We start from the raw sequence: 144,179 nt of genomic DNA on the forward strand, positions 1-144,179 counted from the left end.
AGGGTCCCCAAGAATTGTGGGAGGTCACCTAGGGAGCGGAAGATTGCAGACTTTCCACCATGACGTACAATAAGCTGGAACGGGTATCCCCATCTGTATGTAATGTCTTTCCCGCGGAGAAGGGTCAGCAAAGGCTTCAGCGCCTTCCGCAATTGCAACATGCGTCTTGCCAGATCAGGAAGTACCGCTAGAGGGCGGCCGTTGTAGGATAATGGTTCCGCAGCTCTGGCAGCCCGCAAAATGGCTTCTTTATCTTTGAAAAAGTGAATGCGACAAATAATGTCTCGGTGTCTCGATCCATCTGTGGGTTTGGGACCTAGTGCCCTGTGTATGCAATCAATTTCAATCGGGCGTTCCTTGGTGTCAGGAAGGATAGATGCGAAAAAGCCTTTGGCCCACTTTTCTAGTTGAGAGGGTAACACTTCCTCACTTAGGCCCCTTATGCAAATATTATTTCGCCTATGGCGATTCTCAATGTCATCAATGTGTGTCAGAATGTCAGAGATTTGGTTAGAGTGAGCCTGGATTACTTGATGGTGCTCCGCTAGGAGCTGGACAGTGTGCTCTTGTGACTCTTCTATCTCAACCACTCTATTGCCCACATGATGTATATCTTGTCGCAGGATATCCATATCCCGTTTGTGTGAGGTCTCCAATTTGGCTAAGAGGGTCTCCAAATCACCTTTAGTGGGAATAGAACACAGATGCGCTTGCCAGTCCCATTCAGATTCCTGAGTCAGGATGTTTGGGGTTGCCAGCGGTACATGCGGTGGGGATGGAGAGGCCGCTGACCAGGCTGGTGAGGAGCCATGTGACCCTTCCGGGCTGAAGGTTAAGCGGGGGGAGGCACTAAGATGTGGGGAAGATGGGTGCCCCCCTGGGAAGGCAACTGAGGCCCTGCGTGGTTTAGGCCACGATGCATGCTGGTGGGCCAGGTCTGTCTGCGCTGTCATCGCGGCAGATGTGCTTTTGCCCTGTGCAATGGCGGGAAATCTCCTTCCCCTTCAAAGATATGAGCTGGGGACAGTTCAGGAGAGGCATACCTCCTTATCACTCGTTGCCTGTGAAGTGCCGACTGTCCGCGGCGCTGTGTCCTTGGAGCAAGCTGTGAGCGCTGTGTTCTGCTCCAGCTTGCTGGGTGAGGCGACCAGCGCTTCCTGTGCCAGCGCCATCTTGGATGTCTCTGCGGACGGCCCGGGATCCTGCAGAGTATCCAGAAACTGGATTATGGAGCCGCGGATCGCGTCCCGGAGGTTAAGGCGCCGGTTCCCCGGTTTGCTGCTTCCTGGGAGGTAAGTGCTGCCTGCTTGTCCCAGTAATTAGGTGTGGGTGCCGGAGCTCTGCTAACCTGCGACCATTCTCGGCATCAGCAAGCCCCGCCTCCGGTTTTAATTTTTTTAAATGTACAGTATGAAAACATTATAAAACCTATACAAAATTGGTATCCCCGTAATCGTACCGACCCATAGAATAAAGTAGACATGTCATTAGGGGTGCACAGTGAAATCCGTAAAATTCAAGCCCACAAGAATACGGCACAAATGTGTTTTTTTACCAATTTCACTGCATTTGGAATTTTTTTCCCGCTTCCCAGTACATGGCATGGAATAATAAATACCAATATTTTGAAGAAACGCAGAAAATAAGCTGTCACACAACTCTGTACATGGAAAATAAAAAAGTTAAAGATTTTTGAATGTGGGGAGTGAAAACGCAAAAACGAAAAAGGGCTGCGGCGGGAAGGGGTTAAAAGGGAGGACAGAGACTTAGTATACAGGAGCGGGCTGTGTATATTATTCAGATGACTATACAAAGGATGTTTTATGTTGTAAATAGTTTGTTCAGTCATGTTGTGAGGATAATATATATTAGAAACACACTCCATTACACTGTAAGTGACTGCAGTATTTTTAGGGGCGCAGTGTGGAGTTGTGCTGCATGGAGCTGAAGACATTTGATTGGGAATTCAGCAGAGAAAAACCATGGCTGGGAGAAATCGTATAGAAGTCCTCTTCCTGATGGAGCAGATCATCACCTGTAAGGTACTAGATGTCACTAATATCTGTGTCTAATGACTGACTACTAGTGTATAAGGTACCATCATCGGGTGCGCAGGGGGATTTGACCAGGTATTTGTCTTCAGTTAATGTACATTTTGCAGTGCCCATCATCTGCCTGTTATCCAATATAATTTTAGTCCCCTTCAGCTGCAGTCACATGGGGGTTTACCTTGTGTTTAGAAACATAATGAAAATGCCCAGGAGGCAGAGCTCAGCCTGAGTGCATATGTATTTTGCATTGTTCCGGTTCTGGTTGCAATGCTTTTCAAAGCATATTACAAGCAGAATGTGTGCCAGCACCCTCAGGCAGAGGTCACATGCAGCGTTAATGCATGTATTTTGAAACACAATACAAGACTGATGTTAACATTTGTGTTCACAAACAATTAATGCAATGTTAATGCATGTGTTAACAATGTGTTTACAAAATGCACACATTGCTTGAATTAACATTAAGTTTTGTAAATGCAAATGCTATCAGCTATGTTACTAGGTAAATCTCCTTTCTTCAAGGACATCTACCACCAGGATCAAGGGCTGTAAACCAAGCACACTTCTTTAGGCTTCCTATGCCCTTGTTTTCAAGACAAAAGGGCTTTAAAAATTATGCAAATGAGCCATGCAAATGAGCCAATGGGGCTCCAGGCTCCATTAACTCCTCTGGAGCCCAGAGCCCTCACGCTCTTTTGCATCATTTTAACCCCTTAGCTCTCCGCTCCGTAGCTGTACTGTGCTGAGTCCTGCGAATAACACAAACCCCACAAGTATAGTATCACCACGTCCGTAACAATCTGTAGAATAAAATTAAATAACTATTGAACGCCGTAAAAAAAACTTTTAAAACTCGTCAAAAAATATAATTTTTACCTATTGAATCCCACAAAAAATACAATAAAAAGTGATAAACAAAACATATGTACTCCAGAATGATACTGTTGCAAAGTACAACATGCCCCGCAAAAAACAAGCCATCAGCCAGCTCCGTAGCCAAAAAAGTAAAAATGTTATGCCACTTGGAAGACAATGATAGATTTTCCCCCACAATAGGGTTTTATTTGGCAAATTTAGTAAAACATAAGAAAAAATATTCATGTCTGGTATCTCCGTAATTGTATCAACCCATTGAATAAAGATAAGATGATTACTAGGCTATACGGTGAAAGCGAAAAATAAAAAGTTAAAAATCCAGTACAGAATTGATGCTTTTCTACTCGTGACCTCAAAAAAAGTTCCTAAATTTTCAACAAAAGGGGATAACAACCCCAAAATGGAAACACTGGAAAAAGCATCTTGTTCGGCAAAAAAATGCCATCACATGGTCCCAAGAACGTAAAAACGTTATAGCCTACAGAAGGCCAATGAGGAAACTAAAATCCTGGCAGCTGCAGGGTGCTCCTTCCCTGCGCCTTGCTGTGCGCCCATAAAACAAGTCACGTGTCGGGGGTCCCTGAAAGCGGTATAAATTTCATAACAAATTGTATGGTGGATTTTCTCTTATTATCTTTTGGAAATGTGTAAATGTTAGGGCTAAATGAACGTATAGCCGACAAAATTTAACCATTCTAAATTTCACCTCCATTTTGATTCAATTACTATGAAGATCTCAAGGGGTTAAAAATCTTCCTTAAAGCTGTTTTTGATAGTCTAAGGGGGGCAGATTTGAAAATGGGTTGGTTATATAGGGGGGGGTTTAATTCTAAATATGTAAAATTTCATTCAAAACAGTATTTATCCCCAAAATAGTAAATTCTGAAAATACGGAAAATCGATAATCTATCGTATTTTCCGGGCCATTAGGCGCACCGGAATATAAGGCGCATTAGTCCGATGCGCCTTATATATGTAATAATTCCATATATAAGGCGCATCGGACTATAAGGCGCAGGGTCCGGGGGCGTGGCGGAGGTCCGGGGGCGGAGCGGAGACCCGACGAGAAGAGACGCGACGCGACCCGAAGACGAGACCCGAAGAGACGCGGCGACGCGGGGAAGGTGAGTGGGGAAGGTGAGGGGGAGATGGAGGAGGGCAGCGGACCATACTTACATAGGTCCCCGCTACCGGAGACAGCAGATCTCCAGCGGGAACTGCAGACCACGCCTGCCGCGTGGTCTGCAGTTCCCGCTGGAGATCTGCTGTCTCCGGTCTCCGGTAGCGGGGACCTATGTAAGTATGGTCCGCTGCCCTGTACCATACATAGGGCGCACCGGACTATAAGGCGCACTTTGGATTTCCAAGGAAATCCAAGGCTTTTAAGTGCGCCTTATAGTCCGGAAAATACGGTATTTGTAAGCCGCGTGACATCAAAATAAATTATCCAGACATTTCAAAAATGATGAAAATGTAAAGTAGACAAATGAGAAATGTTATTCAGCAAATTATTTAGGTGGCAAATCTATTTGCGATGATTTTGAATTTCAAAAATGGCAAACTTTTCAAAAAATTCATCATTTTTTTTTTTTTTTTGTAAATAAACACAAAACTTATCAGCCAAAATTTACCACTACAATGAAGTACAACATGTAAGGAAAAAACACTCTCAGGATCACTTTGATAAGTAACAGAGTTCAAAAGTTATAACCATATAAAGAGACGCAAGTCAGAATACAAAAAATGGGACTGAGCTACAAAATGGCTGCATCCTTAAGGGGTTAAAAGCCTTTTACAAAAAAAAAACAAAAACAGGGCATAAGTAGATAAAAGATTGGTTCACAATCATTGATCCTTATGGTAGATGTTCTTTTTAGCTGTGCATTGTGTGTGAACACAGCCTTACATGCAAAACACATGATGCTCATTCCCCATTGCATGCGAACTGGCCCAAACTCTCCCCCTTGCAATTGAATTGCATCTTGCATAATTCAAATGTCACTTGTGAATACAGCCTGACGAATGGTTAACACTTTTTTTTTGGACATGATCAGAATATATGGCAGGAAATCTCCTGACATACACACTGAACATGTCCACAGACAGACTGGCAAATGGAGGCATCCTTTGAGCCACCGTATTCTCAGTATATCTTGTATACAGCAGGATACAAAGAATGAAAAATTGAACTGCACAATGTCGTTCTGCTTCCTGGAAAAAGTCTAGAGGAGACAGATGTCACTGAATGGCATCTATATGTGGCCTACACTGAACGTACACCTTGCATGATTCCCTTAGTATATAAGAAAGTAAATCTTTGTATGCTGCTGCTTGCCGGCAGGAAGTGTCCGTGTGTGAGCAAGTCTTGTAATGGAGGGGGGGAGGGGCACACTGAATCCGGCAGACATGACAAGCTATTCATGAGAAGAATCTGCCCTGCCCAACCATAGAAGATTAAGGCCCCTTCCACACTAGCGAGTGTGATGCGATGAACTCGCATCACACTCGCAACGCAAGCTGCCGGGAACGCACGGCCCGAACCCTGCACCGCGGGAGTGAACTGACATGCTGAGTTCACTCCCGCGGTGCAGGGTTCGGGCCGTGCGTTCCCGGCAGCTTGCGTTACGAGTGTGATGCGAGTTCATCGCATCACACTCGCTAGTGTGGAAGGGGCCTTACAGTTAGATCCCAGAGGAACTAAAATTGTGTACACCAGGACCGATAGACAGGTTGATAATAGTGTTATATTGTTATCCTGCGTATATATAAGAATCTTGTCTTCGTGGGAATACCCCTTTAAGAAATAGGCCTTTTTGAGCTTACGGACAGAGCCACACTATCCAAATGGGAAATGCATCACTTTATGTGCTAATAACTTTTGAATACTTCAACATATTCAAGTGATTTTGAAACTGTTCTTTAGTTACATATTTTACTTTATTATAGTTGTAAATTGTGATAGATATGAAATGTGTCTATTTATGAAATAATGTGAAATTTACCAGAAAGTTTGACAATTAATGTTATAAATATTCTGCCTTGCAGATAAATAGCTGAAGCATCCAAATTAGTTACATTAAATAACATTTTTAAACAACATTTTATTAATTTAGGACATTAGGTTAACAAATTTAAACATGCCTTAATTTTGCAGAAATATTTACATATATAAACTTTTTCAAATCTCTTTGAAACTATATCAGAAACCTCCTTAAATCACTCTATTTTGTCAAACTAGCCTCTTCAATTATCAAAACAAAACAAGCAAAACAGCTTTTAAGGTGTTTTTCAACCCTTTGTGTTTTATAGTAAAAAAATGGAAGCAAGCAGCAAGTACCAGGTGCCAGAAGGGGATAACAAATATGTACGAAGGTGTATGTTTGTTGAGTTTTAACTGTTGGGCACAAATCACTTCAGACAGCTCTTATTGAATATCTCCCATCAGGTTTCAGCTTGTGCACCAGGGCCTGCTGGTATTCATGCACTCTCACACTCCTTTCCTCTACAGGCATGAGAGTGGAAAGATTCTTTGGACGTGAGGGTCACAGGATAGGCAGCCTAACATGAAATCTGCCATACGCACCAGAATCTTCTTCTCCCATCTCTTGTGACGAGCGCAAAGCTTCCGACTTCATACTGACCAGAGAGTTTTTCAACAGGTCAAGCAGCGGGATGGTGAGGCTGATGATGGCGGCATCGCCACTGACCATCTGTGTTGACTCCTCAAAGTTACTCAGCACCTGACAGATATCAGACATCCACGTCCACTCCTCATTGTAGACCTGAGGAAGCTGACTGACCTGACTACCAGTTCTGGTGGAAGTTGACATCTGGCAGTCTACAATCGCTCTGTGCTGCTGGTAAACTCTGGATAACATGGTTAATGTGGAATTCCACCTTGTATGCACGTTGCACAAAAGTCAGTGAGTGGGCAGTTGGAGGCGGCGCTGCGCTGCCCTGAGAGTGGCAGCATCTGTGGTCGACTGAAATGCACACAGATGTGGCGCACCTTCGTGAGCAAATCAGACAGATTGGGGTATGTCTTGAGGAACCGCTGAACTATGAGATTTAACACAAGGGCCAGGCATGGCACATGTGTCAGTCTGCCTAGTTGCAGAGCCAGGTTACGGCCATTGTCAACATAACCATGGCTTCAGGTTCAGCGGTGCAAGCCACAGATCGGTCTGCACCGTGATGCCCTGTAATAGCTCTTGGGCGGTGTGCCTTTTATCGCCTAGGCTCAGCAGTTTGAGCACCTCCTGCTGTCGCTTAGCGACGGCACTGCTGCTGTGCCTAGAGCTACCGACTGATGGCGCCATGCCCACGGATGGTAATTCGGAGGAGGAGGTGGTGGAGGGGAGGGAGGAGGAGGAGGCATAGTAGGCCTGAGAGACCATGACCGAGGTAGGCCCCGCAATACTTGTCGTCGGCAGTATATGAGTGGCCCCAGGGTCAGAGCACCACCAAGTTAACCCAATGTGCCGTCAGCGATATATAGTGGCCCTGCCTGCAGCACTCGTCCAACTGTCCGTGGTCAGGTGGACCTTGTCAGAAACGGCGTTGGTCATGGCACGGATGATGTTGTCTGACACGTGCTGGTGCAGGGCTGGGACGGCACATCGGGAAAAGTAGTGGCGGCTGGGGACCGAATACCAAGGGCGGCGGCCACCACCATGAGGTTGCGAAAGGCCTCGGTCTCCACCAGCCTATACAGCAGCATCTCCAGGCTCAGTAATTTGGAGATGTGGACGTTGAGGGCTTGGGCGTGTGGGTGGGTGGAACTGTATTTCCTCTTGCGCTCCAGCGTCTGGGGTATAGACAGATGAACGCTGCGCATGGAGACATTGGTGGACGCTGTGGAGGATCGTGGAGGTGAAGGTGTGGTTTTCGAATGGGAGGTGTTTGTGCTGGGGTCCTGGGCAGGGGGCTGACTAGCCGAGGCAGCAAATGACACAGGGGAAGGAGCTTTGGTGTGCCCGGCCGGAGGTAAACGGCCTTAGTTCCATTGAGTGGGGTGATTAGCATTCATATGCCTGCCCATACTGGTGGTGGTTAAGCTAGTAGTGGTGGAACCCCTGCTGATCCCGTTTTGGCACAGGTTGCACACCACAGTCCATCGGTCATCGGGTGTTTCTTTAAAGAACCTCCAGATCTCAGAAAATCTAGTCCTCGCCACGGGAGCTTCACTACGTGAAACATTTGGCGCTGATGCACCACCTCTGGCCCTGTCTCCCAGTCTGGCCCCACCATTGCCTCTTCCAACCTGTTCTCGTATAGGACTCGCCTCAGTCTCACAAGCACTGTCTTCACCCGGCCTATCAACCCAGCTTGGGTCTGTCACCTCATCATCCTCCAATCCCTCAGTCTGCTCCCCCCTCGGACTTCCTGCCCTGACAACAACTTCACCACTGTCTGACAACCGTGTCTCCTGATCATCTGACACCTCTTTACACACTTCTTCCACTACGTCAACAATGTCATCATGACCCACAGACTGCGACCGTTGGGAAACCTGGGCATCGGGAAAGAGCTCAGCAGCAACCGGACAAGTGGTTTGTGACTCTGGGAAGGGTCCAGAAAACAGTTCCTCAGAGTATGCCGGCTCAAATGCCAAATTTTCCTGGGAGGGGGCAGACTAGGGGGAAGGAGGCTGAGGTGGAGGAGCGCTCACTTGGGTAACATGGGTGGACTGCGTGGACAAATTACTTGAAGCATTGTCCGCAATCCACGACATTACCTGTTCGCACTGTTCTGGCCTCAGCAGTGCTCTACCACGAGTCCCAGTAACTTGAGACGTGAAGCTAGGGAGTGTAGCTCTGCGGCGTTCCCCTGCTCCCTCATCAGCAGGTGGTGTCTCACCCCGCCCAGGACCACGGCCTCTGACCCCTGCTGTAATTGGATGCCCACGACCTCTACCCTAAGTCCCCGGGTTCAACATTTTCAAAATTAAAGTCTATTTTATAGACAAAACAGAAATATAAACTGTAAATTTTTTTTGTTTGTTTTTTTTTATATAAAAAAAAAACATGCAGAAGAAATCAGACAGCAACCTCAATAGATGATTGCTATGGCTAGTTTCTAACCAACACTGACAGTACACAAAAGGATTCTGTGCTGTGACTGTCACTTTAACTTTAGAAAAACGCTAATATAGCCCTAATAAGGGCTGTTGGGTTCTTGGAGAATCACTCCTGCCTAACAGTAATCTACTAGAACACCCTAACGCTATCCCTGAACAACAGGAGCTCTATCCGTAATGGCATCCAGACAGAGAATGATGCGAGCAGCGCAGGAATGGGCTAGTCTATTCCAGGGTCACCTGATCAGGCCAGCCAACCACTGCTATCAACATCTAAGCGTACCACGTGATGCTGGGTGTACTGCAGAGTCTCCTGGCTTGCGATTAGATTTTTGGTGGCCAGAAACAGCCAAACGAAGCAAGATGCCATTTTCTCGAGCTGGCGGAATACTCGTCCAAGCAGTTGAGAATATGCTAATGCTTGAACGAGCATCAAGCTCAGACGAGTATGCTCGCTCATCTCTAGTGCCCACTACAACATACAGTTTGGGGGGGTGGTACCCACTCAATTCTAGATATGCCCCTGTGTGGATGCCTTGGCCTTCAAAGCAGACAATATTTTCTCCTTTACATTTCTGTATCTGAACTACCAGGAGTAGGTTTCTCATTTGAGAATCAGCTATTTTTTTATAATAAATTATAAAACCCATTTTCGGTTAGATAGAATACTTTATTTTGTATACACACAGATGTTGTATTATTAACTATTCATTGCCCTCATTCACCCATTTTCATATGATTGTGATGCAGTACCATTATCTGGGTCTTTCATTGAAATGGTGAAAGCACAGTGCCAGCACCATTAAATTTCTCCCAGGTTAAAAATTGGCTGCAAAATAGTTAATTTTTCTTTTCAAATTAGAATAAGCTTTTCTTAATTGCAGCAAATGTGCAATAGCTGCATTGTAATGCAAATTTGTGTAGAAACTTCTAAAAAAAAAATTAATTAAATGACCGTTTGCTTTAAGAAATAGTGATATGTAATGTAAATGCAAAGAGGGGAAAGAGCTTTCTGGCCCAGTATTTGTTGCTTACTTAAATAGCTATAGTACGTTGGCAATATACTTGAGAGAAGATTTTTCTTCACATTATGTCCAATGTAAATGTTCCAGTGCTGGATAGGTTATGAGTTTATCGAAAAAAGGGCCTGAAAACCCATTCAACTCTAGGTGTAGTGTAATTTGCCCACTATAGTCACAATGTGCTTTATAAAAGCATTTAAAGAAATAGAATTCAGAAAATCAAACTTTTTGTTGAGCATTTTTATTTTTTCTACTTGTACAGCTATTGTTTACATTGCAATAATGCAGTTTTAGAAACAGCCCAAACCCTGTCTCCCGGCAGTTTATTATTAACACAAGCAGGACAAAGCTTCATGAAATCAACATAAGGAGAACAGAAAAAAAATATATATATATTTATATATATATTAAAGTAATGACTGACCTTTCCTAAAGATTAGTGACTAGCTTTAGGATGTACCATAAAAAGGGATTGGGTTCAAAACATTCATTAACCCCCTTAATGCCAGTGGGACTGGCAAAGTGTTGCTGTTCCCCCTGGCACCAGTGAGGTTAAAAGGCACCAACGACAAAATATACATATTTACAAACATACAATAAGAACAAAAAGTTACATAATCCTTCGACAGGGTGTTTGAGTTTTGAAACTAACTGTAAACCTTCACTTCCAAAAAAAGAAAGAAAAAAATAAAAATACAAAACAGACTGTTGCGTTTAGACAAAATAACTTTTTACGTACACTGGTGCAATACAATAAAATATCTTGTAAGTGCTCTATCACAATAAAACAAATCTCAGATTGGATTCTGCCCGCAGATACAATCTAAATGTTTGCTGTATTTCTCTTTATAGCGCCTTTTTTTTTTTGAACATTTTGAATTTTTTTATTTACTCTTCATAATATAGGTATACATATATATTATATATATGCATATATATTTACAACTCTGCCATAAATTCCTTTTCCTTTGGTTAAAACTACAACAAAAGTTAAAGCCCTCTCTTAAAAAGCATACACAATAATTCTTTGTTCTATATTTCTCCTTATAACAAGTGCACATTTTGCATACCATAAAATTAAATACTTTGTAAATGTTTCAAGGGTGCAAGAAAGTTAACAACTAGAAAAATATCTGATTTAGGTGCCTCCTAGTGCTGGTATAATATTGCAGCTGTAGCAAAAAGGTACCTTATGGGGTCATATCAGCCTAATCTAAAAGGCAAGGCTATCACAAGCCAAATGACTCAAGAATGCCTTATTGCTCTAGAAAGGGACGAAGGCGGGAGAAGTTGCGGAACTCTGCCCAGGCAGAATGGAGCAGTTTATCTTTTCCCATTTGTAGAATGAGTCAAGTGACCCTGCCATGACAGTCTTGCAGTGGACCACATCTTGGTGCATTGCTAGGTCCTGTAGCAGCCAAGAGATTTCCATAGACTTAAGCGTTTCTCACCTCAGTATGTTTGACATCTACCACCTGGCACTTATATGTACATGGCTAAGCACTCTCCCCTTTATACACACTCTGCCCTTTAAACATAACACCCTTTTTGGGCGCTATATATATTTAAATATATTTTAATAAGTTCTATTAAAGGTGCCAAATATAGATTGCTATTAAGACCACAAGTACAAAGAGGAACTATTGGTGGCACAGCTCCTTTTAGAAAGGTGCTATATTCAAGTGCTTCCATTGCATCGACAGAATGCCAGATGGCACTGATCTCTGGAGACATTAGAAAGAGGAATCACCAATTCCACTTCCCAAAAGATTACCATTTTCTCCAAGTTGTCCCTGGCTTCTTTACAGTCACTAAAACATGGCTGTTAATATCATTCTACCAAGCAAAACTCTGTTAGAAGGTGCTTTTCTGGGGCGTCTTGGCATATATTAACAAAAGGAAAATGGGATAACCACAATGCCTTAGAATAGGCATAAAAAAGTAAAGTCTTAAGCGACCTGTGGATCCTCAGCTAATGAGCTAGCCTCAAAAATATGGCAGCTCAAAAACTGGATTTTTTAAAAGCTATCCCTTACCATTGTCAGGGGATGATATGGTATCACTCTCAAAATAAACATCCTAGCAAAACAAAAGACGGTTACAGCTGGTGCCTGAAAAGCTATATTTCACTCCCCACGAGAGTGCCAGTGCATTGTTGGCTGGGTCTACACAGCAAGGTGCAATAGGCTTTACACGCCCAATTTCACTCTTCATTCAGTCTTCCTCAACAATCTGATTTCCTCAGGCTGATAATTACAACGCTGAAATAAAGAGTGTATGGTCACTATGCCACACAGATTTTTAAAAAGAAAAAAATATTTACAATTAAGAGCGCACATTTCACATGACCAGGACACAGAAAAAAAAAAAAGCTAAACCCGTTTTGTTTTGCCTATATGCGCTTAAAGGTCAAAGAGAGGCACTCCAGTCTCACTGGACAGGGCTCAGCAAGATTTTGGGAGATCAGCGGGGAGCTCTGCTTGAGACACACGGTACTGGACTTTTGTGTTAGTGATTGCACCATGTTTTTGACGCAGATGAAGTCTTAGTTGGCTCTTGTGACGAAAATGGAGATTGCATTTTTCGCACTAGAAAGATAAGGAGATACATTAAAATGAGATTTCAAGTAACTTCTGTGACAGTTTTCAGTCTCATCATATATTATGCATACTGGCTATGGTCTTTGAATAGTGCACCCTCAAGGACACCACTTATTTTGGGTAAACCACTTAAAGAGGTTTCATTGTATTGCTTAGAAAGTTAGGCTCTTTTCACATTTGCGTTGGGGGGGGGTTACCGATTCCCTCTTTGTTTTCTTCCATTCACCCTCCGTAACCCATAGGGTACCATGTACAGATGGAGGGATTTGTTAAACTTCCATTATTTATAGAGGAAAAATGTATATGCAGCTATTTGTAATCAGAAGGATTTGATGCAAATGCATATTGGCATTTAAATTTTTTTTAAGTACACAAATGGCTGTGCCCAAAGACAGTCGAACATTTCTGCTGCAGACCTTCCCCATATAAATAGACCCTTAAAGAAAAACATCAGATGCATTTCAAATGTATAGGCCTGTGCATGGTGTATTTTACTAATTGTATTGGATATTGTATCATCTAAATAAAATATGAAAATGAACAAAGAAAATGAGGCCTGCTGCAAGAAACTACCTAGAATAGCAGTTTGTATTATGCAGGATTAAAAATAATAATAATAATAATAAACAATAAATAAATAGACCTACATGATAGGGTTTCTCTCCAGTATGGATACGTAGATGGCTCTTTAATGTCTGCAAGTGTCTGAACCTGGTTCCACAGATCTCACATGGGTATGGTTTTTCTCCAGTGTGAATTAGTACATGGGCACGAAGATGAGCAACCTGAAAATACAAAATATAAAGGATTTAACTAAAAGCATGGATCTGATTAAAGCAAGAAAAAATTACTATGGTCATGATAGCTAAAGGCTACAGGTGTGAACTGGGCATAACTTGTGGTCAAGTGTATGTGAAATGTAATGGGATTACTCTAAGACTACTACGGCTGGACAATGGACAGGACCAAAAAGTCAAAATTAACAAAACATACTATTTTGACATGTACCTGTACAAAGCGTGCCCCACATGTCTCACACTTATACGGCTTTTCTCCAGAGTGAATTCTTGTGTGGGTCTTTAAATTTGCAGGTCGATTAAACTGTGCACCACATATGCTACACCGGTATGGTTTCTCCCCTGGGGATTAAATAAATTACATAACATTTTTAAAACAAAAAAGTCTTGATAATGTAAAAGGCAAGTAATGAGATTGATTATATAAATATTTTTGGAAAGAAAAGTGTCTTAAAAATAATATAAAGCTATTACTAGTAGAAGGTTTCAATCTACACGGATTTCCTAAAGTGTTCATACTGAAAGAGTAAGGGTAAGTGCTAAATTCTGAGTTTAGATTGAGTTGTTTTGAATCTCTACTTTTCAATGGAGTTACTACCTCCAATGATATGAAAGTGTTATACAATCTACTGCTATTATCAACTCTGTAGTAATTTAGCATCTCACCGGTATGTACGGTCTTATGGCTGGCAAGGTTTCCTTTGTAGCGGAATGAGGCTTGGCAGCGGTCACACTTATAGGGCTTATCACTGTGCATCTGCAGAGTGTGTCTTTTTAAAGAGCCCTCTTCAGAGAAGCGAGAATCGCATTCATTACAAAAGAAAGTGCCATTTTCTGTAGAGAAAGCATAAACAAGAGAAAATGTTTGCTATGGTTTGACACGGAGAGATAGATAAAGTTTGTTTTACAGATGTAAACTTACCACAGCTTGAATCTGAAAACTCAGATTGGGTCTCAGCTATCTCTTCTCCAAAGGTAGAACCAGGGGTGTGAGGACACATTTCAGGAGGGGATTGTGATGAAAACATGTTGAACTTGGCTGTGTGAATGTAAAGAGGTGAATGTCCTTCACTGCTCAAAGGTGACCCCTCCATACCCCTATGATAGGAAACAAGAAGTAATTATTGTTATTTTTTATTCATAAAACAAATCTTTTATAAAACTACAAACCATATATTATTATAACTAAGGGTAAAAACATTTTTGTTGTGGCTTGTCAATACTAACCTGTTTACAAGGCTGTTCAGCTTGCTAGCCTGGGGCGCAGCCAAATCTTCCAGGCTCCCATTAAGTTTAGATGGAGTTTGAATGTCCATATTTTCTGACTTGACTGGCTGTTGACATGCTGTCTGAGAAGTGTAAAATGGTGGAGACAGATTGACCATCTCATTTTGGTTGGTGCACCCTTCTTTGTCAGTCTGGTTTAGAGAATTCAACAATTTGTACTTTTTCCAGTTACAAGCCTTTGGGTCTGTGGATGATTTTGACAAAGGAGAACTAGATCCTTGTGAAATGCGAGCATTTTTACTGCTGCTGGACTCTGTTGGAGAGTTGGGTTGACAGTCAGACTTCTGTGGGCTTTGAGGGCTTACAAGACCTTTGCGGTTGATGGGAGAGTTTGTAGGTTTAAAGTGCAGGATCTCATCCTCCGATGATGTTCTTTCCTCATCCTTCCCTTTGTCACAATTATAGAATGGGCTGCTTCTCACAGATGGACCAGCAGACCGAGAGCCTGCAAGCACATTGTATTGAGAGTCACTACGGTGGTCTTCCAATGCAGCTTCTTTAGGAGAGTAGATGTTGCTGTGGCACACATTGACAGACAAATCTGTGACTGCTTTCCTGTAATCTCCTAGTACAGTCCTTGAGTTCTCTCCAGGTAACACACTCTCCTTAGAATATCTGTTAGATCTTTGGATGTCAGCCATCGGCACATCTCTTACTTCATCCTCTGGAAAGAGAAATCCATGGACTGGAATGTGATTGTACAGCGGGTAAGAGGATGTAGAGCCATTGTACAAGTTGGGAATAAAGGACCTTCCATCACAGATGGCTGTATTACGAAGAGGTACAGTATTTTCTGATATCTCACAGTTTCTGTAGGCCATTACGTCAGGAGGCATCATTGACCTGTTTTGTAGAAAATCTTCCCCTCTAGATGGTTTCACGGAACTCACAATATCTTCACTGTCAAACACAAAAATAAATAAACTTATAACATCTGTTGGTCATCTACAGAACCAAAAAAAAAAGAATGTCACTGTAGGGTCGAAAACATTAAGCAACATAAATCATGGATTGTTACCTGGACTTGATAAACCTCTGGCAAGTGTCCACAACATGCTCCATCTGTAAGTAAAGTGCAGTGCTCATGACTGCCATAATGCTGCTGTCTCTTAAGTTAAGCCGAGATGTGTACATGAAATCCAACAGGACTCTAAAGCCCTCTGCACTGATTTCTGGATCAAGGTTGATGATGTTCATGTTGCATTTGATCTGGTCAGTAAAAATGGTATAGAATAATCCACTGCAAAACAAAAAAATTCTTGATTTAGTTGCTTTTTCCAACAGAGGTAACATTAGATAACATAAGATGGTTATAATGTTAAATTATAAATAATGTTTAACGGAAGATAACCATTGCCTCTATTAAGTTGCCCTTACCTGCAAGCCATCAGGACTGTCTTGTGAGCGCGAAAGTGTTCTCTGTTCACAACAATGATCACATCTGTAAGGATGTCTCTACTTCGCAGTCGATTGAGATTCAAGAGGACATCACTTGCATGCCGCGTGAACTGGATGCAGCTGTCAGTTGCAGATGTCATTGTTACCCCTATCCTAGAGAAGAAAAAGACACAGAACTTTAATATTTCTTACATATAACCTAACCTTATCTGTTATATTCCAACTAGAGCACAGCTACAATGAAATACAGTTCAAACAAGTTTCAACTTCCACCTTTAGTGGTTTGTGTTATTTATGGATCTGTGACTTTTACTAGTTATGAAAGTGGAGACACAAGCAGGTGTCTAACCAAATAAAGAGAACATAGTGCGAACAAACACACACACACAACCTACAAACAAAAAAAAATGAATAAAAAGTAATTACCCAAAGTTTTCGTTCAAAAGTTAAACTTTTCTTTGAATACTGGAAAAGAAAAAACAGAAACATTAAAAAATAAATTAAAAAAAGTATGCATGTTGAATAAGAACAGTGAAATTAGAACCACTATAGTGATATGCAGCCAAATAAATAATTTTTCCTTGCTACTAAAAAACATGTGCCAGGATATGGCAGAACTACATGTTACACAATGGTCTCAGAGGTGCTGGCCTTCCTCAGGTTTGCATATGTTAGTGTTCAGTCAGTTTGTCTGGGTACTCTCTGGGTTCCTTTTCTTAGTCAAGTACATGACTTTATATAATCGTGAGAAATGAATGTAATTTATCAATGAGATTACACTGACACCCCATATACACTCCAAAATCTTCAAAAATCTAAATTTTATGAATATTGTTTTTCTTTCATAATGTTTATAGAGAAAGCTCACAATTTAGTGCAAATAGATTTCATAGTCCCATATGTGTAAGACAGTTATAAGCCCAGAATTTAAACTACAAGGTACTAAATGGTTAAGGCTAAATTCCTCTTGCTCTTCCTTTTCCAAAGAACCTTGAAACTAGGTATTTTCCACACTCAATAGTTTCTCTACCTTTTTGTACATTCCCATCCAAGAAAGAGAACCTTACAGAACAATCTGAAGAAAATCACTGATTGTTGGATTACATTAAGAGAAAAACAAATTCAGTAGCTCGATAGTTAACCCTAAATACTATATCTATAAAATACAAGTCACAGACCCCATGGAATCATTGAATTTTCGACTATACTAATCACTTATTCAGTTGTGACTTTTTAATCCTACCTCATGTTCATCTATCTATATATAAAAAACCCTACACACAACACATTACCTTATACACAGAGTGCTGAAGAGCCTCTCGCATAGATCGCTATGCAAGTAGAATATTAACAGATACACATCCTATGTTATCATCACACACTACCTGCTGTACATTGTTTTCTTTTCCACAGAGGAATAGGATTGGATATTCCAGCCATATCTTTCTGGGAAATATTTGACTCAGACTAGGATTACTTCACCCAATGAACTCTACGACAATTAGCTTTCCTGGAAAGCCAGTCTAGGACACGGCCTTACAGTAAGTATTTGCTTTCAGGTTTCCCTACCACAGGAACACAGAATCCAAAACTCACTTTCCAAGGAACAAACCGGACAAATACTTAACTTCCGTCTGGGCGATGTAATTATTACTTTTGATTAAATGTGATCCTACTTAGTCTGGTTAGATACATTTTATTTTGAGGAATGTGCAGGAATTGTGAAATAGATGAAGTATTGCATTCTTTGGAATTGAACAAAAAAAAAATCAGACTACATTCACTAATGTTTCTTTATTTGTTAGATGGCTAAGTGCCACACTGTAATTTTTAAGTCTGGCACCAGATGGCGATAAATGACACAAGGATTTGGTACAATTCCAGTTCTGCCAGTAGAAGGATGTGACAATCTGAGATGGGCTACGGTCAGATTTAGTGAATCATTCAATGTTTTGTATGAACCCAAGAAATAGCAATCAAACTAAATAGCTGAAAACAACTGTAGTCTTCTAAACCAAGACCACTGGGAAGTTACTCCAGCAGCCAAACTTGTGAATGTTCCATGTGGCCAGATGTGATGTACTGTATGGTCTCATTGTCATATGGAAAACATAGTGCGACTATAGGCATCGTGGTAAAGTGAGGAATAAATTGCGCAGACAGACATCTGATCTTTCTATGCATAGAAATCAAAGAGGTGATTCCATCATTGACTGAGAGGAAAGAAAGGAAAATGTTTGCTTGAGCTAAATCATGCTATCCTAACAAAAAGGGGGGATTTTAATGCATTTCTCATAGGAAAAAAAGATATGAGGCATGATTCTCCCAGTCTGCTTTACAGCAGAGAATCACTTTCAAGTTCATTAGATTAATTATTTAAAAAAAAAAAAAAAAAACAAGCTCCTGGGATTTGTGACTGGCAGTGAGCTCTCCCTGCTATGTTACTCATTCCTTATTTAACCAACAACTTGTAACAGTATCAAAGAAGCGCAACTTCTTAGAGCAGCCCTAAAATGGTTAATCCTAATATGGAAGGTCTAAATCCCCTGCAAAGAAGGTAGGTAAAGTGCATGGGGATGAAGTGCAGGCCATGTCCTTTGTCCTATTCAGGATTAATCATCCTCAGTAGGGTTTGATATAGCCGAGGTTCTGCCAAATTCAATATAGTAACCATAGTAATCCTAGGGTATAGTCATTTCTCTTTGCAACTATGGGGTAAATTTACTTTGTTATAATACTGTCCCAATTAGTTTAGAAAGTTTAGACTTATCTGCCAAGAGGGTGTGGCTAGGCTGGGAAGTGGTGTGGCTTGTAGTAATGGCAATATGCGTTTTAACAGTATATAATCTTATAGTAAACAGTCTAACCAAATTTACCATCCAGTGGTTCATTTTTAGATTGTATTTTACATCTTCCCCTATACGGGGTACACATCAGCTACAAAGACAGAAGTAAACATCACAGTGGGTGCACCACAATTACAGCCAATGTCTGAATGTCAAGCAATACCTTGGTGGGGTGCCCACAAGGACCACTAATTGCTTTTGTCACTTCATTTGAGCCACTATAGATTATGACATGTTACAAATCTGCTTCAGATACTAGAAGAATACCTTGTATTGAAATAAAGTATCTCATATAAAGGGACATGAGTCAGCGTTGTACAGTATCCCAAGCCGCCACTAGATGGCAGCCCACGACCGCTCTGAGATTTTGGCAGGCAGCTTCCATTATGTCCCTAAGAAAAGTTGTTTTTGGATAAACACACACACGCGTTTGTTCTGATGTTTTGCCCTTTTCTCGTTTAAAAAAAGAAACATTTTACGGAGTTCTGAATCCTGACTCAACATGTGATTTTTTTTTTTCCACCAAGTCACCCAGGCTCCAGAAGCTCAGCCATGAAATAACAGTGTTGAAGTCTATGGCTTGGAGCGCTGGCAGGGACCTGGGGTGGAATGCAGGACTTGGTAGCGGAGCACTGAGACACCTCCTTTGTAAAATAACCTGAGCAGTATTAGTGACAGGGCCAACCACATTCCTGCCCTCCCAAACATGACACCAGCACATCGCCAGGGAACAAGTTCCTATTAAGGAACCTATATTTGTGGCTTATGCCACCCAACCTGCTGCCATGTGCCAGGACTGAATAAGGCTCATATTAATCTAATTTTACTAAGGCTTCCCTCAATTGCAGGTATACTGTGCTCCATATAGACAGGGGTGAACCCAAACTCTCTGCTGCCTGAGGCGAGCTATAGAATGGCGCCCGCTCCACCACATGCGGGAATAATACATCACTTATTATTAATAAATAGCTGTCCATGCAGTGTCTTACACTCCTTCTGGCAGTGGGTCTGAAGATATACCAATTTTAAGTGTCGGGACCTGCTTTGTAACAGGTGGCAGCGTCCCTGATGCTACCCCACACCTTACTGCAGGTGGTGCTGCCTGAGGCGAGAGGCTCAACTCATCTATACTCATGTACCCCGCACAATACTAGCAATAATGAAACATCATGCTACATTTACGTTCTAAATAACAGGACGCTTTAAAAATGTATTCGTCACATGACAACATTTCGGCTTCTGCAGACCTGATATGTTAACTCTGTGAGTGCTGCACAGTAGTAACTACCAGCACGCATTCCCTCACATCTCATATACAATTAGCAGCGCCAAATGACAAACTCAGCTCTGCCACAAGTGTCACACTCTGAGGGGCCTCAAGGAGGAAGACAGGACAGTCCAGCTTATGATTGATGGAGCTAGCGCTGCACTTATGTTCTTCCACACAGAAACCCATGCGAGACTTTCAGCCAGAGCACAGGAATGTGAAACCTCCAGTTAACCTCTGTCCAGCCACAGGGGAACCAGGGATTAGTTAACCCCTCGGCTAGGCGTCCAAGTATCCGTGTAAAAGGCCGTTTAGACAGTGAGGTAACCGCAGATTTGCAGCTTCCCCTCAGACTAAGCGCAAAGCCAGCAGCAGCAGCGCGGCTCTAAATTTAGCGCGTCGCTGGGGAATTGTATGAGAGCGCGCTATGCCGAGAGCCGGCGGCAGGGGGCGCTCCAGGCGCAGGCACCGCGCGCTGACATATGTTATTTACCACTTGTGTGTGTGTGCACGGCGTTCCTGCGCTGGGCTGGAGGCGACTCTTCCGATCACACGGACATGTTTTTACACACAATTTTACCGTGTCCCCTCACCCACAGGAACCCAAATTCTAGAAAAATGACGCAGCTCAATATAATGAGCCGACCCATCTATACGTGTAATGTACATATGTGCCCGGCATGGCTCCACTTGTGTGGATACCCACTGCAAATAGGAGATTAAATATCAATTCAGTCACTAATAAAATATAAGACTATTGATGTAAATGACGCGACAGGTACCATCGCCATCAACGCGTCTAACAGAATCCCCTCCAGGTACAGACAGCAGCCGCCTGCTGCCAGACACCCCGCAAGGGTTAAATGGCGGGGAGCTGCGGGACCCCAGACCCTTCCGTATGGTGGTCTCTGCCCTCCTGGAATAGCGTGTGGAGCGGCGCCAGCACAACTTCACAGGGCGAAGCTGATTTACGAGGCGCACTCCCTGTGCCAAGTTCTCTCATAGTAAACACTCAACAAGCAGGAGGGCGCTGCGAATGGAGAGGAGCAAACATCACCATATACAGGGCAGCACATACAGGGAGACCCCGTCCAATAATACAGGGTGCCCCCATACACCAATATATGGTGTGCCCATGCCATACATACAACTACACGACCCACTGCACCCATAACTGCTACAGAGCACCCCAATAACTGCACCCAACACAAAGCACCCCATCACTGGCACAGTGCACCCACAAAGCCGGCACCCATCACTGGCACAGGGCATCCACAAAGCCGGCACCCATCACTATCACAGGGCACCCACATAGCCGGCACCCATCACTATCACAGGGCACCCACATAGCCGGCACCCATCACTGGCACAGGGCACCCACATAGCCGCCATCCATCACTGGCACAGGGCACCCACATAGCCGCCATCCATCACTGGCACAGGGCACCCATCACTGGCACTGGGCACCCACGAATGGTAATCACCCTCACATTATAACAAACACCCTAATCCTTCACAGCCATAAAACGGGGGATCTTGCACTATTATGACACATTGCTAAATCCTCTTAATCCTCCTGGATCTGTGATGGTAATTTTTGGGCACCCTTATTGGCAGCCTATGCCACTTCCCTGCTGGTAACATATCCATAGGGCACAGGTGCATGGGCACAGCCTGCAGCACTGCTGCCCCCAGCCCTGCACACACGTCTACATTACTGCTGTCCTTGGAGCTGATCGCGCTGTGCCCCTGGAGCCAGACAGGCAGGCTGGCACACACAGACAGGGCAGCACACTAATGCCACAGCATGGACATGGCAGCACTGCCAGGGACAGCAGCCTCAGCACAGACAGCTCCTCAGGAAAGTGCCCAGAAATCCAGGAGGAGAAATAAGAGGTGCAATGAGGAGACAAGAGCAGAGCCAGGAGCCTCCAGCCCCAGCAACTGGCAAGGAAGAAAAAAAAAGAATGAAAGAGAAGCAATCACCTGGTAGGGCTTTCCTAGAAAATCCTTGCATCACCACTTCTAAGAACCCCCAGTTCTAAGAATCAACAGGGCTCAATTCTCGGAATTTGAGCTTCTGATCTTACCATTATATGGAGGCAGGGGAGGACGGAGAGCCTTGCAGCCAGCCCCTTTCACCCTCCTTCAGCCTGTCGTCGCCGTCTGCGGGCACTCAGCGCTCTCACAGGCACATTGCCCGCTCACAAAAAATTGTCTTTCACGGGGGCTCATGTTTTTTGGGGGTCTTAGCCGGGTGCATGGCATCAAGGGCTGTCCGGTCCCCCCTGAGCCACTTGGTAGGGCCTGGCTGGAGGCGTCACGTGGTGCGTCTTCGACTGTGACGTAGGCTTTTAACTTGGAAGGCCAGCCCCGAAATTCTGAGAACTAATTTGCTATTCTGTGACATAAGAGAGGGGTCCGGCTGTGAGTGCAGTGTGTGCTGCACATAATCCACTCTGTACACTCCGCACACAGGAGACACTGCACAATGCACACTAATAAAAGCCTTCTTCTCCTCCACCACTCTCACCAGCAGCTTCCCTAGGTGTCCTGGGCAGGGTGGCAGTGCCAGGACCTGTGCAGCTGGAGCCTTCATTCTGCACCAAGGACATTAACCTCTTATTGTCATGCTTGTCTCTGAGGACTGGGTTGGCATGGACTGGAAGGGGTATGGTATACTCTGGCATTTGTTGGCACATTCTTCTGCCTTGTCATTCTTTGCTGCATTATATTTTGCATACAGCTGTATATTGTGTGTCTGGTAGTTGCCCACTTGTGTCTGGATGTGCCACAATGGCATTTTATTGTGCATTGGTTACATTTGACCTTTAGATCAGTCAATGGGACAGTGTGTTGTGTATGGCGGTGAAAGTTTATATAGAAACCGGCATGAGATGTTTTGGTGTCTGGGTGGGGCCTGTCTGTCTACAGGAAACAGGCACTACAGCCCCATATACAGTATAGGCGAGTAGAAGGAGTTAATGTGGCGGCACATAGTGAGAGTGGAATACTGACAAGTCACAACTCTTACATCAGTAGCCGGAAACAGGATTATAGCCCAACTAATCAGATTGCCCATGGTTTTAGGTTGCAGTCTGTGTCTATAACATGACAGCTTTAATCAGTGACACAATGGATTTAACTCCTCCACTGCTGCTCACACTTGTTGGCATTCTCCTAGTAATGCGGATGTAGCAGTGTGGACATATTTTTTTATACTTTTAGGATTGTAAGGAATGTTACTATAATTTTAGGAAACCTAAGTGCACTATATAAAGAAAGTAAAGGTCATTTTACTACATTTGACATACTCTTCTCTGCTATATATATATATGCAGGTATGAATTCTAGAGGGTGAACAGGACCCACAAACATCCACCCAGGAAGTAGCATCACAAATTATGCTGCTGTCTCTTTTATTTACTTGTTAACCCCTTCTGGCCCTGGTCAGTTTTTCCCCTGCTCATATGGTTTCTGATCTCTCCCCTTCTGAGCTAAATGTCATTATAGTCAGTGTATGGCAGTGAAACTAAATTGTCATAGAAACTAAAAGTCTGTTCATGAGGCATCATGTTAGAGGTAACTGACTATACATTGTGAAAGAGTGAGAAGGTTATCACTAGTTGTAAATGAGACCAGACACCCACATGTACATTAGGTGGTCAGCCACTTTTAGACAGCGCTCAGCACATTTAGCGAAAATATTCATGTGATAAGTGATTTTAAACCATCACATGGTATTAAGTAATTATTTGTAGTTTTCCACGGATGGTGAAGCTACAAGTTACCAGAGACAATGCAACCCCAAAGTGTTAACTGCAAATTCATTTTTGCTACATCTGCACATTTATCACATTGAACCTTCCTAACATTAAGTTAGCGCCACTTTATCTGTTTATAGAGCAGCCTGGCCGTCCGAATCACTGATATTTTAGCTAGGCCTCTGTGTTGATGTTGATATGTTTTTGGCTTTTCTTCATCTTTTTATTTTGGTGACCTACTTTTTATCAAGAGGGCACTATGGGCCCAAGTTGTTAATGGATTGAAATCCAGTGGGTGTTCAGGCATCCTGCTCACTGAAATATTTCTACAGCAGCCAGAAAAAAAAAAACTGTGTGTCAGAATAGTTAACCTTGTCTACGCCAGGTGACCTAATTTATCTAAACCTTCAGAAAGAAATGTAAAGCATGAAAGAACAGGGAAGATCCACCCTGAGCTAAGCATTGAGCTTATTAACATGAACTTATCAGATGACAAATGTCCATTAGATGCACAGGGGTTGTTTTGCAATTCTACATGTAGTCCGGTGGTATGAGACACGCACACTGCTTGTAATGCAACATGTAGCCTGGTGGTATGGGCAGAATGCAGACTAAAGATGTGGTCCTAAACATATGCATAGGGGTCCTGCTGGCTAAGTATCTTGGATGTTTGCCCTGCAACTATATGAAACCTCCGACACACATTACAGGCCTCACTGGCTTCTTAAACGCCCTTCGTGCACTTGATCCTATTGCAGCAGGGCTAAGCTGTTTCTGATCCTTTCCCCAAGCACAATATTGTATACAAGCACTGGTACTTTTCCATTGAGAATAACTGCTGCCTGGTCTGTTGTATCCTGCATGGAGAAGCGTTTGCATTACATTCCAGTCATGGGTGCATTCCCATGGGTCCTGAGCCATAATAAAGTCTCCAGCCAAAATCTGACTTTACTGCTTTCACTCAATTTAGAAATAGCAGATTGTTAGTCTTGGTTAATCAATAACTGAACTCTTTTACACACAACTCACCATCCAAGGGGCAAAGTCTGGGTGAGAGACTATACCACATTCAGCAAGTTAACTACAGGGCAGTTCATTCACAAACATGTGTCTCATAGGAAATGCCATTTCTTAGCTCAGTATTATATTGCTTACCAGAAAAGGGAAAGTGGGTATCATAACGTACACTTTTAGAAGATCACTTTCAGCATCACATTATGTGATCTATGAGAGTAAAAACAGAGACACAGGCAGACTAGAGACTGTAAATGGAAGGGGTAAATAGTAAAATCCAAGCAGCTAAAACATTTCATTTACTTCAAACTGACCCCAAAGCGATTTTTTTTCTATTTTAGAATTTCTATTTATGATATTTATATTATTATTGCCATTAGATTTCTTTCTAGAGGCTGTAAACAAATTGCCAGCATTATCATATTACATCACTTATGTCCTAAACATGATGTCATCCAAAAGACATTTATCTGTGCTATGTGCTGCCTCGTGTACTTTGCCTAAGCACGTCCTGACAGAGTAGTAATATCTGATTGCATTCTTGTCGCTGTTCAGTAAAATTCAAGGAACCTATGCAATGGTTAACATTAATGTTGTCTTCAAGTAAAACAGCAAATCAGCTAATATTGTGGGCAGAGGCTTCCAGATATATTATTACAGATATACCTGCACTGCTTGTGCTTCATGACAGCTGACACACTAACTTATCTGAAGGCCTATATAAAACCATTGATGATGCAAGGCAATGTCCTAATCCCGGTTAACAACCTTTAACAATTGTAGACTTTTTTTTTTCCCATTTAAAAGGAATGGATGTTTTCATGATTTGTTTTTGGAAGCTATAAGAGCTCACCCAGTTATTGCCATTGTAGTCCTCATCATTTCACAATTTACTGTGAATTCTCCTTATTATTTTGGCACATGTATAACTTTAGCTGTAATACATGTTTTTATTTAGTTTTTATGGTCTACAAAACAAAATTGCAACCCTGGTCACAGTTAATCTTATAACATAGCTAAACTTTCATGCTATTGTATATGTTCCTAATAAATCCAGTGAGTCTTATGATTTGCGCGAGGGTTTGGCGTTACAGTAAGTGTATAATGGAACCAATGTAAATAATTATTATGTTATGATGTTAAGAGTCTAACTAGAGCCTTACATACAGCTTTAGCCACATTATTATCCTAAATAGACTGATGTGCCGTACATGAAAACATGTACCTTGTGATCCCACAATAAATATTGTTTTTACATGTTTTTATGTTGTAAAAGTGACCCCTGGAGAGTATCAAAATAATGTTTACCAGCTGCAGTTTGCTGGTGAATACCGCTTACAATGAAAAGCTAGCAAGACTGTTATTCTTCAGATTAAAATATTCTCAGCCTGGGTCTGTCCATGAGATCCACAGTTACTAAATGGTTAGAGGGTGCACAGTGGATGGGTAAAAGATCATGGCTGCAGATTTTCTGTTTAAAAGCAACAAAACAGCTAATAAAATGTATCATGTTCTCATGTATTTTATATATGACTATATATATTATATCTTATGTATAATTGCTGACCCCAGTAATTTACCTACCTGCAAGTAAACTAAAAGAAACACTATATTATCAGGAGTCACATGAGCCATCTTGAACATGCATTTGGACTAGATAATACAAATATTATCTAGTGTACACTAATAGCCTATACAAAAAAACTGAAAATAGATGAAGTGTATTAAATAAATGTGGGAGGTTCACTGGTTAGGAATCCTGTTATACATCACTTTATATCTTGCTCTGTCATATTTATTTTCCATCCCACAGTATAAGACATAGAAATAATCAACAGGCTCCCTAGGAAAATGAGTGTGTTTGTGACTGGTTCTGAGATATTAGACTGTCAAGCTACCATTTCCTGAACAGTGCAGCTGTATACATCGAGGCCATATATACTATTTGCATCTCTGGACTTGCGCTACCTACAGATATTTCTGTACTTTTATTCCTACTTTGCTGGACAGGTCCAAATATGTATGTTACAAGATGACCAGATTACCAAAACTGAATGTTTTCTTTGTATTGAGTTGCAAGAAATAAGCTACCGTATGTGTCTAAGTGTGGCTATGCAATGTAAGTTTTTGCTAGATGATGCCTTTGAAGGGATATATGCATGTCAAAATGTTGTATTTATGTGTTTTTTTTGTGAGAAATTGAGTCTTCAAGGAGAATCTTGCAGCACCTCCACAAATTCCAACTATTTGTATCCTTTAATAAATGTCATTCCACTGATTTGAAGTCCGTGCTGTACTTTAAGGTGAACAGTCCTGTATGCAGCTGCCCAGGACTGTCTATCTCACTGTAGATAGGCTTATTAATATTTTGGGTGCTAAAAGTACTGGCACCGATTGCTTTAGTTTGAGAAATAATTCCAGCTGCATCTGAATCATCTGGATGACTGAAGAATTTAAAGGATGCAAACAGTTCAACAGATCAAAAGTCCCTTTTAACCTCATTTAAGCAAAGCACACTCATCCAATCATCCACATCATGATAGAGTACAGGCGGTCCCCTACTTAAGAACACTCGACTTACATACGACCCCTAGTTACAAACGGACCTCTGGATATTGGTAATTTATTGTACTTTAGTCTTAGGCTACAATAAGCAGCTATAACAGTTATCAGAGGTGTCTGTAATGAAGCTTTAGTGTTAATATTGATTCTTATGACAACCCAACATTTTTAAAATCCAATTGTTACAGATACCAAAAAAGTTCTGGCTGGGATTACAATGATAGAATATACAGTTCTGACTTACATACAAATTCAACTTAAGAACAAACCTACAGACCCTATCTTGTATTTAACCCGGGGACTGCCTGTATTTGTGATTATATAAAAATTATTATGTGCCCATTCTAGGTAGGTCAATAATGACAGTCAGTGACCAGTGATCATGCACTGTGTGTTTCACTGTGCGAGATTGGACCACATAGGCTAGCAATTTATTCTAAGTCCACTTTGGTTTTTATGGATAAATATCCTTTTGGTACAATTGACAACTCTCTTTAACAACTTTTTACAGCTAGCAGACGACCCCATATCTTTCTATTGACTCATGTATATGGCTGTGGACTCCATGGGCCACACAAAGCTAGTGCAGGTCCTATTGCACTAGAGCATGCCCATATTGAAGGCCATGGCAGTCTTTTAGAGCTGACATTGGCATATGACACATGGGACGAAAGCGACGGAGCACGGAAACGTCCCTTGTGTCCCATATCAAACTATGTGCCATGTACATGTAGCCTTAGAGTGTTATTTTGATTTATTTGACTCAATATTAAAAGAGGTACAGATAGAGTGCGCTTGTGCTGTGAACATAGAATAAGGCTATTTTTGTTTTAAGGACTAACAACTACAGACTCATCTCATTAGAGAGTACGGTACATTAATTGTTCTTAGCCTATACTTTTTCTTTACATTTTTGCTCATTTCAGGTTTAAATACTCATGCACTTGATCTGTCCACTTTTTATCTAGAGTTCATTCATTGCATTCTGTCTACTATTGTTTCAGTTGCTCTTCTAATATCATTCCTATTTTAATCACCTTACAGATTAGTGGATTTTGAATTCTGGCCAGAAGAACTATTGAGTGTTTGTATTAGGGATACCCTGGTTCCCCTGTTTAGAATTTTATTTTTATGTTGGGCAAGGATGAGATTTTTAGAATTTTTTTAGATGGATGGAATTAAAATGTTGTGCATAATAATCACCTCTTACTCTACTCCCCCCTTTAATTCTCATAGACTGTAAGCTCTTGTTTCATCTCATTATGAAATGACTCTTGTTTTATTTGTATATGTACCCGATGATCTATACAGCGCTGCAGAATACAATGGCATTATATTAATAAAGCTTTATTATTATTAAATCTTCATTATTTAACTTAAAACCTTTACCAAACAGTTTGTATGATCTTTTTAAGGGGATTTGTCACCAATTTGGACCATTCAAAGCTTATTTTCCCTGAAAAAAGACAATGTCTTGTATTAATTTTTGCTCTAGGCACTAGGTCTTATTTTCTCAGGATGTCTTATTTTTCCATAACCAGGAATTCACTTTTATCGCTGAACAAAAAATCAACTTCTGTAACATCCTTATAACTCTACAAACTCAGAATTCCATGCTGAATTTCTTGTGACTTCATTTCTATTAGAACATTTGTCCCAAATCTCTCATGTTTATCAATAGCACTTTCCTTTAGTGACCCCTTCTTTTCTATCGCATTTGCATCGCAACAGTGAGTGATTTTATCCCATGAATTCCTCACCCATGCCACAACCTCTTGCAGCATCTAAAAGATCTACTAAAGCTTCTGTGATGGCTGCAACTAGGTCTAATTTTCAGGGAAGGCCTCATATTTCTAAGCTTGAACAAGCTTGTACTATGTCTTATTTTCAGGGGTGGCCTATTTTAGAGAAAACAGGGTAGTAGCAACAATACTATGAAAACCACATTTATTTTCTAGGATTATAGCTACAATCGGAGCATTGTGGTTCACTGGTGTTTTAGATCTCTTGATTGTATTGCTGCAAAGTCCATCCGCTGTCCTGTAGCAGCTTCTGTTTGAACAGTTACTCAGGGTTTGTGCTGTGCTTAGTGAGGAGGTGTAAGTAGTGGAATATAATATATGTGGTTTCGGCAGTAGCCCAGGGTCATCCACAAAATCATCGTACATATGTTCCTGCTCTCAATACACATGCACATAAGAGCCATTTCAGGACCGTTGAAGGTCCTGAAACCACAGATTGAAAGCAGGCAGAAGGGATACATGCTCCATTCCCCAAGAAGCTTGCTTCTTGTGCCATATGTAGGAAGTGAATTCCAGATTTGTAGAGGCTATAATATTCATACAACCCAGGGTAACTGGCAGTCTTAATCCGCCCCTGAGAGGTGTCATACAACACTGAAATATAAATGCAGTTTTCAAATTCCTGCTGCAACACATACAAAGTTATGCCTGCACAGATCTCCAGGCCTGTTTCCCAATGCGGTCTGCATTTTGTATGGTAAAACTGCTGACAGAGTCCCTTTACAATTATACTAATATGTTTTTTTAGCTGGAGAGTTTTAGGAACCAAGTATAAAAATTATGGAATTATGGAAAATAATTATGAAACTGACTAAAATAAAAAGTCTATATTGCCCACAGTGTCTACATTGCCGATAGCAACTAATGACCTTCCAGCTTCTATTTTTTACTAATAATAATAATAATTTACTATTTATAAAAATAGTAAATCTGTGGCGCTTTACAGATTATGGGGAACATATACAAATAAAATAAGAAATGATTAATAAATTAATAAATTACAGAGTGAGAACATTGTCATAGAAAACAATAGGACTGAGGGCCTTGCTCACAGTCTATGAGGATGAAGGGGTGACACAAGAGGTATAGGAGCTTGTATAATGTTTCAGTGATTCTTTATAAGGGAATAGAATAAAAATAATTGAATAAATAAAAATTATGCCAGTCATCAGCTACCATTCAAGGTTTATAGGACTGCAGAGAGGCCTGTAGCTTGGTATCTGGTGTATACCGGATAACAGATGGGATTAGGACACAGGATGGGTTAGTTAAAAGAGAGTCAAAGTTCCATGCAGTTAGGGAAAGTGATAGACCTGCCTAAAAAGGTGGGTTTTAAGAGCCTGAAGTTTTGGAGGTTGAATGTTAGGCCCCTTTCACACTAATGTATAATTTCCCCAGTATTTCTCCTGTATTTCCTTGCTGTAGAAATCCATTTATACATGGGGTTTTTCATCTGTAAGTACATGAATGTCACGGTTTCCATACCATATTCATATGAAATACAGTGGGCTGGCAAATAATGGCTGGCTGACAGAATGCACCGCCCACTGGTTCTGGCCTCGCCGGACACTGCATGTCTATACAGCAGCATATGGTGTACAACCATATGCAGCATATATGCAACACATACTAGAGAAAATAGGACATGCTTTGTAGAATTTTACATCTTGGTCACATATGCTACCTGTATGAAAACTTTACAGTATGGGTAGCATACAGCCATTTTCAAACATTTGACGTAGGCAGTTTTCCGACTCCTCTGAAAAGGGTGCATGTCCTCGATAAATAGAGGGTGTGACCTGGCAGAAAATAGCCAGTGTTCCAGAATTTTCAGTCTGTGCACCAGAAAATACTAGACTAACTAACAGAAGGTGCAAAGTGTGACTCGCCAGTCTTATAGTGCACCAGATTAATCATCCAGCATCAGACACAGGGATTAATCTGGTGCAGCAGAGAAGTGTACAGTTCTATTCTGCACTGGTTTTAAAACCCACTCCATTGAGTTTATCAATTTACAAGCTAGAAAAGTCAAAAAGGATGTGAAAAGGCAATGCAATATTCCCTCTGGGATTTAAGTTCTTGGATAAGTCCTTTCCTACTTGGGTGCATAAGAGCACTAAGCCAGCTATTAACCCCTTAGATACTGTTGTCCCCATGCATCTTAGAAAGTTAAACAGAGGCAAGTATGTTATTTACTTTCTGGCACTTGAGAAGGCTCTCTATTCTATCCTTAGCACATGCCATAGGCGTTGTGACAGTTCAGTATATTATACTGCCAATTAACTACATAAGTGTAGAAAAAGTTTCGTAAAGCAAAATAATTATACAAATAGACATATTAGGGAAGTTTTATCTGGCCTTGTGCGGCAGATAATTTACCCCCTTATTGCCACATTTACGCCAAGTGAAATGGACCGAGCCAGGTAACAGGGTGGGATGACACTGGGATGTTCCTGCCATGCAGCTGCACACTATCAATAGTCTGCTCCTTGAACTGGTGCAATTGTACAAAGGAAGGCAATACCAATATTGATACAAATAATAAAAAAAATCAAATCACAAAAATAAGCCCAAACATAGGTGTTTTGGAGAAAAAATAAAATTATTATGGATCTTTAAATGTGGTTAAAACTAATTTGGTGAATTCAGAATTCTACTGGCCTGGAAAATAAAGAGATATTCTTTTAACTCCCCCCCAAAAAAGTATTAATAAAAATTTGGTAATAAATTCTAGGTTCTCCAAAAATAGTGCTATTTAATATTAAACTCAACCTGTAAAAAACAAGCCCGCAAATGGCTATGCTGACAGACATTTTAAAAGTTAAGTCTTTTAGAAGGTGAAAAAACAGTCCGGTTACCTTACCATGTGATTCACTATTGTTTCCCAGTGTGTTATTATGTAATTTCTATAAACTGTTCTAAGAGTCCAGATTGGCAAACCTGCTCTTACAATATCTTATATTTATGTGTGTCTGCAATTTGAAAGTGACACTATAAAGCCAGCATATTCTACTGGTAGCCAATCACTAAAAAAAATCATGATACATTTTCTGCTATAAATTAAAAATATAAAAAATAATTTTTTTTTTCAGTTTTAACTATTTTCAAATCCATTTTTATAATTTCAATAGCCTGTCAGTACGCAGCGGTTCATTTCAGCTGAAGCTGTTGTTTTTTGTAGATATGAGAAAGCAAAATAATGTCTTTATGTGAATAGGTTGTGGGTGACCTGCTCATCACACCTTAACTATCTATTACAAGGCTACCTGGTACATGAATAATCGGAACAAGTTTTAGCTTTTAATTTGTTAATGAAACTATTTGGGTAACCATGTGTTAATAAGCTGAAAGGATTTTTGTTTCATTAAGCCAAGCTGTCCTGGGCATGCATACAAGCCATAAAAATATCTAGTAGAAGCTAGCCTCCTTGTTATTTGTTTCAAGCTAAAACAAGAGTGAAACTAAAAAAAGAACAAAAATTGAAGAAATATTAGTATTTAGTATTTGCACTTCTTAACAGCCAATGTTAATTTATATGCATTCAAACTTTTACAGGATTCCATATTGAGCAAACGAAGATATTTATTTAATGAAATCTAACATAAAAATCAAGCATGGTAAACCAGGGACAGTTACTCATAGATGCAGACACTAACTGTGGTAATCTTCTTATATTTGTTATCTATGGCCTCCTTCCTTCTACAATAATTTTTTCAAAATTATGCTAATGAGCCAGTAGGGCTTTTAAGGGGCGTTACCAGTGGCAAAATAGAAGCTGATGGGCCCCAGTGCAAAGTCTTTGCCAGGGCCCCGGCTATAATGTAATGTTTTTAAAGTAATAGTCTTCTCATATGGGAAAGTGACACCATAAGGGCCCCCTAAACCTCTTGGGCCCGGGTTCGACCGCGACCTCTGCACCTATAGTTACGCCCCTGGGCGTTACTAGCCTGGCTCACTAGCATAATTTTAAAAGTTGATTTTAGAACAAAGGAGGCCATGGATGACAAATATGCCCGGATCTATGAGTACATAATTGCACATAATGTAGGTCTCTTAATATATTTTGCACTATTTGGATTAATAAATTCAGGTTTAATAAAATCTACTTAAGATTTTTCCCAAGTGCCACCTAGTAAGCCACATCCTCTCAACTTGAGTAACAAACTAAGTGATATAATTAGAATTCATGACCTTAATGTTTTAACCAGTAGATGCTTAAAAGATATCTACCACCAGGATAAAGGATTGTGAACTAAGCCCACTGACATACTGGTGTGTGTCCCCTTTTGCAGGATCCACTCTTCTTGTATTTTCTTATGCCCGGGTTTAAAAAAAAAAAGCCTTTCAAAATTATGCAAATGAGCCAGTTAGGCTCCAATCTTCATCAGCACCTATGTAGCTTGGGGTCCCTCAGCCTCATTTGCATAATTTTTTACCCGATAATGCAAAAAGAAATTACTGTACATCCTGTTGCACAGGGGTAAGTATGAAGCGGGCTCAAAATATAATAACAGTTTTTCACTGCATTTGACCCTGTAATGGAAAATAGTGCCCAAAGTCGCAAATGGCAGCACTTTTTTGACTTTTAAAAAATATTAAAAAATTCAATAAAAAGTGATCAAAAGGTCGCACAGTCCTAAAAATGGTAAAATGAAGAATTTTTTTCTTTACAGATGGTTTTCATTTTTGTAAATGTATGAAAAAATTATAAAACCCATACAAATTTGTTATCTCCTTGATCGTACTGAACCAAATAATGAAGTAGACATGTAATTTGGGTCGCTCAGTGAAAGCCATAAAATCCAAACCCACACGAAAATGGATGTGTTTGTGTTTTTTTCATAATTTTCACTGAACTCAGAATTTTTTTCTGCTTCCCAGTACACGGCATGGAATAATAAATACAGTCACTATGAAGTGCAATTTGGTACACAGAAAACAAGCCCATGCACAACAACTCTTTACATAGAAAATTACTAAAGTTATAGATTTTTGAAGGTGGGGTGTAAAAAATGAAAATGCAGAAATGAAAAAGGGCCTGGTCCTTAAGGGTTAAAGCCTTTTTTTCTTAAAGGGCGTAGGAAGCTTAAGCAAGAGCAGATCCTGCCAGAGGAGGCACACACCAGTATGTCAGTGTGCTTGATTTACAATCCTTCATCCTCATGGTAGATCACATGAAAGGCAAAGCTTTTAGCAGGGAAATGGCAAAAAACAGTATCAGTCAGAAAATAACACATTGGATAACCATATGCTAAGAAAATAATAACTCATAATAATTACATTATAACATTAGACATTATAATAATTAACTATTAAAAGCTTGCTTAGGATACTCTATGTTGTATCACAATGACATTGACTAGATCCATAATGCTTATGAGGAACAACCATAAAGACAAGGATAACTTCCATCATCAAGGGAGCAGACTAAAGAAACACACGCCAAGGTTATGATGTTGCATATATTTCAGTGTCTAATAATAATCCTGTCCAATCTCTGCTGATCCATATCAGGATGGCTAATCCTATTGGCCTCCCTAACGTAGGGTAATAATTCTCTGTGTAAATCAGCTAATATGCAGTACTTTAATGAAAGGTTTTAGTTTTCACCAACTGAAACTAGGAGAAAATAAGGTTCAGAAGTAATGCTTACTCAATCTTTTTTTTTTATAAGCGATGGACACCCTGATCCCCTCCTTGTAGCAGAGACCTAGTCAAGACTACCAGGCTTAACCAGTAATCAGTTAATAATTGAGTAGTTATGATGATATAGTGATATATTTTATTAAAGAAAAAATATATTTTTTATATTGTAGTGATCAGTGTATCTAAAAGCTCTTCTTCAGTCTGTACACACTGGGCAAACAGATAAGGGAAAGTGGCTAAAGCTTTTAATCAGTCAACTACTCAAAGAACTGGATAATACTTAACATGATGATGAAAGTTTAACAGCCATTTCTGTAAATTAATATTTCAGCTGAATATATGAAACTTTGTAATAAATCTTATCAAATGAATATGCTTTTATCTCCTCTTATCAGTGTTACCCTCTCTACTAAACTACTCAGTTTACTGCTCAGATCTGTTTCCAATTAGAGGAGATAATAGTAAGAAATCTGTCTTCAGACTCTTTCACATCAGCGTAGTTTTTTTCCACATTCGCGTTTCAGTCATTTCCACGGATGCCTTTGTCCTATTATTTTCAGTGATGCGGATCACAGAAGGCAATAGACGAGTATGGGTCTGCAAAAACTGAGTTTTTTGTCACTGATGAGGCTGGAAAAAAACAGGTGTTATGTATTTAAAGCAATGGTAAACCTACCGTTTTTTTTGAGGATGCGGAGTCAAAACCTAAACACAATGGAGACACAAAACACAACGGATGCGTAGCACCAGCTACAATGTGAAACAAGATTAGATATAACTTTATTAATCCCCAAGGGGAAATTCTATTGCTTGGGTCTATCTCCACTGAGCAGTAAATTAAGCAGTTTAGCAGTAAGGAAAGGTGCTTTACCCTGATTTTGAAACATCAGTTCTATGATGTCTTGCAATATTAATTTATTTTTTATGCTCTGTGCTGTACATTGGTATAACCACAGCATTAAATATATTTGTGCATGTATACATAGGACATATTGTAATATGTTGGAACTAGCATTATTACTTCTAGGTCATACTCCTTTTTTATATACTTTTAAATGTCATTTACTCTTTAAGTTGTGTAAGAAGATAGGTTCAGCAAGCAAAATGCTATCCACATGTTTAAGGAGTTTGTTAATTAGAGACTCAAGCAACTTCTCCAAAGCAGTCTGCTCTTTGAGTATGACTTCATAATGGCTTTAGATAGACCTATCACTAAGGCTATATTCACACTGCCATTGCCCGCCTGTACTGTACCGTAGCGGGCAATGGCAGTGCACGGGGAGAGGAGGAGGAGGTGAGCGCAGCTCACCCCCGCCCCTCACTATAGGAAGTAGTGGCGCACGGCGCCGTACTACGGGTAAAGATAGGACAGGTCCTATCTTTTCCCCGGGTACGGAGCGGTACAGTGCCGCACGTGTGCTGCACCGTACCGCTCCCGTAGGGCGTCGTGCGCCCATTGCCGTCTATGGAGGACGTATATCGGCCGTATATACGTCGGCCGTATATACGTCCTCCATACGTTAGTGTGAATGTAGCCTAAAGGGGGGGGGGGGAAGGGCGCGGACATTTTTGTTTTAATCATTTTTTTTTCCTAAGCAGTTTACTATCAACACCTGTACTATGCTTTATGAAATAAAAATGTTTGTAATAGAATGGGCAGTTTATAAGAACATGACCTATGAGCAATACATTTAAATGCTCTACAAAATTATATTGTATTGTGACAGCAACTTCAGAACTTCCCTTGACCACTTAACAAAAAGCGGTTTGTCCATGAACACAAGTTCTCAAATTTTAATCCTCTAGTGATGTTTACACAAAAATCGCCCCTCCCTAAAAAAACAAAAAACAGCAAAAACACACACTGGGGTATGTGTATTAAACTTTTGGTTTGTCTTTTCCTTTTATTTCTGCAATTTTTCATTCTGTTTGTGCTCATTTGTGACTTTTTTGTGCCTAAAACGGTCTGTCTTCAAAGTTCACCATTGTCTTTTTTTTTCTGTGTTCCCTGAGTTATCACCTGAATTCAGATGTAAGTGTTGCAATTTTGGCGCAAATTTGCCCCTGGCCAGGCGTAGGAAATAGCTTGCAACTGATTGCGACTTTTGGAGACATTTGGCAACATTAAAAAAAAAAAAAGTTGCACATTCACTAAAAATCAAACACCACATGTATTAATAAGGATAAATCTGAACTGCAGGAAAGCCAAGAAAAGTCCCAGATAAAGCCAGACTTATGATACATGTGCCCCACTTTGTACCAACACCCCCGTACAAACCCTTGCTAGAACATTAAAAAATAGTATTTATGCCACACAAAAACCTTTAAAAAAAAAAGAAGTGGTATTTTTTTAAATCATCCATTACACAAAAACTCGATCAAAAACTATCAAAACATTGTGAACCTCAAGTGTATGCAAATAAAAACTAGAGGTCTTTATGCAAAAGATAAGCCCTCACACATTTAGATTGACAAAAAGCTTTTTTTTTTTTAAGGACAGAGATGTATCTGTATTGACTCAGAGAAAAACATTTTTACATTATGTTTCACAATTTAAAAAAAATTTTTAGATTTGGGTTTTCTTTTTTAACCCTTACCGTAGTACTGCGTGACGCGTCGGCTGCGGGTGAATGGAGAGGGTTCACAGGCTGAGCCCTCTCCATAGATGTTAAGTGTTTAATATCACACCTGCGGTCGGTGCTAACCCGGCATCAAAAAAGTGGAGGTGGCGCCTATGTGAAGTTTGCCGTTCCCCCGTGACGTCATCGAGGGGGGGGGGGCGATTGGTTGCCATGACAGCCTTGGGTCTTCCAAAGACCCGAGGCTGTCTGGTTTTAACCTATTCATTACATTGTGCAGATGAGGAGGACAATCCCCTTATACTGCCATACTGTAGTATGGCAGTAAATTGTAGGATCAATCAGACAACCTAGGGTTAAAGGACCGTAGGGGCTCTGAAAAGTAGAAAAAATTAAAAAGTTAAAAAACCTAAACCATTCAAATGACCTTTCCCTAGAAGTCATATAAATATAAATAAACAGTAAAAATCATAAACAAGTTGGGTATCGCCGTGTTCCAAAATGCCCTATCAAAATATAATAGCGGTTTTTAGAAGCATTGAAAATTTCATCAGAAATCACAGAAAATTACACCCCCCACAGCCCCATACACCGAAGTATGAAAAAGTTATTAGCGCCAGAACATGGCAAAATAAAAAAAAAATTGTGCAGGAGGTTTTAATTTTTCTAAATGTATGAAAACATTAGAAAACCTACACAAATTTGGTATCCCCGTTATCGCACCGACCCAAAGAATAAAGTAGACATGTCATTTGGGGGGGGGGGCACAGTGAAAGACGTTAAATCCAAGTCCACAAGAAAAGGGAGAAAATGTAATATCACTGCATTTGGAATTTTTTGCCAGTTTCCCAGTAAACAACATGGAATATTAAATACTGTGACTATGAAGTGCAATTTGTTACGCCGAAAACAAGCCCTCACACAGTTATCTACATGGAAAAATAAAAAAGTTATAGACAGTGGGGAGTGAAAAATGGAAATGCACAAGCCAAAAAGGGCCACGGCGGGAAGGAGTTTCATATACTTTTCAGAGAGGGTTATTTAAAGCGCATGAGTAGAAAATATGAAACACAATAAAGTGCTTATAAAAACTACATTTCGTCACAAAAAAAACTAGACAACTATGGTGACCAAAAATTTTAAGTTATATCTTTTAGAAGGCATTGCTATCCCTCCCTCAATACCCCATAGAAATAGCAGGGGCATTATGTTGGAAAACGGGTGAGAACATAAAGGGTTAAGGAAACTAAAAAAAAAGTAACTTTTTAAAGGGAATGGGTTGCCAATTTTTTTTTCAAACAGATTTCCACTTTTTCTCTAATCATTTTTTTTTTATTGTAGATTTTTATTTAGTATTTACTGTTCGTGGTAATGGGGGCTGCGTCTTGTCTGAGCTCTAGAAATAGCATTTAGTGATATACTTAATAGCAGTGTTGTGGACGTAGCAATGGACTGAAGCCAATTAATGTTGGTCTATGGAGTGTTTTCTAGTCATTCTTGGTGAAGGAAGTATAAATGAGCTGTGAAATCATCTTTAGTCATAATGGGAAGTAGTGATAGTATTTGCAATAGAAAGATTACATGCCATTGTGACAATTGCTTAAAAAAACCCTATAAAATGAGCAGACCTCAATTATTAAGCATGGTGGGCGGTGTTAAAATTGCAGTATATTGTACGTTTTACTAATTATAGATGACAACATGGATTGTGTTTTACATAAAAACCATCAGACAATCTGATGGAAAAAATATTTTAACATTTTTTCTCCATTTTTTGTAGTCATGGACATACATAGATCTTCAATGGACCTGTATAAATCAAACAATATGCCCTTTTAAAGAATTGCATGGTTCAAATGCATTGGGGCCATAAAAATATTTTCAAAAGTGATTGCTTTCATTTTACTACATATTATTGCCAAGAAAATAATTAGCAATTTTTGACAAATAACTTTGAGAAGTGTGCAATGTTGAGAACAGGACAGCTCTACCCATCTAAAAGGTATATATTAGTTAAGAAAGTATCATGTCATAACATGTATTCATTTCAATTGTAAAGTGTATCAATAGAACTCTCATTCATGACAACACAGTAATTTCTAGTTATACAATTTATATAAAATGTTTCCCTAGCCACAAATGTTTCCCTTACCGTTATCAAATTATATTTTATATATATTATATATATTGTGGTAGTGCACTCACCTGGCCTTGTTGTTGTAAAAAATGTCCTGCAAACGAAAAGTGTGGCTCTTCCACATAGTCAGACTAAGGAACCCATTAACTCTGCTGATATGTGTAAAACCTTTGTAAATCGTCCCTGTACAGTTGCATGTCTGTTTATGAACATCTGAAAGATTAGCATTAAGAGTTAAGGCAGTAGATGCTGAGCGCACCAACCAAAAACATCCCCATGAACCACAACTTGGAGGCTATAAAATCCCACCTGGAATCAGCACTACTGAGAGGGCCAAGACTGCAAGTTACTAAGAAAAAGGAGATTCCCCAAGTAGAATCCCACCCAGCTGATCCATTCAGTACACAGCATGCAGCCACTCATAGTGTGGCACACCCACAGTACTGGCCACCTCAACATATTTATAGGTCCTAGTTTTGCAATCAGAGATTGGAGTGATGGTTTTCTTAGGAAGAATAGAGTGGTGGATACAAGATCTGATAATGTGGGAACAGCTAATAGCAAAGTTAAGTGACCACTAGTCATAAAATAATAGTTAGTGCAGGATTTGTAATAATTTGGAACAAAAGAGAAATCTAAATATTTTACATTCTATGTTATTGTGGGATTACATATTGTATATATTAAGAGAGAGAAATGGAATTAGAATGTTCATGTTAGACTTACTGGGGTGATGCATCATTACTTTTTGTCTATGTGTGCTGTTGTTTTGGTGCAGTTGTGGTGGTGCAAATGCTGTTTTAAGGCTTTCCATTGCGTCAAATGAACATAGGACAAAGGAAAAGTAACTTTGATTTAGACCCTCTTGCACATCCAAGTTTTCACAATGGGACTCAATTAATGTATTGTGACTTTCCATTTAGGCGCATCTTTTGGTGCACATCGACTCCAGTCCCCACCCTGGTCTATGTTTATGGGACTGTCGCAAACAACCGCCATAGCATAGGAACACTGCCAGCAGATTTATCAAGGGCCAAAGTCACTTTAATAAATCTGACGGGCAGCGGAGCTCCAAAGACAGGCATAGAACTGTTATAAGGAGATGGCCGGATGATAAACTATCCCCAATGAGTATAGTATATGTACTCATATTAAATGTACTGTAAATTAAATCACTCCAATAATGATTAAAAATGACTGGTGTACTGAAGTAGTATGATTATATAATCACTGTAACACAAGTTTCCAGTTTTCTGCAGTTTGCATTATATACATTGATATATTCTTTCTGTTCATTTTATTAAATTTCTTTAGTCAGTCTTTGTTATATTTACCGTATTTTTCGGCCTATAAGGCGCACCGGACTATAAGGCGCACCTATAATAAATGCCTGCTAAGACATCTAGGTTCATATATAAGGCGCACTGGAGTATAAGGCGCAGGATCAAATGCAGTACCTAAAAATGACCAGCAGGTGGCAGACCTGTGCACAGTACAAGCCAGCTACACTTCCCGGGAAACTTGTCTTCAGCGTGTCAGAGAGCTCCGATCTCAGAGGTATGGGCTGCTGGGGGTTAATGCAGGGTGATGCAGCAGGGGTTAAGTGGTCTCCCTCTGCCCCTTCTCCTTCCTTCCTCAGCCAGGGTGTTATTCCTGTGGGGTTCCCTGTGGCTCCTTCTCTTTCCCCTGTTACAGGGCTGGCAGGTATGGGGGATTGTTTACTGATGATGATGATTGCCTCGTGGTCAGCACTATGGCGGCTCCAGTCTCTCCGTGCTAGGGGAGGGCAGGATGGGCACAATGTTAGTTGTGGTACCAGGGCACTTCAGGAGCTAGGGACCCTGTATACTGTGTGGGAAGGTGCAGGAAATTTCTGGGGATGGAGCTATTAAACACTGGTAAATGTACAGTACATCTTGTCTGTAGTACATTTCTGTATAAGTTCATATATAAGGCGCACTGGCCTATAAGGCGCACCTATGATTTCTGAGAAAATTAATGGATTTTTGGTGCGCCTTATAGGCCGAAAAATACGGTAATATAGTCAAAGGAAGTTATGTGAGAACAGCATAACCTTTGGATTTTGTCTTAAAAAATAACCAGTGAATGTTTTTTAGGATACTTACACTGCTGTAGTGGACAACAAGTTAATAGAGGAATAGGTTATATATTATAGAATATTCTTACAGGAATATATTTGTATCTTTGGAATGTTGACATTTGCAATCCTGGCTAGACAATTGTAGTCAGTTTTTGCTATTTTTTTTATATCAATGACATTAAAACTTAATTTTCGCATCTCAAACTTAATATTTTAGAAGTTTTGGCCACCTGTGTTTTTACTGCATATTGACTTTATTTTTACTCTCTGGTACCCTGACAAATTTATGCAATTTTTCAAAAAGCGTCCAATTTAGTCACAGATTCACCCCAGTCCCATCCTGCCATAGAAATTAGGCGTTTAACCCCTTTCCGATGTGGGATGTATTAGTATGTCACATGTTGCCTCCAGGTGTATGGAGAGGGCTCACAGGGTGAACTCTCTCCATACAAGGTGGATGTTTGCTGCATATTGCAGCAAGCACCCATTAGTAATCCTTCAATCATTGTTGGTAAAGCTGCCGGCAGCATAAAAAAGCTGTGGGTGCCCTCATATTGGCATAGATTATTACTCCCTGTGCACATTGTAATAGATGATGTGGAAAACCCCCATATACTTCAATACTGTAGTATGGCAGTATATGGTAGGATCAATCCGACACCCTAGGGTTAAAGTTAAAATAGAAAAAAAAATATAAATAAAAAAACCCCTAAAATGTATTAATTTAATTAAAAATTAAAATCACCCCCTTTTCCTAGAACTAAATATACCACTTTTTCGCCATTTTGCAACAGATTAAAAAATTTAATAAAAAAGTTATCAAAAGGCCACACAGTCCTTAAAATGGTAGCATCAAAAACATCTCATCTCGCAAAAAATGACACCAAAACTAGATTCACTTCCTTACTGCTCATTAGTCAACATATGGTCCATTTAGTTTCCTATGGACCAAATGTCCTATTGATAAAAATAAATACAAAAGGAATTAATTAACTTAATACAAACATAAAAACACTAGCAATGCTTATCATTTTTATGTTATGTCATGTGTTTTTTACACACAGCATTTTTCCATGTTTGTTTTTCTGAAATATGCAGAAAAAAATGAAAAAAATTGCAATAGCAAAGATGCAAACATATAAGGATGCCATCTTTTTTTTAACAGTGTCCAAAAGCCAAAATCCAGGTTTAGAAACTTGTCTTGCTTTTTATAAAATATTTTGGGAATGATTATAAAACAAATTTTCTAAGATAACTACCTTTTAGTGAATATATAATAATATTGCTTGCTTTATTGAAGCACATTAGAAAGCTTCCCTCATATGGATGTATTATGATAAAGGATGTGTCTTATTTCATTACTTTTTGACTGGTATTTCATCTGGATTTCACCTGTATTTGCTTTCAGTCTTATCTACTATATAAAAATGGATATGTTTTATCCAATAGAAATAATATCAAATAAAACTATTCAAATATTAATGAAACACCAATTTAGAACTGACTCATATGTGTGTGAAATACAGATTATAATTATAAATGTCTGACCCCAAACTGGCTTAAATCCAGTTTCACACAACATTTGGTCAGTATTTTGCATCTCTTTTTTAAGGTCAAAACCAGGAGGACAGTAGATTCTTAACACAGAAGATATAGAAATATTAAATGTTTTACTTTTCTCTGTAGGATCCACATCTGCTTTTCTCTTACAAATGCCAAATGTTGAGCTGAATACTTCAGTTTGGAAGTAGCCTAATACTGATTTAATAGATTTTTGCTGAACCATGTGAAGTCCAGGATGGAATGCTTTCCATTCTTCACATACCAGCTGTTAAATCATTACGTTTTTTTTTTTTTTTTTTAATTTAACATAACGTTCTTATTGCTAAAATAGGTGAATAGCCATGTGTCTTCCTAAATGCTGAATTATTATATTTAATTATCAGTAGCTTCTTTTCCAGTTTGTTTTCCTATTTTATTTTTATTGCTCCTTTGTATATAAAGAAGAGATTCTCCTTTGCTTTTTGCTCTCATATATAGTGTTAGTGAAGAATTAAGACACAATCTAAATTGTAATACATATATTTGTGTTAAAAACAGAAAGTATGACAGTATTTTTAACCATGTCTTAATTGGCAGAAATCAAAGTCAGCTGGGACCAACTCTCAAAAAAGTGTAGTTTTAGGGAATTTTGAATGTTTTGCTGTGATCATATTTCACTAAATACCATATTTTAGAGTAAACAACACATAACTGTTAGTATTGACTGCACAAATATCAGATACATTTACTTTTATAAATATAACATGAGTAAACAATGATTTATTTATGGACCATCAAAAGACTCCAGTTGGTGTGATTATTGGTCTTTTCTAAGTCCTTTCCTTGTCTGCATGGGTTTCTCCAAGAGCACCATGTCCCCCACCTTACTCCAGAAACATACTAAACAGCTTCCCATGAATTTGGCACATTGTTCTTTGTATGATTGTGAAAGTAGATTATGAGTCACTGGGACAAGGACACATATGAAGAAATTAATCTGTACTCAGACCTAATGAATATGTTTCTAACATACAACATAGTTTTACTGATGGTAGATGTGTCCTATTAAGAAGTTCCAGAAAAAAAGACCCAGAAAAATGGGTCTTGGAAGGCAAGAAAACATCCACCCATCCCCCCCCCCCAATTTTTTTAATTATATTATCACATATAATGACTATATCAAAAGGGCATAGAAAGAAAAAAAACAGTTTTCTTGCAAAAAGGATGCCTCACATATATCCAGTTATCGGTCTTGAAATAAACAAATGGTGACCTTAAACATTGATTTAATAAAATAGACAATGGTTGCATTAAAAAGAACAAACTCTTTTTAATCAATAATTTTTTATCAAGGGGTCAATACAGTTCCTGCATGATGCAAATTGTACAACCCGGCTTCATTGATACACTCCACAGGAGCAGCAAAGACGAGTCCAATGTGGAGTATCATTCCAACCTTTAGGTAAGTATCATGGTTTGTTTTATTTTTAAACCCAGCCCTGGACAGTACCCATACAGAGACATTAAACTACAGAACCATAAATATCTGAACAGTACAGCATCTCAAATCACCCTGACATGGACACTAAATGTATATTAACAGATGTAATATAACAAAAAAGTAAGATCCAAATATATCCAAATAAAGAATTGCCTTTTACGAAACCATACAATGGTACCAATTAAAAATTATTCCTGGCGCCCAATATTTAGACATAGGTAACGGTAAGTATTCTGTCAAAGAGATTTCCTATTACATCCCTTTTGTTGCTCTGTACATATATTACATTACATAAACATATTCCTGTAACTATTTTTGCAGTAGTAATAATTTTGCAATTATGAGAAGATAAGAAGGTTGCCTGGCAGAAGAAAAATGTTTACCAAAGGCGGAGAATGGGGAAAACAATAAAATAAACATATTCAGTAATTAATTGTTATTCACTGGACCATCTCTTCAATAAGTAACCTGAACACTCTTATTTTAACACTGCTTGTAGCCAGAATAGGAGGCAATTTCAAAAAGCTAAATGGAATGATATTTAAAGGTGTTTTCCATGAACCTGGAAAACTCCCAGGTGGCTAGGGCTGGAATAAGAAAAGAAAACATACTTACCCTGTTCCAGTTCCTGTTTCCTGCATCTCTTTGGTATTTCTGGCTCTAGGCCGTGTGCCCAACTGGAAGTTTAGGGAAGTCACAGGGCCCGCTTTATCCAATAAAAGAGTGGCCTCCTTGCAAATGGGATGTCACTTCTAGTTTCCAGGGGACTGCACTTCCTGTTCTGTCCTTTGTTTACAGGAGACCACTCATTGGATAAAGCTGGTCCTGTGACCCTCCCAAATGTCCGATCAGGCACAAGGCTCAAAACCAGCAGTTCCAGCACGTGAGAGTTGGAGTGTGGTAAGCACTTTATTTTCTTTCTGACCCCCCCTGGGGTTTTTCCAAATTTGGTAAACTGAATAATACTATATTTTCTATTTTTATAAATTTAATAAGTTTATACCACTGTTTGTGTCTTTCAAATAATTTTCTAAAATAGTTTAGGTGTGTGAAATGGTTTGGCTGCAAGAGCTATATCTGCTACAACGTTTGGCAATTTACTTCATTAGAGGAGCATGTTAGTTTCTAAAAATATCAATGGACTTAATAACGAAGCATAAAAAATATTTACAGTTACTCTCTAAATTCTTTCATATAATTAATTTTAGTGTATTATGTTATTTTTAGCCATATAATGTAGTCACAGCTGTGATATTTAAACAAAAAAGGACATCTTGCATCTGTTTCAGTTCAAAATACACATACATATATTGATCTGAATAATCCAAACACATGCACAAGATTAAATATTTGTGATCTAGTTCTGCTATATAAAAGATGAGTTGACAGTACATGGTGTGAAGACCAATATGATGATATGCAGTGAAGGGTTAATGAGCCAAGTTTTAAGCCAAAGCCCACAGGAATGCCAAAGGGAATATTATTTAATCAAAAGTGCAAATAAACTCTGCATGATCAGGGTTGTAAAACGGCAAGAGGAATAAAAGGAGAGTTGTTATACGCTGAAGACCCATACCCAATGAGCTACTGTGATATTTATAATAAGAAGTCCTCTTCAACATGAAAGGGTCAGACTGTTTATTGTTAAGTTATGAAAAAGATTAAATCATAATACAACATGTCTTATCTTTAATGCTTTTAATATATCTAGTCTATGTGCCATGATCAAAAGGCCGCCTACTTCTCCATTTCTACCTACCCCTAAACAAATGAAACATATAAAATAAGTGAGCAATATCTTCATTTTCTGGTAGAAATACAGCTTTTTTATGCAGTATGCAGGTTGACCTTCCAACCTCGAAAGTTTGACAGCAACCTTACCAGCTAAACTTGATAACACAAATAACAAAATAACTGGAATGTTTCCCATGTTGTGGCATACAGCATACTTGTACTGATTTTTTAAAATATATGTATAAGTATGCATAAGATAATATACAGTAGAATAAGGAGAAATTGAGAACTTGACATAATTTAAATCCATTTTTTAACTGCCATAAAAGCAAGGATTAGCTGGATTAACACATAAATAATCATTCATGATATATTTTAATCCACACGTTGCAATTAATATTCTTCCAAGGGGTATTCCCACAAAGAATAAATGTACTCACGATAACAAAATAACACATTCTCTAATTCACTAATAACAAAAATATAGCATTTAACAGATATAATTCCAACCTGTCTCTATCAGTCTTGGTATACACAATTTTAGTTGCCCCTAGACACAACCCTGCAACTTCTGACTTAGAGTCGAGGACGCCATCTTGGATTCCTGTGTGACGGGCTGGAGCTGGTCTCTATATCTTTCTCTGTTCCCTGCAGTCCAGGACAAAGCTCACACTGATGCACAATGATACACAGAATGTGAGTTCCTGCCAGGTGCAGCAGCATAAGGAGAACTACAAACTACAGACAGATAAGTTCTTTATCTAGAAAGCAGATTTAGTGTGTTGTGAAATAGCAGAGATGTCTGTCATTGTGTGCAATAGGCATCTAATGGATCTCATCATCTCTGATCTGTCCCATCTCTCTTTCTATGTGTCAGATAGTAGTACAATGTTCAAAAGCCAGATGAAAGTGTATATAAACCTGTACTCTGATAATCTAACCACGTTGTTCGCTCACAGAACTAGATCGATCATGATGTGTCTGCTTACAGAGAGTCCCCGGCCACACCCTGGAATTTTGCACTGACCATCACTGAGTGATCGTAGCTAACAGCAATAAAACTGAGTAACATTGTGAAGTTAGGGATTAAAAATTATCTTTATTGTGTTGACATCACTAGGGGATTGAAATGTGAGAATTTTCTTTCATGGGAAAACCCCCTTTAAGTGTGTTTACCGCTATATTAATCCCACACTGTTTTGTTTTTGTTGTTGCTTACCATTAGACAACCCGACTACCTCATTATTCATTCTCTGCACTCTTTGAGCTGTCAACTTGGGACAGTTTAATTTGCTTTTACTGGAATACAGCCTGGAACTCAAAAACGCTTGTGGTAGTTCCTCTACTTAAAAATACATGTTCACTTGTTCTGGGTATGAATATTTTCCTTAATCACTTTATTCAAGTGACAGAGAGTATACCATTGGTGATTTTAATATGTTACACTGACATTTTCAGCAAATACAATAAATAGAGATTCAACATGTCAAAGAGGAAGTTGATGAAAGAGTGCAATTGCCGCAAAAACACAAAACTCTACTGCTTTGATCTGACCTTGTATTTCATCTACTTTCAGCTACTTTTGAATTCTTATCTTATGGTTGATATGAAAGAAGGCAAACAAACAAAAAACACACAAAAAAAAATACTATCTTCACCTATATATGTCCAGACGTGATAGTCCATGGTGACTGACATATTTTGGCATCTAAGGGCTGTTTTTTTGAATCACATGTCACATTCTGATATTCTATTTATCTGGCATTATACTGTATCGGCAAGAAGGTTCCCATTGCAAATGCTACATTGATCTACTGTCTGCATATGTTAAATCCATATATTAATGGTCTTGGATACAGAGGCATACTTTAAAAAATAAAACTTGTATTCTAATGGGTGATTAGCTATCTGTTTAGTGTGCTGAAGGTGAGACTCAAATTTTTTTTTCTTTTTAACCCTTTAATGCCAACTAAATACACCTTTAGGTGGTTAAACCACATTTACCCCCTATCCATAGCCTATCCATATGGCATATATGTATGATTGAGAATGGGTCTGACTGTTGTTGGTACCATTCCAGAAGTCCCTTGCTAAGGAACAAAACTTTGACTTGATATAAAATCTATTTAAGGGAAAATCTCTTATTTTAAGCTTTAATAACAAGCAGTCTGACCACCTGTTTCAAACAATCATGTTATTTCTCCCACAAGCTTTAATAAAATTGCCCAAATTGCTTTTTTTTTGTTCATCAGCATAAGGCCCCTTACATGCTATGGAACGTGATGTGTCTAACATGCACCAAACTTGCAGTGTGTGCTGGCTGGACCATCCAGCCCTAACACTGTGCAACCAAAACCATCAGCATTCATCCGGACATTCCAGACATTACACACTGCTAGTGTGATGCGAGTTGGACTCCTCACACTCGCTAGTGTACAAGGGACCCAATACCCCAAAATGGCAAAAATGAAGACTACAACTAATTTTAAAACTGATAAAACAAACCCTCATAGAGCTTCATTGACAGAAAAATAATAATTGAAATGTGATGATACTAAATAATTCTAGTTAATAATTCTAGAGTTTCCCAGAGTAGTAAAACATTTAAAAGTTTAGAAATTCACTATCATTGTTAATATATTGAAAAAAAGAATAAACTTTATTTAGTTTGATTTATCATATCGGTATGATGAAATTGCCAGCTACTACCTCTTGAAGCATCAGCAGGCTGTGCTGTGTGCTGTTTATTTCTATGTCAGGTCCCAACTGATGAAGAAACATGTGCAGCAGGCAAACTTTCACTGATAAAAGTTCACATGCAGCGAGTGCACGAGGCGGGGGCTACCCTTTCCCCTCTGTGATCTGACCTTACAGGCTGTTACAATGTTTCAACCTTCCCCCTGCTCCGTCAGGTCATAGATTACAGCAGGAAGTGTTCACTGCAAAAATACTGAGGGAGCAAGGGAAAATCTTAGACAGTGTAACAGTCTGAAAAGCTAGATGACTGAGAGGCTAAGGTAGCCCCTTAGGCTCATTAGAATTATTTTAAAAGTTGATTTTAGAAGGAGGGGCGCCATGGATAACACATATAAGAAGATTACAACAGTTGCAGTGCCTGGTTCTATGAGTAAGTGTCCCTGGTTTATCATGCTTGATTTTGACGGTAGATTGGGTCTGTTTCAAAGGATAAATGCTGTGCCAGAATCTGAATTTATTGTGAAATTTGTTAACATTGGAGGGACTGGCAGAGTGGAGGAAGATTAGATACATGGAGAGAGATGCCTGACACCCAAGTCAAGTATGGATTAGAAGTTGTAGTGAGGGGAATGAGGCAAGAGTCATGGAGGGGAATGGTCTGGTTTCTTGTACTATTTTTTATCTCAACTTCAACAGAAAAGTCTCAAAAAGTAGTTGTAAAAAGGACGCGGGATTCAGGGATGAAAGATACGACAGTAAACTCTAAAACTCCAGCCCACCAACTGCCCTACCTGCCTGCCTCTGTGTTTCCTAGGTGATATGGGACAACAACAATGACAGTCCCTGCCTACACCAAAGTGTAGCCACGAAACAAGATAAAACCTAAAGGTGGTAAACATTCTGGATCACAACAGAGATAATATAAAAGGTACAAAAATACATACACAAAAATGTAGTCACAAAACTATAGCCAAGAAATATATAATCAGAAATGCAGAGAAAACTGTTGCAAAGAATATAGAGCTGCTAAAAATCACATAGCATGCATAAGATATTTTTGTGTTAGTCAGGAACCCTGCTCCAAGAGACAGTCAAACATTCTGGGGGAGAATTATCAGAAGTGTCTGAGGTAAAACTGCTATTTGCTCATGGCAACCAATCAGAGCGCAGCTTTAATTTTATAAACAGCTGTGGGAAAAGGAAAATTGGTTTTCATGGGCAACTAGAAAAATTCTGCTGTCAGACACGTCTGATAAATCTGCCCCTGTGTTGGGTTTCTTCAGTCTAACTGCACAAACCAAGGAGGATGCCGACCAGACAACGTGGTGATAAAATTCCCTCATGGTATTACAATCAAGTCAATCAACATCAAAATCTCAACCCTAGTTGTGTCGGAGCAGAAAGAAAGCTGTACAATCTGAATTTACATGGTAAAGAGTGGACCGAAAGTCACCCATGGGAACATGAAGTAATAATTTTCTTTGACATTAGAAAGACACAAGTCTCTCAAGTTCTTGCTGGTGAAGGTGTTCTATAGCTATTTATTCATGGAGTCACATGTGTTTCCTTCATTTATTAGAGATAAATAAGGACATGGTATGTTGTGGTCTGTTGTATGTTGTTAATTTACCAAATTTTAAGACCTTCTAAGGGCCAGATGTTTTATTACTTCCTGCATATCAAAGTTTTAAAAAGGGTGTACTTTGGTTTCCTCATCTTATTGTATCTGTAACTGCCATTAAGGTATGTGTCCATTAAACTTTGTGGTTATGCACAATTCCAACATGTGATACTTTGTACTTTGTCCAAAGCCAATCATGGATTTTTGTGGTCTTTAAAGGGAACCAGTCATCAGAAACTGGCCTAATAATCTACTACCAGTAAGTTGTCTAAGAGCTTTTCACCTTACAGGTCATGTTTCTATCATAGCCCAGCATAGCCAATCACCCAGAAAATCAACTGTGAAGTGAGATGTAAACTGGTAGTATGAAGTCAAGGAGGCAGAGAGTGAAGTCAAGCTCTCCCGGTCTCAGAACACCTCCTCCCTTGACTTACTTTATGCACAGGACTTCAAGAGATCTGGTTAGTGATGTCTCTGGGTGCAGGGCCATCAATTAGGGTGCTTTCTGAGACATGGAAAGAATGAATTAGTTACTCACCGGTAATTCCATTTCCATTAGTCCACCATGACGGCCCACCTGGAGGATGCCCCTTGACCTCTGTAGGGACAGGAAGAAGAGAGGTTAAATTCCCCTCCCCGCATCCTCCCACCAGTGACTTCAAAATAACCACACTGAGGAAGATGCAACAATGATTTATTTATATGTTTTCATCACATACAGTTTCATCATTGTGAATACCACATAACTTATAACAAGCAAGGGAGGGAAACTATAGGCCGTCATGGTGGACTAATGGAAATGGAATTACCGGTGAGTAACTAATTCATTCTTTCCACTTCGTCCCCCATGACGGCCCACCTGGAGACTTACAATATGAGTAGTCTTTTAGGGAGGGATCACTGCTTGAAGCACTTTTCTCCCGAAGGACAGATCCTTCGAGGAGGGCAAGTCAAGTCTATAGTGTTTAGAGAAGGTAGAAGAGGAAGTCCAAGTTGCTGCTTTGCAGATCTGTTCTAAGGAGGCCCCTCTTTTCTCTGCCCAGGAGGTGGATACGGCTCTTGTGGAATGTGCCCTTATTCCTGATGGTACTGGAATCTCTTGGGTGTTGTAACAAGAAGATATCGCCATCCTTAGCCATCTAGCGATGGTTGCCTTGGACGCCTTCCTCCCCTTATTTTTCCCCTGGAATTGGAGAAATAGGTTAGAATCAACTCGCCAGGATTCAGTTATTTCCAAGTATTTAACGACAGAACGTCTTACATCTAGAGTGTGCCATTCGGATTCTTGCAGAAGGAAGGTAATATGATCTCTTGACCTCTATGGAACTCCGAGACCACCTATGGGATGAAATTTGGGTCCAGTGTGAGAATAATTCTATCATCAAGAACCCTCATATAGGGTTCCTTAATAGAAATTGCCTGGAGTTCACCTAGTCTCCTTGCTGAGGTGATTGCTACCAGGAAAACTGTCTTTAGTGTCAGGTTTTTTACACTAGCAGAAGAAATTGGTTCAAAAGGCTCCTTAATTAAAGCATTTAAGACCAGAGAAAGATCCCATGAAGAAGTCCTTTTAAGGACCCGAGGTTTTAATCTAGAGGCTGCTAGAATGAATCTTTTCACCCACCTGTGCTCGATGAGGGGTTGATCGAAGAAAGCACTTAGGGCTGATACCTGGACCTTTAGAGTACTTGTGGAAAGTCCCAACTCCAAACCCTTTTGAAGGAAGTCAAGAACCTGCAAGATATTGGGGTTAGATTGACATGGTGGATTATCTGCACAGAAAGAACAAAATTTTTTCCAAATCTTGTGATAAATGGCAAAAGTGACAGGTTTTCTACTTGCCTTCAGGGTGTTTATAACAGCAGAGGATAGTCCTTGGGACTTCATATAGTCCGATTCAGGATCCATGCTGATAACTGGAGTCTTCCTGGATCTGGATGGGATATTGGACCCTGTACCAGGAGATCTTCTGACACTGGTAGTATCACTGGATCCTGAGTGGACATCCGCTTCAGAATCGGGTACCAGCTCTTTTTGGGCCAATTTGGGCACACAAATATGGTCTGCGTCTTCTCTAGATAAATTTTCTCTAACACTCTGGCGATCAGGGGAATAGGGGGGAAGGCGTAGGCGAGAGTGGTGTTCCAAGAGTGGGAGAATGCATCCAGACGATTTCTTGTCTCCCCTTTTTCCAAGGAAAAAAAAGTGTCGACACTTGGAGTTTCTTTTTGTCGCAAACAAATCTATTTGAGGTTCTCCCCAAAGGGAGGATAGGTACTGGAATATCTCCTCTTTTATGCACCACTCGTTGGGAAGTATTTTCCTTCGGCTGAGGAAATCCGCCGTGGTGTTCTCTGTTCCCTTTAGATGGGTAGCCGAGATTGATAGGACATGGTCCTCTGCCCACAAAAATATTTGCCGTGTTAAGGACATCAGTAATGGGGATCTGGTTCCCCCTTGCCTCTTCAGGTATGATACTGTCGTGGTGTTGTCGGACAGTATCAACAGATGATGTCCTGCTAATTGAGCAGTGTTTGAGCTGAGTACTTCCCAAACCGCCCTTAGTTCTCGATAGTTGGACGACCTTCTGGAGATCTCCTCTGTCCAGGAGCCCTGCGTCAACTTTTGAGGAAGCACTGCTCCCCAACCACTCTTGCTGGCATCTGTCTGTATGGTGATATACGGACTGTTCCTCCAGAAGATTCCCCTGTCTAGATTTGTGTCCATCAGCCACCACTTGAGATCTTCCTTGACTGACGCGGGGATTGATACCTTTTTGTCCAGTCCCTCCGAACTCCTGTTCCAGGACCTTAGGACCCATTTCTGGAGAACTCGAGTATGGGCTTGGCACCAGGCCACTGAGGAGATGCATGCTGTTAATAGTCCTAGGACCTTCATAGCGCCCCTGATGGAGATAAGAGACCTTCTCCGGAATCTTCTTAGCTCCTCCTTGATATGAGCCCTCTTTTCCTGTGGAAGGAATGACATTTGCAAGCATGAGTTTAAATTCACTCCCAGGAATTTCTTTACTGTGGCTGGTGATAAATCTGATTTTGGGTAATTTATGATCCAGCCTAGTCTTTCTAAAGTTCCTATTGTGATGTCCCTTGAGGAAATTAGGTTCTGTTTGTTTTGTCCAATAACCAGTAGGTCGTCTAGATATGGAATAATCAGTATGTCCTGCTGTCTTAGGAACGCCACCACCTCTATCATCACCTTGGTGAAGGTTCTGGGGGCTGAGGATATACCGAAAGGGAGTGCACGAAATTGAAAATGTAACGTGGAACCCCCCGGAGAAAAAACAGAGAACCTTAGGAACTTTTGTGAAGACGGGTGAATGGGGACGTGATAATATGCGTCCTTTAGGTCTATAGTGCACATTACAGCATTTTTGTGGATAATGTGGGTGGCAGACCTTACCGACTCCATCCTGAACTTGTTGTAGACGATGAAGTCGTTGAGTCGTTTCAGGTTGATTATCAGCCTGTTCGATCCGTTCGGCTTCTTTACAAGAAAAAGAGAAGAATAAAATCCTTGCTTTTCTTGTTCCTGAGGAACCTGGGTAATAACTCCAGAAGACAGTAAGGATGATATTTCTTGCCAGATTAAATAGTGGGACATTTCTGATGTATGGGGAGAGGGTGGTAGGTAACTTGTAGGAGGAAGCTTCTTGAAGTCTATCTTGTATCCCTGAAGAAGGATGTCTAGAACCCAAGGATTTGAGGTGATTTTTAACCATTCCTCTCTGAACTTCAATAATCTTCCTCCTACTATGGCGTCACTGTTTTTTGTTTCTGTTGGGATCGGATGATGTTGAAAAGAGAAACCCTTTACCTTTTCCTCCTTTCGGGTAGCTCCAGCGACCCCTTTTCCCCTTATCTTTGTATTCCTCTCTTTGGCCTTTAAAGTCCCGAAAGGGCTGCTTCCTGGGTATTGGCTTATTCTCCGGGAAACCCTTTCTCTTATCTGATGCCCTTTCCAAGATGGTATCAAGTTCAGGGCCAAAGACAAATTCGCCTGAAAAGGGAAGACCACACAGCTTTGTTTTTGAGCGGATATCCCCATTCCACTGCTTCAGCCACAGCGCCCTTCTTGAAGCATTTGTCAGGGCTCCTTCTTTTGAAGAGAACCGTACACCTTCAGCTGCCGCGTCTGCTAAGAAGGACGTTGCTGATTTTAATAGAGGGAAATTCTCTAAAATTGTAGTTCTGGGAGTTCCTTCTTTAATATGAGATTCGAGCTCATTCAGCCAATACAGGAGATTTCTCGCGACTGAGGTGGCCGTTAAATTTGATTTCAGACCCCACATGGATGTTTCCCAAGCTTTTTTCAGCAGAGAGTCAGATTTCCTGTCCATGGGGTCTCTAAGCTGCGCTGCGTCCTCAAACGGCAGGTCTGTCTTCCTTACTATTTTAGTAACCTGCACGTCCACTTTGGGACAGGAATCCCATAGTTTAGAGTCTTCAGGCTCAAAAACCAATCTCTTCCTAAAGTTTTTTGATATAAGGATCCTCTTCTCTGGTTCCTTCCATTCTTCATACACTAACTCTTTGAGGGTGTCATTTAAGGGAAACACCCTCTGGCGCTTTGCTTTTAACCCACCAAACAGCTCGTCTTCTTTAGATTGGGGTACAACCACATCCTCAATTTCTAATGTCTGTCTGATGGCCTTCAGTAAATCATCCAATTCATCTATTGGGAAAAGATGTCTGGATTCAGCAGATTTTATAAAATCCTGGGGGTTTAGGGAGTCTTCCGTCTCTATTATAGAACAAGAAGTAGTCTCTGAATCACTTCCTGCCTCAGATGGTGACGACCCCAGTTCCAATCTGGGCTTTTTACACGGGGGAGCCCTAGATGTAGCAGCGGCAATAGATGAGACCACCTTCTCTTCTATGAACCCTTTGAGCTCGTCTAGGAAGGATGATTTCTCCTCTCGCATGAAGTTATCAATACACACTTTACAGATTGGTTTCTTATATGAATCTGGCATAGAGTGGTTACACATGTTACATTTCCTGGTCCTGGTTTTATCCGATTTCTCGGGTCTTTCAGGCCTGCTAGCCTTATCCCCCTTCTCCTCCTTGCCTTTCCCCTTAGACCCCAGGTCTTTTTCCTAAAAGGCAAATATAGGAGACTAATAACCCACAAACATTGCATACACAGTGGCAATATCCCCTGCATTCGCCCCACTTACAGATACTGGAGGGTGCAGGAAGATTGGGTTAACTTCGTCAGTCATAGTAGACAGCGGAAGATTTGGATGCAGATACTGGAGCCGTAGTCACTTGAACAACTAGACCTCAGATCATAGTGATCTACCTGCTTTAAATACCTTAATGGGGAGCCCATCCCCCTTAGAAGCGGCTGTGGTCCGCGTCCCACTGCTCCCAGTGATGCTGCGCGGTTTTCCCCGTCACTTCCGGTCGCGGCCGGAAGTCGTCACCAGACTACGGGCTGCTGGGAAATGTAGCTTTCTTCGGCCGCGCGCGCGTGTAATCAGAATTGCGGCGCGGCGGCCAGTCAACGGACCCCTGGACGGCTACAAGGAGGACCCTGGATCGACCGAGAGCCGGGGCCGCCGGGATTTTGCCGTGGACGGCATCACCCGTGAGTAATTCTTCGTCCCCCCCCCCTCACCTGGAGGAGAGAGGGCACCTCTCTATGACCTGCCTCGGTAGGGACAGGAAGAACACTGGTGGGAGGATGCGGGGAGGGGAATTTAACCTCTCTTCTTCCTGTCCCTACAGAGGTCAAGGGGCATCCTCCAGGTGGGCCGTCATGGGGGACGAAGTGGAAAGCTTAAATTCAATGTTAAACTCACTACCTCCTTGACTTTATACAACAAATTTATACTCACTCTAAAGTAGATTTTCTGGATGTTGCCACCACCCTGGCCATGAAAGAAACATGATCTGGAAGGTGTTCAGCTGCTTGACAACATACTGGTAGCGATTTAGTAGGTATATTTCTGCTGACAGGTTCCCTTTAACGTTCTTGTAGCTAACAATTCTTTTCTGCTTATGAATTGTAATAAACTGAAGCAGCCACATGCATGATACTAGAGGGAAAATTGGCAAAACCCATTTTTTAAGTAAATGGCAGACCTTTCAAATGCTTAAATTTACTTAACATCAAACCCTTAGCTTCTCTGCAAAATTTAAACAAAGATAAATAAAGCATCAGAAAACTAGTCACACACTTATAACTTCCAGTGTTATGCTTTATTGCATCTTTCTCCATGATTTCTCTATTTATATATTCAGAGGTCTCAATTCTTTAGATAAATGTGAATGCTGGAAGGTTTGGAAACATTGAATCTTCACTGAGAAGAATATTAATTTCTAGGATTTCTATTTAAGAAGCTTGCAATAAATCTGTTGTGACCTTAAGAAAAAACTTGCAGCTTTTCCCCACTCTTATTGGCAATCTATCCAACACTGGACCAGAGGAAAACATCAGATTTTGAACAGGTTTTAAAATGCAATGCAAATACAGTGGGGAGGGGCTTTGTCCTATTGCATGTGCGATTTTACTAAAACACATGAGTATGGAATTGAGCACCATGTGTTCTGCATGTTAAAAGTGTTAAACATATGGGACACATTTACTAACCCCGTCGTCCATTGAAAGCGCATTGTCCAACTCCAATGCACAGTGCCGCAATTCACTAAGATTTTGTGCCCAATATCATGAATGTGTCGCTTCCCTGCTCAGGCCCGACAGAGTTCACCATATTTTTAGTGGTGCATGCAAATGCTGGGACTTGCGAAACAATTTGAAAAGTTAATTCCCACGCACAGTCCGGATCAGTTGGATTGTCTGATGGCACGCCGCCTTAATTGTGTCGCATGGAAGCCAGCACCAAAAAAAACACAATCTTGTGCGCCAAAATCTCTGCGCAGACACTTGTTAAATACATGTGCAAGCCATGTAATCCTCGTAAAAGGCACACAGTTTGATGAAAGTGAGCAGCGTGACCCTTAGTAAATGAGCCCCATGGTGCTCATTCTCGATTGCATGCATTTCAGTGGAAACACATATGTGATCAGGCCCAGCTCCTGCTCAATGCAATTCAGACGCCATATGTGAGTAAGGCCTCCTTGGGGACTGTACATCTATGTGCACACAACTTGATCATTCATGAAAACACATGAAAAAATATTTTATTAACAAAGCCATACTACTAAGGGCCAGTTCACATCTCTGTTATAACAATAGCAAATAACTGAGTTTGCAGTGAGCAAAAGACAGGTGTGGTTGAACACACAGAACGGGTGAAAGTCTTTCCAATATACCTTACCTCTCTGCAGTAGCCTGCCAGGCTTTGGCTCACAATAACCAATGAAAATAACAACAGATTTACCCGAGATGTGATCGGGCTCACCGAGACTCTTTGCCCTTGACTGAAATCCAGATTTAACTTGACAAACGTCGTAATGTTTTGATCGGTTATATATACTTCTTCTTACTTATACATTACTGTGAAGGCTATACTATGCAAAATATTCACTGAAATAAAATTGGAAGAATAATCTTTGTCTGTGCCATGCTTTCTGATCAGCTATGATTGAATTCTTCTAATGAAAAGTTTCTCTTGTCTGCATGGCTGCAGTGCTCTCTGCCCCCCCCCCCCCCCCCCATTACAAGACCAGCACAGACACAGGCTTGTCAAGAGACTTACTCTACTAGCTAAAGGCAAGATAAGTTTTTTTTTCTAAGAGGGATGCATATAACAGGCTGACTCTGTGTGTGTTGTATGTGGGTTAGCAGAGATGAGAGTGTCATTGTGTTTTATATCCATCTAATGATATCATCATCTCTGATCGGTCTCATCTTACTTTTTCTGTGTGTCAGATACTAGTACAATGTTCAGAAGGTAAATAAAAGTGTAGCTAAAACCTATACCATGATAAACTAAGCACATTGTCAGCACACAGCATCTCATAGCACAGAGGAATCATGAAGGGCCTGCTTAGAGAGACCCCGCCCACACTCTGGAATTTTACAATGACCAATTCTGAGTGATAGGAGCTAAAATAGCTGACTAAAATGAATCGAATTAAAAATAATCTTTATAATGTAAACATCACTAGGGGATTGAAATTTGAGAACTTTCTTTCCTAGGCAAACCTCTTTAAGGCTCAGCCCATTTTTTGATCTAGTCTGATTACATGCCTTAATAGTAAGTCCAGGAGCGGCAACAAGTTAATATAAAAACACAGTCTAGGAATTAAAAGAGGAATGATTTAAAAATTACAATCAAATCCTGAAAGAACAGTAGCACTATTGTAGCATTGTCACACTATCCAACAGAGTCTATTGTGATATCTTCAATTTATTTATGGGAACAAAGGACATAAAGACATCTTCAGAAAAAAACATAAACAAAACCTTCTTCATCAAAATCAACTTGCAGTTTCCTAACAGCATGAAAAAAAACTTTGCAACTATATACTGTAAACACTGTTCTGGCATTACCAAAATGAAACAAAACCACAAAATTACAACAAGCACTATTGAGACATTATCACAATGGAACAGGAATTACTACCAGTAAAACATTGATATTTCCACAATTGCATAGCCAAATCACTTAACATTAACCCCTTAACGCCACTGTCCTTTTTCGTTATTCAGCTTCCTTTTTTTGCTTTCCACCTTTAAAAATACATAACATTTAAAATTTTTCCATGTACAGATCTGTGTGAGGGCTTGTTTTCTATGCAACAAATTGTCCTTCCTAGTGACAGTATTTATTCTTTGGTTCAGTATGATAACAGCGATACCAACTTTATATAGATTTTATTGCATTTTAATAGAGTTTAGAAATTAAAACCTTTTGTACAAAAATAAAAATCTTGATTTTGGCCAATTTTGACGCTAATAACTTTATCATACTTGTACGGTGTTCTGTAAGGCGTAATTTTTTTGCGGAACAAGTTGATCTTTCCATTGCTACTTGCTTTTGGGGACTGTTTCACTAAAAAGGTGGCGATTCTGATGAAGGTGCTACTTTCCATTGTGAGGTTCAACATCAGTAATTACCGTTATATTTTTATAGGTTGGGCGTTTTGGGACAAGGCGATACCCAACATAATTATTATTTTACTTTTTAATTTATTTTTTATATTAGTTGTAGGGGAAGGGGGTGATTTGAACTTTAAGGTTTTTTGTAATTTTTTTATTTTTAAAATTGGGGATTTTGCGGAAACCTGTTTTGGTCTGTTACTCACAGACCGTTACAGATTCTGCCTAAAGACAGGCCTGGTACTTAACCCCTTCCCGCATTTGGATGTTCCTTAACATCCTGAAATGGGAGGGGCAGATTTCTTTCTACTCACTGGGTGTTTGCTGCGTGATGCAGCAAACACCTGTTGCTAACACCTGGTGCTAACTATTTAAATGCTGTTGATGGCATTCAAATGATGGTTGATCAGTTGCCAAGACAGACGGAAGTTTAAGTCAAACTCTGGGGATTTCCTTTTTCTACGTGCCTTCGCCTAACCTCTGTACCTTTTCCCAAAATAGTGTGGAGAAATGCCATTCCACGGACCGTGAAATATATCAGTATTTGGTCACTGAAATTTTGGGCATGATACCTTTGTGGGAAAGCTGGAGATGGGATTAGGTTAAAGACAAAAATTGCTCTATGCATGATCCTAAATTGAGTGTCTCTCCAAACCTCATTTAAAAAAAAAAATCTACAAATTACCTGCCAGCCTTTCACAATTTTGTCTCCTACTTCCTCATCTCCTAATTGTGAAGCCCACCATGAGAATGAAAGGTCTTTGTGACTAAACACGGATGGTAAACAGTGTATGGTTGTGAGTAGAGATGCTCTCTTCTGCATTAATATCAGCTGCATCTTGTCAAATGAGTTTTGGCTTATGAAACTGTGTCTCCTAATACACCCATTTAGAATTATTTATCTTTCTGCTCATAGGCTCTATGAACTTCCTCGCTAATTCTCTTGTACTGTCTGCTTGTTGCTTTTTTTAAGCCTTCACATATAGTTATTGTGAGATAGTGTTGGGGAAGATTTTTATCATACATGTCTTAAATGTAGTGGAAAACAGAGACTTTCCATGGCTGGCTTTTTGTCAAACCCAAAAAAGGGGCCCAGGAGCTGCATTAGGAAAAGAAAGGGTGGGTTTCCCAATCCCTGGCCCATCTCTGGATTTTGGACCAATGCTGTGCAATGAGTTGCACCTGCAGAATGTGCATAAAATGGTGCAGACTGTGGGCCTCTCTGTCTCCTGGAGCTGTCTACAGAGCGCTGCTTGAATGCGGAGACCACAAAGTCTGGGACAGCAAACACAGCTGTGAGTTTTGCATGCCCAGGGCCTGGTTGGAAGGTACCTGGTAGAGATGAGCGAGCACTAAAATGCTCGGGTACTCGTTATTCGAGACAAACTTTTCTCGATGCTCGAGTGCTCGTCTCGAATAACGAGCCCCATTGAAGTCAATGGGAGACTCGAGCATTTTTCAAGGGGACCAAGGATCTACACAGGGAAGCTTGGCCAAGCACCTGGGATCCTCAGAAAAGGATGGAAACACCACGGAAATGGACAGGAAACAGCAGGGGCAGCATGCATGGATGCCTCTGAGGCTGCTTAATCGCACCATTATGCCAAAAGTATGGGCAACAGCATGGCAATGACAGAGTGACCGAATGAGGCTAGATAGCATCTAAAACATCCAATAATTGACCCTGACGCTATAGGGGACTATGCAGAGGCAGCAGCGGCAGGCTAGAGAGTGTCTTGGCAACATACCCCAAATGGACTCAGGCTTAAAACCAATGGGTGGCAGAGAGGAACCAAAGGAGGTGAGCAAGAAGCGCTCAAATAATATCGGTAAATGATAAAAGTTTGCCAGTATATTTTGTGGATTACACAGGGTGGCGAGAAAATTAACAAGTTTGATGAGGAAGCCATGAAAACAACCCAAAATTCTGCCTGACACAGCTCGTTTGATAAGGGGACCATGTATGGAGGCAGTGAACTAGTAGTAGATTAAAGGTGCTGCATTTAAAACTATGTTAGTTGGATCTTGGGATGGAGCTGGCGCTCCGTAGTCGTAGGGAGCTGTGTGATCATTTAGGACGATGGTATGGTCAGCTACATACTCCCTCACCATCTTTCTGTAAAGATCAGCCCTACTCTGCCGAGACTGGGGACAGGTGACAGTGTCTTGCTGGGGTGACATAAAACTGGCAAAGGCCTTGTAAAGCGTACCCCTGCCAGTGCTGGACAAGCTGCCTGGTTGCCTACTCTCCCTCGCTACTTGTCCCGCAGAAGTAAGCCCTCTGCCGCTAGCGCTGTCAGAAGGGAAATACTGTTTCCACTTGTGCACCAGGGCCTGCTGGTATTCATGCATTCTCACACTCCTTTCCTCTCCAGGGATGAGAGTGGAAAGATTTTGCTTGTACCGTGGGTCCAGGAGAGCGAATACCCAGTAATCGGTGCTGGAATAAATTCTTTGAACTCGAGGGTCACGGGATAGGCAGCTTAGCATGAAATCTGCCATATGCGCCAGAGTCCCAACGCGCAAGAATTCACTCCCCTCACTGGCCTGACTGTCCATTTCCTCCTCCTCCAACTCCTCTTCTTCTGCCCATACACGCTGAACAGTGAAGGACTGAACAATGGTCCCCTCTTCTGTCTCGCCAACATTCTCCTCCTCTTCCTCCTCATCCTCCTCCACCTCCTCCGATATGCGCTGAGAAACAGACCTAAGGGTGCTTTGGCTATCAACAAGGGAATCTTCTTCCCCCGTCTCTTGTGACGAGCGCAAAGCTTCCGACTTCATGCTGACCAGAGAGTTTTTCAACAGGCCAAGCAGCGGGATGGTGAGGCTGATGATGGCGGCATCACCACTGACCATCTGTGTTGACTCCTCAAAGTTACTCAGCACCTGACAGATATCAGACATCCACGTCCACTCCTCATTGTAGACTTGAGGAAGCTGACTGACCTGACTACCAGTTCTGGTGAAAGTTGACATCTGGCAGTCTACAATCGCTCTGCGCTGCTGGTAAACTCTGGATAACATGGTTAGTGTTGAATTCCACCTCGTGGGCACGTCGCACAACAGTCGGTGAGCGGGCAGTTGGAGGCGGCGCTGCGCTGCCCTGAGAGTGGCAGCATCTGTGCTGGACTTCCTGAAATGCGCACAGATGCGGCACACCTTCGTGAGCAAATCAGACAGATTGGGGTATGTCTTGAGGAAACGCTGAACTATGAGATTTAACACATGGGCCAGGCATGGCACATGTGTCAGTCTGCCGAGTTGCAGAGCCGCCACCAGGTTACGGCCGTTGTCACACACAACCATGCCTGGCTTCAGGTTCAGCGGTGCCAGCCACAGATCAGTCTGCGCCGTGATGCCCTGTAATAACTCTTGGGCGGTGTGCCTTTTATCGCCTAGGCTCAGCAGTTTGAGCACCGCCTGCTGTCGCTTAGCGATGGCACTGCTGCTGTGCCTAGAGCTACCGACTGATGGCGCCATGCCCACGGATGGTAATTCAGAGGAGGAGGTGGAGGAGCGGTGGGAGGAGGAGGAGGCATAGTAGGCCTTTGAGACCTGGACCGAGGTAGGCCCCGCAATCCTCGGCGTCGGCAGTATATGACCAGCCCCAGGGTCAGACTTGGTCCCAGCCTCCACCAAGTTAACCCAATGTGCCGTCAGCGATATATAGTGGCCCTGCCCGGCAGCACTCGTCCACGTGTCCGTGGTCAGGTGGACCTTGTCAGAAACGGCGTTGGTTAGGGCACGGAGGATGTTCTCTGACACGTGCTTGTGCAGGGCTGGGACGGCACATCGGGAAAAGTAGTGGCGGCTGGGGACCGAATACCGAGGGGCGGCCGCCGCCATGAGGTTTCGAAAGGCCTCGGTCTCTACCAGCCTATAGGGCAGCATCTCCAGGCTAAGCAACTTGGAGATGTGGACGTTGAGGGCTTGGGCGTGTGGGTGGGTTGCGCTATACCTCCTTTTGCGCTCCAGCGTCTGGGGTATGGAGAGCTGAACGCTGGTGGATGCTGTGGAGGATCGTGGAGGCGAAGATGGGGTTTTCGCACGGGAGGCGTTTGGGCCGGGGTCCTGGGCAGGGGGCTGACTAGCAGATGACACAGGGGAAGGAGCAGTGGTGTGCCCGGCCGGAGGTGAACGGGCTTGGTGCCATTGAGTGGGGTGCTTAGCATTCAGATGCCTGCGCATACTGGTGGTAGTTAAGCTAGTAGTGGTGGAGCCCCTGCTGATCCTGGTTTGGCAAAGGTTGCACACCACAGTCCGTCGGTCATCCGGTGTTTCTTTAAAGAACCTCCAGACTTCTGAAAATCTAGCCCTCGCCACGGGAGCTTGACTACGGGCAACATTTGGCGCTGATGCACCAGCTCTGGCCCTGCCTCTCCGTCTGGCCCCACCACTGCCTCTTCCAACCTGTTCTGCTATAGGACTCGCCTCCGTCTCAGAAGCACTGTGTTCACCCGGCCTATCAACCCAGCTTGGGTCTGTCACCTCATCATCCTCCGATCCCTCAGTCTGCTCCCCCCTTGGACTTCCTGCCCTGACAACAACTTCACCACTGTCTGACAACCGTGTCTCCTCATCGTCCGACACCTCTTTACACACTTCTTCCACTACGTGAATAATGTCATCATCACCCACAGACTGCGACTGGTGGAAAACCTGGGCATCGGAAATTAGCTCAGCAGCAGCAGGACAAGTGGTTTGTGACTGTGGGAAGGGTCCAGAAAACAGTTCCTCAGAGTATGCCGGTTCAAATGCCAAATTTTGGTGGGAGGGGGCAGACTGGGGGAAAGGAGGCTGAGGTGGAGGAGCTGGAGGAGTGCCGATTTCGGTGACATGGGTGGACTGCGTGGAAGACTGACTGGTGGACAAATGGCTAGAAGCATTGTCCGCAATCCACGACATCACCTCTTCGCACTGTTCTGGCCTCAACAGTGCTCTACCACGAGTCCCAGTAACTTGAGACATGATGAACCTAGGGAGTGTACCTCTGCGGCGTTCCCCTGCTCCCCCATCAGCAGGTGGTGTCTCACCCCGCCCAGGACCACGGCCTCTGACCCCTGCAGTAGTTGGACGCCCACGTCCACGCCCTCGTCCTCTACCCCTACCCTCGGGTTAAACATTTTCTAAATTAAAGTGTAAACTTGAAAAAAAAAAAAAATTTGTGTTTATTTTTTTTTAGTTTTTTATTTTTTTTAACAAAACGATGCTATCCTATTGCTATGGCTAGTTTCTAACCTACACTGACAGCACACAACTGGATTTTGTGCTTTGCAAGAGGAGTTTGAGCTATAAAATGAAATAAAAGGTAAAAAAAAAAAAAAAATCAGCAGACTCTGCCTAATTCTACTCAAACCCCTAATAAATTGTCCCACTTCGGTGTTTGAGGTGGATATGCGTGTCACTAAGAGCTAAACACAACGGTCGCAGGTCTCCCAGCAAATTCCTCACAATATGGTACTAGCTGCACTACTAATGCCAGCAAGCCCAGCCACAAGCAAACAAAAAAAAGGAAAATGTAACGCTATTGTAGGCCTAAGGCTATATTCACACTGCCGTTGCCCGCCCGTACCGTACCGTAGCGGGCAACGGCAGTGTACGGGGAGAGGAGGAGGAGGTGAGCGCAGCTCACCCCCGCCCCTCTCCATAGCAACCTATGGCGCACGGCCCCGTATTACGGGAAAAGATAGGACAGGTCCTATCTTTTTCCCGGGTACGGAACGGTACGGTGCCGCACGTGTGCGGCACCGTACCGCTCCCGTAGGGTGCCGTGCGCCCATAGGAGTGTATGGGGGACGTATGTCGGCCGTATATACGTCCCCCATACGTTCGTCTGAATGTAGCCTAAGTAAGCCGTTGGGGTTCTCCTATGGCTATTTTGTAGCCTACAATGAGAGCACACTGCTTTGCAAGATGAGTTTGAGCTATAAAATGAAATACAGCTAAAAAAAAAAAAAAATCAGCAGACTCTGCCTAATTCTACTCAAACCCCTAATAAATTGTCCCACTTCGGTGTTTGAGGTGGATATGCGTGTCACTAAGAGCTAAACACAACGGTCGCAGGTCTCCCAGCAAATTCCTAACAGTATGGTACTAGCTGCACTACTAGTGCCAGCAAGCCCAGCCACAAGCAAACAAAAAAAAGGAAAATATAACGCTATTGTAGGCCTAAGTAAGCCGTTGGGGTTCTCCTATGGCTATTTTGTAGCCTACAATGAGAGCACACTACTTTGCAAGAGGAGTTTGAGCTATAAAATGAAATACAGCTAAAAAAAAAAAAAAATCAGCAGACTCTGCCTAATTCTACTCAAACCCCTAATAAATTGTCCCACTTTGGTGTTTGAGGTGGATATGTGTGTCACTAAGAGCTAAACACAACGGTAGCAAGTCCCCCTGCAAATTCCTCACAATATAGTACTAGCTGCACTACTAGTGCCAGCAAGCCCAGCCACAAGCAAATAAATAAAAAAAAAAGTATAGCGTTATTGTACCCCTAAGAAGGGCTGTTGGGTTCTTGTAGAATCACTCCTGCCTAACACTATTCTAATAGAACACCCTAACGCTTTCCCTGACCAGCAGCAGCTCTCTCCCTAGCGGCATCCAGACACAGAATGATCCGAGCAGCGCAGGCAGGGGCTAGTCTATTCCAGGGTCACCTGATCTGGCCAGCCAACCACTGCTATCGACGTGTAAGGGTACCACGTCATGCTGGGTGGAGTGCAGAGTCTCTTGGCTTGTGATTGGCTCTGTTTCTGGCCGCCAAAAAGCAAAACGGCGGGAGATGCCATTTTCTCGAGCGGGCGAAGTATTCGTCCGAGCAACGAGCAGTTTAGAGTACGCTAATGCTCGAACGAGCATCAAGCTCGGACGAGTATGTTCGCTCATCTCTAGTACCTGGTATAGTCAGGATTGACTTGTGTTTAGCTAGACTGCACCAACCCACAGTTGTTCTTACTGAGGAGCATTTTTCAAGAATGTGATGTGTTTCCATGTGTTTGCAGTAGCCCCTTCACATTTCATGATACTGCCCTCATATTGTGACTAGGTATGATAACTCTTATGTACAAAAGACGCTATTCATACTAACTCAGAGGAAAAACCATGATAGTGTGACACATTTCTATGATCTAGATCCCATGATCTTCTCCTTTCCCCAACACCACATGTGTAAGCTCCCTGCTAGAACTACAGGGGAAACGGTGAATAAGTGAATATAAACAGTAACCTTGTCCTGGTTCCACAGGAAAAGGGCAGAGATTAAGGAGGTAAGATGCCTCCTCATTTTAGACATTAACATGAAGCACCAACCAATAACTGTGCTTTCAAGTATAGAACTCTTTCTGTTGTCGTGCTTGAAACTTCACCTCTACCTTTCTGGAATATAGCAGTTAACAAGGTAAGCCATCAAAATTAACCCGACCACCTTCCAGCTTTTTACCCAGAGTTTCCCTTTTCTACTTGCCCTGAAAATACAACTTAAATATCTGAGTAGGGGTCCCTCCTATGTGAAACAAATTAATAACATGTTAGCCATGTGGATCTTAGATCACCACATCAGTCCATCTTTCCTACCCCCTAAGAACATTATAATGCACAGTCCTGAATATCTTGATTTGCAAATAGAGGTTGCAAAAGTCCACCCCATAGCTGTCTCCACAAGAACCGCCAAACTCATCTCTTGATCCTCTGCAGTTTCTAGAAAATGGGGGATATAAGTCCCTGGCATTTTCACATGGATCTATTCTCCAATACCTGTCATCGTCTCGGCACAGTTTTGGTGTCATCGGCCTCCATTCTTGCTGTGGGAGAACCTCAAGTTGCTCCACGTAGACAATCGCTTCCTGTGGGTCATTAAACTTGTGTTGGATGCAACCTTGCATATTGAAGCATAGATACTCTGGGTAGGAGAGCAGAGAAGAGAGCACAGATTCCTATAGGTCCTCAGTATGAACATAATTAAACTATTTAGTTATCACCTGTTGAGGGGGTGACGGAGGGGCACTTGGGGGAGGAGGTTCTGTTATGCTTGTCTCTGGGGCTGCAATGCGGTCAGTTCTCTCTCAACCGGTCTCCTAAGTCCTAGTCTGAGGGGTCTGGACAGAAAGTATGGAAGTAAGTCAGGGAAAAAAGATGGAAACATGAATATATTTAACCACTTCACAACCAGCCAACAGAAATGAATGGGCTGGTCTATGTGAAGGGTTTATGGAAAAATTCATAATCAAAATTTAAATATTGCATACAGCAAACGCTGTAAAAATAAACATTTTCCAAATTGTCATGTTATCACTATTTTACCTCCTGTAAAAACTTGAAAAAAAGTGATCAAAAAGTTTTTACAGTTCTTAAAATGTTAGCAAGGAAAATGTCAGCTTGTCCCACAGAAAACATGTTTTAAACATTTTTAATAGTATAAAATGACAAAACTATATAAATGTGGCATCTCCACGATCTTACAGATCTAAAGAATAAAAGGGATTTGTCATCTGAATGACACAGTGAAAGCTGTAAAAACTAAGCAAAAGTGGTGCAGCTATGTTTTTTCATTGTGCCACATCTTTTTTCTTGCTTCCCTGTACACTGAACCGAATTTTACACTGAAAAGATATCACTAGGAAGTACAGTTTGTCCCACATAAAACAAACTAATATAGCTCTTTTAATAAAAAAATAAAAAAAAGATATGAGTTTTGGAATGCCAAAAACGCAAACACTGCAAAAGGTTACCTCTACAAGTATATAACAAAGTTTTCAACCATCTGCAATAATGATTTATTAAATTTTGTTGAAAGTTTAGTTATGTATGTAAATATGCAATAAGAAATCAATAACCCTAGGTACTCGAGAATAAGGCAAGTTTTTCAGCACAAAAAAATGTGCTTAAAAAACCTAACTGGGGTGAATAAAAAAACTATATATATTATATTTTTACTTATATATATATACTTGCCCTCTGTCTGTCACCCCCAACTCTCCTTGCGCCTTGTCTTCTCCCTGCTTTAAGGCAGTGCAGACAGAGGCACGCTTATGTCATAATAAGGGGGCGACAGGCCATGTCAAAGTGTGCACGTGGGCAAAAAGCATAGACATGCCTCTGCCCATGTTGCCGGGACACGACGAACCACAAGGAGAAGAGGATGCCAGGGGTGAGCACTAGAGGCAAGTACCTCTAGTGATGTTTACCGAAAAAACGATGTCCCAGGACTTCATAAAAACAAGATCATCCCTGGACAGATGGGACAAGCAAGTAAGTTTGGGAGCTGTGGCCCAGAGCCATGGGGGCTTAGCCTGCCAGTATGGGTTCTGGAGGCTTTTGGGTCTTCGTCCCTGTTGACGTCCCTGTGACTGTGGACGCCATGTAGATGCTGCATTCAATAATGTAGAGGGACCCACTAAAATTATGTTACAAGAAATCTACCATAAAAATGAAGGATGATAAACCAGGTACACTTACTTGTAGATCCAGGCACTGTGGCTGTGATAATCTTTTTATATTTGTTTTCCATGGTTTTCTTCCTCCTAAAACCATCTTTTAAAATTATGCATATGAGCCAGAGGGGCTAACCTGACTCCTCTGTGATCTGGATTTACAGACTGATACACTGTCTCACCTTCCCCTCTGCTTCCTCAGCACTTGTTCAGTGAGTATATCAGGCGCACACAATGGTAGATTTCCTTTAAATCTCTCCCATTTACTTATAGAAATTTGTCTCCAAATTCACACACAAATACACTAAAAATAGTCACTTTTCGAGGATGGAGGCGGCTGTCAATTTAGACACTCCTATCTTTGACTCTATAGTATCTAGAGACATCAGGCTTGTAGTTCTGTGTGCTACAGAACCAGAGATACCGGCGGTTATAGAAATAGTAGGGAACTGCAGCTCACATTCCCAAATATGTTAATTTTATATTTTATGAGCACATTGGCAAGTTTTAAAATAAGAGAGAGGGTCATGTAAATAACATTTTTGCATATGATGCATACGGTAAAAGTAAAGGTTTAAATAATGGGGCATATTTACTAAGACTATGTACAGTTGCCTGTAAAGTGTGAAGGGTGCGCCAGATTCAGAAATTCTGGCGCCCGTTCTACAGGAATTTGATACTCCCTGCACTGCTCTGACAGAGTGCACCACTTTTTTGGAGTGCACCTTTAACATGGAATGTGCAACACGTTTCTGTTGGACTTTGCATGTAAAATGTGGCACACAAACAGACTGAGCACTGGAGCGCCCCCTTTAGTGCAGAAATTTCTTAGTAAACGTGCCCCAATGTGTACAAAATAGCTACTCCATTATAGGTTTGGCAAAATTGATATATTTCGCCTATCAGGCACAGCGTCCCCAAAAATAATTAGCATGAAATAGCAGTACTTTGCTTAGAAAAAAGCAGTGTGCGAATCTGACCTTAATGCTTTGGGGAGATTTATTAGGAAGATATATCAGGATAAACAGGAGTTGAGTTTTTTGGCATTAGATATAATGATATTGGGTGAGTCATGTAATTCAGTGTTTGTTGTGAATACACATACTTGTTTGTGTAGGTCTTGTCACACCAATAACTAGGTCATCTCGAAAGAATATTTAAGGTAAACTCATCCTGATTCTCACTCCTTGTCATTGTATAACATACTCAAAGGATTTCATATTATAGATCACATTAAAAGGGTTTCTGAGCTCTAGTAAATAATGTGTAACTACTATCAATTATCTGGATAGCTATTCCAGTAATGGGCCCCACATGCTGGACATCGGAGTTACAAACTTCAGAACATTTTTACATCCATACCCAGTTATACCTGGGAGCGTCTCTATACTTCCTAATATTCATTTTATAGTATAGTCCAAATAGAAAAAGAAAAAGGGTCTACATAATAATATGTCATGTCAGCAAAGTAATACTGCACTCCATAATGCAAATTTCAAGAGTCAGGAGTTCTGTATCCATCTACACTATTAATAGCAATTATCCAGGTTGGGAAATTTTTAGACATAACAGTGGATTGCATAGTGACACACTTCTGTTCCTGGAAGTCTTCCCTAGATGCAATCAGGGAAGTCCAGTCATGTTGCCATGCTTGTAATGTTACCAGTAATGATCTAGCAGTTTAGAAAACAGAATAATGGGACAATCAGCTCCAAAGGCACATATAAACTAAATGTAGCTGTAGTCACTGTATCATAAGCACACTTTTCAAAAGAATATCTTCTGAATGCACAGAAATCTTACATTTTATTTATATGGAAATTATTTCAACCTGTAATTCCCCATATCTCATTGACATTGTTTTTCTATCCCTCCTAAATTAGGCCCTAGGTCTTAGGTGCACCGGCATTCATGGTCACACCCATGGGGTACTGAAATGTTCCTTTGCATATACCAAGTTCAGTTTCTATCTGACTAGGGAGAGGAGATGTTCCCTTAAATGAAATCTACTACTCAATTTAAATATGAGTCATTCTTATCTGGTTTCTTGTATTTTAAGTGAATGTGAGGGCACTATTACATTCACAAATATATATTACATATATATACAGGCAGTCCCCGGGTTACATACAAGATAGGTTCTGTAGGTTTGTTCTTAAGTTGAATTTGTAGGTAAGTCGGAACTGTATACTTTATCATTGTAATCCCCAGCCAAATTTTTTTGGTCTCTGTGACAATTGGATTTTAAAAATGTTGGATTGTCATTAGAACCAGGATTAACAATAAAGCTTCATTGTAAACACCAGTGATAACTATTATAGCTGTACAGCAAATTGCCAACATCCAGAGGTCTGTTTCTAACTAGGGGTCATATGTAAGTCAGGTGTTCTTAAGTAGGGGACCGCATGTATGTATGTATGTATGTATGTATGTATATATATATATATATATATATATATATGCACACAAACACTTACAGGCAGGTTTGTTCTTAAGTTGAAATTGTATGCAAGTCAGAACTATATATTTTATCATTGTAACCCAAGCCAGAATTTTTTTGGTCTCTGTGACAATTGTATTTTAAAAATGTTGGATTGTCATAAGAACCATTAACAATAAAGCTTCATTGCAGATATTTATTAACTGATAGAGTTGTCTATTGTAGCCTGGGACTAAAGTACAGTAAATTACCAATATCCATAGGTCCATTTGTAACAAGGGGTCGTATGTAAGTTGGGTTTTCTCAAGTAGGGGAGCGCCTGTATATATAGATAAGTTCATTATATAGTTAATGTGAAAGTGAAGTTGTCCTACTCTTTTCTATAGTAATCCATGAGAAAGAACAGTGGTACAGATTTCTCAAACTGTTTACAACACAAACCTGTTGCAATTTGAACCAAAAACATTAAAAGCCTTGCACTGCATTTCAACGGTTTTATTCAGTTTTTAGAAACTTTTCCAACTATTACAACAAAGTGGTGTAGCCTCTGATAAGGGGGCTTTGAGGGAAAAGTCATTACACACATTTTTGGCTAAGTTTTCTGGCATAAACTATGATTGTCTAGTCTTACTGTAAATTTTTTTTATAAATATGCCCCAAATGTTCATCCAGTATCAGGCAGGGGTTCCATTAGGCCACAAGGTTAAATAATTCTGAGGTCACACCATCAATAAAACCAAAAAGACCTTAGCAGCCTTCAAATTAGGTTCCCTCAAGTACCTCTGGAGACTATTACTTTCTTAGAGCCTTGAGACTATAATGGAGGATCATCTGATTCTCTGATTGGTTTATCTAGCACCGAGGTATATAGTGCTAACAAATTTTGAAACAAGTTAACACAACTCTGATAACATTATAATATCATAATATGGTTTCTATACATTGTCGATAACATAGGTACAAGGTGCAATACTTTACATTTCTAACCTTGAACTCCGAGCAATAACCTAAATTCCATGGGCCCTAATCCAAAGGCTGGAATGGGCTACAGGACAATAAACAAGCAGAAATTGTTATTATCAAATACAGTGGAATATTGGGTACAAGTATAATATATTTCAGGAACATACTTGTATTCCAAATCGCTTGTATATCAAAGCAAGTTTTTCCATAGGAAGTAGTCATGTTTAGTAAAACATCCAGCCCATTTATCTCATCTACTTCTTCTTGGGAGAGGAAGGTACGGTACAGTATTGTAGAGGGGAGGGGGGAGGCGACATAATGCTTATATTATAAAATTTTGCTTGTAAACCAAGTTACAGTTTTTGTAAAGTGCAAGCTTGTCTTGTAAAATGCTTGCAGGCCAAGTTACTCATAATCCAGGGTTCCACTGTACTTATCTTCCCAAATGTACCAATAAATAGACCTAATAGCTTAGATTATCATGTGAAAATAGGATACAATATAAATGCTGTTGTTCTATGTCTGTTTTGCAGAATTAAAGGCCCTTCTTCTGGAAAATAACACAGCCCATACCATTCAAATAAAAGTCTAAATGTAAAATACTTTTAGTGTAAATGCTTCATGTCTAGTTGCAAAGTACTCTCCATATAGCATGTTCATACTGACTACCAATCCAGATCAGTGGTTCTGGTTAGCAGGATCCTCCTCAAGCACTTTTTTTTTTTTTACTTTAATGGAAAGAAATATTCCATAATTAATTTTTCTTCCATTGACACGTGCATGGAGTCATTGTGGTGGGGAAGAGTCATGCTTGGATGTACTCCCTTAAATGAGCTCCCATAGGACTAATAGAACATAAACAGTTATTTATTTACCTGGGTTATCAATGAAGCCAAGACAGGACATCCTAGCATAGCCCTTCCCTGCCCCTGTGACACCTTACAAGTAAGCTAAATACAGCATTCAAAGTTCATTCTCTGCTTCAGGGCGATTCTCTTTAGAAATACATCATGTGACCCTACATAACAGGTTGGTTGTGAATTGTGGGCCAAAATCCTTAATTCTACAATTCACAGACCCCAGTAAACAATTCACCAATTTATATCCTTTTTGTAAGACTAGGAGTTTGTGTGAACTCCTTTCATAGTAATAAAAAAGTCTTATTCTAGTGTTTAAGTAATCAGTTGTTAAAGAAAACACCTTTTGGTGCCAATGATGGATTTACTGTATTTGCATATGCTGAACAGGGTGACACAGGTGCATGAATAATGTAAAACTAATATAGAGCTCATTCTTCACTTGTCTATAATTAACACATAAAAGTACAAAAACTGCACACAAATAAAAAAGCTATGTTTTACAGTGTATGGCTACAGCTTTACAACACCAACAAAACAAATGATGTATACAATGATTAGCACAGCATGAGATACAATACAGCTTTACTCGTAATCTGAAGTGTACAATTACTTACTGAACAGATCACAGAGGCATTGCTATCCTCTATGAAAGAGCCATTTCATTGTGCCACCTCCTTTGCAGTCTTTCCTCGGCATTAGATTGTTACTATAATCAGTTTTCCAGCTTTGGTGACACCAACAGCTTTCCCTGTGACAATAAAACAACCATCATACAAATTAATTTCAGATTTGTAAACACATTTTCTGTAAACAGTGTTAGACAGTTCCAGGAAGTTCATCATCTGCCATTGTGTCAGCTGCAGATACTCCACAAAACAAGAAACTCATGGAAGAGCTTAGGCAAGTAGAAGTTCTAACCTGAATCGATCATTTATCATTTGCCGTACTTTGAGACATCTGGGCATGAAAATGTAGATATCTTCTATATATCCGATGTTATGTTACACATGAGCGTCACCCATTACTAATGCCTTGGGAGACTGGTATTAAGGGCGGCACCTCTTCATTGTGGATTCCATCCAAAGTATATAATTGTTCTGCTGGCAAGCAACCTTCTCCTCTTCCCAGGAAGCAGATTTTCTGAAAAGCAAACTAGTACGGTTGTCGAAGCTCTGACTCCGACATGAAATTAGACCACCTGTCCGTGCAATTTCAGATATGTTACCTTAGTGCTTGCAATTCAGTAGAATAGGAATATTAACTCAGAGAGAATTATGTCATACACTGTATTGTATGTGTTGAGGTTTGACTACAAGAACCTAAGCAGTTGAAGAGTGATATTTTTGGCTTTAGCTCCCCACATGAGTCCACGTGTTTTGCTACAGTTTCCTTCATAGGTGGGGACTAAAAGTAAAAAAAAAAAAAATTAAAAAGTGTAACATTGTCATTGGATGAAAGAAAGCTGAATTACACAACTGTTTAAATAAGAAAAAAAAAGGCAGCGGAAAAAGGAAATATTTATGTATATTTTTTTTACCATTGTCAGCTGTACTACTGATTTATGAAATGTTGTCAAAAGTTTAGTTCTTTAACAGTCTTAGAAAGTAAATATCTGTCACTTTCTTGTAGCGATCAACTCCTTGACAGCCGGTATCCATGTTATATAAGGCCAAAGTCTAAAAAACCCACAAACATACGAAAATCATCCATCTGTTTAAAGAAAAAAAAACCCAGCCAACCCAGCTAAATTTGTATGGGATAACATTATAACAATATTTATCCTGTACAACAAAAAACTTTGATGCCCAAGTTGACAATCACACAAAAATGGTCAAAAAACTTTGTGAACATTGTGAGGAACCAACTCAAATGGAGGTCCTGCAGAAATCCAAGTGAACTGTTTATTTTTCTTTAAACTGTTTAACAAAACATAAAGAGCAGAAAAGAAAAACCACAGTCCATATAAACTGTCCTGACTCACAGACCTGAGGAATCCACACACACATGGGCAGTCAATGCAACAAACATAGTCATGTGCTATCTCCAACAGCAATGAATGCAGTGTAGTAGACTCTAAGACTGTAAAAACACACCACCCTGCTCACCTGAGCTTGCTGGCTCTTCACTGCTAGCCAAAACCTGGCCTGGAAATGTGGCAGTAGTCATCCCACCCTGCTCTTTGACTACTACAAAATGTCATCCTGGATCAACGGTTGGAAGCAGCTAAACTACAAACCTAAGGTTTCTGATGAATCACTAACTGTCCAGGCACGTTGGTGACACATATCTGCCATAAATAATAGCCCTTTGTGCCTTTGCTCAACATAAAAAACCAGGTCTTTACGCAAAACATAAAGCCTCAAAGAGCTACACTGACAAAAAGTTTGAAAAGTTTTTCACACATCAATTGTCATAAAAAAGATAGACCACAGTCTTGAGTCTTTTTCATGCACGTTACATTTGTTAACACAATGTTAACATAGGTGTTAACAAAACACATTAGTTAACATTGCATTTACAAACGTAAATAGTAATGTAATTAGGCAAATCACCTGTCCTCATATGTTGTAATGTGTTTATAAACTCAATGAAAACGCAACCAAAGCACAATGTGTTAACGCACCCTTAGTTTGCATGTGCATTATATTGCAAATTTAAAAGATTCACTTTGCTATTTGCAGGGGAACTATACACATGTAGCTTTACTGTAGAATCATCAATCATTCAATAGATTCCATTATATTATATTGTATAATGCAATTCTTTTATGTATATAGTAGATGTACATTGATCAGTTGATTAGAACTATATGCTTCAATAAAGTTATTTTATGTTTTAACCCTTTAGTACGGGGTGCTTCGTGTCCCAGTGCACCCACGATCGGTGCTAGCACCGATCGCTGGTGTTGCCGCATCGATCTCTTGCAGCAAAGCTGCTGGAGGCTCCGAAAACGTAACGTCATCGGGGAGAGGCAATCGCTCGCCATGACAGCTTTGGGTCTTCCCGAAGATGGTAGCATTGAAAACGTCATAAAAAGTTGCACAAAATGACACCACTATAGATGGGCGAATCAATTAGAACTAAGTGGAAAATTCGATTTGTCACGAATCTAAAGTCCTTAAAGAGCAACTTCCTTCACCTGTCTAGTGAGGAGAGCAGCCGCCACTAGCAGCAGCAGGACATGGAGCAGACCCTGCACCAGCAGGTGGTGGCCTACTTGGACAGCACTCTACCACCCCAGTTAGAGGATCCACTGAACTACAGGGCAGCCAAACTTGATGTGTGGCCGCAACTTGCAGAGTTTGCAGTAGAGAAGCTGTCCTGCCCGGCCAGTAGTGTGGCAACAGACCGGGTGTTCAGTGCAGCGGGGGCCATCATTACCCCAAGGAGAACCCGCTTGTCCACCTGTAATGTGGAGAGACTGACCTTTGTCAAGATGAATCAGGTGTGGATCGGCCAGGATTTCAACACACCAATGCCAAATGTTGAGAAATGAGTCTAGATTCTAACTAACTGCCTCAGCCACTATTCTGATACTGCCACCCGCCTGATGCCACACATCTGCTGCCAGTTGCTCCATTTGCCTCCCACAATCTTTACCAGGGACTGATATTGTCACCCACCTCCATGCTCCGTCATTGTACCACTTTCTGACCTCCTGCTGCTGCTGACACCTCCACACTCTATCATTGTGCCACTCTGTGGCCTACCATGTTGCTGCCACCAAAAGAATTTTTCATTATGGCACTCTCTGACCTCATGCTGCTGTTGCTGCTGTGACTGCTGCCTCAATGCCCTAACATTGTGCCACTCTGTGGCCTACCATGTTGCTGCCACCTCCCAAATTTTTCATTGTGCCACTCTCTGACCTCATGCTGCTGCTGCCACTGCCGCCTCCACGGTCTAACATTGTGCCACCTCTCGAATTTTTAATTGTGCCACTCTCTGACCTCATGCTTTTGCCCCTGCCGCCTCCACACTCTAACATTGTACAACACTGGGGCCTACCATGTTGCTGCCACCTAAAGAAAGTTTCATTGTGCCACTCTCTGACCTCATGCTGCTGCTGCTGCCACTGCTGCCTCCACACTCTAACATTGTGCCACACTGTGGCCTACCATGTTGCTGCCACCTCCCGAATTTTTCATTGTGCCTCTCTCTGACCTCATGCTGCTGCTGCTGCCACTGCCACCTGCATGCTCTAAAATTGTGCCACACTGTGGCCTACCATGTTGCTGCCACCTCTCAAATCTTTCTTTGTGCCACTCTCTGACCTCATGCTTCTGCTGCCACTGCCGCTCCCACGCTCTAACATTGCGCCATACTGTGTCCTATCATGTTGCTGCCACCACTCGATTTTTTCATTGTGACGCTCTCTGACCTCATGCTGCTGCTGCTGCTGCCACTGCCACCTTTGAAGTTCTTTTTTGGCATTAAAAAATTTTCAGAGAAATTGTAATGGAAGATGCATGTGGCATCTCTAATCTTCAAATTTTAATTAAAAATGTCAACTTCGAATTCATTTCAAACTTCGAATTCATTGTGCTACCCTGTGGCCTACCATGTTGCTGCCAGCTCCAGAATTTGTTATTTAGCCGCTCTCTGATCTCCTGCTGCTGCTGCCACTGCCACCTTTGAAGTTCTTTTTTAGTAAATACATTTCAACTTCAAATTCATTTCAAACTTCAAATTCATTGTGCCACTCTGCAGTCTATTATTTTGCTGCCACCTCCATAATTTGTCAATGTGCCTACTCGTGCTGACCGCTGTCTCCCTGGAACACCCTGTGATATCAATAATGGTTTTTTCACCTTCCATCACTCTATGATGTTGCCACTATGTTTGGTTTTCCCCTTCATTTCATTTGTCAGAAGGAATGAAAAGCCTCAGGATTGATAGCCAAAAGCAGGAATGGATACAGAACAAAGAGCACATGCAAATATCGCATTTACTGGTCATCTCTGTTCTGGATACACAGGTTCTGTCGTCATCTAAGGAATCATCTGATATCAGTATAAAAAGAGTGCACTCTTTGATGTTATAGTGGGATCTTGGCCCTCAGCTCAGTCCTTTCAAGCTGGAACAGATGTTACCTTGTCAGGCTGCGTTCCAGCTTCACTTATTTGGTGAGGTTGGCCCCTGTAAGTGCCTGTCATGTGGCTGTCATGTGAGTGTCATACTAAAACACAGCATTGTTTGAAGACCAAACCATGCTCCCTATGCATATTTAAGCATGGCACAATGTTCTACAACACCTTAAGGCTTTCTGCAGTCAGGAAATACTTCGGCGAATTCCATGGAATGGAATTTTTTTGCAAACACTGCTAGCTCAATGAGGGTGCACACCACCATGATGCTGACTGTATTTTTGTGTACTAATATATCAGATCCCTGATGATATGTTATAAGAAAAGAGTCGGATCGATGTCATACTTTGTAGGGGCAGGGTGTCGGCAGTGTTAATGAGAGGCAGCTCAGAGCTATTGATGGGTGTTTTTATATCCAAGAATTTAGCACTCACCTGTTAGATACTGCACACTGCCATCAATATTTTAGCATTCTAACCTCAAATTATATTTATTTATCCTAAATTACTTCAGTAAGCACGGGACTTGAGATATCTTTATTCTGAGTGTGAATAGAATGGTGAAGCAGCATTGTAGTGCAGTCCACAGTCCTTGTTTTAAGAATTTTTAAATCTATCCAATAAAGGTTATATTTTAGTCTAACACTTACCTCTCTTTTCCCAAGTCAGTGAATGACAACACAGGATGAGAAAGCTCGTCCTAATTAGTGGTAACTTGCTGTATTAGGACGAGCATTCTTTTATTAGTGATCAGGATGGCACTGGGAGACTGCTTGACTGATCGGCAGCAAGAGACCAACACTTATACACAATATACAGAGATATTTAACTTCAAGGCAGTTTCAGTCCTTGACTTTCATTCCCCCTTCTCTTGGTCCCTGGGGTGGGGGGGTGGCGGGTGTAGCCAGGGCAGCCAGAAGTCTGAACAAAACCTTTGTGACTTCTATGTATGGAAGCCTATTAGGCCCAGACCAAGTAACTATGTAGTGTAAAAAACAAAAGATAAAAACCCACAAATGGGTATTGCCATATCGGTTGCAACCTTAGCTAGGCAGATATTATATTATTATACCAATACTGTGAAAGATATAAAAATAACAATAAAAAAACTATTGCAGAATTGCCATTTTAGTGCTTCCTACCTCCCAAAAAAATGTAATAAAATTCAATGAAAAAGTCAGATGAGCCCCAAAATAGTACCAATTAAACCGTAAACTTATCCCACAATAAATATGGCGACAAATAAGCATAATGAGTTTTCCTCAAAAAAGTATTTTGCTAGAGTAGTAAATTATAAGAAAAATGGACAGGTTTGGTGTCTCTTTAATTGTGCTGACCTACACAGGGATATTACATATATTTATTAGAGAGGGTGTCAGTTTGTTAACAACCATTTCACCTGTTACTTATTCCTCAAAATATAGTATAGTAAAGTATAGAGCAGTGATGGCAAACCTTTTAGAGACCGAGTGCCCAAACTACAACAAAGACCTGCTTATTTATCGCAAAGTGCCAACACAGAAATTTAATTTGTGATTAATACTCCCTTCTCTGTCACAGCTTTCATTGATACCAGCACCCTGAGGACAACAATAAAGCAGAAAACAGTCCCAGGTCCAGCTGTCACTTTAAAATAGCTCTGTGCACAGCAAGTCTGGGCTGTCTGGGACTGCAGATATATACCTGGAGTCATCTCTGGTGATGGCCTGAGTGCCCACAGAAAGGGCTCTGAGTGCCACCTCTGGCACCAGTGCCATAGGTTAGCCATCACTGGTATAGAGTATAGGTCTCTGATAGCACCACAATTGTTTGTATAGAGGCAGGTATCATGATGAGTCTCTCTCAGTCTGCTATGAGTTATTTCACTGTAGAGACTGTAGTTTCATTTGTTTGGTGTGTCAGATTTGTAGGTCATTCTAATATCAATTATATTCAAAATAGTTTATTTAATGTTCCTTATTATAAAAATCAACATATAGGTCCATTATTTTCATACAAACGTGATTTGCCAGCGAAAAACCATTCTTGTGTTGATGCCTTGAGTAGGATTGTTGCCCTCTAGAATCCTGCCAAGGAGGTACATAGAAATCATGGGGACCAATTGTAAAAGTGAGTCCCCCTCCTCGCCATCTGTGAGGCAAGATGTGATGTTTTGGGGTACTCAGGACTTATTGATCTCTATATTTATCTCTTTTCTACCACCATACCATTGCCATATTGACAAACAGACATTGACTACATTTTGTTCCTAAATAAAAACCTCTATATAAAGACTGCACAAGAAAAATGGCAGCACCCCAAGATTCAGGTAAATAAAATGTAAATACTTTTACTACCATGTGTCCACAGCAGCGTTTCAGGTCCTTTTTGAGAGAGGCTCCTCTCCTAAGAGGCTGGAACGTTGTGGATGTATGGTAATAAAAGTTCTTTAATTTTTTTCATCTGATTCTTGGATTGCTGCCATTTTTCTTGTGCTGTTTGTTGGATTGAGTCTATATGCACACGTTATAGGGGCTATGATTTGGCCGCAGAGTAGGTGGCCAGCTTAAAGCCCCTATAGAGGTCTAAAACACCTGGTCATGGTGCAGTGAGCACCACTTACCACTCACCTCTCCTGCCATGGCAACCTCCTCCTTCCGCCTTCTTACTGCCCTGCTCCTGTTCCCCCACATTCCCTCCCTGTCACACACAGCCTCCCCCCAATATTCCCTCCCTGTCACACACATTTTGCACTCCCTATTCCCTCCCTATCACACACAGCCTGTACCTCCACACTCCTCCATGTCACACACAGCCTGACCCCCATAACATCCATGTCACACACAGTCAGCACACCCACATAATATCCATGTCACACACAGCCTGCCCCCAATTACACCCATGTCACACACAGCCAGCATCCCCACATACTAACCATGTCACACATAGCCAGCACCCCCACATAACATCCATGTCACACACAGCCAGCGCCCCCACATAACATCCATGTCACACACAGCCTGCAACTCCACATTAAATCCACTTACAGCTAGCACCCCCACATTTCCCCATTTCTCAAACAGCTTGTACCTACATTACATTCAGGTCACACACAGCCTACACCCCTATATTACATCCATTTCACATACCTGGCACACCCCATTCCCTCCATGCCACACACAGACTGCACCCCCACATTACATCCATGACCACATAGCCTGCACACCCATATTACATCCATGTCTCACAGCCCACACCCAAACATTACATCCATGACACACACCCTGCACCCCCATCATTTCTTCATGTCACATACGGCCAACACCCCCACATTACATACATGTCACACACAGCCTGGCAGTAGGGTGGAGGGCGACTTTAACTCCTTCCCGCCAAAGCCCTTTTTGGTTTTTGCGTTCTTATTTTTCACTCCCCGCGTTCCAAATTTTCTATAACTTTTCTATTTTTCCATGTACAGAGCTGTGTGATGGTTTATTTTCTGTGTAACAAATTGCACTTCAAAATGAGGGTGTTCAATATTCCATGCCGTGCAGGGCCGGCGCTATGGGTAGGCAAAGGTGGCAATTGCCCAGGGCCCCCAGGGAGAAAGGGGAGAATCTCTTCTTTCAAATGAATCTTGAATTTTGTTTCTAGGTGCCAGGGATCCAGAGATATTCAGGTTTAAAGTGAGAATATCAGGTGCCATTTTTATATATAAATATCACTTCCGATGGCAGTTTAACAGTTAATATCTCCGTTTTTCTGCATTTTAGAAACACAAATGTAGATTCATATAAAAGAGGAGACTCTCTTCTTTCATAGGAAAAAAGAAGTGAGGCTCTATGAGTCACAGAAACAGAGATACAGCCCCCTGAAGTGTGTCCCCCTCTTCAGATTCTTAGCCATCAGGCTGCAGGGAGCATTTGCTGCACACAGGAGCTGCTGCACCTCACAGATAATAGAAATAATCACTTTATATGTTACTAGTACTACATTTTGAGAAGGGATAATATCAACTAATATTCATGTTTTTAACCCTTCTCTATGCAAATCTAAGAACACACTTTGGGCCACATGTATCAATCGTTTTTTTTCTGTTGTTTCTGCGCCTTTTCATTCAGGCGCACCATTTTTTGTGCCATTTTTGCGACTAAATGCAAAATTAGCTGCACAGCAAAAATACCCAGATTTCCCTCATTTATCCTAGCAATCCAGATGTTTTGATGCGCCTAATGATATTCATCACTTGCGACTTTTCATTTAGGCGCAAAAACGGGCGCAAAAACACTCCAGCCCGAAGGTGGCGTTATCTGAGAGGAAAGCACTGAGCCCCTTTGCAGAACAGCTCATTTCTAGCAGAAAAGCTCATCCAGACACTGCAGACACTAGAACAGATCATACAGACATGAGATGCTCTGCAGACAGGAGCTGCAGACTCTATTTACACTTCATCACCTTCTATTTACAAAACATTCTGCAGAATCCTGAGCTCAAAGCAAGAGAGAAGAGAACGTTACAGAATGTTGCACATAGTACTGACAAGTGTCCCCCATGTCATTCTGCACAGTATCACCAGTGTTTCTGAGGGGGATACTGTGCAGAATTACAGGGGTGCAGCAGAAGATCAGCACTGAGGGATCCCCTCCAGGAGAAGCCCCTGCTGAGGAGGTCACTGGGTGCAGGGTGTCACACACCTGGGTGCTGCTGTGAGTGTTATCTTCATTCTGGGCTGTGGGAGAAGCAGAGAGGAGCTTGTAGCAGGATCACATGTAAGTGCCCGAATCTAACATTGCGCCTAAACTGTGCCAAAATTGCGCCTAAACTGTGTTAAAGTAAAGTGATTAATAAGAGGCAGGAAATTAACTTATCACAGATGGTTGTAGCTTGTGATAATTCTGGAAAACAGTGCACCAGAATTTAGGCGCAACTACTACACTTAGGCGCACAAAAGTGATAAATGCGGCCCATTCTCTCTTATTCCCTTTTATTTTGTGATAGTTATTTTTTGTTGGGAAAATTGACTGATACGATGAACATTCAATCCTCTTCGCCTAATGTGACTACACCGCGACCAGAACATGTCCATAAAGTTATATGTGACACCAAAAACACACATGTTCTGGAATAAAGTTTTTATTTCCCACCATCCTCCATTATTTACACCTATGTTATGACGTTCTCACTCTCATTCTTATGAAGCGCGGAGGGTTCTGTTATTGTGCAGCTAATACAATGGCGCACATCTAAACTTGACTTTTATTATCTCATTAGAGGGGTTTATGGATATATAGTTATTTATTTGGGTTACCATTGTCTAAGGAAAAGACAATGATACATCTGTGTGAATTTTCTGCAGTTCCCTTTGCTGCATATTTTGGTGAATATACACATGTGGGGTCTGTATGCTCTCCTCACATCTGTTTTAGGAAAGTAGATTGTCTTTATATAAGTATTCTGGATTTGTACATATTTTAGAGGAAATTTTGAATGTTAATTGCTAAATGCATCGCCTGGTTGTCTGCTTTCAAAATTCTATAGGTTTTATGGCGCCTTTACTTTTTATTCTGTTTTATTGATATATTTTGCAGGTTGTGACTGTCTAAAAATGTCTAGCTGAAAAGCAGATATCTTGTTATTACAGTTTTAGTGATTTTATGTGGATTTATTGATGTGAACATATCAATAGGGCACATTTGTGAACTCTACAAATGTCCATGTATTACATTTAGGAGATGTGAAGGTAAACATTTTCTGTTTGGATCAAATTTTTTGCCATCAAGGTCAAATTTTAAGTATTTTTAATAAAATGTTTCAATTTGAATCAAAATTGCATGAAGGCGCCTATGTCTATAAAATCTTTGATGCAATTTTGAAAATGGGGCAAGTGTCTGCTTTCAGAAAATATCGGTCCCCCTCCCCAATGGGCCTCACAGTCTAATCAACCTACCAGTAATTTTTTGGAGTGTAGGAGAAAACCGGAGGACCCGGAGGAAACCCACGCAGACACAGAGAGAACATACAAAATCTTTGCAGATGTTGACCAGCGCTGCAAGGCTGTAGTGCTAATCACGGAGCCACCATGCTGCCCATAAATCTCCCTATCATCCATCTCCTATAAAATTCTCCCATATTACAGTTTGTTTTACCATACTAAAGGAGCCTCTTACTGACTGTGACTGGTCATAAAATAGTTTTATTTTGGGGCCCCACTTTTAGTTTTGCCCAGGGCCCCACTTTGTCTAGAACCGGCCCTTGTACTGGGCCGCGGGTAAAAAATCTAAATGCAGTGAAATTGGTGTAAAAATGCATTTCCCCCCGTTTTTTTGTGGGCTTGGATTTTACGGATTTCACTGTATTCCCAAAAAGACTTGTCTACTTTATTCTTTGGGTCAGTACAATTATGGGCATACTAAATTTGTATAGGTTTTATAATGTTTTCATAAATTTACAAAAAATACAAAAAAAGTTTTATTTTGCCATCTTCTGCAACTAATAACTTATATTATGTACAGAGCTGTGGGTAGTGTCATTTTTTGCAACTTTTGATGATGTTTTCAATGCTACACTTTTTAAGACTGTATTGCCTTTTAATCACTTTTTATAGAATTTTTTGTATTTTTTATGGGGTTTTTCGTTATGGGGTTATACACAATTAAAAAACGTTATTATATTTTGATAGATTGGGCATAGATTATGATGCGGTGATATGTGTTTATGATTTTTACTGTTTATTTTTATTAATATCAGTTCTAGGGAAAGCAGGGCGATTTGAATTTTTAGGTTTTTTTATAATAATATTTTTACTATTTTACAGACTCAGTATATATACTGGCAGTATATGGGATTTTCCTCATCATTGTAATGAAAGGGTTGTTCTTCAGAAGACCCGAGACTGAAATGGCGACGGATTGCCGCTCCCCGATGACATCACGGGGAGCGAGATCCCCGCCAAGATTTTTTAAAAACTGATTTTGCGAGTTATTCCTCTGTCCAGATCTTTTTAAATCACCCAGTATATTTCACAAACAAATAAAACTAAAATTATACATGCAAACAATCTACATTTTATCAGTTACTAAATAAAATAGCAAATTTGAAGGGTAAAAAAGTTTCCCGACTCAATAGGGGAGATGTATCAATCTGTCCATGCCAGAAAACTGGGCTATTTTGCACCTGAAATGCCATGTGACACATTTATTGCAAGTTTGAGACCATTTTTAATTCGTTTTCCAACTTGCCCTAAAAATAGGCATGTCCTTGGTAACTAGGGGGTGTGACTGGACAGAAAATAGTCTGTGCACCAGAAAATGCAATATTGTGGTACAGTAAACTAGACAAATAATAGGAGGTGGAAAGTACAACTTTTCAGATCAACACATTAATACATCTTTCCCAATAACTTAGTGTTTTCCAAAACTTAGGTCTACTTTTTGTGTACTCATCTTGCAGTTTTGCAAAAGAAAGATCAAATGACCTTATGTAAAAGGAAACGTTTCAACTCACGTGGAGATAACAAGATTGAAAAAGTAAAAACGTTGCTAAAATAGTAAAAAACAATAATGATCAGAAAAGCACTCAGTATAAAATGTGATATTAAAAAGCTACAGAGTTCAATTAGTTGTAAAAGACAATAAACATTTAAGCAATATATAAGGCATTTCACAGTTAGATATTTAAGTAAACATACTGAGGGTACTTGTACACAGCAGGATCTTGGTCTTTATTGGTAAGTATTTTGCATTAATATTCTACTAAAAACAAAACAAATAATTACCAGAAATCCATTTAGTATAAGACGTGATATAAAAAAAAAAAGCATAATTCATTTGTTTTAATTGAAGATAAACATTTATGCAATATCTGAGGCATCTTATAGTTGGATATTCATGAAAGGACACTTGCACACAGCAGGATTTTGGTATTTTTTTATATAAGTATTTTCGGGTTAACACCAGCAAGATCCATGCAAAAGAAAGCTGACATGGGCCAAATTGGAAATTTTGTGTCTATAATAAAAAGAAGTGGCTGAATTTAAATTGAGTGATGCAGCTAAAGTCTTGTTCCCCCCGAACCATTATTACGTTTTCAGCTAATTTTACCAGCCGCGTTGCAGCCCTTTTTGTTGTTCTTATGCAGTTGTTACTAATACTTGTTATTCCTTTTCCTACATTTTATTCGCATTTGATAAATATTTTTTAAATATAATAATAATAAAAAAAAATAATCTATATATAGTTATACCGGTATTTCATTCAATATACAGGCAGTCCCCAGGGTTACGTACAAGATAGGTTTCTTAGGTTTGTTCTTAAGTTGAATCTGCAAGTCGAAACTGTATTTTTTATAATTGTAGATCCAGATAAAAAATTTTTTTGCCCCAGTGACAATTGGAGTTTCAATTTTTTTTTGCTGAACTAAGGATTATCAATAAAGCTTCATAACAGACACTTTTATAGCTGATTATTGCAGTCTCGGGCTATAGTAAAGGATCCAGAGAACTTAATCAGAGATTGCAGTGGGCAGTGGGGTACGTCTTTAACTAGGGGGCATCTGTAAGTTGAGTGTTCTTAAGTAGGGCACCGCCTATATAATGACTTGTATTCAGCATGATTTCAAAAGTTCATTTTTAAAGGAAGGAGGAAATGGATAATAAATATAAAAGATTACCACAGTCACAGTGTCTGGATCTGTGATTAAATGTTGCTGGTTTATCATTATTGATTTCTAAAATAATAAAAAAAAAATCATATTGCACTACTGCACCTTTGATTCAATAAACAAATCCCATCCAAAAAATTGTGATTGAAGGCACAGAAACCAGTAGCTCATTATTACAATATTATAATAACATTTTTGAGAATGTTCGCAGAACATGTTCTATATGAATTCAAATAAGCAAAGCAGATGTGGTCACAAGTGATGTATCAAAGCATTTTCAATACCCTCCTTCATTTCTGTCTGTCACAAGGTACATTCTCCATTTACAGTATTTTTAAACTTAAACTCTTTGTAGAGCAGAATATGATAACAATGCAAAGCAAGTGGTTAGGTGACATTTATGACAAGCATATGCAGAGTAGTTGAGATATTCTTGTATACAAGTAACTGGAGAAGGATGAGTGCAACCTGTAGGTCACAGTGCATGTTGATGGGTATATAAAGAGGATGATCTATAGAGCCATCCATCAGCACCAATTGAAGGTGCTGAGATTGAAGTCTAAAATAGTAGGTATATTAGCAAGGCAAGTAATCCAGACAAGGTAATCTATGGACCTACACAGCTAAAATAGCTTGTTTCGCAACTGACTGCGGTAGAGTTCGTCATTAGAGAATGCTTACATGATCATGTCTGAGTAGATGATTGCTCTAATGTATGTCAAATTTTCCAAAGCATTTTAATATAACACACCTTGGGAAATTAGCATTATGCAATTATTTTCAATTATGCATGCATTGATAGATCTATTTACATAGAATGAAAGATTACTGGTATGGCAAGAGCACCTTTCGATTGGTTTATGCTGTCCTTCTAAGAGCAGCATATGATATAGAGAGATGGGCTGATCTTTCAGTAAATCCTGAAAGGATTCCTAGAAGAGAGAGTTTAAATACTATTACTCTATCCACATAAAGTGATTGTACAAACTACTGGAGGAAAAGCTGTCAATTACCATGTTTGGGTGGGGTCATTTTCTTTGCTTGTAATACAGAGTCACATACATTTACATATCACAGAATTTTGATTATCTCACTTAAATGTTTGCTGCAATAATATAATTCAGTGCATATGTCAGGCTGTTCTATAGTCTGATGTTGTTTGTAAAGCTTGGTGAAGTTCCATGAAGTGTACTTGGGATCATTGTATAGTTGAATGAACCAGTTGCTGGCCTCACTTTTTAGTCTACAATACTTTAGTATACTGTGAAGTTCATGCTATACTCAATGACTGCAAGATGCCTAAAATATCTGCTAAACAGGTCCAAATTGTGACTCCTTCACAGTTGTTTTCTGATATTCTATGTATACACTTCATTTTCTGTCCTAAGGAGATTGGGACATATTTATCAAAAAATTATGTGCGACACATTTATCTAAAGTTTACAACAATTATTAGAAACCTGTTATGACTGGTAAGTCAAAAGAGTGGGGGCTCTAAAATAGGGGTGTGACTTCAAATAAAAATTTTGTGTGCCACAGCGGCGTAAACTGAGCTATTTAAAAGAAAGCACAAGTATAACTAGACAGTCTTCTACTACACAATATTTAATAAATCTGGTAAAGCATAAGGCTTTCAAATCTAACTGTAAACACAGTCTAAATTTCAGACAATTTTGATAAATCTATCCTACTGATCTTAGATTATTGTGGTTTGTTTAAAGGGCATCTACCAATAGGATGAAGGACTGTATACAAACGAGCACGAAGGGCTTCAGGCTCCATTAACACTTATGGAGCCTGGAGCCTGTCAGGCTCATTTGCATAAAGTCCTTCATCCTGGTGGTAGAAGCCCTTTAAAAACATCTTTGAAAATTAGACTGTGCTGCCAAGTTCTTTTTAGAAAGATGAGGCTTTCTTCTGGCAATCTTTCAAAATTAATTCAATTCATACATGTTCAGTCCTTTCCAGCACTCATGAACTGGAACATTTAACATGCTTACTAAAGTTTGTAGATCTGAGATATAGCTCTTGTAATATTTGCACTCTATTTTGTAATTGCATGACCTGACCATATACAGTGGGTATGGATAGTATTCAGACCTCTTTAAATGTTTCACTCTATGTTGTATTGCAGCCAATTTGTAAGATCAAAAAGTTTGTTTTTTGCTCATTAATGTACACTCTGCAAATTTAAACATTTTTGCTAATTAATTAAACAAAAAATATCACATGGTCATAAGTATTTAGAACTTTTGCTGTGACACTCATATTTAACTCACATGCTGTCCATTTCCTTATGACCCTTCTTGAGATGGTTCAACTCCTTCATTGGAGCCAAGCTGTGTTTAAATAAAACGATTGTTCTTAATAAGGAAATACACACCTGTCTATATAAAACCTCACAGTGCATGTCAGAGCACATGTGAATCATGAGGTCTTAAGAACTGCCCAAGGAGTTTAGTGACAGAACTGTGGCAATCTTTGTTCGTCCTATGGACCTGGATGATGAGCGTTGCAGTAGGGCGCTGGGTAACAATGAGACTTCGGAGTGTATTCCAAAAGAGCGTTTTTATTTGAATATTACAAATCTAGAGACGGCTCAGATGACCTGCGCTGTAATCCAATGAAGCTGGAGCAGTACACTCCAGATTAATTGCACAAGCACTGTAATCATGTTGCATGTTGAGTGAAGTCGGGGTTACATAAGATTGTGCCCAGGCCAGGCAACAAGGTGGGGAAGGTTAACTGGGTGGAGGTGGAGAGGGGTGGAGAAGATATGCAAAGAAGAATGGCAGCATATCCACAAATCCAGGTGTGAAAAACTTGTTGCATCATTCCCAAGAAGACTCATGGCTGTAATAGCTGAAAAGGTGTACTCAATATTGAGCAAAGGGTCTGAATACACATGATCATATGATACATATGATCATACATTGGATATGTACTTTGTATGACTAAAGACTTTGTATGACTTTTGTATGATCCCAAATATTTACAGGTCCGCTCATCACTAGGGACAAGGTTAACAATTATAATAAATTTTTTTATTAATATCATATAATCCAATAAATGTGATCATATGGTTCCTAAGAAATAAGTTTGTTGTCCTTGGATACAACCAACACTGCTGGAGTGATTGCACGAAGAAACAAATAGTTTTTGCATATCAAATGTCCGGGAGTAACTGAATGTCTCACATCCATCTTGTGGTAATGAATGCTGAATCCAGGTGGTTAGACACTGCTTAATAGCACATGTGCACAGCTGCTTGCACCGAGTGCGGAGATGGCTGTATCCAAGGGCAGCTATCTTGTTTATAATGGACAACATGGCTACATTTATGGTAAATTATCTTCACACAGGTAGATAAATTTTAACAACATGCAATTGAAAAGATGTATAAATATTGCAATATAATGTAAATATAAATGCCCAGATTAGAATACCCCTTTAATCAATTATGTGTTGTTTTGCTGATAATGTGCTTTATAAATAATATTTTCACCCATGTAACATTTTGGCATTGCTCTAAAATTTGTGCAAAATTTATCAAAATGTTGCAAGCCTTTTTAAAAAGATGGTGCACATAACAAGTTAAATCACAAAATAAGACTACATTCAGAACTAGCTTTCCTTATTGAGGCATAATTGCGGCCTTTTGATGTGGATGAAGGAACTGCTGCAAAATGTTGTGCAAAATGGAATATTGAGAAATGGATTACAGAAGGGTGGGGTTATTTAATACATATTTTGTGAACTTCTTTAGGGAACAGAGAGACGGCAGTGGGAGAGCGCTTCTTTCCAATGTAAGATGGATGTTTCTGCAGGGATTAATAAGAACAAAAGATTTTATGGTACTACCTTGCAAAATGTTGTACAAGCTAAGGCTGAATTTACGCGAATGGGTGCATACGTCCGTCGCAATGAAGAGGAGGAGCAGTGACCTCTCCCCTCTTCATAGAAACACATGTCGTACTGGCCGTGCACACGGGGAAATATAAGACATGACCTATCTTTTCCCGTGCATGGAGAGTTATGGTTGCTGTCTATGGGGAACGTATGGACGGACGCAAGCTTGTTATGCTAAATATAGAAGATGCATTGTGTGCACTCATTAAAAACAAAAGGTACCTTTTTTATCTCCACTAACCATTGCGTATTTTATTTATTTTCTTAATTATTATTTGCTAAAGAAGTGAAAAACTGAACTTGTTAAAATAGTCTTGTCAGTCGCATTGTACACTAGACTTTGTTATGTTGTGTAATGAGCCAAATGTAAAAGGGATGGTGCCTGATCATTTCGATTTTGAGAATGTTTGCAAACATGTTGTTTTATTGTTGTATGATTGTATATTTCCATTTCAATAATTCTTTATATGATGAGCAACGTCATGAAGAATTTTCGATGACTTATTTGTAAGAAATATAGCAACGTGTATAAAGCAATGCATATATGAATACATACCGTACATTTGAGGTGGGGTTCAACAAAGGTATGTCTACAAAATAGTTTTAGACACCTGGAGAAAAGCACTGTTCCACTATGTAGATCAACAAAAGTCTGAATTCATGTAAGGTACAAACTATGCCTGGGGCGTTTCTGTAAGTGTGTGGTGTGTTTGTGAAAATGAACTCCGTATACAATATGAAGCAGTACTTTTTTTGTCTGATGCCTGAGGTTTAAAAGTTCAGGTTTTGTGATGTGATACCTGTGATCTTCTTTAACTGGATTAGAAACCCTTAATAAGGGTTCATTTTTGCATAAGAGATAATGCAGCCTACCCATATTGTTTTCTGAGAGAATAAAAACTCACATGTGCAATAGAACCCTGTGAACAAATAAAGTGTGGGCACTGCTGTACATATTTGTGTTTGGGCATGGTGCCCATGTTTACTTACGCAGGTGCACTACTTAAGAATTAAAAGGAGTACATGTGAGATTCAAACCAATGATCTATCTTTACTTTGTTGCCAAATTAAATTTTGTTCTTCAACTCTCAGGTAACTAGCATATAAGATGCAATTTTGCAATATATATTTTTCACAAAATTGTTTAACAAACCAGAATATATTTTATACTTTTGCTTGTTAAGTAATTCCCCTTTTCATTCTCGTTCGATTAAGGAGGAGGTAGTAACCTGCAATGCTTCTCACCAGTTATGTGTTGTCAAATGCTTTGAGACTATCAATTGTCCTGCACAAAGATAGGATTTGAGGACAGTTTCATACTGACAGTGTTAAGCCTAATTCAACTACTGTTCTGCAGGAAGACCTGTGGAGTTGAGGAGAGGTGGGGCAGACCCTTCTGGAGGAAAGTGTGTTGAGTTCTGACTTGGCATGATCGGAGCCTGGTTGGTCGGTGCCATCTTGCCTGTGTTTTTCCACTAGGGAAGAATAAAAGTCCATTAGCCTTTGGAGTCTGGAACTATTTTCCCACTTATTCCTCATTCCTACAGTGAAGAGGAAGGTTTTAGGCTCAGTAGATTCTGTGATAGCCAGGTATGTTGCTCAGGAGTGAGAGCTCGGCCAGGAGCTAGCTCCTCATGCGTCCATCTAAGTCAGGGGCCACACCCCCAATCCGCTAAACTACTTACAGATAAACAACAGTAAATCATTACTTTAAGAAATAAATGTCAATCAATTGAAAAAAAAATTCAGTACTTTAGAGCTACTGTATCCTCAAGGTCAATCATGAAAACCATAACATTCTATGTCACAACTGTCTTTCATAAGGACTGCCCCAGGAAAGGATGACCAAGAGTCACCTCTGCTGTAAAAGATAAATTCTTTAGAGTTACCATAAACACAATTAAGTCAGAATAAAACATACAGAAATGTTTCATAGAGATTAAGTAACAAATGTATCCTAACATCAACTGTTGAAAGGAGACTGCAAAAATCATGGTCATGATCGACCTAATGCATAAAAACCATGACTGATGAACCAAAAACATAAGCGAATTGCTTGAAACATGAAATACAAGGAATGTCCTTTGCTGGTGAGGTGTCTGCAGTGAGGAAAGAAAGCCACACTGTGGATGGCGCTGTGTTCCATTCATAGTGTAAAATTGTGTCACGCTGCCATAGTGTGTTGCCCCTCCACCACTTATTATCACCTATTATTTTCCCAAGTTGTGGATTGTTTTGGCACCTGAGATACCTCTATAAAAGAAATCTTCCATCAAAGTCAAGCATGATTAATCAGGGTTACTTACTTATAGATCTAGGCACTGTGACTGTGGTAATCCTAGATTTGTTATCCATGGCTTTTTTTCTTCTAAAATCAACTTTTAAAATGATGCTAATGATTCAGAAGGGCTAGTGCTCTGGCTACACAAGCCGTTAATCTGCAGCATGGAGGGTCTCTGATAACACGCCCATAGCCTTTCAGGCTCATTAGCATAATTGTATAAGTTGAGTTTAGAAGGAAGGAGGTAATGGATAACAAATATAAGAAGATTACAACAGTTTCAGTACCAGGATCTATGAGTAAGGGTCCCTGATTTATCATGCTAGAGTTTGATGGTTGATTTTCTTTAAGACCAAAACTATCCATTAGGATAGTTAAATTAAATCTATTGTTATATTCCATTAAAAAAAAGCATTTTGCTGGTCTTAGGTTCTATTCATCTCAGCTTTATGGATTTTGTAATACATGTGATACAGTCTCACTGATGGACCCAAACAATATGATGGCCCCCAACATATAATTAGGTCCACAGGTTTCCATTGAGGTGCTTTTTTAACAGGAACACTTGTGTTTTCTTATTAAACATGAGTATACAATGCAAAAAAACTTTTTACAGTTCACGACTTGTATCACATTTTTTAACTGATCCATTTTGACCGATGGAATGTTTGCTTTCTGTTTATACAGTGTTATTTAACAGACTGCGTTACAGTCTGGATTGTATTTGCTATAAGTAGGTTATGACTGACGAATGCCAATGGATGGCACTTGCCATGATAAAATTCAAATTGATATAAATAAAAATTGTCTTTCTTCAATGTGAACACATTTCTTCCCCCATATTGGAGCTTTCTTCTAGTCTTGGTTTATAAATGTTTGTAGATATGGCAAATTATGGAATAAGAATAAGGACATCATGTACATTGGCATTTAATACCGAGAGACTAACAATAAGCATTTCACTTAAGTCATTCCAGTGTATTTCCAGTTAGATCTTTCTGTGTCTAATTATTTTCTATTGACATCATGGTAAACATCTGATAAATCATATTTTTTCATTTTTCTTTCTAACAGATGTGTCCAGTCTTGATGTCCCTTTATATTACTAAAGCCATGATGATCTTAATCATACTTCTATGCCAAAAAATCTGTATTTATAGGTATCCATTTGTTAACTAACTAGACTTCTGAAGGACAACACTTTAATTAAAGCCGGTGCATTAAATCACTGCAGAGGAGTGATGAGGTCATAAGTAAAATGCTTACAGCGCTTTTTACTGTCAAAATCTGTTGATCTATTAATTTTTCTGGATTACAGGATAAAGTCATTAGGGTAAAGTTTCATCCCAATATAGTAACCCTAATACATCTATGATATCAATTTGTTGAGTGATATCCTTGGCTATGTTTACTGCAAGCTTTTTACATTCTTGGAAGACAGGCACTCAATGAAATTAAATGCCTTTTAATAGAGTATTCATTAACCTTATGTTCATGCTTGAGCATGCATAATATTTTGAAACTTAAAGAATTTTCTATTAGCACAGCTTAATTCCAATGGCAAAGGGACATTTTTTTTGAATACGCAAGTCCTTCAGTCTATAAAATTTTGGATAGTACTGTGTAAGCTATCTGTAATTAGAGCAGCTTTTCTATCGTAATGGACTGATAAGTGATTTATACCTTCCTGGCAATATCTTCTCAGTTGTTTGATCAAAAGCCTAAGAATAGAGTTCTTGCTTTTGATTTTGTCCCAAGGAATTCAAGAATGCCTAAAACATGAGATGCCTATTCCAAAGTTTGATAGTCTTCTCAAATGACTATTTAGTTAATGTTTATCTAATGGAGTTTCACTCTCTAGACCCCACTAGGTATTTGTTTTTTTAGCGGTTAGTGACAGGTGGTAAAAGTGAATTATAAGGCATACAGTACACACCATGCATATCAATAGTAACAACCTTGGGGATATCTGCAGGCTGCATGATCTTGAGAGTAAGTTTCAAAAATACCGGTAGCATGCTAGATATGCCAGAACTAATATGTCCATTTTTATGGTGTCTATTACAATTCTCATATTAAATAAACATTCTGCTTATTGTTTATATGCATGTTAAAAAAATCTTTTTTGGCATATAAATGTTATAACAATTTTCATAAGAAACAAAATACAAACATTATAACGTGTCATATAAGATCCTGTTTTCATAATGTTATGACAGATATCCTGGAACATTTTTGAAATGAATACTGCTGGACCCTGTTGCACCCAAATGCCTTAACACACATCAATGTTTTATTGTCATTTTAATAATATTAATGACAGGAATAGCTTTACAGACTTTAATATTTTTACCATCAATAGATGGTAAACCCCAATGAAGACCCCAATGAAGTATCAACCACCAGTATGAGCAGAGTATGAAAGAAGACCTGTCAGTGCTCCTGACATATCTGTTTCAATACATCTTTGTATAAACCTTAACTTAAAGACATTCTGTAGCAAGATAGGGAATAAGTCTGACTGCAGGGGTCTGTTCTCAGGGCCCCCCAATTGTCTTAGAATAGTAAAACAAAGGCCCAGTGAAGTGCCCAATTTGGATTTGAAGTGCACAAGTGCAATCATACTATTTATTCTTTGAGTCTTCCACAGCAGCCAGAAATGTTATGGCCAGTAATCAGACACTTATGTCCTAAGTATCTGATCACTGGGGCACGACATCCTTAACAATTTTAAAGCATTTTTTCTTTCTGTGCAACTTTACATTGCCTGCTAAGGTGCAAACTTAGAATCGGGGCCCACATACACCTAAACCCTTTGCTGCCAGCCCCATGCCACTCATTATTCTTCAAAATATGCATATACCATATATACACTCCACAGGCATTAGCACACATACACTGTAAATGTATAACACATATATAAACACAGCATCAAATATACTCTACAAACACGATATACACCCTACACATACAAATACACACACCATATATTAAAAAAACACTCAAATACAGTAGCACATAAATATATATCACCACACCAATACCCACATACCTGAACAATGCTAATCATTTTGCAGTAAAGAATACACCAAATACATACAGTGTATACTCGAGTATAAGCCGACCCAAGTATAAGCAGTGGCCCCTAATTATTTTACCAACAAAAACTGGAGAAACCTATTGACTCGTGTATAAGCCGAGGGTGGGAAATGCATTGGTCACAGCCTCCCAGCATATAGCCCCAGTAGTATATAACCACCATCCCCCTGTAGTATATAGCCAACCAGCCCCCTGTAGTATATAGCCAGCCAGCCCCCTGTAGTATACAGACAGTCCCCTTAAGTATACAGCCTGCCAGCCTCCTTAATTATACAGCCAGCCAGCCCACTTTGGTAGCCAGCCCCGTTCAGTATACGGCCGATCACATGGACACGTTTCTGGCGGCTGTTACAACAGTGAGAAGAGAGAAAACCAGCCACCGGGAGCTGCGACGAGTATCGGGGAGCTGCGTCAAGCATTGGGGGCGACGGAGGATCAGTATGTAAGTTTATTTTTTTATGGACTCGTGTATAAGCCGAGGTGAGGTTTTTAAGTACATTTTTTGTGCTGAAAAACTTAGCATATACACTAGTATACACGGTAAATGTATACCAGCTGGGAATATACTGCATATTACAACATACTGCCAAAAATGTATTGCACACCAGGTCTTCCATAAGGCAGATATAGACATTACTTACTGTATGACTCAGATCTATCTCTGGCCTTCTTTCTCTCATCTGTCCTGGTCTTTGTGACCATTCACAGATAACCATTCCATTTCATGAGTTACAGAACTTTGATAACTTCTCCCATGGAGGACTTATACGTATTTTGCTACAAACACCACAGTCACTTACAGTATAATGTCACATGGATAAAAACTATCTCAAAATTTATATACGGTAACCACTAATTATTATGCAGCAACAACATCCTCATTACAACCCCATTCATTAATATTTATCAAATCAGTACCCCCATTTATCCATATGTAACCCTACACCCCATGATTAAAGTAGCAGAGAAGACTCACTCAGCAATCTCTCTACAGATATCTCAAATACCCCTCACCACCAAAACTGCCCATTCTCTGTTCTGCATGTAGAAAATACACTGTACTCCCTTCATATAAATAATACGCTAAGACCTCTCAAAATTAAAATTATATTAAATTATTAAATAATGATATAGTCCCATTGAATAATGTATTCTTTTCTTGAAATTGGTGTGGGATGGATAGCAATTAACAATAAAACCAGGTACAAACTCTTTAAAGATGCAGATAGATGTGAATATTTTAAACCCACATAATAATGATAATCAAGAATTTTGTTCTCATTTCATTAAGTAATATTATAAGTACAGTCAAGGACCCCCTGAGGGTAAGAAGAACCTGTCTACTCCACTGAGGAAATACATTTCCTTGTGGCCATCATCAGGATCCAACTTTGGATGAATGATGTTATTCATAGAATAGAGCAATCATGTATTGCACCTAATAAAAACTCAACAAACTTTATATTGTATTCTAGGAGACTCCAGTTATGGATTTGGCTATAGGCTTTAGCATAGGTTGAATAATAAACAGTTATATCTAGTGCAGGCAGGTGTCATGCATCTGCCACCTACAATATGCACATGGCACAACTAATTGGAAAATATTTCTAAAGCTAAGTATGTCATATTTCTGGCTCAATTTGCTGAAAAAGAAACCAAAGTACAGGAAGTCGCCAAATTTGCCAAAATTAGCAAATTTGTTCTATCATTGCCTAAATGTATCCCTTCAAAAATTAGGCAATTCTTTAAACTTCTTGGACCTAAGTTTATGTTCCTAGACAGGAAAAATTAATGTCCCTCACTGTATAGTTTTTAAAGCATTTTTAAGTAATATACTAAAGTATTTTGTTAAAGAAGTATTCTCATGAAAGACATTGATGGTATTTTTTGTTTTTTTCATTTTTATTTTTCACTCCCCACAATCAAAAATCTATAACTTTTCTTACACATAAAGAGTTCTGTGATGGCATGTTTTCTGCATAGCAAATTGCACTTAATAGTGATGGTATTTATTCTTCCATGCCATGTACTGGGAAGCGGGAAAAAATCCAAATGCAGTGAAATTGGTGAAAAAATGCATTTGTGGCATTTTCTTGTGGGCTTGGAATTTACAGCTTTCACTGTGGGCGACAAATGACATGTCTACTTTGTTCTTTGGGTTGGTGCAATCACGGGAATACCAAATTTGTATAGGTTTTATAATGTTTTATACATTTACAAAAATTAAAACTTGTGTAGAAATTTTTATTTTATTTTTTCATCTTCTGGCGCTAATAACTTGTTTATACTTTGGTGTACAGAGATGTGGGTGAACACTTGAGATCTAAACTTCACAGAAACATCTAAGCTATTCCTCTACAGTATCTATGGTGTTCTCCATTTAATATATGGGATCTGAGATAATGATCTGCACAGAGAAACAATTAGGATAACATCATGTTGCCAAGAAACAGTATTTTTTGCTGTTAAATTATATACCTGAGCAAATCAATACATCATAGGAGAGTTACATTTCTGGATGGCATTTGGTCAGCATTCACATGATGTCATTGTGGGGCAGGCAAGTCTATTTGTCTGTGTAGTAACACAGAGCCATTGAACTTGTCAACCTCTGTTTGCTTTTATTTCCCAATAAAAGGTGTTGTTATTTTGCTAACCTGAATTTCATCTGCCGTGTTGCACATTCACAGCAAATTAAAAGCAAGAGCGAGACAATCAAAATTCATTGAGATGTTAATTGTCAATCTATACAACTAGAAGACAAACATTGAATTGTTCACTGTATAAAGCAGTTTGAAATAATGTACAAATAGAGATAATTGATTATTAAGTCTGTGCTTTTTATACTTATCATTTCACATGGTTAAAAAGTGACAATAGCAGGAGAACAAGCACAATGACCAATTATTTTATACTATTGTAAAAGAATCGGAGCAGGAAAACCCTTTTGTAATTTCAAAACACATCTTCTTGAGGACTTTACATTTGTAAAATGGCACTCTTATATTTTCAGAATCAACTGAGAGATCAGTTGTACAGACGCAGGGTTAAATTGCCCATCCAATGTGTAGGGGACCATTTTATATAAGTATAATTATAACCAGCCACCTAATACAACACCCAGCATATAGGGGGAATTAATCATGTCTTGTAAGACAGTTTTCTGGAATACAAGGCATGAAAAGTCACAATTCCTGGCGTAGAATGCATTGAGCACAGAAAACGCTCTAAAAGTCTAAAGCCTTTTAGTAAATCGAGTTTGTTGTGCATCAACAGGGGGAATATTAAAAGGGTTTGTCCATGAAAGAAAATTCTCAAATCCCAATCTGCTAGTAATGTTTACACAATAAATATTATTTTTAACCCCTTACTTTACAATTTTACTCAGTTTTATTGCTGTTTTAGTGTCTATCACTCTCTAAGCAGGCATATTATGATCCCTCTAGTGCTGTGAGATGCTGTGTGCTGACAATGTGGTTAGATTATCAGCCCCAGGTTTATATACACTTTCATTTAGCTTCTGAACATTTGTTGAGATGAGATCCATGAAATGCATACAACACACAATTACATTCTCAGTTCTGCTACATCTCAGCCATAACATACACTATAAGACCTACTGTACCTCCCTCCCTCTCCGTTGAATAAAGACTTAAACTGTCTGTAGCTTGTAGCTTTACTCTCCTTAATACGAGTAATATGAATTAATGGAGCCTGGAGCCCTTATGGCTCATTTGCATAATTTTTACAGCTCCTTTTTCTTAAAAACAAGGGCAAAAGAAGCTAAAAGAAAAGCCGATCCTGTCAGAGGGGGCACACACCATTATGTCTATATGTTTGGTTTACAATCCTTGATCTGGTGATACATGTCCTTTCAGCTGCTTGCCATCAGGAGTTCTGTGTGAGTGCGAGCTCACCTTGGAATGCAAGGGTGGGGGCCGCTGCAGAGTGCAGCTCAGTGCAGCATGAGACAGAAGAGCAATATGTCTTCCCAACCCTAAAATCAGGAGACTAATGGTTGGATCCCGGGGCAACTGAAATTATGTAAACCAGGAGAGAGACAGATTGGAATTATATCTGTGAAATGCTGTCATTTTGGTGATAACAATGAATTAGAGTATGTGTTATTTTGTTATCCTGAGTATATTTAGGAATCTTGTCTTCGTTGGAATACCCCTTTAAGACTGGTGCATGATGCTCCAGTCTTCATAAATACCCTCCATAGTGCAGAGTGAAAGATGTGCAGATAAATATTAATAGAATTACATTCTTAAAAGGAATCTTTCAGCTACGTGTATCTAAACTATAATAACTAATAAATAGATTTAGAGGTTATTTAAACTTGAAAATCTGCAACTCTCAAATCATTATTTTAATTTAATTTTATAAAACTTCTACTTTTGCTCAAATCTGTGGACAATATACGGCAAGAGGAAAGGAGGTAAAAAAAATACATATCTATTTTTGAGAAATAACTTGCTAAACTGTACATTACCAGACCAGCATCTGCGCTGGCTATTCCTATACTGGACATTTATGGTACACCACCATAATATTCTGAAAATTCCTGATGGATGCAAGTCCCACGTTTCTGACCTTCATTTGTCTGAAGAATTGGGTTGCCCTTGTTCCTTGAAAGGGGATTTGGAGGCTCTGTTGGATGGAGAAAAACATGTTCAATAATATCTTCACTTTTTGGCTTGTATAGGTTTAAATTGATTTTTCAGTGGATAATAAATAGTTGTGCTATTTTCTAATATTTCCGTGTAAAATTTCCTCATACTTTTAAAGGTGTTACTTTATTGTCTATAACATTAACAGCTCAATACTTGGGAGTATAGGTTTGCTTAATCCCCGGCCCGTTCCTTTTTTTTGCCTATAGGTCCTGATGTAAATATAGCACTGCATCCTGCGGTTTCAAGTTGGCAGTGGCTGACTGTACTTCACCCGGAAAATGGGGTAGAGATTCACAAAAATGTCTTAGGCACAGTAAACTTTGTTACATTATTACATGCCATTTGTAAAATTTCTCTGGGGAAAAACAACTTTTTTCATTTCCTTAGGGCTTCAACTTGACATTTTGTATCATGAATAATTGAGCCACGGGTACTGTCCAACGCAATGAATAAAGTTGAATACAATTTGTGGACTGCAGTTATCACTAAGTATTACAGTACTGGTCTACAGACCCCCACATTAAATACATCTCCCCATTGTTGGGAGATCCCTTTTGACATACCGAGATTGTTAATAGCAGACCAACCCATTAATTAAAGGTGAGGCTTTTGTGAAATGGTTAGTTTTGGGAAATGAAATCCAATTTAATTTACATCATAATTACTACTACTGCAGCGGTTATATTAGAAACTATATGGTTGAAAAGTGATGGTTTACATAACACTAAACATATGTTGTTGGTGAGAGATTTGAAAGACGTGTGATTGCAGCTTATGTTTTACAATGTAGGTACACTATTATAGAACAAAGTTCATTCCAGCATGAAGGAATCTAAATGTTGGGGAACTATAACATGAAAAAAACTGAACTGCATATTGGTGCCACAAACCATGTAATCATCAGTTCCTGGTTTAATTAGGACAGCAGTTAATTCTGTGACTACACCTTCCTACGCACTAAAGCAAAACATGATTCAGCTGATTCACATAGTGATGTCAAAATCACGCAGGCCTGCTCTCGCACTAAGTTTCTTTCCAATCTTCACCTCCTTCTGGGATTACATTAACAACACAAACTTCCAGTGCAGTCAGCTATTCTGTAATCATGTCTTATCTCTCTAGTCATAGCGTAGTTATCTCATAACTGAAACTGGATCATTTTACCACCTACAGAATTAATGTTGAACATCACAGAACTTGAAATCAGTAGTTTGGAAGAACCAACTATTTGTATGTTTTTAGAAGTTAAATCAATGCTTTTCCATAATCGTATTGTTCTTTTACTCACGTTTTTATTCTGGCTACTTTGCTAAAACTATAATTCTAATAATTGAATATGTTTTACAACTGTCTACGTACAGATAATCTCAGTGTTAGGGCTGTTTCACATTACTCTGTGATCTGCCATGATCACTATGGTGGGGATTGAATTCTGTGCATAACATCGATATATGATACAAAGAGTTTTTATTTCCACAATATATACCAGAGTCATCTTACAAGAAGATTACCAAAGTCTTGGTCCCTGGATCTATGAGTAAGTGTCCCTGGTTTTTGATGGCTTTTAGATTTAAGACTTCCCTTTATGTCTTAAAGCAAACCTGTCATCAGGAATGTCATTTTTAGCTGGTGACAGGTTCCAATAGCCTATGCTGTGCTGATTTTAAAAATGTCTTTATAAGCTTTCTGAATCATTTCAGTAGTCTATTATAGTTTACATCACATTACCTGGCTCTCTGCCAACAGTATGAAGTGAGTTTCTTTGCTTAAGTAAAAATAATTAAAATAAAAAGCTTCAGGTCACCGCCCGTTATGCCGCTGCAGATGCTAATGCAAGGAATACTGAAAAGCACAACCTGTCAACTGAAAAAGGAGAATCCCTGAACATATTTCTGCAGCAACCACAAAACACTTCTTCTACATCAGAAACAAACACATTCTCAAAAAAGGGTATCCAGTATGTCTACAATTTTTAGGGACATTCACAAAGGCAACATGTCAAGTTCATCTCAAGGAGAGAGGGAGCACCGCCCACCTAGACATCGGCTCTTGAAAAGCGCACTGGAACTTACTATTGCAAACCTGATTTCCTTATGGTATGAACTGCAAGAATGATTTAATGTATCTTTACTGAGGTTACCCTTGACTTATTATATTCATATTTTTATATGCTTTGTTGTCACCCATACATGTATTCTAATGGTCTTTTCACTCATATGTGCTGGGTCATGTGATTGTGGAGGCGGTTCTTTAACATGTGTTTCCTAAGGTCTTTAAATACAAGCCCTGCAACCACTTCAGATATGTTACGACATATCAGAAATCATGTTTTTTTGTGCCTTGATGTTTTTAAGTTGCTTTCAATGAAGTTAAACTTTAAACAGAGAATTAGAAGCCTTGATGCTGGACACTTGCCCCTTTTTTCTCTCTCGCTTTAAGTAAGTTGGTAAAGTAAAGAACCTACAGAGCTGGTTCCATCACATATTTGTCATAGTATGTGGAGACAAGTTTATAATGAATATGTCAAGTTGAATTATGAAGAAACATACCCTTATGACCTCCAAAACTTTTGTCCAAGAGTCTAATAAATAGAAGAACCTGCTAGAAATGTTTTAGACCATTCTGAGACACTTTTACAACTTTACAAAAAGGTACACATTAAGGTTAAAGTGCATTAGGGTGGGACAAATTATTCTCTTGGCTGTGTCTTTATGATATATGTTTAGTAAATAATATTGAATAAAAAGATTCAGCAGCCAATCCGGCATATGTCCTGGTCGTTGTGGTGCACCCAAACTCAAACAGGGAGGACTGCTCATCTCTATTTGACAGCATTTCTCTTGTATTTATAGAAATATGGTAATGTGATTGTTTATCATAGGCTTTATGCATATAACTTATTGAAGCATTGGGCCACATTTATCCAGAACAATGTAAACTAAGTGCAGTCGCGGACTCTTTATAATTACATGCGCAAGCAGATTGCACTGAAAAGAATGTGCAAAGTTAGACAAAAAAAAATTCTTGATGTTTTTCTATATGGCTTATGACATGGGGAACATATGAATTCTGGGTTGTTGTAATTTGCACCACAACAAACATAAATTATAAGATGATACATTTGTGTCATTTTAAAAGGGAGCAGTGAGTTTTCAGTAGACAAGAAAAAACTTTCACTGTTCAACTGAGCTTAATTATATGTTTGCTCATTCAGTATTTTACATCTTGCTCAAACATTTTCATGGGTCGCTACTCATCCCACAATAAGCATTGCTGTTTGCAGTTCACTCTAAGCTTGTGTGTGTAATTCAGAGCTTCACTTCCTTTACGTCAGTTCCCTCAAGCCTTTGCATCTCTGTGCCTACAAACAGAAGTGAACCTACTGTGATAAAGTCTGTGATGTCTCCATATGCCCTTTGCAAGTGCAGGGGATACGTTTTTAGTCTCAGTGCCTTGGCTGCTAGAGAAAGTATAAACCTAGTAACAGAGAATGGTCTGCAAGTTTGAACGGTAGCAGCCCTAGTGGTGGACTTTTCAGATTTATTTTGAAAAACGTCCAAAACTTAAGAGTAAAATGGAATTACATTCAGAATTTTCCATTAAAATGGGTAGTACTAAGTTTAATTGTTACTCCCTATTCCAAAGAAAAGCTACAATCAAGGTAGGACCCCTATAATCGAGAGAACGGGAGTCTTGTTTCCCATGGAGTAGAACTCCATAGAGCAGCTTTTTTTGCAGCTCTAAGTGTGCGCCAAAAATTGCTCCAAAAAAGTGGCAGCAGGCTAGAAGGGCAGGAATATTAATAATAAAAATCTTTATTTATATAGCGCCATCATATTCCATAGCACTTAACAAATAATAGGGGACATACACAAATAAAATAAAACATGACATAGCACAAACATTCATATAGAACAAAGGGATTGAGGTCCTGCTCGCAAGAGCTTACAGCCACTCTTCATAAGGGAATAGAACTAAATATCATATAATAAATAGAGGTACTGCTGCTTGACACAGTCATCAGCCATCACGTTATATACAAGGAAGGTACAGCATTATGAAGAGGAGAGAGTTTAGTGAGTAGAAGACCGATTAGCAGAGACTTACAGTAATAAAACATAGAAGAAAAAGCAATGCAAATATACGCCCAATACACAATAATTTTGTTAGAAAAATTAAATAACAAGACAAGACACATGCAAGATAAAAACAATTAAAAATGTGCCACATTCCAGCATAATATCTCCTGATGGGGAAAAGGACAAAGTCCCTTACCCAGGGATAACCCACAACACTGCCTCACAATTCTTCTAGTAACCCCTTATTATTGTCACAAAATGATAATGGATACTGATGTATACAATACCTCAATAAAAATAAATATAAGATCAGAAGATTCTGTAAAGGGACAAAATGAATGAGGTAGAATAGGCGGGGGAGGGAAGTAGGGTAGGAAGTAGGAGAGGAACCCCACGCGTTGCGACACGCCACAGTGACTTCCTCAGGGGTAATGAAAAGTCCCATGTTCTGTCCCACCGGCACTCATTGCTGTGCCGTTTCCCTCATTTGTTATTTATACTAGAGATTTACACTAGTGTAGATGAGAGTGAATCATAGCAACAGTTAGCATTTTACAAGTTTCAATTGTGAGAAATGGGTGCATTCTAGAGATGTTTATGAGATGCATGCGGCAAAAGCATGCAAACCATGGAATATGTGGTGCAAAAGAGAGAACGGAGTCCAGCACAACCCCAAGACAGTAGGTCTGCTGCTTCGGGGTTATGGTAACCACATAGACTGAGATGGTTAGGATAGACTATGTTAGTGGATGGTGAAAAGACAAGAAATTCAGTCCTAGTAACATTAAGTTTCAGGAAAAGAGAGGATATCATGGTAGAGACAGGAGAGAGACAATCACTAGTGTTCTGAATTAGGCCAGGGGTGATGTTACGTGCCGAAGTGTATAGCATGGTATCATTACCATAAAGATGATGCTGGAAACCAAATCTGCTGATGGTTTGTTCAATGGGGGAAGTATAGAGGGAAAATAGAAGAGGACCTAGCCATGAGCCTTTAGGAACCCTAACAGTGAGAGGAACAACAGAAGAGAGAGATGCAGATAAGGAGACACTGAAAGTGCGGTCAGAGAGATAGGAAGAAAACCAAGAGAGTGCAGTGTCCTTCAGGCCAATGAAGCGAAGCATCCTGAGGAGAATCTAGTGATTCACAGTATCAAATGCTGCTGAGAGATCCAGAAGAATGAGGAGAGAAATGAGAAGAAAAATGTCAGGATTTCAAAGTTGCGCCTAATTTGTGCAATTTTAGAATGGAGCGCAAAACCTGCCCCCACAAAAAAAACCCATCAGAAATTCAATAATTAATGCTCTCCAACATTTTCAACATTTAGCAACACTTCCTTTGCAAAATTGACGATCATTTCTAGTATGCATATAGAGAATGATTGGAGATGCTGGATGCTTGCCTGACCTCCATTCTTCTGGTGATCTATAAGGAAAATTTGCCCTCAAAATCCATCATGATAAACCAGGGGCACTTACTCATAGATCCATGCACCATGGTTCTGGTAATCTTCTTTATTTGTTATCCATGGTCTCTAACATAGACTTTTAAACCGGAGGGACTCTGGGGGTTGTTTCCAGAGCCCCTCAGTGATGTCTTTTCACTTGCTGTTACAATGAGCAGAACTTGTCTCACCCTCCCCCTGTTCTCTCCTCCTCTCTGTTCTCTCACCATCCCTTTGCCTGCGTAATATAGCAGCAGCAGGAAGTGCAGGGGAGGAGACCTGCTCTGCACATTGTAACAGCAAGTGAAAAGACAGTAATGAAAAGCTCTGGAAATACCCAGAGCCCTCAGGGCTCATTAGTATAATTTTAAAAGTGGTTTTTAGAAGGAAGGAGGCCATGGATAGCACATTTAGGAAGATTACCATAGTCATAGTGCCTGAATCTATAAGTGTCTGGGGTTTATCATGCTTGATTTTGATGGTAGATTTTTTTTAACAGTCCTAGCGGTTGAAATCCTAACACTCCTGTGAATGAACTTAGGATAACCCTTTAAGACAAGCACTTTTGTCCTGAAATGTTACTATACATTTCAGTTTATCCTCTTACTGAAGTAAAATCGTATCCCCTGGAATGCAAACAAGGGTCCTTCTCACTCAATTTTCAAACATAACAGTGGATACTTTGTACAAAATGTTTTCACCAACTAGCCAAGTCTAAACTAATCCTGTTAAAGATTCTGTAGGGTATTTTTCTATATTGAATTAATGGTTTCCTATAAATTGTACTTGAAAGCACTCTTTTCTTACTGATATGAATGCAAACTTATTTGGCAGGTTACTTAATCCATCTTGAGAAGTTATGATTCCTATGATTTGGGACACTGATACAAAATGGTCTTGAATGAATGAACACGGTCAAAGGATCTGCCACCCGTCTACAGTTTTTAACATGGTAATATAGTATATTTTTTAATAAATATAAGAATCATCAATCAATACATTTAAAACAATGTACACCATAACCCAGAAAATTGTTTGTAATGGAAACAACATGACCACATGAACCATCTTGAAAAGGTTATATTTTCTCACCATATGGCCATTTTGATTTTGAAACCAAAATCTACTAATCCGTATCTTTGAGCAAATACAATTTAATTTAGCAATAAAATGCATTAATCTTGAAATGTTATATAGTCATAATTCTAATCTTTTTGTATATTGTTGTACATTGTAAACAGGCTAAAAGTAAGATGGTCATTCTTAACTTGTTACAGCAATACATTTCTTCAATGTCCTACCCCAGAAGGTAATAAATAATAAATACAATGCCAGCATGTAAAAAAGGAAATTTATTAAATGACAGATTACATTGAATGACATTATACAAACTTTGCCATGAGTTATATATGACTGTTTTTTGAGAAATCGGGAGGCAAAGCTAGCAACTGTTTGGTTGGGGAACCTGTAATTTGCATTCCTTTAGATAAAACAGCTAAGTGTGAGAAAGGTTGAATTTGAGAAAAATTTATATTTTTTAGACTTAAGTAACTATTTTCTATGCAAATGTGGCAAAACTTCAGACAAGTTCATGAGTGCAGACTGGAGATAGTTTGAGCTAGCTCAACTAGGATTCTTAAATAGGTCTAGTTAGAAAGTGCCAAACTCAAAGCCAGTGTAGTTAGACAAGCCAAAGGCAAAAAGCAGACTCTGTCCAAAAAGCTCAGAATCACAGCCATACACATGTAACAGACATAGTCTCAACATCAAAAAGGTCATCTCCTGGCACTTAAGAAGGTGATACAGAAATATTGTAGAGGCGTTGAGCAGTGAACTGGCCTTTTAAGTTCTCTCTGCTGCGTACAGTGCTTCATTGGCACGCACTACAAGCAGAGAGTCCCGAGCAGTGCTGGAACATGGAAAGGTGAATAACACCTACACTATGCAAATTGCTGTCTGATGTATAAATAGCAAAGTTCAATGTCAAGAAATAATAAATCTTTCCATAAAAATATTAGAACTATCATTTGGAGAGAGCAAAATATTTTATTAGAGATGTTCTTCTTTATCCTTTCATACTGTAGATTTTATATATTATGTCTTGATATTGACTTTCTTCTCTTACATCACTTTATTATAGATTGCTCTCTAGAAGAGGTAAAGCATTTCTTCTGACACTGTATAACTGGAATATTGAGGAGAGCGGCAATAACAATGGTGGTTCCAAAGGTCTCTTGTCCTTTTGTAACTCAACAAAGATGTAGACGTGATAATCCTGTTATATTTACCTTTTCATTCCTACAATATATGTTGGTATGAAGTTTATTGATGTACATGACCTTATGCTTCCATGAATTCTTAGTGAGTCTTTATCAACTTTACCTGGATTGACACAATGATTTATTGAGCATCTAGTTCATATCTAATCCTAGATGTTACATTACAAACCACAGATAACCCGTAGCCTATATGTAGATGGGTATTGGAAGTAAACTAGAGTAAAGGAAAGGAGTTTTCTACAATAAATCTTGTGCATGACCCAGGTTTTACCCATTCTGGAAGAAGCCAGAATTACTAAAATCTGTGTCAACTAATGTGTTCTCTGGCAATTTTATTGATTTTCAAAACTCTTATTTTATGGAAAAATTGCAAATAGAATAAATACCATTTTAACACTGAGCTTCTTGAGTAGTTTTGCACTGTGGATCTGTTTGTTTTCATACAGACTTTTATGCATGGTGTACATCGGAAGTAAAAACTTAATCGGAAGATCTGAAAGGTGTGACCATGGACATAGAGGATGGAAGAAAAGCGGCCTTGGATTCATATAGCTCTTTTAGTTGTTTAATTTATTTTTTTTTATAAACATTTGGTAAGATCAAACAATATTTTAACTGTAACCTCTTAAATAAAATAATAATTTTATGGAGCTGTAGCAGAAACTATTTTATGGAAACCTTTTACTTAGCCTTCATATAAGCAGGATCTATACTTGGTGAATGTGGCTGGAAGTCATAGTGTCCCCCTGTCTACCAATGTTAACAAGTCCGCAGGCAGAAGCATAATGTGGCCCAAAATCTATTTCAGGCCCCCTAAATTATTATATCGTATTTATATGTGAATAGATAACACATAATAGGGCACATGTATCATAAGTCCAGATTTTCTGTCTGTTTTTGGGATGTTTCTTGGCTTTTCCGCTGGTCAGATGTATCTCAGCAGTTTTTCCTTATTGATACATGTGGAGTTTGGTCTTCAGTGAATTCGCAACTTTCTAAAACAAAAGTTGCAAAAAGTCTCCAAAATTTGCAATCAGTTCCAGGCTATTTTCTACACCTGGTCAGGGGCAGCCATGTATTTGTGACTTTTTTAAAAAGTTGCAACTTTTACATCTGGATTTAGGTGATAACTCAAGGAACACAACAGAAAACTAGACAATGGCAAACTTTGAAAGGAAATAGTTTTAGGTGCAAAAAAGTAGCAGATGAGCACAAGCACCATATAAAGTATCCAAAATTAAAGAAAAAGGCAAGCCAAAAGTTACATGTGTCCCATTATGTTCCCCCAAGGGCTCTTTCTTTTGTTTTGTGGAACAGTTTTGCCTAGTTGTACCTGCGATTTTTACCCTATACTCAGGTTGGTATAAGCCTGGTACTAATGACAGCTCATTTGGATTTATGAGCTGACAGTTTGGCAATGTCTCAACACATCTGAAAAAATGTGCACCAATAATAATCATGCAATGCAACTTAGTATAATACCTCTGTTTTAGACCTTATAATTTTTCTTAGACATGGGCCTCTAACTGTGACAGTACAGTATCGGCGTCAATACTGAGAACGCTTTTAGCATAATTTTCATTTGTTTGTTTTTTTGCTGTTATTTCTTCTTCGGCAGTTTCATATCTGAGCAGTTTTATGCAGAAAGGACATGAGAATATCAGTATTTTCAATTCCTTATAGGTAGGAAAGTGCATTTAATGAAGACTCTGGATTTATGACTCACTGTGGTAACCTATAAACACCAACTCTTTTACAGTTCTGATGAAGTGTTACATTAACACCTTCTCTCACCTTCCCATGTTCACAATAAATTCAGAGCCTCAAATGACTAAGCTTCTGCTAATCCAGTCAACACATTGCCTGAAAGACCCTGCAATCTCTGGAGCTTCTTTGATTTCCTATTAGAGCATCCTTCTAAGTAGCACACTTGTATTAAGCTGCCCCTGGTGAATGAATTTCAGAGTTACTCTTTAACTTCCTTAAGGCATAAAATTGCCATGGTATATATATATATATATATATATATATATATATATATATATATATATATATATATTCTATTTTATGCATACATGGCTGCTAGTATGGAATCACTGCAGGTTTTATTAATTTTCAGGTTTATTAGAGTCTCCTAAGTAAAGTGTACCCCCAGTGCAGATCATGGCCAAATGTATTTTAAGGACTTTTTAAAAATTCCAACCAGCAAAGAAGATATGTAAGATATGTAAGATAAAATAATGATACCATCAGGATGCCACACGGTAAAACTATTTTTAAGCATATTTTTAATATTATCAAGGATTTTAAACCAAGCACACTGACATAATGGTATATTTCCCCTTTGGCAGGATCCCCTCTTCTTTAAGCTTTTTATGCCACTGTTTTTTTTTTTTTTTAAAAAGGCCTTCAAAATTATACAAATCAGCCAAAGGAGTTCTGGACTCAATTGACAGCTATAGAGCCTACAGCTCCTCAGAAAAAAAGGGTATAAAAATCTAAAAGAAGGGCAAATCCAATCAGAGGGGCATATACCAGCATGAAAGTGTGCTTGGTTTCAAATCTTTGATCCTTTTGGAAGATTTTCTCTTATCAGCTTAGGTCTATCACCCTCACAATCTCTGTTAAAGTCCTCACGCTCTGTGTGAGGATTCACGGGTTGAGCTCTCTTCAAACAGAGGTGGAGTTTGCTATAGATTGCAGCAAACACATACTGCTTATACCCTCTATTAGTGCTAGCACCATCCGTGGGCATTAACCCTTCCGATGCTGGCAGCATTTGAAAGACGGTGGAGGATGGGTACCGCTAACTTTGTTTCGATCTTTGCTCCCCTGGAGGTCATAGGGGAGTGGAGATTGGTTGCCATGACAGCCTTGGGTCTTTGTCAGACCTGAGGCTGCATGACATTTGCAGATTTGTTACAGTGTGATGAATACTGTGTCAAAAAGCCATATACTGCAATATAGTAGTATTGCAATATATGATAGGAACGATCAGACCATCTAGGGTTAAAGTACCCTGAGGGTCTAAGAATTAGTAATAAAAAAAAAAGTTGAAAAATAAACTGATATAAAACATGTTAGGTATCGCCGCGACTAAAAAAATATATCAAATTATAAAAATGGTTATTCCCGACGGTGAACCCCATAACAACAAATAGCGCCCAAATGTCTAAAACACTACTTTTACACTTTTCATTTTACATCATATGCAAAATGTAAGAAATAGTGATCAAAAGGTTGCATAATCTTTAAAATGATAGCAATAAAAATGTCAGCTCATTTGGCAAAAAATGACATCTCTTGCAGCTCCGTACACCGTAGTATGAAAAAGTTATTAGTGGAAACAATTTTCTTTTTCGTTTACATTCATTTAGTTGTTAAAAATATATTAAAACACAATGAAAACCTATATAAATTTGGTATCACCGTGATCATATCGAATCAAAGAATAAATTAGATGTATCATTTGGAGCACACAGTGAAAGCTGTAAAACTGAGCTCACAAGAAATTGATGCAAATGCGTTTTTTTTACAATTTCACCACATTTGGAATTTTTTTACAGCTTCCCAGTACATGGCATAGAATATTAAATAACATCACTCAGAAGCAAACATTTTTACGCAGAAAATAAGCCCTCACACAGCTCTGTATACGGAAAAATTGAAAAGTTATGGATTTTTAAAGGTGCAGCTCGAAAAAATTCCCCAAAAAGGCTGCTTCCTTAAGGGGTTAAACAAGAAGGTTTTGGTAACACCCAGATAGTCCCCTAGGTTTATCTACTTTCTAGTTCTTGGAGTAAAGTTGGCAATACACACTTTATGGAAAATAGTGATTGTCCCTTAACCTGTCCATAAACCTAAATTAGTTTATTGTATTTTTAATAAACGATTACTCAGTATCCTCAGGAGGCACAATTTAAACAACTGTGACTCCTGTGGGACTGCAACGTAAAAAGGGTGTCTTGGATTTCTCTTTATTTTTTTCTGCCCTCTGTAATTCATGATTCTCACTCTCTCCGGCTTCCTCTTTTTTAAGGAGATCCATTGTCAAAAGCATGTTAAACCAGGAACATTTAATCATAGATCCAGGGATTTTGAATGTGGTAATTTTTTAATATCTCCAATCTCTCATATTTTATATTCATGACCCCCTTCTTTCTAAAATTAAACTTTTAAAATTTTGCTAATGATCCCCTCCTTGCTCAAGTTTCTCAAGTTATTACACTGTCTGTCCCTCTGTACTACCTCATCACTTCACTCTTCCCTCTGCTTGATATAAACACAGCAGATGCGGTTTCAGCACACACTAGGAGGATGGAAGTGTAACAGCCTGTGAACCTGCAGCACTGAAGGGCTCCAGTAACACCCCAAAGAGCCCTACAGGCTCCTTAAAATAATTTTAAAAGTTGATTTTAGAATAAAGGGGGCCATTGATGACAAATATATAAAGATGACCACAGCCACAGTACATGGAGTAAGTTTATCTGGGTAATCATGGTAGATTGTGATGTCAGATTTCCATTAAATTTGTTATTGTCTAGTTGACTCAATGTTTGGGTACTTATACTATGACATGTTAGCATTAGCTGCATTTTTAATTATTACATTTTCCCAACAATGGGAAAACAAGTTCTTTTTTAAAAATCATTTTATTAAAGTTCACGTAAACTAAATGCTCAATTCATTACTAGACAAAAGTTGTCATTTGAAATTTTTCACTGTGGGACTCACTGGCTGGGAGCCATAGAGATTTAAACACAGAGATTTAAAAAAAACATATGTGACATATACAGCACTTCATCTAAAGCATACTGTCCACTGATAAAAGAACACTCTGGGGACAGGTTCCCTTTAAGACTATATTGAGCGGATTCATGGGCTGAGCCAATTCCATGCATAGCAGGTATTAGCTGCATTATGCAGCTAATCCTACTGCTTACAACCCCAAATCGGTTCTGGCACTTATAATAAAACCTATATAAATTGGGTATCCCTCATAATTATACAAACTCAAAGAATAAAGGAGAGGTGTCATTTGGAGTGTACAGGGAAAAAAATAAAAGCAAAGCCCACAAGGCAGTCCCCTACTTAAGAACACCTGACTTACAGACGAACCTTAGTTACAAAAACACCTCTGGATGTTGGTAATTTATCTCTACTCTACAATAAACAGCTATAACAGTTATAAAATTTGTCTGCAATTAAGCTTTATTGTCATTCCTGGTTTTTATGACAATCCAACATTTTTAAAATCCAATTGACACAGAGAGCAAAAAAAAATTGTCTGGAGTTTCAATTACAAAATATACAGTTCCGACTTACATACGAATTCATCTTAAGAACAAACACGAATAAGTAATGGCTCTCTAGGATAGACAACATATATTGGCTAGAGGAACTAGCACATTGGGAATAAAGGACACACCTTACATTCTCCAGAATCTGGGAACCATGGTCAAAATATAGAGACAAACTTAATATAATGCAATGATGTGTACAATAGGGTGTGATCCCAAATGCAATAATCTATGCCACTCAAATAGAAATCTCCGGGAAGAGAGGCATAAACACTTTCGAATACAGTCTAGAAAAAAAAACTTTAGAGTACAGTCTATACATAAATAATCTCATACCTAATTCAAAATTAAAACAACAGGTATTACATAGGTGAAATCTCCTAATGGCAAAAATTGTTCCGTTGTTCTATTTCTCGGTTGTTCTTAACTCAAATGTTTGAAAAACATAAAAAATAATTATTTGTATGTAGATAAGATACACCCTATCAACCATCCCCTTCCCCCGTCCCTCCCCAGAAACAACTCACCCCTCCAATCCCAATACCCAGTCCCAACCCATAACCCCCCCTTTTTCCCTACATCCTCCCTGTTCCACCTCCCTGTTAGGCTAGGACCAGGGTTTGTGTTGTCCAGCACCTTGGACACAGGTGGTAGGAGCAGCCTAATCAGGCTGCATAAAGCTGCTGAGTAGAGCTGAGAGAGTTGACTCTGAAAGGAGGCTGGAGAGCACACTACAGCCCAGACTTCCATTTCTGGAGCAGCGACATCCTTTATGTTTTGGTGGTGAGTTAGGGGAACTCTCTGTTTAGCTAGCACCAAGATGGGTAGGATTTTGTTTATGTTTTGATGTCTGAATGTGGGTGTTCTCTGAAAGTTGCCCCTGTGCTCCCAAATACATGACCTGATCCATCTTGTCCGGAAGTGTCTGCAACCAGAGGACTGCCCAAAATCACAGATGTTTAAAAGAGTCATTTTTGATAAGTTTGCCCACTCTCTATCCCTGCAGGTCCAGCGATGGATTGGACAGGCCGGTCCCACCTATGCCGACGAACTAGTGACCCTGGTAGAGAGCTATCAGGCTACAGAAGATCATCTGCTTACCTCTTCTGGATGAAGGGGTACCAGTGACAAGGTGACCAGACCATCTGGTAAAACTGCTACTGCAGAAAAGGGGAGACAGGTTTGGTTGGGAAGGGGTTGCAAGGGGGGCTCACATACACGGACACCCACGGACAGAGGTCCCAGCCATATCCAGCGCTGGCAATGCCGTGAAATGGGCCATATCGCTGCCAACTGTCCCCTTTCAGTGGAGCCAATGGACTGCAACCAAACCCGGCGAATCTCACTGTTTACCCGGCCGGTTCTGGCAGCCGAGTCTGTCACAGATGCAGAGCCCCAAGTGTGTATGGTCACAATCAGTGGTCACACTGTGGAAGCCTTGCTAGACTTGCGGAACCTGGACACCCGGGTGTAGGGGACTTTGATTGATCCTAGACTATACAGGGGGTGTAAAGTGGGAGTGTTATGTATTCATGGGGACACTCGTGAATATCTCACTGTCATCATCAACTTACATACAGCTTGTGGAACTATCACCCATGAAGTGTTGATCTGTGGGGACCTGTTTCATGAGGCTAATATTGGTAGAGACTTACTGGTGTTCTGAGACCTCTGAAGACAAAGCTCCAGATAAGGGACATAGTGACAGATAAGGGACATGGTGACATGGTGTAAGTCCGTCCTTGGCCCCTGAAACCCTTTGAGGCCAAAGTACCCACACCAGCAGTAGGGGTGACCCTAGGTGATGAATTCTCTCCCCTAGCGGTTCTAGCTGAGGATGCGGGTCAAGAGGGGGGGGGGGGGGGGGCGCATGCCGGACCTTGAAATATCCCGTGAAAATTTGGGGGTTGCTCAGCTCCAGGACCTTAAAGCACAGGAGAGAGTTAAAGTGATAAATGGGGTGCCCCAAATACCAGTGGCTGTCAAAATATACCCCCAAATGATGATTGTTGGGGATCTGTTGTATAGGGTTGACCAGATATGGGGCGAGGAGATTGTGGTACTGCAAGTTGCTCAATCTCACTGTAGGGTGGTGCTAGATTTGGCACATAAACATGTGCTAGGAGGTCACTTAGGTGCTGAGAGGACCTGAGAGAGGATCCTGCAGAGATTTTACTGGCCCGTGGTGTGGGAGGAGGTAAACCAGTATTGTTGCTTCTGCCCTTAGTGTCAACTAACTGCCCTGGTGTCCCACTTTAGGAGTCCTCTGGTCCCCTTACCAATCATAGAGGTGCTGTTTGAATGCATTGCAATGGATTTGGTTGTCCCCATAGTAAAATTCACCAGGGGGCACCAGTACATACTGCAATCCCCTGATGGGCTATTTCGGTATGTTGTACTCCCCTTTGTGCTTTATGGGGGTCCTGCCAAATTCCAGAGGTCAATGGATCTTGTACTAAAACCTCACCATAGATATGCCTCGGCCTACCTGGATGACTTCATAGCCTATAGTAACGATTGTGAGAGTCATCTAACCAAGGTACAAGCAGTGATAGACTCCCTCAGAGCGGCAGGGTTGACGGCAAACCCCCAAAAATATGCACTTGGTCTGGAAGAGGGCCGTTACCTGGGGTATCATATTGGACGAGGTGTCATCAAACCCCAAGTAAATAAAGTACAGGTGGTACAGCAGTGGCCATGACCTGTGAGCCAGAAGCAGGTGAGGGCTTTCCTAAGTATAGTGGAATATTATTGCCGATTTATTCCCAATTTTTCGACAATAGCATCACCCCTGGCTGATCTGAACAAGAGTAATGGGTCGGTGATGGTGAAGTGGAATAAAGAGGCTGAAGGGAATGTAACCCGGTTTTGTGCGAGGGACCGGTACTGATCACCCCTAACTTCACCAAGATCTTTATTGTGCAGACTGACGCATCTGATGTGGGCTTAGGGGCTGTCTTGTCCCAAGTAGTTAAGGGTGAGTAACGTCTCGTGACATTTCTTAGCTGCAGGCCCCCTGAGAAGAACTATAGTATAGTGGAGAGGGAGTGCTTGGCGATCAAATGGGCCCTGGAATACCTGAGATATTACTTGATAGAGCGACAGTTTATGCTAGTAACCGATCACTCTCCCCTCAACTGCATGAGTCAGGCTAAAGAAAGGAATGTCAGGGTCACAAGATGGTCCCTAATGTTACAAAATTTCAAGTTCACGGCAGAACACAGAGCAGGAAAACTACATGGGAATGCCGATGCCCTGTGTCGTACCCACTATCTTATGGCCAAAGGTGTTCACCACTACAGGGTAAACAGAGGAGGAGGGTATGTGAGGCACTGAAGGGGTTAACTGTAGATGGGCTATATATCCTTGGGTTTTCCTACTATGCAAGGCCTTAATGCGGAGGTTGTGTTTGTCCAGCTGCAAACACTGTATGGTTCAAACAAGTTATTTGGTGGAGCAGTTGTTTAAAACTGTCCAGGGCCAGATTTATATGGAAAGGATTGGTGGGCTGGTAGTGGGCGGTCCATTCTACCTCCCTGTTAAGCTAGGACAGGTTTTGGGTTGCTCAGCACCTTGGGACAGGTGGTGGGCGCAGCTTAATCAGGAATAAGCGATGTCCTTGCTGGTGACTTTATATGTTAGTGGTGATTTAGGGCAACTCTCTGTTTAGCTAGCACCCAAACGGGTAGGATTTTTTGTTTATGTTTTGATGCCTGAATGTGAAGGTAGTTTTATTTTGTACCTGCTGCTTGAATAAATGCAGGTGAGACCTGTTTTGGACTGTACTTTGGTATCACTGTCTTTAACTGCATCACAAATCTCCACTTCCATGGTCTCTAATGAGCCAAATCTCCCACCATTTGCACATACTGTGCATGTATATAGTGTATGAGTTTGTATATACTGTATGTATATATGAGTGCATAAAAGTGTGTGACTGAATAAATATGTGTGTACAAATATGTATAGATTTTTTTTAAGGGAAAGGGAGGCCCCATGCAGAAATCTGCTTTTAAATTTTGTTATAAGTGGCCAACTTATAAGCTTACTAACACTACAGACTGAGTCATGAAGTCTGGTTAATGAACTATGCTAGTCATCTTAATCAGTAGTACATCTATATTAATAGTCTGATAAGTGTAAGTCGACTTTAATGTATAGCTACTAGCAGTGCAGTCTGTAATTCTCCTCCCTTTTTTAGGTGCAAATATCATTTTCCTCAGGTACCTTGTCTTATAGTTGTATACCTGTATCTAAACATTCTTCATTATAGCTCTAAAGTACAGTCCATAACATTACATATTGTCCCATAAAGCCTACAAACATACTGCACCAAAAGTAGCCATATAGCTTTTCTCGGGGGACTGAAGTACAAAATTAGTTGTATTTTGAATATTTTACCCTCCATTACTGTAAAAAAAGCATAGCTTCTCATCTGCCTATCTTAAAATTGTACCGAAACGAGAGGAGACTCATAACAATTGTAATATCTTCCTGTCTACACACCACATCATGAGTAAGTGTAGACACGGACCACTCACTTTTTAACATCTGCAAGTGTTATATAAAACATCTGCTTCATAGCAATATCTATACTGTAACCATCAGCCAGCTCCAAATGTGAAATGCAATATATATATATAAAAATGCAACCATACTACAAAACCTTAGCCACTGAGAACATGTTCATTTATATAGTACCATCATATTTCACCGCACTGTACAGAATATAGGGTACATATATACATAAAATATTAATAACGTAATCAAGCAAAACTTTTCAGTCTATGAGAATGAAGAGGTGACACAGAAGGTATAAAATGGTCCAGCCATCCTCTAACCCCTTAATGAAGTAGCCAGTAGCCCTTTTTTTAAAAAATCTGACCAGTGCCTCTCCCTGTAGTAATAACTTTTCAACACTTTAACTTATCCCTGATATTTTGAGATTGTTATCTCGAGAGACACTGTAGTTTCTGTAGTAAAATCAGTTCGTTTTTGGGGGGATAAAAATTCAATAGTTTAGGAAAAATTTGAAAAAAATTAAAAAATTTTTTTATGTAGAAACCTTTTGCTTTAAACCATTTTGTCTTATTTGTATTTCCATAATTTGTGCCCTATAAAGGCTTATGTGCTATAAACCCCAACAACTAAGACCATTTTTATGAACTTAATGGGGCACATTTACTTACCCGGTCAAAGGAGTTCACCAAAAGTGCATTGTCTGACGATAATGCACTGTGCCGCGATTCACTAAAAGTGCGCCAGATACCCTGCATGTGTCACTTCCGAGCTCAGGCTCTACAGAGTTCTGTCTCATGAAAGCCAGTGCAGCTGCACCAAAATCCGATCACCAACGCCAAAATCCCAGACAGATACCTGTTAAATGCCTTTCCAAGCCGTGCAATCCCCGAAAAAGGGGAACAGTCCAACATAAGTGAGCAACACGACATTTAGTAAATGAGCCCCAATTTCTCAAACTATTCAAATCAACATTTGGGAAGTCTGTTAATCCTTTAATTCTTTTTCAGGAATTAAACAAAAATGGATTGGGAAATTTTACATTTCAAATTTAGTTTTTTTTTAAATATACATCACAACATTTTTGGCCTGTTTATTCCAAAAACGGCAATTTGGCAGGCCAATTTGGCTACAAGTGTTTTGTGGTGTCACATCGTTCTTGAAGCCCCTAAATTACCAGTAAAATTTTTAAAAAAAGAAAACAAATAAGACACCATTTTAACCCCAAACATGCTGGCTAAAATCTAATACAAAGTAAATGGTGCAGTACAGTGTAATTGCGCACAGCATAGTTCAGTAAGGAACAAGCTAAATTTTAGCTTTTGGAGCTACATTTTCACTACACTGGTGTTGGGGTGCCCAGTGCTGGATTATAGTGTGAGCTCCTGTGCACGCGCTCTTGGCCGCCACCACTTCGCTCTTAAAGGGGCCCCCACCAAATGTAGGCGATTAATGTCAAGTGACTGCTGAATCGCCCATAGTATGTGCAAATGCAGCTCTGCTTTTCTCTGAACCGGCTGATGTTATATCGGCTGGTTCTGAGAACTGGGCAATGTTTAATAGATTTAAGTCTATTGCAGAGTGAGGGAACAAGTTCTCTGCTCTGCCATAGTCCATCAGGCTCCGACAAGCTGTGACATCACACACTGCACCGCCAGTGCCAGCATCCTGACACCTCGAGGGAAGAAGAGGAGGTCGGCATGATTCAGAGAAACAGGGGAAGGTTATAGGGGGACTGTATATGTTTATAGGGGGCTGTATATAGTTATAGAAGGGCTGTATATAGTTATAATAGGAGGGATGTATATAGTTATAGGGGGCTGTTTATAGTTATAGGAGGGTTGTATATAGTAATAGGAGGGTTGTATATAGTTATAGGCAGCTGTAAATAGTTATATATAGTTATAGTCAGAATAATGGGGGGGGGGGTTACACCTTGTATCCCCACTAAAGGATTTGCTGCACTCTAATAAGCACCACTTCCCATTCAAAAGTACTGGATCTTACATCCATCAGTTATATGGCCTGCTTCAATCCTAATCACATGAATGGGACTGCACTGCAATACCAAGTGCGGCCACTACGTCAACAGTTGATCAGTGAGGGTGGCTGGTGCAAGGAACTCCTGGAGTTAATCCTGGAGATAAGTGATTGATAAAAAAAATCTTGAAATACACCTTTAACATCTAAGTGGTAATGAAATATCGGTATCATGTAAAGGGCTAAAAATACTATTCTGAAAGCATTCTATATAAGAAGTGTATGGTGCTGAAATTGTATATAAGATCTACTGAATATAGCTATAGCCAAAGATTCCCTGTTGGAAGCCATGAAAGCTATAAACATCGTGTTCAGATTTTTTGACCAGAGAGCATCTGTACCCTTCTCTGTTGTGTATGTCAATAATAGCTGAAAATGGAAACTGGAATTGACTGCAAAAAACATCCTCTCAGCCCATGTTATGTGATGGGAAATGCTTCTTATTCATTTCATGTCCCTAATATCTGTCTAGACTTCGATGTCTGTATTTTTCTGCTCTAGTCGTATTAAAGTCATTAAGCATGTCAGTGAATTTTACAACAGCTCGGTTCAGAAGCAGAATTTCATGACTGGAGTATTTTGCCTTCCTCCCACATCTTGGTGTTTTCTTAATTCAAATGGCCTAAATCTTTATCTGCTCCAGCCTGAATCAGCTATATATAGTGTTCAGCTATGAATGTTTTCTTCCTGTAGAAAGGTCAAACCCTGCATATGGTAAAAAGCTCTTCTCATTAAACTAGGAGAAAATATTTTATTTGTTCAGTTTGCACAGCTCCATTTAATCTTTTTTACTACGTTTTAGCAGTTTATTTTAGCAATTGCAAATACTGACCATTGTTACAGTAGTATGGCGATTGAGTATGTATTTTATCATGTCTGGTGCTGCCATGGAAACTAACTTTTGTCACGACTGTGTCAGCGTCCTCCCCTGTCACTGCTAATAGGTTTAGGAGACATGAGTTTAACTCCTATTGTCTCATGTTTTCTATGGAGCTTTCAAAATTTGGAAACAGTGGAAGTAACGTTGATGCAAAAAGTCCCCATTTCTGCTATATTTTGCATTGGAGTCTATATCCAATGATGAATGTCCAACCATAACACAGACATAACAGAAAGAGTAGATATGTAACATGTAACTTTGTCTTTAAACCCCTAACAGTTATGATCGTACTAATGGAAAGGTGGAGAAATTATTATATTAATGGAATGTATAAGATACATGCAATGTCTTGGATAGCAACATACTATTCATCTGACTGCAAGTTTTATTTCTCTAATAATCTATCAGCCTGGATATTTCCATATAGTCTTATAGACAGTTGGTAGCTGTTTTAGTGTGACAGTATACCCGCTTGCCTACAGGCCCTAGAGAACCAACAGTGTATATACAGTATATCACAGGTGCCCCAGATGTACCAGATGTATTAAGCAGGAGTAACCAGTATGATACATCTGATCAACAGTAAAAAGCCAAGTAAATGTAATAAACAAAAGCACACAAAGCCAGACTTGTGATATAGGTGCTCAACAGTATTTCCAAGTCAATTATACCTCAGTAATATCAACCGGTCCAATTTGTGAATCAATTTCTCCTGCTGATGAGCAAGTAGAATAGAAATCATAGGCAATTAGCAAGACAACCTCTATAAGGGACTGATTTTATAAGGGGTGACAACAAACCCTTTCTCTGTTGTCATACTTTGTGGCTGTTGTTTAGATCACTTTTTCATTTAGATCACTTGTTGATCACTTGTTGTTTAGATCACTTTTTCACTTTTTCATCATGAGGTGGTGCCTACAATCTACAGCCGTTGCTCAGGTAGTACAGTTCATCCAGGATGTCTTTATATTTTAATAATTTTAGAAATGTCTGGATAATTTATTTTGATGTCACGTGGCTAATAATACTAGTCCCGAAAACCCCTTCCCGATGGAGCGAAGCAGAGACAACAGAAAAGTTAAATGAATAATGGGGGAAGTACGCCAGTAGGAAATCAATAACTTAGTGCCAGGACATTTAGTAATCTCTGCAGAGAACAATATACACAAGATTGCAAGAGGTACCGACCACAGAACAGAGAATATCCAGTTAACATTGTGTAGCACCTCCCTAAGACTGCAAACATTAAATGGTGTCCGGGGAAGAGCATTGGGAGCCCTATACCTTCTCCAATTTGTCTGGGCAACCACAGAGTTTGTAAAGTATAGACTTAATATGGCAAGGTCAGAACCGTTTTCACTTAAAAATCGTGGGAGGACGGACAGCCATACATCTTATTGCGATGCCAAAAGAGTACTACCTTCAGGACTATAGCTTCAAAATGTAACCAATCATCTTTCCGGGTAAAACCCAATGGGCACCAACATAGTTGATAGATGCATAGAAAATAGAGGAAATCTGGATGGACATACCGGCATTGGTGACACCAAGAATCGGGCAATCCTATGCATATGGAATAACCTTGCATGTGTTATATAGAATTGGTGAACTAAGAATAACTAATTTAAATTGTTATTGGCTGCCAGGAATAGCGAGGTGTGAGACTCCTGAGCCACCCCCAGTCTTCAGACAATGAGGGTATGAGCAGGGCCGATTCTAGCATATTTGCTGCCTTAGGTGAATATTCAAATTCTGCTCCGCCTTTTTAGTAGCATAAACCTGTTCCAGTGCCCGCTCGCTGTTCAGTAAATGCTGAAATGTGATGGCAAGAAGATTAGCGGCACCTGTCAACATAGGGTCCAGAGCATGGGGTAGATACCAGGAGACAGGCAAATATACCACAATATATGTAGAAGGCCATATGAAGGTAACACCCCAGGACTGGGACCGCTACCTCATCCTTTGTGCAAGGAGGAACAGGAGGAGCACTGCCAGAGCCCTGCAAAAAGACCACTAATATCTGTGTTGGACTGTAAGCAGGGAAATTGCTATTTGGCAGATTTGACATTGGCGTTCTGTGCCCTTCACGGATGAGAGCAGGTTCACACTGACCGCATTTGACAAATGTGACAGTTTGGAGACATCGTGGATAGCATTCTGCTTTCTGCAACATCCTCCAGCATAACCAATTTGGCATGGGGGGGGGGGCGCAATAGTATGGGAAGGCATTTCTTTTGAGGGCCAAACAGCCAGAGGTACCCTGACTGCCATTAAGATCAAACCCATTGTGAGACCATATTCAGGTGCAGCAGGCCCTGCGTTCCTTCTGATGCATGACAATTCTAGGCCTCAGGCAGGTGTAGTGTCAGCCATTCCTGCATGATCAACAAATTGATGCTATGGACTGACCTGCCTGTTCTCCATGACCTAAATCCAATCAAGGACATTTGGTACATCATGTCTCCATCCATTGCATCCACCAACGCATCACGTACTGAGGTCATATCTTTGGTCTGGTTCCAATGATCAAATAATCAATTAAATTCTCACTTTACTCTGGCAATGCCCACGAGCACTAGATGTTTTTGTATTGTCCCTTCAGCAAAGGCTTTTCAATTCTGTAAACGTTTGTTCCTCTTTTTATTTATTTTGATGTGTATCCATATGCTTTAATAAAATTATGAATTTTTTGTAAATATCAGTTGTGAAATTCTGGATTTTTCTTGATGTAGTATGAAGTCAAAAACATGTAAAGCAGAACACATAGAACAGGGACAAGTCTTTCCAGAGACTATACAGAGGAATGGCACAACGGAAAGACATGCTCCTTTTGTTAAACATAAAAAGTAAAAAGAAAATTTCGGATCGCTCACCCAATCTTCTAGTTGTCCTCCTGCACCTGTGTCCTGTGGTGGTGCACGCCGTCAGATCCTTGACTGCTAAAATCTCCAAACTTTGCAAAAGGTAGTAGTAGGCGGCACTCAGGAGAACCATACCGGAGTAGGTGCAAGCATGTTCTTTTTATTGGGCTTCAGTCGTGCATCAGTACATGGATAAAAAGAACGCATAAGATCGACGCGTTTCGACGTTTAGAGCGTCTTAGTCATGATCTACACGTTCTAAACGTCGAAACGCGTCGATCTTACGCGTTTTTTTTATCCATGTACTGATGCACGACTGAAGCCCAATATAAAGAACATGCCTGCACCTACTCCGATGTGGTTGTCCTGAGTGCCGCCTACTACTACCTTTTGCAAAGACATGCTCCTGTTAGTACGTGTATTGGACCACTCCTGGTTTGGTTTAAAATAACTGAAGGAAATAACTGAAGACCTAACAGAGATGTGAACTGGCCCTTAGATAAATTAGTAAAGCTGCCCTTGAGCATTTGACATTCTATGTCTTCAGAATTAACCTGTCTATGGGGGACAGGTATTATTATTTCTGCTTCTCAAAGTGTCTCATTTTTGCGACTTTTGTCATATTTGCGACTTTTTTTTGCGACTTTTCACCTGTCGTTTTTCAAGTACGCCTTGTTCTGCACCTTGTGCAGTGTGTCTTATGTATCTTAGTTTCCCAGATGTTCCGTTCAACATTTCACTTGTGTATAATTTTTTTTGCCTATTTTTGCGACTTTTTAAGTGCAAATCTGCACCTGGTCCAGGGCAGGTGCAAAGGAAGGTTTTTTTCATGGACCCGATTTTAACATGTAAATTGGAATACTTTCACATGCTTTAAATGTTTCACATTTTGCACAGTAACCTCTTTAGTAAAAATTCTGTAATTTTTGCTTTTTTTAAAAAAATTGGTTACTTCTAAGGGTGAGGCCACACATAGGTTTAATTGCGTTTTTAATGCATTTTGAAACTAATTACAACAGCTGAGGAGAGGTGATTTGCCTTATTTCATTACTGTTAACATTTGTATTTACAAAACGCAATATAATGCATGTGTTAACATTGCATTTACTATGCGTTTTGCAAATTCAAATGTTAAAAGTAATAAGTGCGTGGCTTATGTCCATGTGGATTTGAGACATTTGCAACAAAAAGTCTCAAAAAGAAGCCAAAATTTGCGTCTGCCAGTATAGGAAAAACGGAAAATGTATCACAAGTAAAAAGACAGGATCATAAATAAGGTGCAAAAACTAGCCGCCAAAAGTCTCTAAAATGCACCTCAGAGAGACCAAACTATGATACATGTGCCCCTATTACTTCCTGCAGATTATTACTCCTGTTGGCTCTTTTTAGTCATGTTTTCATGAAATTTTTCCACCATGTTTCCATGGTGTATATTTAAACCAGGCTCAAACGCTCTTTGGGGCTTGAAAAATTACAGGACCTTGTTCATGAATCTCTCTTTTCACTTTTTCTATATTTATATTACATCCTTTTTTTTAGTTAGAGTTCAAGCAATTGATGTTATTATTGAGCCACTCGGCTGCCATTTGTTGACTGGCCCTTTGCATGATCATATATAATTTCAGAATGACACAGAGGTGTTTGTTTGTGGTTGGAGACAGTTATTGTGTGTTTTTATGTATTTTTTTGCAAAGTACAGTCCTTTCTCCCCCTCCTAATGGAAAGTCTGGAGGTGGTAGTGAAAGCATATCTCACTGATATTTCATACATCTCACCACAGTCATGATAAAGTTCCACTTCCTGCTCTAAAGTATGCATATAAGATGTTATATTTCTATTACTAAGCTGTTACAATAAAGGAAAATTGCCATTAAACTGCAGTTGTAATTGTTTTTGCTGTTGTGCTTTTTAAAGACAGGATCTTAAAAAAAAAAAAACAAGCCGGGTACACTGCTTTACTTCATTTCTACATAATAAGTATTTGTGGTCATTAATAGTAATTCCTTCATTTATACAGAGCTCACAAATTATGCAGCGCTACACAGTGCTTGCCAAATCAGTTCCTGTCCTCATGGGGCTCACAACCTAATCAACCTACCAGTATCTTTTGGAGTGTAGGAGGAAACCAGAGGACCCGGAGAAAACCCACGCAAATACTGAGAGAACATACAAACTGTTTGCAGATGTTGACCTAGATGGATGATGGACCCCAGCGCTGTAAGGCTGTAGTGCTACCCACTGAGCCATTGTCCTGTGGCACATATAGATGCCTATATGCCTGGTTTGATCAGTAAGATGTGTGAAAGGGCTCATTCAGATGGGCGTGTGCTTTGCATGTCCGCAAAAAATGCATACTTTAGACATACACATTAAGACCTAGACACCTTTAAACATGTAAACCTATGGTTATTAAGTGATTAGATGTTACATTTGTGTTTACCTTGTATAGTATTACCTGGAAGTCCTATCTTAAAACTGTGACCATGATTTTTTTTATTCCTAATTATCCAGGTTAGTAGTCAGTAGAGACAGAAAAGAGTATCAAGAGAAATTGTAACAAGGGTCCTATTCCTGTAGGCCCATGTAACTGTGATGCTTCAAAAATGCCATGTGTGTTACAACACAGTTAGTTTCTCGAGACAACTACCGGTACATGTTTGTTAGTTGTTTACTAGTTACTGAAAAATTTCACAAGGAAGCAATAAATAGAAAATCCACCAGAAACGTATCAATAAGTTACGTTTCTCTCAAAACTGAGAACCTCAGCTGCTGCCCTCAAACACTTGCAGTCATTACAACTTTCAGAAGTTTATGAAACCAAGGCCAAGATAAAGCACTTTCACCCAGACAATACATCTACTGGTAGCGAAATAGATTCAGTGCCATAATGAGAGATTCATGAGTGTAGCTTGAAGAGTAAGCCATGCTTTTCAAGGTCTCTGCAACATGTTTTCTGAAGTTCTGCAAGTGAAAACTGTGATAGTTAGTTAGCATAATCTGAAAGACGTCCTAATAAAGTTTTCTCTAGGTTTTTACCAAGACAAGTTCTCTCTGGGGAAGTGAAACTACTGCCATAAGTTCACATGTGCTTACTTTGCTATGTATGAAAATTAATTCAGTGTAAGTATTAGACATATCTTACTATAGGATGCACCCCAGATTAAGTAATCCAAAAAATAGGGAAAATATATTTGACACCAATTAAAAATTACCTGTTGGTCACACACAAGCACTTCAAACACAGCACTGCTATATCTATTCACTCACACACAGCCCTGTTACAACCATTCACTTACACACCTTGTGCTACTTTCACTCACTCAGGTCTGCTACATACAGTAAATCCACACAAATGAACACACTCAGCACTGATCCATCCATTCATTCACACACAGACACTTCTTATTCATACCCGGATACAACCTCTTCTCTGGACCCATCCCCTGGCAACATGGAAGGGTTTAAGGACCTTGCAGTGATGCAGGAAGGAAGCTCTGCTCTTTTGGAGATTAGGTGAAATGTTTTGCCAGCTCTTCACCTGATCTCCAGGAAAGTGTTCAGGAGGGTCTGGCACACATACTGTATGTATGTATGTATGTGTGTATATCTGCTGTATTCATGTGTGAATATGCTCTATGTTTCTGCATTGTGTGTACATGCTGTATTTGTGTGTTGTTATGTACAGTCATGGCCATAAGTTTTGAGAATGATACAAATGTTAATTTTTACAAAGTCTACTGCATCAGGTTTTATAATGGCAATTTGCATATACTCCAGAATGCTATAAAGAGTGATCAGCTTATCAGAAATTAATTGCAAAGTCAATATTTGCCTAGAAAATTAACTTTTCCCCCATTGCAGGCCTACCTTAAAAGGAGCAGCTAACATAATTTCAATGATTGCTCCATTAACACTGGTTGTGGGTGTTGATGAGGACAGGGCTGGAGATCAATCTATCATGATTAAGTAACAATCACACTACTGGACACTTTAAAAGGAGGCTGGTGCTTGGCATCATTGTTTCTCTTCTGTTAACCATAGTTATCTCTAACAAAAACTGCACAAAACTGGCCTAACAGGGAAGAGTATCACAGTTAGAAAGATTGCATCTCAGTCAACAATCTTGGCATCATCAAGTAATTCAAGGAGAAAAACAAAAACCAACAAATTGTGACAAAATACAATCATTGATTGTGCAAGAATGGACTGCTATCAGTCAGGATTTGGTTGAGAAGTTGATTGAGAGCTGCCAGGGAGAATTGCAGAGGTCCTGAAGGAGAAAGGTCAAAACTGCAAATATTGACCAGCTGCATTAACTCATTCTGTCAATAAAAGCTTTTGTTACTCATAATATGATTGCACTTGTATTTCTGTATGAGATAAAAACATCTGACAAACACACATAAAAACCAGAGGGCAACAGATCATTTGAAAATTTAATATTTGTGTCATTCTCAAAACTTATGGCCATGACTGTAGTAAACTAGGCAGTATTTACAGAGTATTAAAGGGGTGCTTAGATTATCAAAGTACAAGGTTTAACTACACTTTCATTTAACTTCTGAAAATTTCACTTATATCTGACACAGAAAAAGAGAGATGAGACAGATCAGATTCATAAGATGGATATAATTTGTAAAGTGCTACAGAATTTGATGGTGCTATATAAACATAGATTATTATTATTAAGACACAATGAAACATTGCTCTGCTATTTTACCTATAAAACACATAGTCAGCTCTGCTATCAAGACCTCTTCTTGTCCGTAGAGTTTCTAGCTGCTCTGCACACTGCTGCTGGACAGGAAGTGCCTCTGTCTGTAGTGCTCTCTGCCTCCTTCCCCTCCCCCTGCAGTACAAGAAAAGCTATTCCTGACAGAGGATCTGCTGACCGTAGTCAGAAGTTTATGGTCGTATTCAGGGTCAACCAAAATGTTAACAGGAAGACTGACACAGACAGGTTGAAATTATATCTTATTATGTATTTTTGCTTATAACATTGAATTAGATAATGTGTTAATTTGTTATCCTGAACATATTTAAGAATGATGTCTTCTTGAAACTATCCCTTTAATCAAGAAGTATGTCTGTGTTCAGCACTTAAAGGAACCTTTCAACAGAAACCTTCAAGATCATGTTTCTTTCATGGCTCTGCATGGTTGACGTAAGATATATTGGCTGTATACAGCCTTTGAGGCAGAGAGCTCAGCACTGAAGTCAAGCTCTCCCTGCTTCTGAACGCCTCCTCCACTGTAATCAACATCCCTGTGTTTTAGAATATTGCTAGCTATATCTCCTGATGATTACTGCAATAACATCAATGGTGATGACTTCAATGCTGAGTACTCTGCCTCCTCTGACTTACAACCAATTTACATCTTACTTCGAAGTAAATTTACTGGATAATGCCAGTACAAGGGCCCAAGAAAGAGAAGTGATTTGGGTTCCAGCTGTATGACCATGTGTACATATATATATATATTTGTGTGTGCAATTGATGTATGCTAAAACAGACAGGACCCTTGTATCTGGCTAATTCTGGCATTTCTCAATGGCATTAGGTGGATTCATGACTGTTGAGATGTGGGTTCTTCTGGCCGTTAAAAAAGGTCTTCACGGGGGCGTGGCCTGTGCGCTGATGTGAGCGGACGTGTGCGAGAGGAGCTCCCGCTTGCAGTTCCCCTATTAACCCTGCATTTTGGCCCGATTCGGGGGTAAGAGGGCTCGCATAGCACCAGCCGCAGTCACGGAGCCTGCCGGTGACGAAATCCGGGCTTTTAAGCGGAGCATGACACGCTACGGCTCCCGAAAGTTGAAGGCGGGGAAGAGCAGCGTGGCGGGCAATATGGCGGCGGAGCGCCGCACTAAAGATAAAATGGCGGAGATTGCTGCCCGTCTGGGGAAATATGCCAGAGACGGAGATACTGCCATAAGAACCCCCGAGGAAAAGCCACGACGAGAGGGTGTCTCAGTCACATCGTGCCTGATGGTGCAGGCTGATATCCATGCTGAGGGGACACAGGAGGAAAGCATGGAGCACTCTTCTGCAGAGAGTGAGGAGGAAGAACTGCCGGAGACTACCTCTACAGGCATTCCTGAGCTCCTGAAAACACCGGAGTGGAGACCTCAGCTAACCAACTTGGAGGCCACAGCAGAAGAGGTGAGCCAGATTGACAAAGAACCCACACTGAGGGATGTACTACTGGCAGTCACGTCCTGTAAAGCTGACCTGGCCAAACAACTGGGAGGCCTAACAGAAGAAGTTGTACTGGTCCGCCATGACATGCATAAGGTCAGAGAGAGGGTGAAGGAGGTGGAAGACAGAGTAAGCAAAGTTGAAGACCAGCTCCCCCCTATGACAAGAGACATGAGAAGAGTTATATCTACTACCCAAACTCTTATGTCCAAAGCGGATGATCTAGAAAATAGGCTCCGCAGGAACAACGTAAGAATAGTGGGAGTCCCAGAGAAGTCGGAGGGAAAGAATCCTGTGGACTTTTTCGAAAACTGGTTGAGAGAGATATGTGGCCCTGACGTCTTCTCACCGTTCTTTGCAATTGAAAGAGCGCACCGAGTCCCTACTCGACCCTTACCACCGGGTGCTCCACCAAGGTCTATTCTCATCAAACTGTTACATTATAAGGACAGGGACACTGTTCTCCGCAGAGCAAGAGAGCTCAAAGATATATCCCTGAACGGGAAGAGAATCTCATTTTACCCGGACTTTTCTACAGAAGTTCAGAAGAAAAGGGCACAGTTCACTGATGTGAAGCGCCGACTGAGAGAGGCGAATGTGATCTATTCTATGCTGTACCCAGCACGATTGCGTGTTGTAGCACAAGGAACAACACACTTCTTTGAGGCACCCAAGGATGCTATGGAGTGGATGGATGCCCAAGGGAACAGGATTCAAGCCGAGCGCCGTGGATCCCCAGAACACTGATTCTGAAGACCGCTTGCAATACCTCGTTGAGAGATAAGTCTAAAATAAGGGCCAAAATGAACGTTAACTTAAGTCAAGTAGTGGGACTATTCTTGCTATTTGTATGTTTGATAGTCTCATTATAGGAATGCAAGAAAAGGGAGACACTCCTACCCCGAATCCTACCTGCGGTGGGAAATGTCGAATGTGTTTACGTTTGTCTGTTGTTCCCTCATGGGAGTTATTGGTTTTTTTTCTTCTTCTTGTTAAAATAGGCTGGGGGGGTAAGGAATGGGGGGAGGGGCTCAGACTGAGATATTGTGCGACACAATTGCGTATGACTGTATCACTACTTATGCAGGGGAAAAGAAACATGATTTTATGTGGGTATGGCTAAGGTTAATATTTTGGCGTGGAACGTCAGGGGTACAGGAGACGCCAACAAGAGATATGCGATATACAGGTCTCTACTAAGTCTACAACCTGCTATATTATGCCTCTCTGAGACGCATCTAGTAAAGGAAAACATCCCTCTTCTAAACAGAACATGGGTGGGACATCAGTATCACTCAGTCTACTCCACGCATGCGAGAGGGGTTAGCATTTTAGTACATCGTAATATACCGTTTGTATGTGAAAGACAAATGACGGATCAGGAGGGCAGGTATATATGTTTACAGTGTTCTATATATGGAATTAAATGTATAATTGCTGCAGTATATGTTCCCCCCCCATATTCCAACGTGGTTATCAAAAAAGTTATCTCATTTATGGCCGGGTCCTCGGCGGTGCCGGTATTGATAATTGGAGATTTTAATAATTATTTACATCCCTTTTGGGACAAGTTTCACACTGGCACCATCGCGGAGTCGGCCTCACCGACCATGTTGGCACGATTATTACATGAGATGGGTTTGTGTGATATTTGGAGGGAAAGGAATGCTGGGGTTAGACAGTACTCATGCTATGCGGCCTCTCATCGCTCCCTATCCAGGATAGACCTGGCATTGGGTACACAATCTCTTCTCCCCTTTGTCGCAGATGTTAAGTACATGGCCCGAAGTATATCTGACCATTCCCCGCTTTTGGTTTCCCTGACATTACGCCCAGAAGTGGGACCCAGAGGAGGTTATTGGAAAGTCAATCCATACTGGCTTCGGATTGTGGGGGGCATTATCCCAGAGGCTTTGCAGAGATATTTTGACACAAATGATGGGTCGGTCCCAGAGAATGCTAATTGGGACTCCATGAAAGCACATATAAGGGGGACCCTACACCAGGCCATCATTAGACATAAAACTAAATCGAGAGAACTGCATTTGACACTGTTAAACAGGGTGACGGAGACCGAGGGCAAATACATTTCTGACCCATCAGATGACCACTTGCAAGCATGGACGGAGGCCCAAAACACATATAGAGACCATATGCTGAGTTCCGCTGCTAACAAACGGTATTTTATGAAACAGAGGTATTTTGAGGAGGGAGAGGCAACAGGACACCTTCTGGCAACAATAGTAAGGGCACAACAGGGAATGGGGCATGTTACTTATCTGGAGAAGGGGGATGGGACTAGAGTGACCCAGGACAGAGAGATACTGGATGTTTTCCATACATACTACAAGCACTTATACATGTCCACTATTACAGACACCTGGGAGGACATGATGCAATATGTAGAATCCCTACCAATCAAAAAGCTTTCTAGCACAGCAAGACAATCCCTGGAATCCCCTATAACTCTTGAAGAACTAGAGACTGCAACGGGGCTTATGCATAATGAGAAGGCCCCAGGAATGGACGGACTCCCGGCGGAGTTATATAAGACACATGGAGACACTCTCCTTCCCAGACTATTATCTATATTGGAGCAGGCATATGAGACAGGCAGACTACCTAATTCCATGTTAGATGCCGTGATAGTGGTAATTCTTAAGAAGGGAAAAGATCCTGCTAATCCGGAATCGTATAGACCCATTTCTTTATTGCCTGTAGACGTCAAAATATTTGCCAAAGTTCTAGCTATGAGACTAAATCAGGTAATATCTGAGGTTATACACCCTGACCAAACAGGGTTCATTCCCGAAAGAGCCACATCCATCAATCTAAGGAGGTTGTTTCTGAACCTGCAACTTTCAGAAAAGGAAGTTGGTGAAAGGGCAGTCCTCTCGCTCGACGCTGCCAAAGCCTTTGACAGCGTCGAGTGGAGATATTTATGGGCTGTCCTGGATGTGATGGGCTTCGGACCTAGATTTATTGCCTATATTAAATTGCTATACTCCTCCCCTAGAGCCCGGGTAAGAGCGAATGGCTGTTTATCAGAGTCCTTTTATTTAAACAGGGGTACGAGGCAGGGATGCCCCTTGTCTCCCCTCCTGTTCGCCCTGGCTATTGAGCCGCTGGCGAGCCTGATCAGGCAATCACCGGACATAGTGGGGTTTAAGAGAGGGGGAATAGAAGAGCGCGTATCTTTATACGCAGATGACATGCTTTTATACTTGGGAGATGTAGAGGCTTCCTTGCTACCTGCCATAGACATAATACGAACATTTGGCCAGAAGTCAGGACTCAAGATAAACTGGGGAAAGTCTGTGCTACTACCGGTAGATATACTCCCGGACTCTCTTAACTTGGAGGAGACACACATTAAATCAGTACGGTCCTTTAAATACCTAGGGGTGGTGGTCTCCACAAATTCTAAGGATTATGTCTCCCTTAATGTAGATCCGTTACTGGGAAAGACCAAGACTAAAGTCCAGGCATGGAATAAACTTCCAATGTCTATTGTGGGACGCTGTAATTTAATTAAAATGATCCTAATGCCCCAATGGTTGTACATACTCCATAACGCCCCCATTTGGATTCCACTGAAGATATTTAGAAAGTTGGATGGGGTATTCAGAACTTTGATTTGGGGAGGGAAACATTCCCGTATTAGACTGGAGACGCTACAGAGAGGGAAAGAGGATGGGGGTCTGGCACTCCCCAATCCTTGGCTTTACTACTTAGCCTCACAACTGCAACACCTAAAAGGATGGCATAGAGAGGAGGGACTGGGCTCAGCCGGGAGGCTGATTAGTGAAGGTTCGCCGTGGAACATTCCGATGTACATGGTAGAAGTAATGGAGAGTCATAAACAATGGAAAGACGCACCGACGATACAGCTGATATATAAGGTGTGGGACAGAGGTAAAAAATGCGTAGGGTTCTCGGGCTACACTAAGTATGTTCCGGTTTGGCACAATAATGCTTTTCCGGAATTTAAAAAGCTAGAAGGGATTAACACATGGATGACAGCAGGGGTGGTGACGATCTCTCAGTTTTTGGAGGATGGAAAGCTCAAATCGTTCGAGCAATTGCAGGAACAATTTAAAATCCCCCATTGCGCTTTCTATCAGTATCTCCAGTTACGCCACGCATGGTCAATACAGTTTAAAGAGGAGGACCCGTCAGTTGGGCCCCTCTCTTTCTTGGGGTTACTGGAGCTTTCGGATGGCACGAGGGGTCTTATCTCGGCATTATATACTTTGCTGTTATCCAAACACCTGGAAAAATACCCCATTCAGGCTAGACATAAATGGGAAATAGATGTGGGGCAGCTAACAGATGACCAATGGAATGCCATATTAGAAATGACCCCACAGCTGTCTCTTTCAGAGTCTCATAGATACTCACAACTCCTGCTAATTCACAGGGCATACAGGTCACCTGACCTTTTGCGTAAAATAGGGGTTTGGGATAATGCAAATTGCCCCAAGTGTGGCATAGATGATGCCGGGCTGATACATATGTTTTGGGAGTGTGCCAAGCTGGGAGAGTACTGGACTGACGTATTGGCACTAATTAGAGAAGTGTACTCCCTGACCCTTCAACCCTCCTCTGTGACCTGTGTGTTGGGTTATCTGGATGAGGTCTGCGATATCAGACCGGTTAAGCTGGCCATAGCCCGCATATTATACCAGGCTCGCAAACTTATAGCAGCACACTGGATCCAGCCTACTGTCCCCTCCTCTGCGGAATTACGCAGCAGACTAAACAACTATATTAGACTAGAACGAGCTGTATACAAAAAGAGAAACACATTAAAGAAATTTGATGCCATTTGGGGAAAATGGATGGATACCCCTGGGCTACCGTCAGGTGCACTCTTAACGGATGCTTTATTGCATATTTAGGATTATCAGATGTGCAGAAAGAATGAACTGTGGTGAACCTGATACTTACTGGGAAAGGCCGCACTTAGGAGCTCAGTCCTAGAATGTTGAGACGAGTCTATACCCCAACGCATAGTAGTTAATGCTATATCTCAGTCTGGGCAAGGGGGGGGGGACGGGTGAGGGAGGGGTTTGTGTATTTAATGTTTGTATGTTTAAGATGTTTATAATTTTCCTACTGTACTCATGCTACCTGTGCGTAGTTATGTCTGTACTGGATTTGTGTACTGAAAATGGAAAATTGGTTAAGTGGTTAATAAAAACGATTTGATTTAAAAAAAAAAAATTTCTTCACTTAGGCTTCAGGTCAAAAAAAGACTTGTATTTATTTGAGCAAAAATAAACAAAACATAGCAAGAACAAACATGTGGATAACTCAGGTGTTATCTTGCAGCTACTTTGGAACAAGCAGGTCCCCGATAGTCAGCTCAGACACTCTGAACTAGAGTTGATCTATGTACACACAGGTGTGACGCGCATTCTCACATTGGGGCAGATTTACTTACCCGGTCCAGTTGCGATCCAGCGGTGCGTTCTCTGATGCTGATTTGGTTCTGCTGGGATTCACTAAGGTTGTGTGCCCGATGTCCACTAGGCGTTGCTGCTGCGCTGAAGTCCGCCTTAGTTCACCTTCTCCGTCTCGGTGTATGTGAGTGCTATTCTTGCAACACAAATTTTTTTTTTAATTCTGCGTTTTTGCCGAATCCGTTGGGTTTTCCGATGGCCACACCCCCTGATTTCTGTCGTGTGAAAGCCGGGCGCCAATGCGGCACAATCCGATCGCGTGCACCAAAATCACAGGGAAATTTGGCTGAAAAATTCAGGAAACCCGGCGGAAAAACGCAATTCAGACCCTTAGTAAATGTGCCCCATTGTGTTTTGACCTGCATTTTCTTTGTGTTTCAAAAGCATTACAACAGCTTAGGAGAGGTGATTTGCCCAATTACATTACTGTTTACATTTGTTAGCACAGTGTTAGCGCATGCACTAACAAAACACATTTGTTAATGCATTGTTAACATTTGCATTTTGTAAACTCAAATGTTAACAGTAATGTTATTAGGCAAATCACTTTTCCTCAGCTGTTGTAATAGGTTTCAAAACCCAATGAAAACGCAAAATGGAACTTTTAAATACGTCCTTAAGGCCAGTGACACACACGCCGTTTTTGTTGTGTTTATTTTGCGATTTCGAACGTGTTGAAAATACGTGCGTTTTTTTTACGTATGTGTTTTTAAACAGTTTGCTTGCAATGCTTGATGTGCGTTAATTGCATGTAGCTGTGTCTCTTGGAATTTGTAAAAACACAGTGATCATCTCAATGCTGTTTTTGCGTTTCTAAACGCAGACCACAAAACGCTTTGAAAAACTCAATGAAAACACACTGTAAAAACGCAGACAAAAAACTCCATGTTAAGACACTTTAACCAAAAACCCATTGAAATAGCCAATATGCAAATCTAATTGAAAAAAATCTAATCTAATTGAAAAAAATGCAACAAAAACACCATGTGTGTCACTGGCCTAAATAGGTACACCTTTGGGTTGCACCTTTCATAACAAATATCACAAATAAGATAAATTTTACACATAAATAAAGCATCACAATACAGCCTGTCTCAATCTAACACAATCTTCACAGGTAACCAAATCATTAGAGATACAAATACATATAGCATGGCTGCAGCTCTGCATCACCAGGCTATATTACCCCAGCACACCCTCAGGTTTTGCCCACACAGGTAAGATGCAGGTAATGCTGAGTGGTGAATGTTGAACTGGTTTGTCTGTTGAAACAATAGTGGACAAAGACAAAGGTTTGCTGGCCCGCCGGAGGAGAAAGGTACAAGTACACAGACAAACAAATATTTCACTAGTCACCCCTCAAAGGAGTTTGTGATGAAAGATATTTGCAAAATTTAAAGGTTTTGTTCAGTCACATATGATGTGTGATCTGGGATCAGTCAGGATGTCTAGGATCTAAGTGTATAGACGTTCTACAGAAGCAGTCTTCCAGAAGATACTCAAGATCCTTTGATTTGAGAAGTACACCTAGATGAAAATTTAGTAATTTGTAGGGCTACGCTAGGGAAGATCTGAAATATTATACAGGCAGCCCCCATGTTACGAACAAGAAAGGTTCTGTACGGTTGTTCTTAAGCTGAAGTATAACCCCAGACAAAGTAAACTAGGATTTTCATAATTTTGGGAATATGGATTAACAACGAAGCTTTATTGCAGACACCTTTGATATCTGTTACAGTTGACCATCGCAGCCTGGGGCTAAAGCTAAGTAAATTAACAGAATCCACAGGGTTTCACCAAAGGTCACAGTGGGTAGTGAGGTCTGTTTGTAACTTGGGGTTGTATGTAAGTGTGCTGTTCTATTAAAGTGTATATCAGTTTTACCTTTTTTTTTAAGTTTTATAGTACTCTTATCATTTACATTACCAAGAGTTAGCATCTCAAAGCTTAAGGCCAAAACCCATTGTAAGTGGACCAAGAAAACATGCTGATAATCACAACTATTTCTTATTTCTCATGTTCAGTTTTTTTTTTCGTTCTGAATGTGTAATATATGCACACAAAATATGATAGATTTCTGGAAATGCAAATTATGTAGAAGTTCTCAGAAACTGTATGGATTGCCAGCCAGGATGCTACACTTCAAAGTCTTTAAATCAAATGCTTCCTTTGAGGTATGCTTCTTTCTGCTCAAGGAACTGTTCAGAGTACACTATGTGAGGTTTCGTTCTGGCAGACACAATTTAGAGCAGGATTCTAAGAGATTCTTGGCTCTGTGAGTGATAGATCCAGGAAGGCAACCAAGTCTATGACAAGGACAATCTGTTCTCGGAGGTGGACATCTTTTATTCAGCGACATTTGAAGAATAATGGGTCCATATGGATGCCGGCCGCCTCGTTTTCCATCTATAATGATAGACTTGCAACTAAAATGTATTTGTATCTCTTTCATTTTATAGTATTTTTACAGCATAAACTTCTACAAGGTCATAACAGGGGAACAGATTACATCAATGGTTGCAGGCACTATAGAACTTATTCTGATCAACTACATCACATGTTACATACTGAACTAACCCTTACATAGTTGTCCAATGATTACATACTATGAATGCATACATAACACTTTTATTTAAATATATCCAGTTTCTCTGGAGTCTGCATTTCTTATTTGATTGAGATTGAGACCATTTTTGCACCTCTTTAACTTTTTACCTGCACTTGTTAAATCTGTACATCAGCATACCAGGCTTACCATGCCAACTTTCCTTCCTACTTTTCAAAGTTTTGCACATATAGCTACTATTTCTTTTTTATGTACAGGCGGTTGCCTACTTAAGTACACATGACTTACAGATGACCCCTCTGCCTATTGTGACCTCTGGTGAACCTCTGGTTGTGTTAGGTTAGTCTCAGGCTGCAATGATCAGCTGTAGAGTATCTGTTATGAAAATTCATTGATAATCCTTGGTCCCATTACAGCAAAAATTCTGTAAATCAAATTGTCACTGGGGCAAAAAAATTTTGTCAGGAGCTACAATTATAAAATATACAATTCCGACTTGCAACCAAATTCAACTTAAGAACAAACCTAAAAAACCTATTTTTTACTTAACCCGGGGAGTCCCTGTATATGAATTGCTTGTATATATTTTTTTGGTAAGCAGTTCACTTTCTATACAATTTCGATTCAGCTTATCAACAATATTTTCTTTGGTTCTACATGACCTCTGTTAAGAATGCTGTTAGTGGGCAAAGCTGTATGTGGTTTAGTGTCTATTTCAGGGATCATTTCTTTGACAGATGGTTGCATAAAGCTTGCATTGAAAGGGCTTAAACTTAAATCAAAATTCCAAGGTAATATTGCTTAAGTATACCCAACATTGCTTGCAGCTAGTGAGTAATGAGAACCTGGCATTTTGTAAACAGGTTAGTGGAGTGCCAGGTTTGTCTTTCTATTCATTCTCAAAGCTGGTATCCAAGTTACGCAACTAACAGACACACCTTGCAGATGGCCTTTTAAAAGAGGGAGAGAACCACATTCCACCAACTTATGGGAAGCCTTGGTAAGTTTGCACAGTGTCGCAATGGCATGTCTGTGCCAACCTGCTTTAAAATGTTTTGTTGTTGTACAAGGATAAGATCTGCATAGAAATGCATATCACAAAGGTCAGGGCGATGGAAGAATAAGAACTTATAAAGCAATACACCTTCAGGTTTGTATAAATTATATTAACAGTTGATTACACATAGGTTTATTGCATTTACCTATTCAATCTTCACGTTATATGAGGTTCTAAATGGAACCACAGACCTTAGTTGAAAGTATCATGGTAATAGATATGAAGCCAAGGCTCCACCAAAAACGATATAAATGATAAGAAAATGAACTAGAACTTTGCCTTAGAGGAGCACATTTACTTACCCAGTCCTGTCGCGATCCCCGCTGTGCGTTGTCGGACGATCATGGACTTCGGCGCGATTCTCTAAGATCGTGCTCCCGATTTCCTGTATGTGGTGCTTCCCCGCTCAGTTCCGCCGGAGTTCACCTTCCTCTTCCTGGTGCATGTAAGTGCTGATCTTGCGACACAATTTAAATGTAAAATCCAGCGCTCAGTCTGAATCCGTCAAATCGTCCGACAGCCCACCACCCCCGATTTCTGTCACATGAAAGCTGGCGCCGATGCCGCAAAATCTGATCACGTGCGACACAATCCCCTTCTAAATGCCTGTCCCAGCAGCGTGCTCTCCGAAAACGTCGCAAAGCCCGATGGAAATGCGGCCATGGGACCCTTAGTAAAAAAGCTCCAGTGTAAGGCTCAACAGAAAAGTGCCAAGGTTTTCCAAAAGCAGGTGAAGATTTATATGCTGCATTGTGTCTTGATTTCTACCACAAAGCAGGACAACTAGTAGGGGGTATACAAGTAAACAAGACTATAGACTCAGCAAATTTATGATCCAGTGTCAATGTGTAAGGTGCAGAAATTAGACAGGTTTAGTAATTCTATCCCAATATTTATACCCACTATTTTACAACTGAAAATGACATAACATGAGTAAACAGACAACCCTCTGCACATCAACCCCGCCTTATGTGACTTTGTTGAGAAATCAGAGACTCTTCAATTCTATCTATTAATTAATGATTCAACCTACGGTATATTATATGCATGAATATGCAACTTTTCAAAATATAGCATGCAAATTATCTGATGTTTAAAAAAGTGCGTCTAATTAATAAAGATTAATAAACAATAAGTAGACAAGAGGAGAAGACACTATGGTGAGTACTGGATGGCCTTCTGGCCTTCATTGAATTAAGTTCCCATTTGCTGCAGCAGTATAACTTTAAGGAAATACAGTTTATACACTTCATATTCAATGCTCACTCTATCTGTTTTTCAGTTGTGGGAGATCTGGACTTCACTGTGCCTAGTTCCCAAGGTCTTCCTGTGCTGGTGACCGTTGGTTATGAAGGGTTAGGCGATGCTGCTGCAAAGATACTCCTAACATGCTCAGGCATCTTTCGGTGAGAAAGGTACCTTTTATTAACAGTTCAGACAAGGATAGGGTCCATATGTTACATAGATACTGGGACAGTATTATCATTCTGTTTATGAATCTTGTCATATGTTGAAATTAAAAAATGTATGTGCCAGATATAAAAGGGGCTTAGACAGTTTCAGAAACTTTTATGGCTAGTATGTAAGTCAACTAATAGGTGCAAAGTACGACTAGACAGTCTTCCACTGCACCAGATTCACCATCCAGAATCAGACACAGTGATACACCTGGTGCAGCATAAGACTGATAAATTTGCCCCACTGTGTGCCCTCTGAAGCACCACAAGGGTGCCAGCCACCACTGGGAGGAGGAAGACGGCACCCAGAAGCTGCCAGGCTTGCTCTATTATTACTTTTGATTTCTTGAAAACTAATAATGAAATTACATTGTGAAACAATTCTGATGCATTAACAACCGGTGTAACTGGAAGTGAATTAATTTCTAATTGAACCTGATTTTAAGATCATGAGTCAGCTACATTTTATTCAACATTACACTTTGCTCTCAACTGTTACCTTCATCTATCTATGCTTCAGTATGTAACCTTGTTGACCTCATTCTAAAAACATCCTTCTCCTTGTAACTATTTTCTGACCTTTAACCTCTCATCTATTAGCTGTTCACTGTTAAATATCGTAACCCCATTGATATTTAGCATATTGGACCATATTACATTTCTAGTGTGCAATTTGCATATTAGCTCAGGATTTGGGAGATTTGAACATTCGATCGTGATATAATGAGTTAGTTTTGTATATGTTTAGTCTGGCTTAGAACTCTTCTGTAATAATCAAAATAATATGTTACTGAATAAAATCTGTAACTGTGGATAGATAATATAGACATGTTGGTTTATTTTCAGTAATTCATAGGAAACCTTTAATAGTATTGATTCTGGTAATCTTTAGATTAGGTTAGTGAATTCTGTTTTCCTTGGTTCCAGAGGCCTCATGTACTTACCGTATATGCCGGCGTATAAGACGACCCGGTGTATAAGACGACCCCCCTACTTTCCTGTTTAAAATATAGAGTTTAAGATATATTCGCCGTATAAGACTACCCCTTTTCCAACGCATACAGTAGTATACAGCACAGCCCCCAGTAGTATACAGCACTGTCCCCAGTAGTATACAGCACAGCCCCCAGTAGTATACAGCACTGCCCCCAGTAGTATACAGCACTGCCCCCAGTAGTATACAGCACAGCCCCCAGTAGTATACAGCACAGCCCCCAGTAGTATACAGCACAGCCCCCAGTAGTATACAGCACTGCCCCCAGTAGTATACAGCACTGCCCCCAGTAGTATACAGCACTGCCCCCAGTAGTATACAGCACTGCCCCCAGTAGTATACAGCACTGCCCCCAGTAGTACACAGCACAGCCCCCAGTAGTATACAGCACAGCCCCCAGTAGTATACAGCCCAGCATTTAAAAAAAAATAATCATATACTCACCCCGATGCTCCCCCGATGTCCGCGCCGTCTTCTTTCTTCTGCCGGGCGCCGCCATTGATCTTCCCCGGCAGGCGCCTAGTATGACGCGCCGCTGCTGACGTCATACTAGGCGCCGACCCGGGGAAAAACATGGCGGCGCCTAGCAGAAGAAAGAAGACGGCGCGGTGAGTATGTCCCATGCGCATCTTTTTGAGGCTGCCGGCAGCTTTGCCGGCAGCCATCGCTGTGAAAACACCCGCGATCGGTGCTAGCACCGATCGCGGGTGTTACCGGTAAGCCTTTGCTGCAATATGCAGCAAAGACTTACCGGCTATGGAGAGGGCTCAGCCCGTGAGCCCTCTCCATGCAGAGCGATCCGACCGCGATCGTCTTATACGCCGTCATTACCGGCGTATAAGACGATTACCGGCGTATAAGTCGACCCCAGAGAAGACAGAAGATTTTTCTGTCTTCAAAAGTCGTCTTATACGCCGGTATATACGGTACATAGTCATACAAAATATTCCCTTCTATGTTAAAGCTAGATGTCCAACATTTAAGAATACACAAACGTCTTCAACCATTGAGTGACAGCTACCATATATGTTCTAATGAGGATATAAGTAACAATGTTTGAATACTTACTTTCACATTTATCACTGTTAGACCCTGAAGACTTCTAATGGCTGTGTCAGGCTTCAATAGACATATAGGAGGAAATTTATCACTGCTTCTATGGCAGTTTTCTGGTGTAGATGTAGTGAAAGAATTGCATATTCTTACAGCGACTATGCCACCTCAATGCCGTGTCAGTGTGGATGGGGCGTAGAAGGGCGCAGCGGCTGGCGGAGTTGATGGGCATGGGGCATGCAGGTTTTTTACGCTAGTTTTGCCCAGCGGCCAGGCCGCCCCCAGATGCATCGAGGGGTCTAAGCCTTTTAACAATCCGGTGGGACGCAGGGGGGCATGGTCAGTATCATATGCCGGCACAGGATAAATCTCTTCCATAAAACCTACAATCAACATATTGTAAAGATGCCATATACCGTAATCCTGTAGTAGTGCAAAATATGTTACTAAATAATAGAATAGCACATTCAAACCCCCTGAAGAGTAATAAACCACAGAAAGATGAAAGAGAAGAAAATTAACACAGCCCAAAATCGTCATTCATTTCCCTAGCAAACATGTGAAAATAAACAAAAATAAGCATGTTAGATATCCTCTGATCCCTTTAAAATTTAAATAAAATGTGATCAAAATTTTTTTGCATGCCATGATTCC

General features: G+C 40.1%; 1 protein-coding gene and 1 long non-coding RNA gene across 9 annotated transcripts; one reads left to right on the top strand and one right to left on the bottom strand.

Moving 5' to 3' along the window:
- Positions 1-10,838: 10,838 nt before the first annotated feature.
- Positions 10,839-75,024, bottom strand: BCL6 (BCL6 transcription repressor). 7 transcript variants are annotated; one of them, XM_072142538.1, is made up of 11 exons: positions 74,566-75,024; positions 74,262-74,395; positions 16,537-16,575; positions 16,090-16,258; positions 15,731-15,952; positions 14,653-15,612; positions 14,348-14,523; positions 14,092-14,259; positions 13,637-13,767; positions 13,276-13,413; positions 10,839-12,616 (listed from the first exon to the last, which is right to left on the bottom strand). In XM_072142538.1, exons 4-11 carry the CDS (start codon positions 16,248-16,250, stop codon positions 12,473-12,475), a joined length of 2,100 nt encoding a protein of 699 aa, XP_071998639.1. In that variant the 5' UTR covers positions 16,251-16,258; positions 16,537-16,575; positions 74,262-74,395; positions 74,566-75,024; the 3' UTR covers positions 10,839-12,472. The 7 variants fall into 7 exon arrangements, with proteins under 7 accessions (XP_071998639.1, XP_071998637.1, XP_071998641.1 ...); XM_072142536.1 differs by having other exon boundaries at positions 16,090-16,263; XM_072142540.1 differs by lacking the exons at positions 74,262-74,395; positions 74,566-75,024 and adding an exon at positions 22,314-22,487.
- LOC140122099 (uncharacterized) lies at positions 22,582-109,757 on the top strand. 2 transcript variants are annotated; one of them, XR_011854251.1, is made up of 4 exons: positions 22,582-22,894; positions 107,694-107,811; positions 109,000-109,088; positions 109,585-109,757. It is a non-coding gene; the product is annotated as an uncharacterized lncRNA (long non-coding RNA). The 2 variants fall into 2 exon arrangements; XR_011854250.1 differs by lacking the exon at positions 109,585-109,757 and having other exon boundaries at positions 109,000-109,577.
- Positions 109,758-144,179: the final 34,422 nt, after the last annotated feature.

Source organism: Engystomops pustulosus, chromosome 3, assembly GCF_040894005.1.
Source record: "Engystomops pustulosus chromosome 3, aEngPut4.maternal, whole genome shotgun sequence".
NCBI lineage: Eukaryota > Metazoa > Chordata > Amphibia > Anura > Leptodactylidae > Engystomops > Engystomops pustulosus.

Excerpts from the sequence above, each read along its gene's own strand:
- BCL6 (XM_072142538.1), bottom strand. The coding sequence starts at position 16,250 with ATGACATCTGCAACTGACAGCTGCATCCAGTTCACGCGGCATGCAAGT. Across the intron at positions 15,953-16,089 it reads ACAGTCCTGATGGCTTGCAG|TGGATTATTCTATACCATTT; the intron begins GTAAGGGCAACT and ends TTTGTTTTGCAG. Across the intron at positions 14,524-14,652 it reads CTGAACAGCCTTGTAAACAG|GGGTATGGAGGGGTCACCTT; the intron begins GTTAGTATTGAC and ends TTCCTATCATAG.